Here is a 144,179-nt window from a genome sequence, read left to right as displayed (position 1 = left end):
GTCGGGGTATAAAGATGTGTCTCAGAGGGAGTATCTTTGTCTGGCCTAGGGAGGAAGGGAAAGTCCCGCCCTTCACTGAGCTATTCCATTCTTACGGGCATACATGTATTAGTAGTCCAGTACAATCTGCAGAATACTATTACCATGCTTCGTCGACAATAAACCTGGCTGGGTGACTTCGTCCCTTAACGGATCTTGTGGTCATTGGTGGTTCGTGCAAAGTCTACCGTGGCAGCTGTCTGAGCAGGGCTGGGGTGGCACACAGAGGGAACACACACACACACAGGCAAACATATCTGAACATCTAACCGCAACCCCTATTCTGCTATCAGTGTATCAGGAATGTAATTTATTGCACTCAGTATTAGGGGGGTGTGAATCAATCCATGCAGATGAAAAAAATTAAAAAGTTGACCCACACCTTTGACCATCTCTTAAAGTGAATCAAATGTGGACTTTCTAACAACCCACTGAGTAATTTTGCAAAAAAATTCGAAATGAAGCAATTCCAGATGAAGCAATATAGTGCTGGTTTGCTTTCGGCATAACATGGACTTGCTCAGATACACAGAAGATGACAATATATTACATAAAGCTGAAGCGGCTCTATAGCTAAGCCCCCATTCAATTGGTTAGTCTCTAAGGTGCCACAAGTACTCCTTTACTTTTTGTGAATACAGACTAACGCGGCTGCTACTCTGAAACCATGCATAATATAAAGCACACGTGTAGTCTGGGACTACGCAAATGCTTAAGCATCTTCCTGACTTCGGTACTAAGACAGTTCCCATTACAAGCTTGATCTTCACTTGCTCCACTCCCTGCTACCTTCCAAACACTGTCCAGCAGAATGTTTGTGATGTGAGCACATTTTATTATTTCTTCCACCAGCTCTACAGGCAGTTGAATAACATTTGGTAATTAATTCACAGCACATTTTTATTTTTGGCAATTTCCCAGTAAATTATCCCAGAATAAACATCTTTCATATTCAGCCAATCAAAAATAGTTTTGCAATCCCTGCCCCCAAAACCAGCCCTGTGTGATCAGAGTGGAGGGAGTCAGTTTCATGAAGTAGAGTGATCCAGCGTTGTTTTGCAGGCCCGCCTAACTATGCCAAGGCCAGCTGTGAGTGACAGAAGGGGATTGAAGGTGCTTTCATTTTAAGCTCTGTCATACTCTGCTCAGCTGGAGGAAGTAGAGCGGCAGTCTAATTTCACCTCTCTCTCTTTGAAGCGCCTCACCTGCTGATCTGCTTCAGGAAGCAGAAGAGCAGCAGCCTGAGCTGCGGTTGCTTTTATTCTTCCACTCTCATCAAAGCAGCAGAACAGAGCTCTCTCCAGTTGCCATTAGCAGGCGGAAAATGATGCTGAGCAGAGGTCTAAGACCTCTGTCCCCCAGGAGTTGGGGGAAGCACTGTGTCAGTGTTCCCCACATATCCTTTTCGTCCATCAGCTAGTGGAAGCTCCAAAACTTGAGCAATTTATGACTGTGAGCCGGTGCATCGGCGCCCCCTCTGGTGAGGCTTGGTGTGACACCTGCGCTCACTCAGTCTGACGTTGTCACTCAATTCCTGATGCCCAGGTGTCCGAAAACCCCCTCTGTTCTTAAGCCCCTCAGGAGGCTGGTATGGGAACTCAGGCCCACTCACTCCACTGGCTTCAGGGCACAGGACCCTCGAACTAGACAAGCTGAATCAGGGTTTGATGACTCCTGCTGTACCCTGGGCTCCAACTTATTACCCCTGGATTTCTGTAGGTTCTTCAGCCTGCTGGTCTGATCATCCCCTTTTAGGGTGCCATCCCTGAGTGTCTTTTCAGCAGCTTGCTGGCAGGGGTTCCCTTCTCCAGCCTGTTTGCTCACTCCTCCGGTAGCTCTCTTGCCAGTCTTCAATAACCTGACACCTCCATTAACCCTGAAATAAACGAGTATTGGTGCTTTGGGGCCAGACTTATATGTCTCCCACGGCTACAAACACCACTGAATATACAGGCGCTGCTGGTTTATAAGCATGTGATCTCTGTGACCCCAGGCCCACCAAGAGATAAGCTCTACTAGCTCCCCAATAATGTTTGCAACAGCCATGAGCCCTATACGTGAGTGCTCCCCACAGAGCTTGTCACCACTGGGAAAGGTGTGCTGCAGTGCACTGTAGGACACCTGGGAACAAGGTGGTCATGCAAGTAACAATTCCTTCAGCATACATGCCACACTATTTTGCAATGAGACTCAGAAAACGTAGGCTCCCATTCTTCTGATACTCTCTAATGGATGCAGTCTCTCGGAGCTATTATTGACAGACTGTCATTGCTAATACAGCTCTTACTCAGAGACAGAATCAGCTGTCACAATATGGGCATATTTACCAACAGCCAATAACCCACGGCAGGTGGCGGTAGCTACTGATGTGCTTTGCTACACAAATATGTTGCTGCTTGCTGTCTTTGCTGCGTGTACTGTCAACCTGTAATAATGGCCACTTGCCATGTTTTGAAGTTGTTTTGCCATGTTTTGGAGGGGTTTTTTGTTTTTGTTTTTTAAACAACTGGAGTTCTTTTTTGAGGGGGACGAGACATTTGACTGCCAGGTGACGTTCTCAAACAGCACAGCTGATGGGATGTACACAGAGGATAGAGATGGGATGTACACAGTGGATAGTGTTGGCTGGCAGAAATGGCTGGGTCACTTTTCTCTTTCATGCCGCATACACAGCTTTGCCTGTGGTGGTCACCATCTGTGGAGGGGCAAAATTTTCAAAAGCACCTAAATGATTTAAAAGCCTAAGTCCCAAGTTCCAAAGTGGAATCTGTTTTTCATAGACATGGGCCAAGGGAAAGGTGTAACACCAAAATGACAGGTAGCTCAAAGTGCTAGACATTGATGTCTAAAGATTCATTCTGTGCCAGAGCTTGGAGAAAAGCAATCAGAAGAAATGCAGAAGCAGAGAATAATTTCACCTCTCAAGTTTAGTGAGTGGTCTGCAATGATTGTGTATGTTCTCAAAACTAATGGGAGTACAGGGCTTGTGTATGCCTTGGCCTTCTTATCCCCATAGTAAGAGGTGGTGCAGAGCTCTGGTCCAGCTAATCCAGTATCCTGTCTCTGAAAGTGACCAGTACCAGATACCTTAGAAGAAGGTGCAAGGAACCCCAGAGTGGACATTACAGAATATCTTGCACAGAGAAGTTTCTTCCTAACCATCAGCCAAAGGCCTTCCAAAACATGCTTGAATGCTACTGACAGTAGCTGTTGACATTCTCATTCTCCACATAAATGTCCAATCCTACTACACTCTTGGCCTCAGTGGTAGCTTGCGTCAATGAGTTATTTCCTTTTATTAGTTTTATATTTGTTCATAGACTCATAGAACTCAAAGGGACCTTGAGAGGTCATCTAGTTCAGTCCCCTGCACTTGTGGCAGGACTAATTATCTAGACCATTCCTGACAGATGTCTATCCAACTTCCTCTTAAAAGTCTCCAATGATGGAGATTCACAACCTCCCTAGGCAATTTATTCCAGTGCTTAACACCCTGACAGGAAGTTTTTCCTAATGTCCAACCTAAACCTCCCTTGCTGCAATTTAAGCCCATTGCTTCTTGTCCTACCCTCAGAGGTTAAGAAAAACAATTTTTCTTCCTCCTCCTTGTAACAGCCTTTTACATACTTGAAAACTGTTATCATGTCCCTTCTCAGTCTTCTCTATTCCAGACTAAACAAACATATTTTTTTTCAATTTTCCCTCATAGGTCATGTTTTCTAGACCTTTAATCATTTTTGTCTCTCTTCTCTGGACTCTCTCCATTTTATCTACATCCTTCCGGAAATGGGGTGCCCAGTACTGGACATACTACTCCGGTTGAGGCCTAATCACAGCAGAGTAGAGCGGAAGAATTACTTCTCGTTTCTTGCTTACAAAACTCCTGCTAATACATCCCAGAATTATGTTCGCTTTTTTTATAACAGCATTAGATTGTTGACTCATATTTAGTTTGTGGTCCACTATGACCCTCAGATCCCTTTCCGCAGTACTCCTTCCTAGGCAGTCATTTCCTATTTTGTATGTGTGCAATTGATTGTTCCTTCCTAATTGGAGTACTTTGTATTTGTCCATATTGAATTTCATCCTATTTACTTCAGACCATTTCTCCAGTTTGTTCAGATCATTTTGAATTTTAATCCAATCCTCCAAGGACTTGCAACCCCTCCCAGCTTGGTATCATTCACAAAATTTATAAGTGTACTCTGTATGGCATTATCTAAATCATTGATGAAGATATTGAACAGAATTGGACCCAGAACGTCCTTTAATTTCATTGTATATCCAATTAATCTAATCTTGTGAGCCAGGCTAAATAGGAGAGGCTGATCTCTCTGCTGAGTATTCGTTGTTCTGTATTCCTCTGTCATGTCTTCACTTATTCATTTCCTCCCTAAATTAAAAGTCCCATTTTTTTCAATTTTTCCTCAGAAAACTTTTCCTACTGTTGATTGTTTGGACACTCTCTACTTCTGCCTTGTCCTTTTTGAGGTAATGTACTCAGTTCTGGTCACCCTATCCAAGAGGAGAGTGTACTACTGAATTCTATAATGGCATTATAATAATTGTAGTGTTTCTTTCTATTCCTTTGCTTACATTGTTTGCTTTTTATGTTCGTTACTGGACACTGAAATGAGGTTTGGGGCTGTCCACAGTAATGGCCATGTCTTGCTCCTCAGTGGTCAGAGTTGATGTAGTACCCAATATGGTGTGAGAGTAGTACACATAGCACCTTGGAAGGATCAATCTACTACTATCCTGACACCCATTCACCCGCTTTGTTAGGTCCTCTGAAGTCCCCCTCAATCTTCTCTGGTCTTGACTACCCTAAATAATGGTGTCATCTGCAAATCTTGCCACTTCACAGCTCACCTTATTTTCAAGATCAGTAATAAATGTATTAAATATTGGTCTTAATACAAAACCTTGTGGCACCCCACTCTTATCCTTCTGTCATATTGACAACTGACGATTTATTCCTATGCTTTGTTTTCTGGCCTCAACAATTTCTAATCTGTGACCTTTCACCCCATGACTATTTATTTTCCTTAATAGCCTCTGGAAAGAAGCTTTGTCAAAGGCTTTTTGAAAGTTAAATAAAATATGTCGGCCAGTTCTCCTCTGTGCAGGATTGTGCTGGTATGCTCAAAGATGGCTTGAGCTGAAGCCCAATGAAGCCAGTGGGAGTCTTTCCTTTGACTTGCATGGTTTTTGAATCAGTCCCAGCATGCCAACAGATTAGAGATGCATATCAGTGGTCAGGGGGACTCGTGGTAAGTTACTTTGGCATTTTGGAAAATCCTCAGCCAGAGAGGATAGTGTTGTGTTGTCAAATAAAACCTGCACCTTTTTAAAAGCATGGGGAGTGACATATACTTATCACCGTGTTGCACTGAAATAATTAATTGCAGCAAATGCTCTCTGTTGGTGCTAAAGGCCACAGTCCTGAAGGGTCAGTCTGATATTTCCCTTGGCGCGTGTGTTCAGCGACCCATCAATCAGATCTTTTATTTCGATTATGCCATTTTATAATCGCTCTTTTCCTGAGAGCCCCAAATCCCAGCAGCCCAGTATCTCAACAAACTCTGTAAAATCCTCTGTGCTTTGCACTGCTGGCAGCATTTTAACTGGATTTTATAGGCAGACCTTTGCATTTGAGGTACATGAGCAGAGCACAAGCCCTTAATGAGACCCACCAGGGCCCTTTGTGTCAGTACCTTGCCTATGATCCCCATCGATCTGCTGCTACCTCTGCTCTTTAATCAGACACCTTGTAAGGGCGGAAAGGTACATTTACTGCCACACTCTTTCTCCTCCTAGACAATCGATGGTTATTAAGTGTATCTTGCAGGCTGGTAGGCAGAGAGCGAGATTCTCATTGCTCATCAACTCAAAGAGACTTCATTTTCCATTAAGTCTGATAAACAAGCTAAAAAAACCCAACACAACCCACTTCTTCCTGACAGGCATAACCAAAGAGTTTCATCTGCATATGATGTGCAACAGTGCAGTGGCAGCTCCAGAAATGGTCATATGGACATGATTTATGACACATGGGAGCTTTACTAAGTTGCAGCAGCCCAGACCCACTACAGTGTATTCTGGCCCACCAGTTAGGAACAGTACAGTATTCACGCTAACACTGAAGCCACAGAGGTTTGTGGCTCCCTGAGAAGTGGTGGCATGAGAGTATCAACAATAATAATAACATTTTTAAAGTGCCCTTAATTGGCCCTTTGTGATCAAACAATATGAAAAATGGACAGTTTTGTGGTTAAGGCTTTGGCAAGGGACACAGGAGTTCTGGGTTCAGTTCTACCATAGACTTCCTGCGTGACTTTGGCCAAGTCATTTAATCTCTCTTAATTCCCCAGCTAAAAAAACCAGGGACAATGATAATGCTTCCTTTGTCTGTCTGGTCTACGTAGGCCCTGATTCAGCCAAGCATCTGTAGTCAGGAGAATGCATAAGCAATAACTTAACTTTAAGCTTAATCTTATGTTCAGTGTAGGTCAATGGGACTTAAGCATATGTTTACAGTTATGCTTGTGCTTAAGTGCTTTCATGAAGTGGAGCCTTAGACTGTGAACTCTTTGGGGTAAGAACAGTTTCTTACTATGTATATGTGCAGTGCTTAGCACAATGGGGCGCTGACATCAGTTGGAGCCTCTAGATGCTCCTGTAATACTAATTAACAACCACCACCACCAACACCACCAAGCCATCATAAAAATAAGGGGTGCTGACAGGATCTATCTGAAGGGCCAACCCTGGATAATAAAAACACCTCAGTAAACCAATTTAAGGTACATTTTAAATATGAGAAGGGATTAACTGAGATAGATCAAAGAAAGAGTGAGTTCCACACCATGGAAGTCACCACAGCAAAAACCTGTCCATCTGCTGACCTCAAATGGAGTCCCAAATTCTGAGAGCCACACACTACTGGGAGCCCAGCTGGAAGGTGATTTCAGTAGTCAACCCTGTCATCACAAGAGCAGATGCTGCTGATGTGAGGCTACCATGGGATAAAAAAAGGTACAGCCTTGGCAAGTTGTACAAGTCAGAAAGCACCCTGACACCTGACTTTCCGTGGAATCATCATGGTTCATAGTAACGCCCAAGTGTTTTACTTACTGTCTCCATGTATGAAGATGTGATACAAATCAGAACTTCTTCTGCATGTTGACCTCTACACACTAATAAAACTTACTGTCTTCCCAGAGACGGGAAAGACATAGCTGTCATGCATCTCACTAGTGATATCATCCAACCAATCCTCTAGTAGTGCCAAAACTAAATTTATAAGGTAAACAGGGCAAGAGGTGTACAAGACGGTATCATCAGCAAACTCGTGATACAAGAGGGTTGATCTCAACAAGAAGCTTGAATAACATGGGAGCTAGGATTCTTGAGGGCTTTCTAATCCCTCCATTATAACACACAATTATTTGGAACTGCTTATTGACTCTCAGCTTCCAAGTGAGTCTCCAACCCTGAAAGAGCAATTCCAGAAATACCAACAATACCCCTTAATCGCTGAAGTAACAAGTCATGGCTGGTCAATTGGAGAGCTTCTGAGATGTCCAGCATGACCAAAATAGCCAAATAGCCTCTAATACCAACAGATCATTAACGTATGTAAATTATGCAGGGAAACAAGGAAACGCTCTCATTACATTTTGTTTCAGTATCAATAAATGATTCCCTCATGGCTGGTAGTGGCACAGAAGGCTCTCTGCCACTAGTACCCGCTGCTGACAGCTGCTCCGGCCCTGCATTGGTCTGCCTCTTCCCACGACTCGGCCCTCCAGCCAGGTCATATTCAGACCTACCCCTTCTGGGGTGTTTCATCCTGAGGTCCTCATACCCTTCTCTCAGGTCTCTCAGTAGTCCTTATTCCCTTCTTAGGGTCCACATGGTCTGTAGAGAAACCCAGGCCCTTTGACTAAACTAGAATCCAGTCCAGGGACCATATAACCAGCAGCCAAGGTCTGCTCCATAAGACACCTGGCTGCTGCCTCCCAGACGTCGTCCGACTTTAGCCTGTCAGCAGGCCTCTCCCAGAGCCTCTCTAAGCCCACCCTTCTTCCAGGGCCAGGACCCATAAGGCTCACGCCTGGAATTCCCACAACAAATTTCCGCACTAAAATATGACAGGTTTCAGAGTAGCAGCCGTGTTAGTCTGTATCCACAAAAAGAAAAGGAGTATTTGTGGCACCTTAGAGACAAACAAATTTATCTGAGCATAAGCTTTCGTGAGCTACAGCTCACTTCATCGGATGCATGCAGCGGAAAATACAGTAGGGGATTTTATGTACAGAGAGAACATGAAACAATGGGTGGTACCATACATACTGTAACAAGAGTGATCAGGTAAGGTGAGCTATTACCAGCAGGAGAGAAAAAAAAACCTTTTGTAGTGATAATCAAGGTGGGCCATTTCCAGCAGTTGACAAGAACGTGTGAGGAACAGTGGGGGCGGGGGTGGGGAGAATAAACATGGGGAAATAGTTTTACTTTGTGTAATGACACCTCCACTCCCAGTCTTTATTCAAGCCTAAGTTAATGGTGTCCAGTTTGCAAATTAATTCCAATTCAGCAGTCCCTCGCTGGAGTCTGTTTTTGAAGTTTTTTTGTTGTAATATTGCCACTTTTAGGTCTGTAATCGAGTGACCAGAGAGATTGAAGTGTTCTCCGACTGGTTTTTGAATGTTACAATTCTAAACATCTGATTTGTGTCCATTTATTCTTTTATGTAGAGACTGTCCAGTTGGCCAATGTACATGGCAGAGGGGCATTGCTGGCACATGATGGCATATATCACATTGGTAGATGTGCAGGTGAATGAGCCTCTGATAGTGTGGCTGATGTGATTAGGCCCTATGATGGTATCTCCTGAATAGATATGTGGACACAGTTGGCAACGGGCTTTGTTGCAAGGATAGGATATGCAATTTATCCCAACTTCTGTCCTCCTTTGGCTTGACCTGTCATCCCTCTTGGATTTCCCCTGTTCTGTTTCTCCACTGAACACCTCCCTGGAAGGCCAAATCCTTCCCCTTTATCAGAGCTCACCACCAGAGCTTCCTGCACACCCAATGGCAGCTCTGTGTCTCTCCTGGCCTCCTGCCAGACATCTCTAATCAGGAGAGGATCCCAGGGCCAGCTCTCCCCCTGGGTTTCATCCTTGACCCTCCTGGTCTCTCTAGTCCCAGAAAGTGATTGCAGAGTTCCTCCCTCCAGCCTGCTTCCACTCCAGAATTCCTTCTCCAGCCAGTCTTCCTCCTTAATGAGACTTGGCCCATCCTCCAGGTGCAGCCAGAGGGGTTACTTGGCCTTTCGGGCCCACATTAACCCTTTCAAAAACAGGAGGGGGTATAAACCCCCATCACACAGTAGTACACAAAAAGTTATAAGAGGTTTGATGTAATCAGCAATAAGCCTTCAAACTTTTTGTGGAGAAAGCCATGGTGCATGAAATTCTGTCAATCAAAACTGGAAGAAATATTTAGTCAATGGTAAGAGGTGTACTTCAGCTGGAGTTTTGCTTCATGAGGAATTCAGGACTGGATCCTTGTCTCGAGCTTACAATTTTGCTACATCAAGACATGATAAGATAAAAGATCTTCAACTTTATGAATATAAAGCAGGGCAAAATAATAGATATTATATGTAGCAGCTATGGGCACAGGATTAAGTCATTCCACGTAGAACAAATAGAGAACCTGGTGAGTTAGCTACCAAAGGAAAGCAAATCCTTTTCAATACCTCTACCCACACAATACATACAGGTTAATTCCCAGGCATCTTCATTTTAAATATTACAATCCAGTTATCAGTACAGAAAAAGAGACAATAAACGCTGTTTGAAAATTTATCATTTATATTAGTTCCAGTTAACTCTAATGAAGATGCAAGACCTTTCAGTTCAAGTCAATCAAATCCATTCAGAAGCCACCTTATGATCCATCAGTTCAATCCCCCCAAAATTGATTGCAGTTGTGTTTTGATTCAAATCAATTGTTTTCACCTCTGTTCCATTGATTGCAGTGGACTTGCATTAGTCAACAGAGCCTCCAGTTAAACATGCGGGCTGGAACCAAGAGAGTGCATCATTGCGCAGCCTTGAAACAGGCACTGTCTGAGTGCTGAACTGTAGTTTTGTGCTAAGTCCAAAGCACAAGAGGGGAGAGTTACTCAGGTTATTAAACAAAAGGAAACCCTGATATTAGCAGGCATCTGTGTAAGTAAGGACCAAACAGACTTCTAGCTTTCATTCAAAGAAACCACAATCTCTGCAGGCGTTTCTGTTATAATTGAAATCAGGGCCGTCTTGTGCTAGGCACTGTATATAGACCTAGTGAGAGGCAGCCCCTGCCTTAAAGAGTCTGCAATCCAAATGGACAAGACAGTCAAAGATGGGAGGAGAGACAGACACACAGAGGTGAAGTTATTTGTTCAAGGTCACACAAGAGGTCAATGAAAGAGCTGAGAATAAAGCACAAAAGTCTTCCAAGTCCCAGGTCAGTGGTCTATCCACTGCACTGCACCATCTCCCCTGAGACAGACGATATTTCCAACAAACAGCTGTGGTTCCAGGTATTTAGAAGATTCACAGACACACCTGGTACAGTTTTTAAGCTCTATACACCCCGCCCCCACATAATAGGAAAATGTATCTGGGCATACCTGAAAATTTCCTTTCTTGGAGTAATAAGGTCCATAGATCCCCCACAATGACTGCTTGCAGCTTTGGGGCAGAAACAGACCTGTCAGTCACTGGCAGCAGGGCATGCCCTTCTCCCTAGTCCTCTAAGTTCCCGCAACTTGTGACAACTTTCACGCCCAGGATAATTCAACTCTACTTCACCACATTGTTTAAATATACTTTGAGGAAAAAGCACAACAGTTTATCCTTATTGCGAAGCATGGGAATTCCCTCTAATGAAACAAACCCAAATGTTTAGATGGCATTTTCCTTCTCCCTTTAAAATGATCTTTCTCCTCCATCCTCCCCAGGACACTAAGTCATAGAGAAAACTTCTGATAAAAATGGCATTTGCTAAAGACCAGATGACCAGTATGTATGATTTGGTGAACTTCTCTATTGATGGACCTGTGGTCACCTAAAAGACCTCAATACAGGGGGTAAGGACTTCTCAGCCCTGAGGTTGTCAGTGCTCCTAAGGACTGGACTTTGATGCTTAACAGAAAGAAGCACAGTTCTCGAATTTACTGTGAGAATGAATTCTAGGACTGTTGTGAGGACTACCTGCATGAATTAACATACAATATTGGATGCTATCAGAGAAAGCCCCCAATTTCAAAAACTCATCAGATTGGAGATAACAGCCATTGGGAGGTCTGGTTTAATGAATGGAAAGTGGAGTGATACCTCCTGCAGGGGTTTGGTCTTGGTAGTGCTGTATGAAGCAGAAAAAGTTTCCAAGGTCACAGTCTATGGCTGGACTAAGTTTTCTCTCTAAGGACACATTTAATGTTAGGATTTGTAGAAAACATCTTTTTCTTCAACATGCTGAGAATATTATACTACAGAGTTTGATCTCCTTGCTTGGACAGTCTATACACCTGCAATAAAGCCCTCCTGGATGAACTCAAGGCTATTTTCACTGGTTTAACATGGTAGTTATACTATGGACTTGCCACCAGTTAGTAGAGTAAATTCTATTTGTTGACTTCTTTTTAGAGAGTCCATGACAGTAACAATCACTCCATCCAAGTATTAATTTTAAGTCTGTCTGGTCCCAGCTGGAGGATTGGGTTTGCAATAGCAGACCTCTTCTGAGAGACAGATATCCAGAGATTCAATTCTAGGTTAACTGGGCCTGAGAGCCATAACCTCCTCAGCCAGAAGGGCATACACAGAATCACTGCCTCTCTCTCCTTCCGGTCTTTGGTACTGTCCTGGGGAAAAAGTTGGGAAAACAAACAGCAGGGACCTTGCCCAGATTTGCAAGATGTTATTTACCACATCACATCCTGACACAGAGAGGCTCCAAAGCAAAAGGAATCCTTGTGTTCCAGCTGGTGGGGGCTGTTTCCTCTCCTTCTGATACTCATTCCCTAAAGTGAACCAGGAAGATCCCTTAAAAATTAAAATCTGATTCTCTGCATTCAGCAGTTGTGGGAGCATAGAATATACAACTGGAGCTAGGTCTTTGCCAACAGATGAGATAGAATGAGATAGGGAGGGGATACTAGGAGCTACTGGACAAGTATCATCTAAACTGTGTAGGAGATCGGTAGTTCGAATAGACTCCATAAGAACTGGATTTTTGTTTAGAACACCACTTGTTTTCCATTATAGCCAGCTTCATCTTCTGGTAACACTCTTCTAAAATGGGACCTTGCACCTGACAGTATTCATCCTCAGCCTAGGCCTGTTATTGCTTTTCCTGGTACCTTGTGTCTGTGTTTGTCCTAAGTCCAAGACACTCCAGGAGCAGTATCACATAAACCATTAAACAGCATTTCCCTATCAGCCCATAGCCTGATGGGAGCTGTAGTTTGGGCTCCCATTCTCTTCTACAGGCTGAGCACCCTGGAGAACTGTAGCTCCCATAATGCAACACTGATTTCTCACTGACCAGGCTCTACATGGTGCATCATGGGCAGGACCAGGTCTAGGGGTGGGTGATTAGTGTGGTTTCCCTGGGTGACTACTTCCGGGGGATGCCATACTGCTGTGCCCCTCTGTTTGTTTGGTTGTTTTTTGTCTCAGCTGCTCGGGAGGGTGTGGGGTGGCTGCACCAAAAACATCTTCCACCCTGGCACGCAAAACACATAGGGCCATTCATGATCATGTTATGGGTCAGTTCAACAGACTGGAACATTTCACTTCTGGGAAAGTCAGCATTTTGTTTCAATTGAAAAATGTTGAAACAAAACATTTTGGCATCGCTGAATGCAATTTTTCAGATTGTCCATTCTGTGAAAAAATTTCAGTTTCCACTTTTTGTCCCAATTTGGGATGAAAACAAATGTGGAGACATCAGAATTTCCTGAGGGATGGGAGTTTTGAATTTTGCACAGCAATAATCCATATCCGTTAGCTGAGGGTGGGGGTGAGGATGGATAGTGGGCAGAGAGGCATGGCCACCTGCACTAGAAGCTGGAGTAATAACCTGGACATTAGCGCATGGTGATCCACACCAGCAGATGGGGACAACTGCCCAATAGTTAGGGCATGGTGACCCGCAGCAGCAGCTGGAGATTACCACCTGATACTTCTCCAGCCTTGAAATTCCTATCCTCCTGTAACCCTTCTGCCAGGTGGAACCAGCAGCAACCAGGGCCAGGTTCAATATCTAGGGGTTCCTGCCTTGGAGAGGGAAGCAGAAGTCTCCCTTCCCCCACATAAGACCTTTCTGGGTCTCTCGAGGAAAGGTAGGTCCTCGAGATAGGCTCCCCAGAATCTTTGCCCCTCTCCATTGCATGGGATCCACGTAGGCCAGATAGAGCCGTGTTTCCCCTGGAGGTCTCAGCCTGGGACGTGAGGAGGTATGCCTTACATTGTGGAGGTGACAGCAGGGGGCCGAAGACCCCCTTACTGTTCTATCTGTCACTGGCTGTGTCCAGTGCCCTCCATCCATGACCTGCAGGGTAGTCATGGGGGAGGCAGAGGAGGTGGCTGAGCTCTGCAGTCAGAGAGGCGGCTGTTGGTGCAAGTGCCAGGGGCCGCAGGCACAACGTTCCATCTGGTGCGCTGTCCTTCTGGATTCATTCCCCTCATGGACACTTCTGAGGGGGATGTCTGCTCTGGAGCTAGTTCTTTCCCAAGCCTGTTGGGGTCCTTTCCTGCTGGGGGCAGAGGGATGAGATGACCCCATCCAGACAGGGCTACATCTTGCCATGCAAAGCTGGCCTCCCTAATCCTGGCTGGCTTCTTTCCTGTCCAGAGAAAGAGGGGGCAAAGCAACTCTTGCTCAGACTAGGCCGTAAGGGAAACTGCATTGTGTATGCAGAGCTGGCTGAGCTCCACAGCTAGACTCTCAATAAAGGGGCAAAGCAGAAGACACAGACCCTTCGCATTGCCTCTGGCTTTCTCGGCCCAGCTTGCTCCCTGAAGCCTGCCCAGGCACCAGCCGCTGCAAACACCTCAGCAGAGGTAAAGACACAATTTCCCGAGAGGGCAATTGCAGCCTTGGGCCATGGCTGGGTATTAGACAGCCAGACCCACTACTTAGCTGAACTGTTCCTTATGCATTGGAAAGGAAACTGGGAATTTCCCTCCACAAAGCTGGGCAACAGGGAGGGCCAGAGAAGCTGCCAGCAGCTGGGGAGCAGGAAAAACTGGGGGAACTTCAGGTGCAGGTCTTTCCCCTGCTACTAATGACTGACAGATCTGCACCTGCCCCCCAGTTGCAAGCAGGCTGAGTTACCCAGTAAAACGAGTCTGTAGACCTTAGCTAGCATGAAGAACAGGCAGTCACTCTCACTGAAAGGCACAGAATGCAAGAATACAGGAGGGGAAAAGGAGGGGTCTTTGACATAGGGCAGCTGAGCCTGCTCTTGAGCTCTCTGTCAGGTGGGCACGCAGACCGGACCCCTGAGAGCATCAGGGAAGAAGGGAAAAGAAAAGGAACACTTGATTCTCTTTTGTCACAAAAACAATGCAACAAGAAACAGCAAAAGCAGCTCATCTTAATTCAGTGGCAGCGTTGTCATCTGTATTTGTTCTGGATCACCTAGCTCTGCATTCCTATCTGGAAGAAAATCTAAAAGCACACTGGGTGATGCTGCTGTCTCAACAATTGCTGAAGTCTCAAGGTAAAAGAAACCAGCCGTGCCAATTGTAGTCAGCTGTCTGATGAAACAACTGGTGATGAAATTTGCTATAGGTGAAAGTCACTCCATGCAGAGCATCCTCACCAGGCAAAGCTCTAGAGTTGGTCATAAAAATCCAGGGTCCCCCCCAAAAAATAAAATTCAAATGAAATATTTTCATTCAAAAACTTTCAAATGGAAATTTTGAAATGAAGACAATGAAGTTTTGTTTTGTTTTGAAATGCATCCTTCCCCCCCATTTTTCAAAAACAAACAAAAAAAGACGTTTGGTTCCCCAATAAGGTTGGGTGGAGTCATTTCCCCTTTCTTCTTTTGTCTGCTTCCCCCTCCCACTAGAAAAAGGTGGGAAATAGTTTTTAAAAGGATGGGGTAAAGTAAGCAAAAAAGGTTTTTTTATTTGGTTTTGTTTAGAAATGTTCTATCAAAAACTGTGCAAAATTACATTCTCCCCTGAACAATTTCATTTCTGATGAAACCCCATTTGTCCAACCGGAGATTTCTTGAGTCCATTTTTTTAAACCAGCTCTGCTAAGCACCACTTAAGCCCACAGGTCTTGCAACATACTTGCTACACCTTCATTCAGCAAAGATGTTCATGCTGAGCATCCATCTAGATGGAATGAGTCTCCCCCTCATTCTAGTGGAGCATGTTGTCCTGGAAGGCACTTGTTTTCCAGCCATTCCTGAAACCCTGCAGGCACTACAGAATATGATCTCCCCTACTCAAAGGTGTTTGGGCTTGTGACAGACAGTGCCATGGGTATGAGCAAGAGCTGGTCAGGGGGAGACTGAATGAGGGTGTTCCTTAATGAAGTGAAAGTAACTTGTGTAGCATGTCTCCTTGCTTGTTGGGAGATATTTGGATTGAGTTTAGCAGTGTGAATAACCTTGGTGTAGCTTTGGGGGAAGAGAATGACTCAGGCAAGGAAAATTAGCATTTCTTAGAGGCTCCAAGCAAATCCTCCGCTCTCTCCCCCTGACTAGTAATCACAAGGTGAAGCACTAAGGTTGTTTGTAACTTCACTTACACAGGTGTAACTCCCATTGACATCCATGTGAGGGAGGAATGGAGCTCTGGGTTACTTGCTATTTATTAACCATCCAGAACACGCAGGCAACAACATCTGCTTTCATAAAATCATAGAATATCTGGGTTAGAAAGGACCTCAGGAGGTCTTCTAGTCCAACCCCGTGCTCAAAACAGGACCAGCCCCAAATAATCATCCCAACCAGGGCTTTGTCAAGCCTGACCTTAAAAACCTCTAAGGAAGGAGATTCCACCACCTCCCTAGGTAACCCATTCCAGTGCTTCACCACCCTCCTAGTGAAAAAGATTTTCCTAATATCCAACCTAAACCTCCCCCACTGCAACTTGAGACCATTACTCCTTGTTCTGTCATCAGCTACCACTGAGAACAGTCTAGATCCATCCACTTTGGAACCCCCTTTCAGGTAGTTGAAAGCAGCTATCAAATCCCCCCTCATTCTTCCCTTCTGAAGACTAAATAATCCCAGTTCTCTCAGCCTCTCCTCATAAGTCATGTGCTCCAGCCCCTGAATCATTTTTGTTGCCCTCTGCTGGACTCTTTCCAATTTTTCCACATCCTTCTTGTAGTGTGGGGCCCAACACTAGACACAGTACACCAGATGAGGCCTCACCAATGTCGAATAGAGGGGAATGATCACGTCCCTTGATCTGCTGGCAATGCTCCTACTTATACAGCCCAAAATGCTGTTAGCCTTCTTGGCAACAAGGGCACACTGTTGACTCATATCCAGCTTCTCGTCCACTGTAACCCCTAGGTCCTTTTCTGCAGAACTGCTGCCTAGCCACTCAGTCCCTAGTCTGTAGCAGTGCATGGGATTCTTCCTTCCTAAGTGTAGGACTCTGCACTTGTCCTTTTTGAACCTCATCAGATTTCTTTTGGCCTAATCCTCTAATTTGTCTAGGTCCCTCTGTATCCTATCCCTACACTCCAGCATATCTACCACTCCTCCCAGTTTAGTGTCATCTGCAAACTTGCTGAGGGTGCAATCCACGCCATCCTCTAGATCATTAATAAAGATACTGAACAAAACTGGCCCCAGGACCGACCCTTGGGGCACTCTGCTTGATACCGACTGCCAACTAAACATCGAGCCACTGATCACTTCCCATTGAGCCTGACGATCTAGCCAGCTTTCTATCCACCTTATAGTCCATTCATCCAGACCATACTTCTTTAACTTGCTGGCAAGAATACTGTGGGAGATGGTATCAAAAGCTTTGCTAAAGTCAAGGAACAACATGTCCACTGCTTTCCCCTCATCCACAGAGCCAGTTATTTCATCCTAGAAGGCAATTAGGTTAGTCAGGCATGACTTGCCCTTGGTGAATCCATGCTGACTGTTCCTGATCACTTTCCTCTCTTCTAAGTGCTTCAAAATTGATTCCTTGATTACCTGCTCCATGATTTTTCCAGGGACTGAGGTGAGGCTGACTGGCCAGTACTTCCCCGGATCGTCCTTCTTCCCTTTTTTAAAGTTGGTCACTACATTCGCCTTTTTCCAGTCATCTGGGACCTCACCAGATTACCATGAGTTTTCTGCATGAAGAGTGCGTACGTGTCAGAATGTTGGAAACTTGTCCTTGACCTCCTGCGTAGCACAGGCCAGAGAACTGACCCAAAATAATTCCTAGAGCAGAGCTCTTGGAAAAACATCCAATCTTGATTTAAAAATTGTCAGTGATGGAGAATCCACCATGACCCTTGGTAAATTGTTCCAGTTTATGACTCTACACATGAGCAAAGTTAAGCAGGTGAGTATGTGTTTGCCAGCCTAGGACAGGGGTGGGCAAACTTTTTGGCCCAAGGGCCAAATTGGGGTTGCAAAACTGTATGGAGGGCCTAGTAGGGAAGGCTGTGCCTTCCCAAACAGCCTGGACCCTGTCCCCTATCTGACCCCTCCCACTTCCCACCCCCCTCAGAACCCCCCACCCATCCAACCCCCCCCGCTCCCTGTCCCCTGACTGCCCTGACCCCTATCCACACCTCTGCCCCCTGACAGGCCCCCCAGGACTCCAATGCCTATCCAACCCATCCCCCCCCGGCTCCCCGTCCCCTGACCGCTCCTCCCCCGGAACCTCCACCCCATCCAACCGCCCCCTGACAGGCCCCCCGGAACTCCCACACTGTCATAAAAATAAATGGAAGGGTAAACCCCTTTAAATCCCTCCTGACCAGAGGAGAAACCCTTTCACCTGTAAAGGGTTAAGAAGCTAAGACAACCTCGCTGGCACCTGACCAAAATGACCAATGAGGAGACAAGATATTTTCAAAGCTGGAGGGGGGGGGGTGTGAACAAAGGGTCCTCTCTGTCTGTGTGTTGCTTTTGCCGGGACCAGAGCAGGAATGCAGGTCAGAACTGCAGTAAAAAGTCAGTAAGCAATATAGTTAGATATGCGTTAGATTCTGTTTTATTTAAATGGCTGATAAAATAAGTTGTGTTGAATGGAATGTATATTCCTGTTTTTGTGTCTTTTTGTAACTTAAGGTTTTGCCTAGAGGGATTCTCTATGTTTTGAATCTGATTACCTTGTAAGGTATTTACCATCCTGATTTTACAGAGATGATTCTTTTACTTTTTCTTTAATTAAAATTCTTCTTTTAAGAACCTGATTGCTTTTTCCTTGTTCTTAAGATCCAAGGGTTTGCGTCTGTGGTCACCTATGCAAATTGGTGAGGATTTTTATCAAGACTTCCCCAGGAAAGGGGGTGTAGGGTCTGGGGGGATTTTCGGGGGGAAAGACGTTTCCAAGTGGGATGTTTCCCGGTAATATTTGTTAGACGCTTGGTGGTGGCAGCAATAAAGTCCAGGGACAAAAGGTAAAATAGTTTGTACCTTGGGGAAGTTTTAACCTAAGCTGGTAAAAATAAGCTTAGGGGGTTTTTCATGCAGGTCCCCACATCTGTACCCTAGAATTCAGAGTGGGGAAGGAACCTTGACACACGGCTATCCAACCGCTCCCTGTCCCCTGACTGCTCCCCGGGATCCCTCTCCCCAGCCCTGGCCCCCTTACCATGCCGCTCAGAGCAGCATGTCTGGCAGCCACGCCGCCCGGCCGGAGCCCGACGTGCTGCCCTGCAGGAGCGCGCAGCCCTGCCGCCCAGAGCGCTGCCTGCGCAGCAGTGTGGCTGCAGGGGAGGGGGGACAGTGGGGGAGGGACCGGGGGCTAGCGTCCCCGGTGGGGAGCTCAAGGGCTGGGCAGGACGGTCTCGTGGGCTGGATGTGGCCCACGGGCCGTAGTTTGCCCACCTCTGGCCTAGGGGGCTACATAATTTTATTTAGCATTAGTTTTGCTTTGCAACTGAATCAGGAGAAATAGCTTTGGGCCCAATACTGGAAACATGCAGCTACGTAACATTATGCACCGACATAGTTCTGTTGAACTCAATGAATCTACACACATGCATAATAATGCTCATACACAAGTGTTTATAGAGTCAGTATAGGAACTAAACATTATAATTATTTCATTAAAATACAAAGTAATTCATTTATTTAATATCTAATTATTATTATTGTTTATAGTACAGAAATGCTTGAGGTACCAACTTAGATCGGGGCCCCATTGTGCTAGGCACTCCACAGAGAGACAGTAAGAGAATAGGAATTACGAATCATTTTTACTAATTTCTTTTATAATGAAGTCACTATAAAAAAAACCTGATAAAACCTACAGACTATGATAAAATGACAAATGAATGAGTCAAGCTAACAAAACCAAGCACAATGCAACAAATAATGATAAACTGCATAACACTACCTAGCTGTTATGCAGCTGATTTTGTCCATGAATCCCGGAGTGCTTATAAAAGAGGTCACTGTTATTATCCCTATATTAGAGATGGGGGAAACTGAGGCACAGAAAAGGGATGTGACTTTCCCAACATCGCGTAGCAAAACAGTGGCAGAGCCAAGATTTCCTGAATCCCAGTCCAGTGCAGTCCACTAGGCAACACTGCCACACAAGTTTCTTTTTTTAATATACCAATATATTAGAGGCAGAATGGTAGTGATCCATATATTGAGGTTGCCCTACACTTTCCATTATACAGATTCTTCCAACTGCTTCATTGAAAAGCTCTATCTCCTCCCTGGTTTGCAGCAGGACTTTAGAATTTGGTAGGGAGTCAGGAAGGTGCCTTGTTAGGCTCCATGAAAAGCCACCCATATTGGGCTGTCAGAAATCTACATTTCTTATCTCTGTTTTCCTTAGTAGTGCTTGCTAGGAGCTCGCTGCTATAGTGTATGAACATTCCATTAGCACAGTACATGCCGTACATAACTTACCCTCTAGTGGGGACACAGACAAGCTAGATCCTCCTCAAAGTATCTTTTGGGTTCAGGATTGTGCCTTGTGCTGGGAATCAGGAGACCATGAGTTCTAAACGCACTATTCTCAACTCACTGATGTTATAATTTTCCCCCCTTTACAGCCCTTATTATTGAGCAAGGCATCATACCTCATTGAGAGGTTACACAATCTAGGAATGGAACCCAGCTGTCTAAGATGGCAGACTCAACTCCAGGTACCTTAGTCACGCTGACCTTTAGAAAGAGTCTTCCAAATCTATGTTCATGCTATGCTGCCTGTAAAATGGGCCTACTCATGTATATAACCCTCTATTTGAGTGTCCTATGCATCTTCTAGTGGTTGGTCCAAGAGCTACAGTGGGAAGTGGCAGAGGTCTATAGTGCTTTGATAAAGGTGCAGGGTTCAGAGACTCTGCATCATTGCATGCCGCCAGGTCACTGGAAGAGCATTCGTACTCAAGCAGTGGCACAGCAGGAGATGCTTCCTATTTTGAGGTTCCCCGTGGAGTTACAGACACTGGCGCCAATGATGTAGCCCCACGTGATCATCACGTCCCTCAACTGTTGCCAGGTATCCAGTTTTCGATCAGAACACCTGGTTGAAAAGGAACCCTGGTGGCTCTGGTCAGCACCACTGCCAGGCCGTTAAAAGTCATATTGGCAGCACAGTGGGGCAGTCAGGCTCCCTACCTACCTGACTCCGTGTGGCTCCAGGGAAATGGTGACATGTCCAGCTATCAGGTGCAGGGGTGGCCGCTGGAGCTCTGCTCTCTGCCACCACCCTGAGTGCCAGCTCCGCAACTCCCATTGACCAGGAACCACAGCCAGTGGGAGCTATGGGGGTGGTGCCTGCTGGTGGGGGCAGCACACAGAATCCCCTGGCTGTGCCTCCACCTAGGAGCCGAACATGTTGCCACTTCCTGGGAGATACCTGAGGTATGCACCACCCAGAGCCTGCACTCTGAACCCCCTCCTGCACCCCAACCCCCTGCTCCAGGCCTGAACCCCCACCTGCACCCGAACTCCCTCCTTGAGCCCACATCTACTCCCACACCCCAACTCCCTGACTCAGCCCAGAGACTCCTCCTGCACCCTGAACCCCTCATTTCTGGCCCCTTCCCAGAGCCTGCACCCCCAGACCAAAGCCCGTTCCCCCTCCCAAACCCCAACACCCTGCTTCAGGCTGCAGCCCCCTCCCACACTCCAAACCCCTCGGCTCCACCCTCCAGCCCAGAGCCCCCTCCTGGATCCTAAACCCCACCCCAGAGCCCTCTCTCCCAGCTGGAGCCCTCACCCTCTCCCGCACCCCAACCCCTGCCCCAGCCCAGTGAAAATGAACGAGAGCGCGAGGGTGGTGGAGAGCAAGCAAGGGAGGGGGATGGAGTGAGCAGAGGCAGGGCCTTGGAGAAGAGGCAGGGCAGTGGGGGCATTGGGGAAGGGGTGGGGAAGGGCGTGAGGCATGGGGGTTCAGGTTTCTGCTATTAGAAAGTTGGCAGCCTTACAGATGGCCAACTCCAGTGAGGAGTCGAACAAGGCAACATCATAAAGTCCAGGGCTGATCTGCACCAGGTGGTAGGTGCTCAGCTACTGGGAGCTGGAGATGAATTCATTAATATTTGTAGAGGGTTTTCCATCTGAGGATCTCAGAACACCTTAGCCCTGACTCTGTTACCCTTGCTTTCACCGATTGGTACCAAACTCTGTGAACAGGCCCATTTAAATCAGAGGGACTCCATGCTGAGTAAGGATCAGAGGGGTAGCTGTGTTAGTCTGTATCCACAAAAACAACAAGGAGTCCAGTGGCACCTTAAAGACTAACACATTTATTTAGGCATAAGCTTTCATGGGTAAAAACCCACTTCTTCAGATGCATCCGGACTAAGGTTTTCTTGTGCACAAGGAAGGGTATACGAATCTTACCCATTATTATGCCAAGAACAGTGTTGCAACCTAGTGGTGGGAACACCTCTAGTTATCTACCTTTGGGGTAATACAAGGGATGGACATATTCCCTGGGGAGGACACTGCCTCGCTCCATTGCCTATGCACTACTGAGGCAGTGTAAAGATAGTAGACACTCCACAGACCTTAGCTGGGGTTCCTTCTGATTCCTCTGGTTCCTCTGTAAAGCTCACGGAGCCCCTTGAAACACCTGGATCAAGGGGCACACAGTGGACAGGGGAGGGAGAAAGCATGGCCGGAGAGCAGTGTGGTCAGCTGGTGCAGATTAGCACAGCCCTGACCTACGCAGGCTGTGACCAGCTTCCTGACAAGCCGCCCTTCATCTGCTGCACTCAGCAGAAGACGGTGAAAGCAGAGAATCTGGCCCATGATTTGTACTCTCCTAATGCATTAACAAGGGAGTGTGAAGGAGGTACATGACTACAGGCACCTACACCATTATTACCAGCATGTGTGCATACAACACAAAACCCAACTCCTGTGTCCCAGGAGTAGAAGATACGTTTAAATGTAAATCAGTGGCAAGGCCCGGGGCACAACAGGTCAATAAAATTAGAAGACAGGCAGGAAATGCAGCATTTTTTTCTTCTCCTTCCCTCCCCCTCTTGCGTTAATGGTGGAAATTTTTCAATATGTTGCTAGGTCCCAGGGGAAAGAAGGGCACCCAGCTCCACATTAGCATAAAATCCTGTTTTCAGGCACATGAGGATCCTGTCTTCATCCTTTACCAAGAAGCACTAACACTACCACTGCTATACTGTACCTGCATGCAGCTTAAATGGGATTGATTTATGCTCCATATATAGTATTCCCCAATGCATGCACACGTATTGTACGCATTTATATACATACTGCTTAACAAGTGTTCCATCAGACCACTTAGACCCTGGTTATTTTAAAATGGCGTTTCAATGACATATAATATGCCTTCTTTTGCTTTTGTACAACACGCAGCTGATAACAGATTTGTCAGAGCAATTGCCTTGCTAACAAATAATAAATCCCAACTCGGAAGGTGACATTTAGGTGAAATTCAATTCACTTCTTTGTGTTTTTTCTTTTTTGTTTTGTTTTATGTATGATATCTTTTCCCCTTTGATTCTCATTTTAAGGTCAGCAGAGCTGAGGAAGTAGAGCTGTTATTAAAAGGAAAAGCTTTATTTGATCTGGAGTTGACTCCAGGCTGTTAAGCAGGATTTCTGACAGTACAACATAGGATCATTCCTTTTTATTGTGTGCTCAAAACTTCTCTCTCGTAAAGGGGCACCGTCAAGTTCTTAAACCCAAGATTTTCCCTGCCTTAAAAATTGTGTCAGATTTTGGAGTACGTTCTCTAGATTCTGAGTAACATTTTTTGTTATGACTCACTGCTTCCTGGCCTACATTATCATGCACAAGAGACCAGACATGAGCTCACCCTGCCGGCTCAATTTAATAAATAAATGATGATGATGAATAATGAGGGAAATAAACAAAGGAGCACTATTGTTTCAATGGAACATTTCTGTTTCAGACCAATTCTGCTAACTTCACCCATGTTGGTTAGATCCTTCCTTAATATATGAGTAGTTCCACGGGAATGAATGTAACTATTTGAGGAATAATGACTAACTCAAAGTTAACTGAGGCTGGCAGAATCTGGCCTGTAATTGTTACGCTAAGTTAAGAGAAAGAAGGTGGCTCTGATTAGGGGTCCTCCAGACTTCTGATTAGATCGGAAATTGCCATGGTAATGAATCAGAAATTTATCGAACCAAAGGAAAATATTTGTATTTAAAGGCACTGACAGCCAAGTTCAATTGGACACACTAATCTGATCCTAATGGTTCACCATTGTCCTTTTGGACATCACGCTGGGGGAAATGCTGATAGACTGAGACACCTATTCTTTCGAAACCTTTGCCTATTGTGTCTGGAGTCCATTTTCCATATTATATACCCATGCTACAGATGGACCAATGAGGGTAAAGAGGTGCCAGGACAGGAAACAGAGAGAACACTGGATCATAGCAACCAAGGCTAATGTGTCTAAATAGCCTCTAGGGTGTAGGATTTATGATTCCTTCAACATTCTCCTAGTGGGTTTCACCCCATTCTATTGCTTCTCCTCTTTTCTATCTCTTTTGTTGTGTTCTGGCTAATCAGTTCTAAGCTTGCCCAGTTTTGGAATCATTCAGCGTCCTTCTATCACTGCTGTATCTGCATGTGTGCGAGGGATAGCTCAGTGGTTTGAGTATTGGCCTGCTAAACCCACGGTTTTGAGCTCAATCCTTGAGGGGGCCATTTGGGATCTGGGGCAAAAATTGGGGATTGGTCCTGCTTTGAGCAGGGGGTTGGACTAGATAACCTTCTGAGGTCCCTTACAACCCTGGTATTCTATGACAGGATAAAGCAGTGAGCGGCTGCTCTGGTGTGAAAAAGATAGTACAGAGAATAGCAGATGCTGTCCCTAGACGAAGAAGTGAGATGAAGGCCAGCAACCCAGTGGACTGTCTCATAAATTGCTTTGTAACACACTAGTGAATCAGAGACAGAAGATTTCTATTCATTTCCATCCTTTCTCTTTTCCTCCTCTGAGTCTTTGGGTATGTCTATACTGCAGTCACAGGGAACTGCCATATCCAAACTAGCTTTAATCTAGCTAGTTCAGATACTGAAGCCGCCATGGCTTTACTGTTTATGTTTCAGTGTGGAGTGTTCAGACCCACCCAGACCCATGGGTAATTACTAGGGCTGCCAAGCGATTAAGAAAATTAATCACGATTAATCACATGATTAATCGTGCAATTAACTGCACTGTTAAACAATAATAGAATACCATTTAAATAAATGTATTTGGATGTTTTCTACATTTTCAAATATATTGATTTCAGTTACAACACAGAATACAAAGTGTACAGTGCTCACTTTATATTTATTTTAAATTACAAATATTTGCACTGTAAAAAACAAAACAAATAGTATTTTCCAATTCACCTAATACAAGTACTGTAATGTAATCTCTTTATCATGAATGTTAAACTTACAAATGTATAATTATGTACAAAAAAACTGCATTAAAAATAAAACAATGTAAAACTTCAGAGCCTACAAGTCCACTCAGTCCTACTTCTTGTTCAGCCAATTGCTCAGACAAACAAGTTTGTTTACATGTGCAGGAGATAATGTTGCCCACTTCTTGTTTACAATGTCACCTGAAAGTGAAAACAGACTTTTGCATGGTACTGTTGTAGCTGGCGTCGCAATATATTTAGGTGCCAGATGTGCTAAAGATTTATATGTCCCTTCATGCTTCAATCACCATTCTAGAGGACATGCGTTTATGCCAATCAGAGGTTCTGCTTGATAATGATCCAAAGCACTACAGAACGACGCATGTTCATTTTCATCATCTGAGTCAGATGCTACCAGCAGAAGCCTGATTTTCTTGTTTGGTGGTTCGGGTTCTGTAGTTTCCACATCAAAGTGCTGCTGTTTTAAAACTTCTGAAAGCATGCTCCACACCTCATCCTTCTTAGATTTTGGAAGGCACATCAGATTTTTAAACCTTGGGTCGAGTATTGGAGCTGTATTTAGAAATGTCACTTTGGTATCTTCTTTGCATTTTGTCAAATCTGCAATGAAAGTGTTCTTAAACATCCGGGTCATCATTCAAGACTGCTATAATATAAAATATATGGCACAATGTGGGTAAAACAGAGCAGGAGACATACTAGTCTCCCCCAAGGAGTTGAGCCACAAAATTAATTAATACATTATTTTTTAACAAGCATCATCAGCATGGAAACGTCCTCTGGAATGGTGGCTAAAGCATGAAGGGGCATACCAATATTTAGTGTATCTGGCACGTGAATACCTTGCAATGCCAGATACGAAAGTGCCATGCGAATGTCTGTTCTCACTTTCAGGTGACATTGTAAATAAGAAGCAGGCAGCAGTATCTCCCATCAATGTAAACAAACTTGTTTGTCTTAGTGATTGGCTGAACAAGAAGTAGGACTGAGTGGACTTGTAGGCACTAAAGTTTTACACTGTTTTGTTTTTGAGTGCAATCATGTAAAATAATCTACATTTGTAAGTTGCAATTCGATGATAAAGAAATTGCACTACAGTACTTGTATTAGGTGAATTGAAAAATACTATTTCTTTTGTTTATCATTTTTACAGTGCAAATATTTGTAATCACAAATAATAATAAAAAATGAGCACTGTACACTTTGTATTCTGTGTTGTAATTGAAATCAGTATATTTGAAAATGTAGAAAAACATTCAAAATATTTAATACATTTCAATTGGTATTCTATTGTTTAGCATTGCAATTAAAACTGTGATCAATTGTGATTAATTTTTTTAGTTAATCATGTGAGTTAACTGCAATTAATCGACAGCCCTAGTAATTACTTGTGGGGCAGCACTGTACTGCAGTGGCTTCACTGTTCCAGGACTTCAGCTAGCTGTATTAAAGCTAGCTTGGGTATGCCAATTCCTCCTAACAGCAGGATCGATCTGAAGAAAAGAGACATATGAACCAAACTTTGACACTTTCTATCCCCTACAACAGACATATTAGCAGGGAGCTTTCCCTTAAAGCCCTGATTGAGAATTTTTATGCAAATACAAAAGAAACCAAAATTCATTCCCACTTAACTTCTCTTATATGTATGATTTTGAAATTATACATAAAACGTTATTAATGAAAAAAGACGACTCTACTGTATTGTATGCATTCATGGAGCAGAGTTAAGATTGTATGTTCAAACATAATTTTGACATTCCCTTAATGATGCAGTGCTATAGGTTTATGAAAGGCCAAGGTGACAGAGGAAAATCCACCAGTGGAGGAGGCTGCAGCAGATTAAAGTGGCCATAAGATCCTTATTTTTAAGGTTGTGGGGTTTTTTTTAAACCATGGCCACTGTAATCAGTTATTTAATATTATATAATGTAAATTTGTGGAAATGAGTATTCATGTTTATCAGCCTATGTCAAGAATCAATTTCTGCTTTATTGCTATTTTTCATGGAAATGACTTTGGACTGGATGGACAAGTTAGCTCAGCCCTGAGTATGAGGGACCACATGGCTATGCCAGCCCAGGAGCCCTATAAGAACGGCCATACTGGTTCAGAACAATGGTCCATTGAGCCTGGTAACCTGTATTCCAGTGGCTGGCGACAGATGCTTCAGAGGTAATGAACACAACAGGACAATTTATTGAGTGATCCATCCCTGCCATCCAGTTCCAGCTTCTAGCAGTCAGAGGTTTAGGGACACCCAGAATATGAACTTCATGAACTTCTCTCATTCTTTTTTTAATCCAACTCTGGCAAAGAATTGTGACTTAGAGGCATGATTCTTCCCTTGCTCCCCTCTTGCTTCAGGACGAAGTAAATTGTGATGCTCAGTTTTGGGGTAAAGCTTACTCCCTCTACTGTATGCCAGTCTAGGTCTCCTGGCTGACCTGAAGGGCATGGAGTATGGCTTCACCTTCTGCCTGTCCACTCCCTGTCCACCTGATTGCTAGGGAGAGTATTGCATGCACAGCTCCTCTTTGCCCCATGGCTGACTGCAACCAGAGAACATCCTTCCTAGCTGGTGATGGGTGCTATAGAAAACCACACAGTACAAAATGTCCCATGACTTTGCAAAAGAATAACATACAAGCACGTTTAACACACAACAGATTCCCAAGGGAAGCTAAAGGATAAGTGATCCACTACATTAGGGAAAATATATCTCATATTCTGTGGAGTGAAGGTTTGAACTTTAAGTTCGAAGACAGGTCAGATGGGTAATAGAAATGATTATGCAAACATTACATTAAAAAGGCATAGCAAAAGAAGCAATCTTAGCCGATTTACACAGATAATACAATCCTCTGAGTGCATTTCTTTGAGAAATAGATTGTGAACTAATGCAATAAGAGGTTACTGTTCATTGATGGGCTGCATCTGTGTCCAAAGGGAGGGAGAAAACTGTTTATATGTATAGGGATATCTGATGACAAAACCATTAAAATGTATTTACTTTTAGTGTGGCAAGACACCTCTTTCACCTCACCAGCCTCAACGCTTCCCCCTCTGGTGGTGGGGGCCTGGAGTTAATTGGTCTTAATCTGGAGGTTTTTAAATCTTTGCTTTGATTTATTTTTTCAATATTTACAAGGTGGGCCTCGCCATATTTGGGGTCGGGAAGGAATTTCCCCCCTGGTCAGATTGGCAGAGACCCTGGCAATTTTTGCCTTTCCTCTGCAGCATGAGGCATGGGTCACTTGCTCATTTGAACTAGTGTAAATGGTGGATTCTCTGTCACTTGAAGTCTTTAAATCCTGATTTGAGGACTTCAGTAACTCAGCCAGAGGTTAGGGGTCTATTACAGGAGTGGGTGGGTGAGATTCTGTGGCCTGTGATGTGCATGATGAGCATGAGGCATGCCTGCCCACTCACTTCTCTACAGAAAAAAATAACTCCCTGAAATACTCGGAACCTACCAGGATCTCTGGACCATTGTTTTGAGAATTTCAGGACCTGATAAAAGATTAGCACAATCCTCTCATGTACACCATGCTGGGAGATGCTGGCCTCATTGAAGTCAGGGACAAAACTCACCCTTGGAATGAATAAGGCAGGATTTAACCCCCTGATTTATACTTATAGCCTTAATAGTGCTTTGTACTGGACAGATATTCTCTGGCGAGGGCTCATGTCATTTCTATGGAGAAATCAAACAGCAACAGCTAAAATTGTACTGATTAGGTAACTGAGGCATGAAGAGGTTAAGCTCCTTACCCAGTGTCACAGAGGAAATCTGTGGCAGAGTGAAGCTCCGTGGCAGAGTGTTGGCCTTGAGGCCCATGAGATCAGAGTGCCCTCAGGCTCTCTGTTGTTAGTTATCCCATCCGTACAGTGGAGCTAACGCTGCTTAGCCTTTGTGCAGCAATTTGCATTCTACAGCTGAAAACATGCTGTGTAAAAAGAAGCACAGCACAGATGGGCCAACTGAGACACAGAGCCTGGCGATGTGGTGGAACAGCTAGACATCTAACAAACAAGTCAACTTAATTCTATTCTGCATCTGACGCTTGTTGCTATGCGAGCTTGGACAAGTCACTGAAGCCCAGATCATAGAATCATAGAATCATAGAATATCAGGGTTGGAAGGGACCTCAGGAGGTCATCGAGTCCAACTTCCTGCTCAAAGTAGGACCAGTCCCCAACTAAATCATCCCAGCCAAGGCTTTGTCAAGCCTGACCTTAACAACTTCTATGGAAGGAGATTCCACCACCTCCCTAGGTAACGCAGGTATGCGGGCATCTAACTCTCATTGAAATCAGTGGAAGTTAGGCCCTTCAATACCTTTGAAAATCTGAGCTGAAGGCCAACATTTTCAAACTTTCAGTTAATTTGGGGTTACTGGCTTGGCGTGTGCAAGTCTGGAACCCCATAAACTGAAGCACTCATGTGAGTGGAAACTTTGAAAATTCTGGCCTCAATCTCTGTTTCCACATCTGTAAAATGAAGACTAATAGTCACCTTCCCCATGTGGCGCTCAACTGGTGGGGCATGAGGATAAGTTATTATGGCTGGTTGAAAGTTTTCTGGCAACATTTTTAGTGTCTTCTTTCACAGAAAAGTTTTGCTTTTTCATCAGAAAAATCAAAAACTCAAATACCAAATGTTTTCAGCCCAAAATATAATCTTTTTTTGGTTTTCAGCAGGTTTTGGCTGAAAGATTTCAGTTTTGGGACAAAAAACTTCTTATTATTCGATTGCCAAATACTGAAAAAATAATGGTTTTCATGTTTTTTTGCTGTTGAAAAAAACAAAAACATCAAAATTTCCCCATTGAAGTTTTTCCAGTAGGCTCTACATTATTATCATGACCACTGGGTAAATTTAACTAGTGGCAATTAGTTTAATGGTGATTCACCAGGGGTTAAAATAGGTAGGAAATTCTAAGGTCTGTGTTTTTAATACATAGTATGTTAAAGATTAAGGGCCAAGATTTTCAAAAAACATGACTGGTGTTTCTGGGAGACTCGAGTTTGAGCCACCTTAAAGGACTGGTTTTCCAAAGAGCAGGTGCTCAGCATTTTTGAAAAACAATCAGGTCTCTTTAACATGTCTCAGATTGGACACCCAAATTTATTAGTCACTACATAGATACATGCACACACTCTTCTGGGTACTTAGGAGATGTCATTCAGAGGCAACAGGATTCTTGTGGCTTCATATGTGAACTGACTAGTAAATACTTCCATTGACATATAGAGCAAGAATAACCACCATGGTCTAATGGATTTTGGATCATTAAAGCCTTTCTACCATGTCCAGAGATCCATAGGCAGTGGAGAGATCCAATCACACATATCCTTAAAAGAAAAGAGGAAGAGTTACCTTTAGTTTCCAGCCCGATTCAGACTAGAACCCAACATGAATTACTTAGAGAATCCAAGCAAATGTATTCAGGTACCTAAAGATTTAGAGAGATGCCTAGTGGAATTTCCTAAGATGGTCAGGTGTTTAGCTCCTACTGATTACAAAGTCCTACTAGGCATCTTTAGGAGCCTACACACCAGTCTCTCTTTGCCTCAGTTCCCAAACTGTAGAGTGGGCATAACAATGCTCCTCTACATTAAAGATTTGAGGCACTCAGGTTCTATAGTAATGGGGCTATAGAACCATCATAGACAGAAGTCTTTCCATTTACATGATTTGGGATTTGGATTAGGTCCATGCTGACCATAAGCTATTGTTACCAAGAGGAACAATGGAATCTGAATGAAGTAGATAATGTTTGACAGGAGCAAGCCTTCACATTCTCTCCTGCTGAAGCAAAAGGTACCGGAACACACACATTGCTACTGGAGGTTGTGCTGTCTGCTGTGCTGAAGTTGTAACTCACTGCCAATAGCCTTAATTAAAAATATTAATGCTGGACAACTGCTGCTGGAAAGGCCAACATTACATTCCTCTTTCTTTACAATTGCTCTGTAATTGCAATAATTCCTAGGTCTTGGCGAGGATCATTCCCCAAGGCCCCCCTTGCTGGGCCTCAGAGTGTAAAATCCTCTATTATTTTACAGGAACACTCTGCCACCAAGGTGTTAGCACTTAATTAGAAAAAAGGAGAATATATATTAGAAGGATCAATGACAAATCAAAAAGGAAGCCAAACACCTGGGATGCTGCCAACTCTCAGAGCACATAAGCCTACTGCTTGCGAAGAAGGGGAGACACAGGCTCATCTCCTACTGGTGGAAGATTTAAGAGCTGGGAGAGGAGTAGAGATGGACTTAGTGGTGGCCAGGTGAGGTTCTCCCAGCAGCAGCCAGAGTAATGAAGAATTTGTGATGGGTTCACTCAAAGAGACTCCCCTCGAGAGTGTCACTCGATGAGCTGGGATACCACTGAGAACAACCCTCCTGCCAGAACAGGTGCCCCTCCACTCCTGTCTTGCTGAGTTAGACACTCCAGTCAGCTCCAGCAAAGACCCAGAAGTTGGGCCACGCCTCTCTGCAGTTCACTGAAACTGAGATTCACTCAGCCCAGTGGCTTCTCAGTTAACAGGGACTTTCTCAGTGCCCAGAATTCAACCTTTCTGGGAGCCTGAACCCCACATAAATCCATTTTACTCTGTATAAAGCTTATACAGGGTGTATTCATACATTGTTTGCCCTCTATAACACTGATAGAGAGATATGCACAGCTGTTTGCTCTCCCAGGGATTAATCACATAACCTGGGTTTATTAATAAACAAAAGTGATTTTATTAAGTATAAAAAGTAGTATTTATGTGGTTTCAAGAAATAACAGAAAGAACAAAGTAAGTCACCAAGGAAAATAAAGCAAAAACATGGAAGTCTAGCCTAACACATTAAGAAACTGATTACAGGTAATATCTCACCCTTAGAGATGTTCCAATAAGCTTTTTTCACAGGCTAGACTTCTTCCCAGTCTGAGCCCAATCCTTTCCCCGGGATAGTTCTTGTTAGTTCCAGCAGACATCTCAGGTGGTAAGCAGGGATTCTCTCATGACTGGCAGCCCCTTTTGACCTGCTCCACCCGCTTTTATAGCTTTGGCACAAAGTGGGAAACTTTTGTTTCTCTGGGTCCCCACCCCTCCTTCTAAATGGAAAAGTACCAGATTTAAGATGGATTTCATTATCAGGTGACATGATCATATGTCACTGTAAGACCCCTAGTCTCTACTCCCCATGGGCTGGCCCACATGTACACAAGAAGGCTTTCAAGTAACTAAGTCCATTTGCAACTGATTGTTTCTGGAGCACCCTTAATGGCCCCCACGTAATGTGTTTACATCAGTGATACAAGTTTACATTTTATTCTCCTAACTCCAGATATAGAAATAATACATGCAAACAAATAGGATGAACACACTCAGTAGATTATAAGCTTTCTAATGACACCATACAAGGGGTGTTTAGCGTAAAGCATATTCCAGTTATGTCATATTCATAAGCATATTTCCATAAAGCATATGGAGTGCAACATCACAGAGCTCCACCCTTTAAAATAGCTGGGATGGGAGGAGACATGGAAAGAAGCATGGTGCCACCCATTCTCCCAAAATCTAGGAGACGGGGTGGGTCCTGGGGATGAACCCACCCCCTCGTCCCCAAAAGATGGCAGACCTCGGGGAGGGGGCAGTGCAAGGGAGCTCACAACTAATTCGTTGAGCTCATTTCTCCTCCTGCTGCAGTGAGAAGAGCCACAAGAGACCTGTCCGTTACCATTCCTTCCTGGCAGCCTTTGGATCTGCTGTGGAGGGAGGGCATTTCGTGACCCATGCTGCCCCATGCCTGGGGGAGCAGGAGAGTTGTACATTTCAAACTGAAATGGGGAGAGAGACCTGGAGGTGTATGGAGCTCGTCCTCACTGTATGTAAAACAAGGATCAATTGTCGGAAAACTGGTTTTTGTGGGGAGGGATGGGAAAAGGGGGAGGAATTGATTTTTCACCAGAACTTTCTAAACGAAAGAACTTTGTTTTCACTCGAGATTTCACATTTAGTTTTGACTTGACACTTAGTTTCAGCTTTTGTAAATGTGGTTCCTCCCCCACTTGGGGACAGCTTGGGAAAACAGTAAGGAAATATGAGAAAGTGTGTGCCTGGTGGGGAGGATACAGTGAAAGTGGGGAAAATTCCCAGTGGCAAAAGAGCAAAGAACTTCCCAAAACCAAAAAAAGAGGCATTTTAAATCAAAAACAAAAAAACAAAATGTTTAATTTCAAAATGTCAATCCAAAACAAATAAATTTTCACTGAAAAATACAATAAAAAAGTTGAAAACTACGTATTCCTAAGGAAAAAACCCTGGCTGATTAAACCACTTTTTCCAGTTGAAAATTTGTTAGCCAAATTTCTTTCAACCAGTCCTAGAATTGAAGGGAACACTGTCTCATCCAATATGCACCATACCAGATTGTATGGACTAAGATAATAAGATGGAATGAGATATTTAACATAGACCATTACAGAGAACATAGGCCACGCAGGGAATGAAGCACAACTCGTTCCATACATATTTCAATATCTCATGCACTATGAATGAGAAATTCCACTCTGCTTACATATGCATGTATCTGCTTGGAGAGCAGCAGTGTGAAACCTGTTATCATATGCTCATGCTGCTTTTAAAAACTCCTACAGTTTAACCAAATTGAAATGGATTGTCACAGGATCACAAGAAGGTGCATCTGTTATCTACAGACTGTCTCCCTTGCCAAATCTGAAGTTTCTCCAATGCCCACTTAGAGGTTAAAGCCCCTCAGAAATAGGTGAATTAAGTTTTCCAGGCATTTGGGTCTTGGGATAAGAATAAATGTAGAAGCTTTCAGCCCAAAAGGTACAAGGTTGAGAAATAAGCAAATGAAAAAGGCTCTTTAGAATGCAGCTTTAACTACTGATGTGAACACTTGTTCTACATACAGGATGCATAAAAAACTATGAGTGGTTATTTATCCTACCTGACCCTCACTTCTGAAATAATATGAGTTAGGGAGTCCGTCAGGATTCTAAGTAGCATTGGCCCAATACCACTCTCACATAAACCAGTTTTACATGGATGTAACTCCAGCATCTCCAGGGGAGTTACACCAGTGCCACTCAGGAGAAGAATCAGTCTGGTATAATAAATGCTATACTCCTGGACTGGCATTGTAATATTGCAATAGGTTTATTTTTTGAGCTTGGAAATACAGGGGCATTTGTTACCTAGTTATTGACATGTAGGGTCAGATCCTCAGTTGGTGTAAATCGGTAAGTTCCACTGATTTCAGTTGTCTCATTGAAAGTCAGTGGGACTTAGGCACTTTTGAAAATTTCCCTCCTTTATAGTGTTGTCCAATTAAGATCTGTTAGAGACACAAACATCCCCTTCCCTGCTGCAGTGACTGCCTGGATCCCTCCCCACAAAGGAGAAAGTGCACACAACCAGTTACAACCTGAAAGAGGTTCATTTTTGCATGTCTTCTCGGTAGTTGCTGATCCCATGCCAGTTCCATGGTACACGTCCTCAGGCACTATACCCTGTGGCAGCTGCTCTGCTATTGCATGTTGCCCTGCCGTTTCTTTCGGGGCAACTTACCAAGCAGGAGTTGGCTTTGCACTGTACTGTGGCCTCCTTTTGCAAGTCCTGGCCCTTCCCTTGGGCTTTAAGTGATTCTGGAGCATTTGGCCAGACTCAGCCTTACGCTGGCTCCACATCCACCATTCTGCCTTCTTTTCCATGTGCTTTGCACAACGCGGTTAGGGACCCATTGTAGAGCCCTTCCTCGCATTGATGTGCATTTACTTATGTGACTAGCTCCATTAAAACCAACAGGACAACCACTCTTAGTGTGGAAGGGCTCCACGATTGGACACTCAGGGTGCAATCAATAATGCACATAAGGACAGTTATGCCCTTAGCGCACAAGTGGTACTCAGCCATTATGCAGAAAGAACAAAACACAAAACACTGAGATAAAAGGTAATTTAATGAAAAAATTCTACATTACTCCAATATTGTGGTTGAGAGGTTTTACATGCAGAAAGATTAGGAAACTGTAAGGTACACGCAGACGGGAGGGGACAGTAGATTAATCAGTAGTTGATTTTCTTCTGCTGCTGTGGAAACAATAGAGAAGCTGTATGAGAATGGATTTGTCTATACAGTATTTCCTACTATACACAATCCTGGTATCCAACCTCTGTTACCACCCAAACCTTTTCACAGATCATGTGCCTCTACTAAGTAAGGTTTTAACTTTGCTGTTTAAAACTGGTTTTTACCACTTTTCTGCCTCTGCCACCTGCCTCAAAATTTCCTCAGCAAACCTGGCAGTTGGTTTGCATTGGTCACAGACAAGCAAAGTGATGAGAGGGAAGATGCACAACATGTAACAGACAATCTGTAGAGCAGTGGCTCTCAACCTTTCTGAACTACTATACCCCTTTCAGGACTCTGATTTGTCTTGCCTACCCACAAGTTTCACCTCATTTAAAAACTACTTGCTTACAAAATCAGACGCAAAAATACAGAAGTGTCACAACACACTGTTACTGAACAATTGCTTACTTTCTCATTTTTACCATATAATTATAAAATAAATGAATTGGACTATAGCTATTATACTTAAGTTTCAGCTTATACTATATAAATCAGTATAAACAAGTCATTGTGTGAAATTTTAGTTTGTATTGGCTTTTGTTAGTGCTTTTTATGTTGTAAACCTAGGCAAATATCTAGATGAGTTGATGTACCCCCTGGAAGACCTCTGCGTACCCCCTGTTCAGAATCATTGCCATAGAATAACAGAGGTAAGATGATCCTGTGGTTCAAGTAAAAGTTGAAAGTCAGCAAATTTAAGGTCCAGTCTTGACGTTGGCCATAAGGTAACAGAAGAGAACACAGGTCTATAGGCAAACAACTTATCATCTACAGTTCCATTTCCCCATCCCTAAAACTATATAATACTACTACCTAATTTAGGAATCTGGTAAGGATTCATTCTTTATAAAAGGCTTTGAGATCCCATGATGGAAAGTGCTGTAACACTGAGAAGTACTATTTAATATTGTGCTGTATGTTGCCATGAAACAGTCACATCTTTGTTTTCTGTGTACTGCACCTTTAAATTTCTAAGAGCACTGCTTATGCCGCAGAGAGAACAGCTGGCTACTCACACGCTGTGCTTCCTCACAGAGACTTTACTGTTGTTCTTTCTTGTTACTGTTGTCCTTCCTCTAAAATCAAGTCCATTTAGACTGAAGTATGTGGCTACTCTGTGTATGGAAAAGTATAGCAGGTATTTCCCATCACACATAGCCTCAGGCACGAGACTGAAAGGTGTTATTTTATCCCCAACACAACTGACAAAGATGTTGTAATCAAACAAACCTTTGCTCTTTACTTCTTTTAAATCACCACTATCTAGATGCATCTTTGGGTTGGTCAACTGTTGCCAAAGTTTTCTTGGGATATTAGGGAGCTGTGTTTTATCAATGAACTTATAATTCAGTGTGGTAATTTCACCCCCTTCAGGAGGGCTTGTACTTCATAAATTATCTCATTAGATACAGCCACAGCAACAATGCTGCAGTACAGGACTTAACAGAATCTGAAGTAGCCTGTGTGACTGACATGCATACCATTTTAGATGAGTTCCCTGTGAGCTATGCTGGGAGGCAGTGTTGCCTAGTGGCTAGCATACAAGACTGGGAATCAGAAGACTTGGGTTCTAATACTGGCTTTTCCACTGATCTGCTGCAGGTCTTTGGGCAAGTCACTTTGTCTTTCTGTTTCCCCTCTCATGCCTTGTCTGATTAGAATGTAAGTTCTTTGGAGCAGGGTCAATCTCCCAGTGTGCGTGCATGCACAGTGCCAAACACAATGGGATCTGGTCATAGCTGGGGCCTGCAAGCATTACTGTAATAGAGATAAAAATAATAAAATGAAGTGTCCCTTTTTCCACAAGATCCATCCAACACCACTTCTTGATGTTTGACTACCCCCTGTTTTGCCATCACACATGTAGGGGCAGCCAAGCAGTTAGCAAAAGGAACAGGCCTGCAGAGTTCAGTTTCTCATTGACATGGGTTATCACTTTGAGCAGAGGTCTCTGATTTGCAATAAACAAATAACTGATATCAGAAATTAATCTCAGCTATTGAATGCCATGTGAGAGCCAGGAGTGAGTGTTCACTGGTGATGCAAGTTAATTACCACACTGTCACCAGATGTTATGTGATTTCTGTCAAGATCTTATGAGAGGCCCCCATATCCCAAGTCCTCATTTCTGGTGGAAGTAAATGTCACTGAATTTCTGTGTGGTATTACTGTCATGTCATTCTAGGATGAGCCTGTAATGAACGCCCCATGAGTGGTGCTGATAAAGTTATTTTATTCAAAGTAACTTTTGTCTGTGTTTGTCTGTGTTATTACATTACATATTCCAATGAGATATGCCAGGAAATCTGAACTGAATAGTCACCATATGCAAGCATATATATTCTTGAACACAAACTGATTGCAGTGTGTACACCTCATGTGTACAGTTACACCGCAGCCTTTGGTAAGACCTGCTCTATTAAAAAAAAATAATAAACTCCATGGAATGGTAGCATTAGGTATGAGAAATCTGCCTATTGCCTACTTATATTTAGAACTAGTCAGAAAATGACTCCCCACACACACACTTTTTATTTTGGATAAAGAAAAGGGAATTTTTTCATTTTTCTTGAAATTTTTCATCCATTTTTTGGACTGTTTGATGAAGAACCAAAACCCTCTCAAAAACAAAAAATGTTTTTGTTTTCTTCAGTAACCACCTTGGAGGTTTTTCCATTTTAAAACAAACATTTGATACTTTTCAATGAAAATGGATTTTTCCATAAGAATTTTCATTTCACTGAAAAGCCATTTGCCATGGAACAAAATTTGGACAGAAATTTCCTGACCGGCTCTACCTCTCCTCACTGTAGTGCGAGCACCTTCCCCAAAGTAAAGAGATAACTATGTTCTCTCTTGTTTCCCTGCCATCGAGTGTCAAGCGGAGAGGTTTGGGTGGATTTTTTAAATGAATCTGTTACAGCAAGAAACTTGTCCAAAGAGGCGGGTTTTACATGAAGCTCTGTAAGCAGCAGTGAAGTCTGTGATCTCTCATCTTTTGTGCAAGCTAGTTCTATAATTTTGGTCCAGTCCCAGTGACAGTTCTGTCCTCCAAGGTCACAAAACTCCCCCTACAGGATAATAGTTCTGTTCTTCTGGTGGAACACAGCAATCACAGCACACGGGTTATAGACCTCTCAAATATCCAGGACGAATTCCAAGCAAGGCTATGAAAAAAAACAGGACAGCAACCTTGTGTCCAATGTGTCCAGAAGCAGAGTTACGTATAGCTATAGAGAGTTTTTAACCTTTTCCATCCTGTGTCCTCATGTTACAACAGAAAAACAAAAGTCAGGATCCCTCTCTCATCTAGCCATAAAGAAAGGGAGGCTGGTCATGACCCCCTTGGAGCTGTTTGCAACATGTCCACAGCTTGTGACCCCACCCCCCACAGGAAAACAATCCGTGGTGTAGTTACATATGACATGGTGGGTCTATAGCATATATTTTAGCCCCTGCTCAGTGTACTATATATGACAAACAAAAGTCACAACATTCTACGACCTGGATACTTTCTAATGTGCTTTTATATTTCTTATTTCTGTGGAGGATAGTACTACTGTCTAGGATGCTAGAAAATTATTATTTTTCCTTACTGATTTGCCATTTCCATTAAACCATCTTTCCAACTGATTGTGTTTCCAATGGAAGGAAAAACCATTACAGCTCCATTTTATTTACATTTTAACCTGCACCAGCATCTTTTTGACTAGATCATCAGGAATACTTGGAATCGCTTCTGCGCTAGATCAGTAGAGAGAGTTTACAAGGCACACTAAAATGGCAGCAATTTCCCTCCAGACCCCTCTGTATCACACTTTTGCCCCCAACATGTATTCGTTCAGTACAATAACTGTGATGCTGAACACAGGCCAGAGATGAGGGAAAATACTGCATGTGTCTGCAGTTAGTGTTCAGGAGAAAGAGGGACCATCCATATTAACAACAAGGACATGCTACGGCTCTTCTTAAGGAAAGAGACTCTTTAAATATCACTGTCATAACTTTGAAGGCTCTACTGACCCAATGATCAATTATTGGGCAAACATTCTGTGACAGGTTGGGTCACAGAAACTGCCTTGGGACTGCCACCTGGTGTGCTGAGACTATCTCTGAGCCCGTTTTCCCTGCCAGCTTGGGACTCCAGAACCCTGCCTTGTTGAGCCAGACACACTAGCCTGCTGCAAACACAGACCCAGGTCTGAACCACACCCCCAAAGCTGCAGACTTAACTGAAAATGGCTTAGAAAGTGCTCCTGTCTCCAGCACCCAGATACCCAACTCCCAGTGGGATCCAAACCCCAAATAAATCTGTTTTACTCTGTATAAAGCTTATACAGGGTAAACTCATAAATCGTCCACCCTCTATAACAGTGCTTCCGAAGCTATCTGATGTGGGGGACCAGCAATTTTTTTTCCCAATGTGTGCACAGTTCGGCAGCCCATGGCTTGCAGACCAGCACCGGTCCACGGACCACCACTTTGAGTAGCACTGCTCTATAACACTGATCGAGAGATATGCACAGCTGTCTTCTCCCCCAGGTGTTAGTGACTAACTCTGGGTTCAATAATAAGCAAAAAGTGATTGTATTAACTATAAAAAGTAGGATTTAAGTGGTTCAAAGTAATAACAGACAGAACAAAGTAAGTTACCAAGCAAAATAAAACAAAACCACACAAATCTAAGCCTAGTACAGTAGGAAACTGAATGCAGGTACATCTCACCCTCAGAGATGTTCCAATAAGCTTCTTTCACAGACTAGACTCCTTCCTAGTCTGGGTCCAGAAATCACTTACACCCCTGTAGTTACTGTCCTGTGTTCCAGTTTCTTTCAGGCATCTCTTTGGGGTAGAGAGACCATATCTTAGGCCAGCTGAAAACAAAATGGAGGGGTTTTCCATGGCCTTTTATATCCTTTCTCTTGTGTGCAGAAACCCCTTTGTTCTTCTGTGCAAAGTCACAGCAACAAGATGGAGTTTGTAGCCACTAGGCAAGTCACATGTCTATGAATGATTCAGCTTTTTGCAGGCCGACGCCATTATTTAGATGTTAGTTTGAACATTCCGAGGAAAGCTCAGATGTGCATTGGCATCTCCCAAAGTCCACTGTCAGTTAAGTGTGTCTTGATTGGGCACTTACTGAGAAGAGTCCTTTCTCAAGAAGCTGACCAAATGCTTCACTGAGGCTACTTAGAATCAAACACACTGAGGTACAAGTACATAGTGAATATTCATAACTTAAAATACAAAAATAATACACACATACAGACAGCATAATCATAACCAGCAAACTACAACCTTTCCATAGACACCCCACTTGCCCTCCTCTGCACAAGACCTGATGCAACCATAGGACCCTGGTTGCAACAATGATCTATACAGTCACAGTTCATGTCAATAACATCACACATTCCCTGAGAGAGTGTCTCCCAGCAGTTCCGAAGGCCACACAATAACAACCCACAAGATGAATGTGCAAAGCACTGGTCATTGACAAGTTGAATAAGCTAATTAGTTCTTTAAATTATTCAATGCCTTTAAAAACATAATACATGTAATCAGAAAGAGATATTTTGCCTGTGGACCAACTGGCCTACAGACAGCAGTTTGTTTCCTTCAATAAATGCAATATTTCCTGGAATGTCTTGCCAATCTGGCTTAATAAAGGTGTTGGGCAAGAAAGTTAGTTGCCTTCCTTTGGAAGAATCTTAACCTCTACCAAGTGAGAATGGTAGCAATAGTTGCTATCTCTCTCCTCCTTAAATTGTCTCTGTGGCCTAAGCAATGGGATATTAAAACAGGGAGTAGGCGAGGCTGGGAACTTTTCATACATCCCAACCAGAGCTGTAATGAAGAAAAAGCCATCTTGATTCATAATGGGGATCATGTTGTTATCCCTCAGAGAGCTCTCAAAAACAAAGCAGCTTGTAATCCATACCCCATGGCACTAAACTGCAAAAACACCTAACTACCATTCTACCTCCTCCTTGGTAGAATTGTTCCCTGATATACTACATTGTCTTAACCATGTCTCATCTGTCTCCACCAACACAACTGATCCTACAGAGAAACTACTCCAACCCAGATAAGCAGGGTCTGGATGGAGGATAGAACTCCAGAGACAAGCCAAAGTTTGTTCTCAGCTACGGAGAAATGGAGAGAAGCCTGGCTTTAAAAAAGGATGGGCAGGTGGAGAAATAATTAAATCTGAGGCTGATGGGAATGAATTTCCTGATTACAGGGAGAAGTCCTTGTGAGCTGTGCCAAAACTAGAGTCAGAAAGCTATCCTATAATTGCCTTCTCACTATATATAATGGGAAAGGGGCTGAACCAGCCACAACATTCAAAGCAAATCTGGTCATGCAGCATTCCAGGAGTCATCTGTATCTTGTATAGATTAATGGAAGTGTCAGTCAAGAGGTGAGCCATGCTCTGACAGCTCCGGAGAATTATCCTTTGAGTAAATGTTGCCATGCAAACGTGGATTGGTAAACATACTGCCTCGCCTGAAGTCCTATATAAAGACATATTTAAGTGTGGTAGAGGAGTCTAGAATGTGGAATAGTTAAAAAAAATGTACACGCAGGTGTATATATGGGCAGCCCGTCCCATTGTTTGCCAAGTAAGCACTCTTACCAGCGATCTAGCAGACTGTAATAAAAAATCAGGGCAGACAGCACTAAAACCCACACCTGTTAGTCCTGCATATACATATACTTGTGTGGAGGGAAACAAGGCTGACCATGGTGAGGAGGAGAAGGGATTAGAAAATTACACTGGGGCTCTGCTAATGTACCACATAATTTACTAGAGCACCATACAGTATATAGGAAACAGTAATACTAGTAAGGACTGGAGCAAGAAAGGATAAAGAAATGTCCTTCTGGATTTAAAGACTTCCAGTGATGAAGAATCCATCCCATCCCTTCGTAAGTTGTCCCAAAGGTTAATATCTGTCCCTGTTAAAATTTGCACCTGATCTCTGGTCTGAATTTATCTAGCTTCAGCTTCCAGCCACAGGGTCTTTCTACACCTTTGTCTGGTAGACTAGTGAAGATTTCTGATAGTAGAAATCTCTCTAGAGATAGTAGATGACTTGATCACAGAAGTACCAAACACCAGTTAGACTAAAAAAAGATTAAAAGGGACACACCAGGGGTGAAATCCTTGTTCCACTGAATTAAATGGCAAAACTCTCATTGACCTCAATGGAGCCAGGATTCCACCACGTGTCTCTGTGAGGCATTCCAAGCTTGTCTCCATTTTTTCAATCAGATTATACTATGTGACAAATTTGTGTGTTAGGCTAAAGGGCTAAAGAGCAAAGCAAAGGTGCTCCAGATTGAACAATGGATGAGAAACCCACTCATACCAATACAGGTGCCATGGAGGGGCTGGAGACAAGAATTTGAAAATCACCAATATATGAATATTCTCATAGTTCATTTAACTCTCAGTGCTTCCACTTTCCTGTTGAGTCACAAGACAACAGCATCATGCTATTGCATGAGAACTTCCCCACAATTCCAGCTTTTAAGGTTAAGAAGAGTCACCCAGTTCAGCCTTCACTGATTGGCTGAACATCCCCTGGGCTTAGTAATGGTTACTGTGCAACTAATTCCATGTCAAAAAGAGGGCAGCGATTACTGAGCAGACTCTGATAGAAATATAAAAAAATACCAGGTCTGTGCTTCTAAGTCACGGTGCAATAAACGTCTCCTTTTTACAGGATGTCCGTGTTTATACTTCTACCCCTCATTACCCTTTCTCAGCCAGATGACACACATCTTATTCTAGCTCAGTCCTTCTCGGAGCTATGTATTCACACACTGATGGAGCTGAAAACCAGAAGGGACCATTAGATCATCTAGTCTGACTTCCTCCTGTGTAACACAAGCCAAAGAATTTCAGCCTGTTGCCCCTGCATTGAGTAACTTGTGTTTGGCTAAAGCATATCTTCCAGAAAGGCAAGTGCTCTTCCATAAAGATCAGGGGATGGGGTTATAGGCACAATCCTAGGAGAACGAAGTTGAGGTTGGGGGCCTAAGGGAAGAAATTGTTGTAATGAAAAAAATAAATGAAAATGGGAAGGAGGTAAGAGGATTCTGGAGATTTTAGAAATTTCTGAAATACTAGATACAATGTCATTCAGCAAGATTAAAACATTTCAGAGTGAGTATTTTATGGTGAAAGGTAGGCCTGTTTAATCAGGAATTCACCCCTCTGGAGAAGGCAAGACAAGGCCTATTCACTAAATGACAGAGCTCATGTTGGAGAGATGCTCTAGTGCAGTGGTTTTCAACCAGAGGTCCATGGACCCATGGGAGTCCACAGACTGTGTCTACAATTTCCAAAGGGGGGCACACCTCCATTTGAAATTTTTAGGGGTCCACAAATGAAAAAAAAAGGTTGAAACCCACTTCTCTAGTGGACAGAACACTCCACTAAGACTCAAGATACCCAATTTCTCTTTCCAGTGCAACCACAGGCTCTCTAACCTTGGGCAAGTCACTTAATCTCTCTATACATGAGATCCCCATGTATAAAAAGGGGTGATAGTACTTTCCTACCTGACAGGGGTTTTCCAAGGAGAAAATCCATTAATGATTGAAGGGTACTCAAATACAAAGAGATTTGTTTGTCTAGGATGAATTTTTAAACTTTTCTTTTTATTCTTTACAGAATAGGTAATTTAAAACTAATCTATAGATTTAAGAGCCCCTGGGACTAATTCCCTTTTAGAGCTAGCTCTAGTGATATCTTTGGTGTCCCAGAATGGTGAGTTCTGGAACACCTTTAGTGAACAGGCAGTGTGTCCTTGAGGGACTTATCAAAGATGTTTTTATTAAAGCTGAGTTTAAATTTGTTTATTTACCAAATGCTTTAATTGCCTGGTGAGAGCATATAGCACACAGGGTCTGATCCAACGCCCAAGAAAGTCAATAGCCACCAGGCTCAATGACTTTGGATCAGGATCATATTTCTGTGGTTATGTCAAGATTTTAGCTTTCATTTGCAGACTGCACCAGTATTTCCCTCTCCATGGTCCCTCAAGAGCATCCACTCTAGGTCCCAGGTCCTCAGCTGTCACCTCTTTGGGTAGAGATCCTCATCTTTCCCCTCCTATCTAGGGATTTTTCAGACTGCACAGCTCCCTGCCTTCATTATGATACCCCCAGCAAGCCAGACTGCCTGAAAGCCCAGCGTCTGTGCTTTGCTTTCTCCCCAGAGGTTATGAACAATGTAGTTGCCTGCAGTTACAAGTTACCACACAGGACTTTCTAAGCAAGTACATTTATTGTTAAGGTAAAAGCATTACAGAGAAAACATTAAAGAACCTATTCACATGTTAACAAGCTTACCAGAGGTCACCCAAATTCCAGCTCTGGTAGCTGTGAGTTTTGAAGAACCGACAACTGGGTTTTCCTGTGGTTAGAAGTTCAGAACTGTCTCAGAATCAGAACATTGGATTGGCAATTCAGTTATTTCTTTATACAGTTCGGCTGTGATCTCATTTCCGGGAATACATAAACTTTGTATTTAATACAGTGGATTCAAAAGATAGTTAAACTTAGTTCAATGAGGTCTCCCAAGGATATTTCAGGGAAATGCGAAATCAGTCACTGTCCCCTTTAAAGCTATCTTCCCTTTGTGTTTTCTCCTTCCTTCCCTCCCTTGTCAGTCCAGCTCCTTTTTCAGACTCTGTCCACCCTCCCTCCCCTCCCCCCCCCCACACAGACACACACACCCTCCCATCTCTCAGCTCCCTTGCACTTTCAGTGTCACGACCAAATTCTGCTCCCCGAAGGGTGCCCTCCATTGACTTTAATAGTACCTGCACAGTCACATCCAGTGAATGAATTTGCCTATAAGGGTTATATGTCACAACCAGACAAATTGAGGCCTCCTTCAGTCCAGAACAAATGAGACAAACTTCATTAGGATTTCTGAGCCCAGCAGGGCTGGAGTTTGACAGGAGAGAAAAATAAAAAATGAACCAGCTCTCTGTGACCGGCTGGAAAGGCGTGGGTCTCCCTTGACACCCTGCACCATGCTCAGCATTGAATCGCCACTGAATAATACATCTGTGCAAGGAGCCTTGACCATAACTTCTTTGCTTTAGGCAAAAAATGGACTTTTAAAAACTAAAATGAAAACCCTCTTCAAGTAAACTCTGGTGGAGTGAAATTCTGATTATAACCTCATCACCCTGCTGCCTGCAGTCTCCTTCTCTGTTCAATTCAATAGTCTGTCACGCTTGTTACTGAGAAATGAATTCCCTTCACACTGACATTTCATATACTTACTGATATGGCATATAATGAACACTCTGCCAAATCTGTCAGCTTCTTGCAAAACTAACTTTTTATTACTTTTTTTCATTATTTTATTTAAATTTTTCTTCTTTTCTTTAAGAGAGCAATTTAGGATTACAGATATTGGTGTCAGGTCCACCCCTATGGCAGATGTTCACTGTGGTATAAATGCAGAGATTATAGCAGATTAGCAGCTATTGTCATTGTTCAGCCCACAGGAATCTCCCCAGAGCCACCTCAGCATTGCCTCCTGTGGTCAAACAGTAGAAAACCCAACATAGGCTGTTGCACACTTGGCAGCAATATTGCTAATGAGTCAGAGATGCTTAATTATATGGCCCTGATTCAACAATGTAATTAAGCACGTGTGACTTTATGTGCATAGTAGTCCCATGGAATGTGAGTGCCTTAATAGAGGGACAAAATAGGAATGATATTACCCTAATATTCACATCATCTCAGAGGTTCATTCCATAATTGCTGTCATTGTCTGTTTTCTTGTTCAGCACTGGACACAATGGGGTTCTGGTCCATGAGTGGGGCTCCTAGGTTACCGCAAAATAAAACAATAATTAGTAGGAGTTTGACTGTAGCACCTAGGCAGCCCAGTTATAGATCAGGACCCCATAGTGCTAGACGCTGTACAAACAAAGGATCGTGAACCCGTGCGATCACATCTAATGCACCAAGATTTATATTTATGAGTTTGATTTCTCAGCTTGCCCCCTGTGAGGTATTGAATCCACTCAACTGTCATGGACTGTGGTTTAGTCTGAGGGCAGTCAGTACCTCTGATGCTAGAGCACTATATTTAGTGCTGGGTGGGAACTGGTTTTAGGAGATGGCAAATCTTTTATTGATAGTGACACTGTTTAAGAATGACAGACCTTTGCCAGTAACGAACTGAACTTGTCATTCCACCGGGGACTATAGGCCATTCAATAGGACATCACTTGCTCATACTCTATCTGTTCTTTTTTGTCTAGAGCTTCAATCAAACTGAACAAACTTTTCTAAAATGCCAAGAAATTGACAAAAGACACTTCAAATAACTGCAGGTTGACATGGAAAGAAGTAAGAAATGATAAGTTCTCCCAGGAGCATTTTCCTCACTTCTCCTGTTTGACACTCCGCCATTCCACCTTTGTAATGTGGTCTGATGCATTTACTCTCTGCATAATCATTCTTAACATAAGGGGCAGCGAACCCCCCTTGGTAAGCCATTAAAGCATCATAAACTCGAGTGATTTTGAATGAATGCTTACTATTTGATGAAGATGATCTTGAACATGGGACAATAGCCTGTAACCAGCTTGATTGCTAGGGTAACTGCAAGAAGTTGCTGTATTAAAGGGAAGCCACCAACTTGAAAGAAAGCAAAACAAACAAAAATCACATTTTGGTATAAACTCTTCTATCCCTTCCCTGCCATCTGCAATAGTTACAAAGAGCCCCAGCATGCACCAAGTGCTTCCTGGAACCTGGAGGAGGAGTTTCATGGAGTTCACTTCACTCCAGAAGAAGTGAAATTGTCACATTTCAGGGCATCTACACCTGTATTCTCCATCCATGGTCCAGCAAGGCCACCCACGCTTGGGTTTCTGGCTCCCCAGCCATCACCTCTCTTGGGCAGAGGCATGAGTCTCTCTCCCTCCTGACCGGGGTATTTCCAGGCTGCACAGCTCCCTGCCTGCACTCTGAATTCCTTAGTAAAGTCCACTAAGCAGGTCTGCTTTGCTTTCTCTTGAGATGCTGTAACAATGCTGGTTCTGGTGGGACCCAACTGACAGTGCCAATTCAGGACAAATTGCTTAAAGCAGGGCAGTTACAGCCCAAGGCTGGGGTTTTTCCACCTCTAAGGCAAACCAAACCAGCCAGACAGAGAGGACTTCGGTTTCACCCCACTGGCTAACCACAAGTCACACAAGCAATTCCCTTAGACACTCCAGTTTCCCAGTATCACCACCAGTGCCACTCATTATGGGGACAAATGGTTACGAAAACCAATACCCCAGTAAAAGAAAAGAGGTTTTCTCTATCCCAAAGGACTAAGCCCCAGACCTAGGTCAATATACAAATCAGATCTTACCCACAAATCACGCTGTTGCCAATCTTTTAGAATCTAAAATCTAAAGGTTTATTCATAAAAGGAAAAAGATATAGATGAGAGTGAGAATTGGTTAAATGGAATAAATTACATATAGTAATGGCAAAGTTCTTTGTTCAGGCTTGTAGCAATGGTGGAATAAACTGCAGGTTCAAATCAAGTCTCTGGAGTACATCCACAGCTGGGATGGGTCATCAGTCCTTTGTGTAGAACTTCCATTTGTAGCAAAGTCCCTCCAGAGGTAAGAAACAGGATTGAAGACAAGATGGAGGAGCTGCCACAGCTTTTTATATTCTCTTGCCATGTGGTCTCTGCTTTCTTTGTCCCAAAGACAAGTTGTCCATCACATGGAATGGAAAAACCTCAGAGTTCTGTACACAGGCATGTGCCTGCATACCTTGCTGAGTCACAAGGTGTATCTGCTTTCTCTCAATGGGTTAATTGTATGGCCGATGGTCCTTAATGGGCCATCAAGCAGGCTAGGCAGAGCTGACACCAAATTGTCTGGGGTGTCACCCAGAAGCATAGCACAAGTTTCAACTACAGACAGTATAGAGCCAATATTCATAACTTCAACTACAAAAATGATACACATATACAGATAGCATAATCATAACCAGCAAATCATAGCCTTCTCTTAGACACCTCACACAACAATCTTTGTACAATATTTGTTGCAAATATATACCAGTGGTTGCAACAGCGATCTATAAGGTTACAGATTTTGTCAGTAATGTCACAGATGCTATAAACAACATAAGCAGCTCACTCCAAGCAAGCACATTTATTCTTAAGGTAAAAGCATTACAGAGAAAACCATATTAAAAACAATAAAAGAACCTGCTCACATACTAATAAGCTTATTTAAGGTCATCCTCTGCTTCCCCATCTCCACAAGGATTGGGGACCCCCTTGGACAGAGGTCCTGTCCATCGCTGGATCAGAAAGCAGGCCCTGAATCAGTTTAAACTCAGGCTGTTTATCCTAAAGTTCTTTCTTTGTCTACTGATCTCTAAAAAAAATCCAGTTTGAACCAGTATATGCAAGACTGAGTGAATTTGCCAAAGCACCTCCTACTGGGGCTGTACTCCCTTTCCTTTCCTGAATTACATAAAGTCCCTGGCCCACAGTGTTATATACACTCCTTATAGTAAGATTTTACTTAAAGCAGTAAGGTGCGTTCAGGATATTGTCATATCTGTCACAGGGGTATTTAGCAGATCCTCTCTTCCACAGGGCTACTTGTTAATATAGCATCAAGCATGTTAGAGTGATGGCTACCATCTTGGCTGACACACTGGGGATTGAAATGGGGAACTTCATGCTAAAAATGTGAGTCTTTATAGCCTGAGTTGGGCCAGGCTTCCTAGCTAGGGTGGTAACAGACTCCTATTCTCAAAGGATCAGGCACAGAGAACCTGTAACACACATTCACCAGTGACAACTTGGGGGTGGGTGCAAAAGGCTGAGAGGAGACATGGGCCAGAGCACAAAGCAACCTTGTCTGGAACTTGTATTTCTGATATATGTCACTTTGGAAAAGTTAAATTAGTTGCCATTCTAAGCCCTACAGGAAGCAAAGAGAGCTCAAAACCAAAGCCAGGACAAGTAGAGCACAACATGGCACATAGAGGGAGACTAGCCTCCTACACAATGATACCCTCATCTTCTGTGCAGCAGTCACCATTCAAATCCATAGGATTTTACGCTACCTGTTACCACCCTGCAGCATGTAGCCCTGTGCTTATCTCCTGCTCCTGAAGAGAGGGGGAATGGCAGCTCTTCCAGACAGCCCTGTTGGCAAACATTGTCATATTAATGGTGACGACTGTACTTTCTCTTTAAACACAGTCTAAGCAACTGGTAGTATAGTAGCCTAGGGGAATTCTGTCTCAATAACTGTCATGGCAGACAATTCCCCTGGCTGCTATAGTAAAGTCCAGCATTTTTGCAGCTCTGGGAGCAGCTCATTATGTTCTGGGCTCAGTGGAGCATGTTTCCATGGAAACAGACAGGCATTACGTGTCTGTTGACAGCTTTGGATAGTTTTGCTCTAAAATGCTTGCACATATAACAGGTGTATCCAACCTAGGTACCAAGTGACAGCACAAATTTAGAATGGCTAGATAATGAGACTAGTGTTTAATATGGGGGAAGGACATTTTACTTGGGAGGAAGAGGAATACAGTGGCATGATCTTCATTAATACTAATGGGAGACATCTTGCAAACTGCCTGCCACTCCCACCATCTGCAGGAGAAGAGGACCCATCCATTTAGCCACGCAGTATGTCTTGTGAGCAGCAGAACTGCTTCCTCAGCTTACTGCCCACCATGGAAATATATTCCCTGCATGCCTCAGCAGAGATATATCAATGAAGTCCTTTATACAAAGGATATCGACAACTCCACCACTAAGGCAGGACTCTTCTGCTAAGCCCTCCTAGGGATCTCTCCAGCTCAGCTGAAAGCAGTGATCTATTTGTTATGCAGCGGGAAATAATCTGATCTAATTTCTGTTCCTATGGGGAAGTGGAATTTGGGTGGGGAGCAGTTTGAAATTAAGTAGGGGATAAGAGAATCGGGAAATAGTGGACTCTTCCCCTATTTTAGCTTCTAATTAAGCCTGTGATTATTCTCCCCCCGCCCCCGCCAATGAAACAAAAATCTCTCCTATTTAGGTTCTTATACAGTGGTATCTCCTGTATGTGAGCACCAGCCATGGCTCCGTGCCACTCCCGAATAAAGAGAAATATTGAATAACTCTGAATGAGGCCAGGGTCCCATGGAAAAAACAGTATTTGATCATATAATTAAAGACTACATCAACACATATGCACAAGGAAGCTAAATTAAAGTTGCATGGGCAATCTTAATTCTGGCATTTTCTAACTTTTAAGTGCTTGACAACTGTAACGTTGTTTTATCATACTTGTGTAATTTCCTAATTAACAAACAGGCAAAATGCTATCATCTTGACCAACTTGGTTCATCAGCAGGGTTCAGACCTTTAAATCCACAGCACACTCGTCTACGAGTTGAGCTAATGGAGTAACAGGAAGCACTATTAGACTATTCCCCACCCAATAGCTGGAGATGAGACACATCCTTTGCTAATAAGTTTCATGCCCATTTGGTAACAGGAGAGAAATGAAGAGACTTGGGACTCGTGGTTTCATTTCCAGGTTCTGGAAGAGAGTGCTTTCTAGTGGCTGTAAACCCTTCTGCCCCTATATTCCCAATATCCACCCTGCCCCATCCTAGCTCCTATTCCCCTCTCCTCCAATCCATTCCCAGAGCAGCTGGTTCTTGCCCTCTTCCCCCTATGCTTCTATCCTGCCCCACCCCATGCCTATGTAAGCATTCAGTCCTGTCCCTCCCACATGGTTCCTGCACCATTCTGCTCCATCCTACCTCCTGGCCACTGCAGTCCCCCCACCTCTCCCCTCCTGTTTCTCAGCCCTCTTCATTCAAATCAGGCTGTTTTCTCCCCGCTGCCGGAGCACCAGCTGCAGAAGCACTGAGAACACAGGAGAGAGGTGCACCCTGCTCTCAGTTCTAATGCCCGTTGCCAAAGCATCCAGAAGGAGCGAGTGCAGGGAAAATTCTGCTCAGCCCCTGCCGCCCTGGGAGCTCAGCTGCTCTGTGCGAATGGCACATGCACAGTCTGGTCACACACAGGAGCTCTGAGGGGTTGGAGTCTGTAGAAGAAACAAGTTCTCACCAGGGCCAATAGCTTAGAATAAATTTGCTGTTCCCTTGAGCAAGATATCTTGGAATCACTATGAAGCAAATGAATAAGGGTTGAGATTTCCAAATCCAGGTAGGTAATTTAGCTACACAACACCCTGTGACATCAATGGGAGCAGTGTACCTAAATACCCTATAGCTCTGAAAATCTCAACCAAAATCTCAAAAAGTGGGAACATTTACTTTTACTTCTGATGGAGTCTGCAGAGACTGTAGCTGTCCAACTCTCACCAAGTGTGATTCTCGGAGGTTTATAACTTGGTGGCAGATTTTCCCAAGGGGAAAGCAGGGAGTGGGGGCTTTTGCTTCCCAACTACTAGGTGAACCCCCTACTGAATGCCAAGCCTTTCCCGCAAAACATAGAACTGCTAGAGCTTCTTCATGAAAAATCCCCTAATCTCATTCTTGCAAACTGTAGTGCAACTTTAGCTGAAACTTTCAAACAAACAAAACTGCTTGAGGCAGATTCCAAGCATGGAAAACTTCAACCTGACCAGTTAAAGTCTGACACAGTAACAAGCAACTGAAATAAGGGTCTTATAAAGTGAAAAGCAATAGGCAAACTTAACCATGGGCTACTGGCTCCACCTATAGTATGCACATGAATTTGAAAGGCACCCGTGAAAACATTACATAACATCTCCCCAATATATTTTGCTTAGGACTGATCTGAGCGGAGTTAGTGCAGTACCCAGAGCTCACAAGCTTGCTTTACCTGTGGTCCCACTGAACATTTTAGTGCTGGCTGCAGGGTGGGGAAAATGCTTTCAGTGTAGATCTAAGGCTTATCAGACTGAGGACGGTAGGGACTTAAACATAGCAAGTGCAGAAGAAGTAGGTGTATTGATCGCTAATGTCCAGATTCTTCGCACAATAGACATTTCCATCCTAGTCAGATAGGCATACTTCCCCCATCACAGTACAATGAGAACTGGGAAAGAACGATCCATGGGCTAGGACATTAAGCTTGCAACTTGGGAGACCTGTGGTCCATCCCTGGGCCTGCGACAGACTTCCTGTGCAAGTCCCTTAATTTGGTCCATAGATAGAGCACTGGTCTGGCAAGGCCTGTGTGCCCTGTTTGTGCTGATATTCAGCAACTTGCAATAGCCAAGAAAGAACCCAATGCCTGGGAGGTGGCAGCTGGGGTGGGGAAGCTGGTTTGGAATTGAAATTCTGATTTTAAGGTGGGTAGACAGTGCCATAGATGTTTCATTGGATTTTTATGTGTGCATTTGCAGTTCTTACCAGGAATATAATACTTGCTTTGTGTTTGAGTTTATACCTAATAGACATAACAGAGAAAGATGCAGGGAGATTAAAAAAATAAATGAAAACGTTAACAAAAGGTGAAAATTAAGAAAAAAAAAACACCAAAAACACAGACAGGGAAAAAGATAATAAAAAAAGATTCATTAAGATGTTGCTAGGAAGAGGGGAAAAAAAGAAGGGAAAATGCCCGGAGATATAATAAGCTATTAGCCTTTCTTTTATGATGTTTGCTTTATTCAGATCTTGGAATGTATGATTTAATGGTGGGTTTGGTTATTTCTGGTTAAAGGAACATTTCCCCAATTTTTGTCCAGGGAGTCAGGGGTTTTGCTTCCAAAACCTGAGCTTCTTTGGCTGCTGTAGATCACCCAACCACAGTGTATTCTGAAAAACACGCATCTCCCCTCTGCACCATCTCTCCTGTGCTGGGCATTCCTCGGCGTCCTGCTCCCTTTTGTGTCCTCAATGCAGGGGTCTACCAATCAGCCTTTCCCCCAATGTCCTCTTCTCCATGGGGCCATTATCAGTCTATCCCTGCTTTCCCCATGCAGATCTTCAGTCCTTTTCTACAACATCCTCTGAGGGTCTAGGCCTCAACTTGGGCACATATAATGAATCCCGGCCCACAGCATTAACCTCCATTCTAGTCTTAAACGTCTGCAGAGTTCTGCTAGTCCAGCTCACATTAGACATTCAGCTGCCTCTTCTGTTCCAGTTCTGGGACTCTTAAAAAGACATTTATAATCATTGTTCTGGTTTGTACTGCTGGAGCCTAAGGGATTAAAGCATCTTTGAAAATCCCACACTAGGCTATGACTATCCGTCTACTCCAGCTGATTCCAAGCCATCCAATTTAGAACCAAGAGATATGAACTATAGAGCAGCAACAGGCCCACTGCATCCTCCCACTTGAGACTCCAGATGTTGGATTGTGCCGTCACAATTCTCCTGTCGGGGCCCAAAGTGGATAACAAGCAGCGCCTTCTCCCCAGGACTCAGACAAAGCTATTGAACCCTTTCCAAAGAAGATTAAAAATATTCATAGTTTATTAGGTGGATTCCTTTTTGCTCATTTTATTATTCAGCTCAGCTCCAGTTAAACCAATTTAAGCTCCACAACATCAGAGTTATTAAAAAAGAACTATGCCTGTCAACTTTTCATTACATTACTGCTTGACTTTCACCTTGGAGAAAAAAAAAAGACTTTAAAACTGTGTTCAGGTGTAAACCAGGCATGGAAGAGAAGAGAATTATAACACTATCACTACAATGCAGCCTGTGTGGGCCCCCCACCCTGCCTCACCTGCTTGAGCCCCAGGGCGTCAAGGAGTGATTCAAATGAACAACGCCACTGCGCTCTGTTTTCTTATTGGTGTTTCACTTTGACACCGATATGGTTGTTGAAGCCATTGTTTTCCTCCTGGAGGGGTCAGTTTCTCATTGTAGGAGATTCAGCTGGACTAAGCACCTGTTTGATGAAAACAAGTACACTCCAGTAGCACAACTTGCGGCTGTTCACTTGCAGGGGAAACAAATCAGACCAATACATTTTCAGCTTCCTCTTCAGCATGTTTTTTTCTTTCCATCACAGGCTGCAGAGGAGTAAAGCGCCAACATTCTGTGCCCCAGAGGGTTTTCTTTAGAAACAAGCTCCTGCCACATCTAAAGTGCAGCACTTTATGTTGCAAACAATGTTTACTGTCTCATGGAGCACCGCAGTAAAACTATCCTTTACATCCTATTTTCAAGGCATTTCATTTCCTGTTTTACTGGTGGAGTTGCCCAGCCAGCAGGATGAAGGAATGAAAAAGAACCTTTATTGTTACTGATCTGAGGTAGCACCCGTTGGATGATAGGCATTTGCCAGAGATTAAAGAAGGGATGGTCTCTGTACACAGAAGCTCAAACTATGGAACTGGGGTCCATTTAGGTACTTATCTGGCCTGCATCACCATAGTATGTGAGCATTTCACAGTCTTTAATGGGAGGTAGGACAGAGCTATTGCCCCATTTTTTACAGTTGGGGAACTGGAGGTACAGAGAGACTAAGTGACTTTCCCCGAGGTCACACAGGATGCTTATGGGACAGCCGGGAATTGAAACCATGTTTTAGGTGAGGTCCCTATCCACTGGATCGTCCTTCTCTATCTCAAGGCAACAACTGTTGTCTTCAACAATGGCTAACCCTAATGACCTGTCACTTCCCAATGCAGATATACAACAGCAGATGGAATGACAGAGGTCCTGGCAAATATACCTCCCGGGTCACCCACCATTTCCGCATGAAAGCCACCAGACCCTGGCCAAGTGTGAGTAACACAACCCCAGGCCAGCACTGTGGCAGATATGAGACCTTGGAAACATGGTAACTTCAAAACAGCTATTGGGCTGAGACATTGCAGATGATATGGGCACTGAGATTATTCATTAACTTGTGTATCTATAAAGGTTATATGTATCTTTGTGAGCTAGGGATTGTATTCTACTTCATGGGGGAGGGTTACCAAGCTTCTCCCAGGAACTTAAAAAAAATCAGTCGGGGGTTGTAATGAGGCCGAGTGGCCTCCCTCCAAGTAGGAGAGCGAGGGTCCACGACAGCGGTAATTACTGTAGATCCCAGGACAGGTAAATAACTCCAGAGAAGTATTACATCCTGGTGGAATGGCATATACTAGTTCAAACCTGGTTCAAGAGGTCCAGCCGACAAAGAAAAGACCTTTAGTATAAAGAGTCACCCTGAACTAGCTGAGCGGCCCTCATTTTGATCCAGGCACTGACATGAAACTGTAACCAAGAGGGCAAAACCCTGCTGGAAAGGTTTGAAAGACTTCAGGACTCTACCAGGGTCTCCATGTGGAATATCGGTGATACCTGGTAAGCTCAGAGAGACAAAGTAGATGAGGGAATATCTTTTATTGGACCAACTCCAATAAATTAACTCCCCCGCCTTGTCTTTCTAATATCTTGGAACTGACACAGCTACCACTACTCTGTATACCTGGTAATCTTCACATAGAAGCATAGAAATGTAAGACTGGAAAGGACCTTGAGAGATCATTGAGTCAAGCCCCCTTGAACTGAGGCAGGATCAAAAAATCCTAGACCATCCCTGACAAGTGTTCGTGCAACCTTTTCTTAAACACCGTCAGGGATGGAGTTCCACAACTTTGGAAGCCTGTTCAAGAGCTTAACTATCCTGAGAGTTAGAAAGTTTTTCCTAATATCTGACCTAAATCTCCCTTGCTGCAGATTAAGCCCATTACTTCTTGTCTTACCTTAAGTGGACATGGGAAACAACTGATCCCCATCCTTTTTAAGTCAACTCTTGATGTATCTGAAGACTTATCAGGTCCCCCCTCAGTCTTCTTTTCTCAGCCTCTCATACCCTTCCCCTCCACCACCTTTCCACCAATCCCAACGAGTCATGCCAGGTTTCAAGGGCTGGGTGTGGATTATTCGCCTGGATTTGGTAGTGAATGGTATCAAGCCCCACATCTAGCTTTGTTCTCAATACCCCATGCCCTTGTTAGCCAGTTGGCATGTGTGAGGTGTGCAGACAGCCCTCTGTCACCAAAGAAGCAAAATAAAGGCAGTGAGAGATGAATATTTCTGTTATTACTTGTTTCACTTGAATGAAACGACACAATTGGGTGGTAGCAGGGGGCACTCACTCTGAGCAAACGTATATTTGTGAGCATGTCAAAAATATAAGCCACTTGTGGGGAATTACCCAGCCTGCAGGGAAAGAAAATAGTCAGATGCTCCCAATTATGAGAAAGGAGACAGAGCAGGAAAATAAAGATTGCGAACTGAGAGACTTTAATCAAATCAGATCTCCTGACTGAGCTGAACAATTCAAACCCAACTCCAGCCACAGACTGTTCCATGCTATTGTTTCACTGAAAAAACAAGAACTGCAGCTTCTTAAAACTATAAAAGGTTTTCACATGCCAGATCATGAAATCTTTCCTGGTGGAGTCTTTTCTTTCTCCTGGACACTCTGACTGGTAGTTTGTAACTGTTAGATTGCTCAGGAGTGCCGTGTTACAGGAACTTGTATTTTTAAGGGAGGAAAGAGAAAAATAAAACATTTGTTTTGAAAAACAATTACACACTTGAGACTTGATTCTACAACCCTTCCACACACACACTTAGCCTTGACACTCATGGATTGTCACTGCAGCCATAAGAGCTAGAGTCTGTGTGCTCCCAGCCACTTCCAAACTTGAGATTCTGGAGTACAACATGGCAACTTCCAGAAAAAAAGCACTTGTTTACCAAAAAGAACAGGAGTACTAGTGGCACCTTAGAGATTAAGCAATTTATTTGAGCATAAGCATCCAATGAAGTGAGCTGTAGCTCACAAAAGCTTATGCTCAAATAAATTGGTTAGTCTCTAAGGTGCCACTAGTACTCCTGTTCTTTTTGCGAATACAGACTAACACGGCTGCTACTCTGAAACTCGTTTACCAAAAACAACCTGATTTGACCCCTAAATGCTGTCAGATGTAACATTTAACTGATGTTCTTCACAAAACTTTCAGTATTTCCAAATGTGCTTAACTCTAGACCTACAAATCTAGCACAGTTTTTGCCTGCTAGAGCATCAGATGCATTGTGGGCTAACCAAAGGGAATGAGGTTTCTTAGCACAATCCAGTCAACCGATATATTTTGTATGAAAATTGTTAAATTGCAGTTACCTTCAGAGATTGTGTTTTATCCTCAGTCTGGCTGTGGCAGCTGCATTCACGTGGAGGGGGTTGTGCAAAGCCTGAGAATAGAACACAGCTTGTGCAATAGCATCAGTTAACAGTGTTGCCAGCCCTTGTGATTTCAAAAGTCGTGCAATATCTGTTTTTTCTTAAAGCCCCAGCTCCTGGAGTCACCCAAATATGAGAAACATCTCATCATTCATGTTTTAAAAAGCAAGTCTAGTCCTTCCGGTAGTGGAGAAAAACTTGAAAACATGAACCCTCAAGACCCCAAAGGAGCTCAGCATTTGTTTCATGATTTTTAGGCATCTGATTCATGATTTTATATGTTTGAAACCAGCAATACTGCAAGCATAGCAGAGCCGTGTTCTAAAGTGCTTCTGATAAACCACAGGAGATCCTTTATAGGAAAATCTTCTTTGGGGAAAGACGCTTGCCTGTTCATTTTTAGGAGGGCCAGAACAGTGTCATGGTACATGGACTCACACTCAGTCTTAAGCAAGAAGCATCTAAGAAAGAAAAGGAGGTACAAACTACAGACACAAACAGCCTTCCATGCAACTTGAGTCCCAGCTTTGTCTCTGTTGTTTACCAGGGAGCACACCTTGTCTGGAACTCTGCACACCACACAGAGACATCTAGTGGCTACAGATAAATGTTGTTACAGTCTATCCAAATGAACATCACCTCTTTGAGCTATTCTCTTAAAACAAATACCCCACAAGATACATGCAACTTTGACTGCTCCTCCAGCAAGGGAAGACTTGCTCCCTCCAGAGTAACAGCTCTTTCTGGAAAACCAGCTGTTTTATATATGCAGTACTGCCAACCCCAACAATTCAAAAGCCCTCCAAAAGCACTAGATAAAGCACCGGATTGGCCCCAATAATCAAAAGGTGTTTTTTAAAATGGTTTGTCTTCTGATGTCTGAACTCCCCATCCCCTCCAATGTGTGTCACCAACTTTCCCAAATTTATAGCAAGTAACCCAGTTTTGGCTCTTGCCTCAGGAGGTCTCACTAGAGGACCCATATGAGATCAGGGCCCCTTTGTGCTGGGCACTGTGCAACTAGTGACAATTCTTGCCCTGAAGAGCTTACAGAGCAGCACAAAGCATGTGACAAGGGACTAAAACTCATCTCAGATAGGCACCACCAAACAGCCTTTGGTAGGGAAGACCTTCCAAGCCCTGCAGAGCTGGGCAGGATCAAGACTGATGACCTGCAGGTGACAGGCTGTAACAGAGCTGGGCAAAGTCTTTTGGATAAAAAGTTGGACAAACATAATTCAGCTTTGGCTGACCCAAAACTTCATGAATTTGACATGACAGCTTCAGCCATTCGCAAAACAGCTGGAAGAGGACGAGATGGTGCTACCATTGCCACCTAACAGCTTGTATCCCAGAGGTTAGGGCACTGACCCTGGTTGGAGACCCCAGGTTCAAATCCCCACTCAGGTCTGACTAGAAGGTTACCAGAAGTTACCCAGGAAGATTTTGAAGCATACAGTAGGTGACAGCCACTGCTGCATCAGTTTATAGTTTGTTCTTAACATTCCGTGAAACATCTGCTCTGATGACATTAGCAGGTCCATGGGACTTAAGCAATAGAAAATGTAAGTTCTCTCCAGCTGTAGGGGTGACACCGCACCTGCTGTTTTTCAACCGAGTCAACTTTTAGAAGTAATTTTATTATTTCAAGTACAGAGGGTTTGTAATGTGTATTAGAGCCATCCAGAAAATGGAAATCCACCCCGCCCACCCCCCTCCGAAATGTATGTTTTTGAAAACCAGTGTTCTTCCCAAGCCAGAAGGAAATATCAAAAATGTGATTTCCCACCCCACTCCCCTTGGGAAGAGTGTCGAGAAATATCTCCCAAAACTGAATTTTTCAACTTCCCAGCTGCCAGCCTGGGAGCAACTATTAACAGGAAATATACAGAAAGCCTGAACTCAGAGCTTAGCAAGTCAATGAAAGAGGAATTGATTTCCCAATGTTTTGTTTCAAGGCAAAAGTGTGTTTTTAAGTGTCACAATTTGCTCTGGAATCTTAACATTTAAAGCAAACGTAACAATCTAACGACCACTTTTAGAGGTTTTTAAAGATCATCTGTATGTGTGAGCTCAAATTTCAAGAAAATCAGAGTTTTTCTGATGAGAGGTTCTTTCTGTAACTGGTAAAACCACTTCATTTCACACCCTCGACACAGGAACCTAGCTGAGATGTTATTTTTTGGGCTATATTTCCTGGTTCTTGTAATTCAAAGCAAATGGAGCTCACTCCAGAGGCACTAGCCATATTTTATCCCAAATGACTAATAATAGCTAAGGTCAAAATTAAACAGCTGACCCAGATCCAACATCTCTTGTATCTCTCTGCCTCATTGACTCTCCATCTCTTTCCAAGTCTCATCTGAAAATATATCTTTTCTCCCTTGGCCACAGCTGTTAATTTCTCTCTATCTTATTTATTATTTAGCTTTGTAATACATCTCAGGATGCTGTGTGCATTGAAAGACACTCTACAAAAGGAAGTTGTGTTTGACTATTTTAGAAAGCTCAGTATTCTGTGTTCAATATTGCACCCCAAGTTTTCAAACATCACAAGTGAGTCTCAAAAATGTCATGCAATTGTTTTTAAAAATAAGAAATTCAGAGGTCCTTTTATTCTAGATTTTTGAAACCTGAGGATTTTCATTTTCATAATTTTCTCTTTACTCATAAGGGCTAAAAACTCTCCTTTTTTAAGAACAAAAAGAGAAAGCTGAGATTCTCACATGATCAGGAACTGGGGCTTTAGGGAAATACCCCATAAAATATTGGGAAACTTGTGATAACATTGCAAGAACTAATAACTCTGTGGCTTCTTGGCCCAGATATCTCTAACAAGATGCCCTCCTGTCTCCATCTTTTTCCCTATCAAGATCACACTTCCCTTTAATTGTTTCCTTTCAAATGCCTCATTTAAAATTACGGAGATCCCCTGTGTTCAGACCCAGATTTGGGCCCTGATCCTGTAAACTGACCTTTGGGCCTGTATGGAGCCAAAGGGATGTCACCCCTGTACATTCACGAGAGCTGTGGGTTTCTCTAGAGATCGAATGTCAAGATTTTGGTGGGTTTATTTACTTGTATTATTTTTATTTTAATTGTAAAACAAGAAGCTACTTCAGGCTCCATGTACCCTGGTCCTTATTTGAAATAGCAATCTATACAAAAGAACAGCCCGCCAGCAAGGAAGCAAATCCCATGCACAAGCAAAGGCTCAGCCAGCCAGGAATTCCAAATAACAGTCTACAAATATCCTAGCTCCCTGAAGACCTCTGTGTCAGCCCTCCCCTGGGCCAGAGCAAACAGAGAACATTCCCAGCATGCCCTGAAGTTCAGCAGAGCTAGGCTAGCTCAGACCAGGCTGGGAAGGGAGTTCTACAGTTCAGGTCCCTTGTGGAGAATGCCCAGCCAGAAAGTCCTACTGGCTGTTATGTTCATGGCACACTAATGGAGAAGACATCAAATGCTCTTGCTGGAAGGCTGTAACTGACTACTTTATTTCTTACCCTTCAGAGCATTCACATGCACAGATACCACCTTAATGTGGAAGGGATGTCCAGGGGAAAAGCAGATTACCTCTTGAGAACCCTCAAAGACCCTCCCATTGACACTGTGGCCCTCCAAGAAACACAAGTTAAAGTAGATAAAGCTGCCAAACATAAAATCTATGGCTATACTAAAATCACTGCTGTCAACCATCCAAAACATGGGCTAGCAGTGTACATGCAAAATGGATTAGAGGATGTGGAAGTTTGGAAGAATCATAGACGAGTGGAAGAGAGATCAACATGGTTAGAATTAGGGACATCATTATAGTAAACATATACAAGCCACCTAACATTATGTGGCCTCATCCCATTTTCCCTTCCCTTCCTCGTCTGGCCATCTACATAGGTGACTTTAAAAGCCACCATGAAGACTGAGAATACTGCTCTAATGGCACAGCCGGGGAGCAGATCACAGAATGGGACTCCCTTGAAGACTTCCACCTGCTCTATGATCCAAAGCAATAGGGATCTTTTTGGTCTGCGAGGCGGACAACGGATCACAACCCTGACCTGTGTTTTGTGACCCGTAATAGTGCAGGTGTCCCACTGGCCACAACAAGAACCATCCTGAATCACTTCCCGCATAGCCAACATCACCCAATTATCCTCCAGATTGGCCTGGAAGTGCCTCTTCTGCAGTCTGTGCCAAAGCTGTGTTGGAACTTCCGCAAGGCTGACTGGCTCACCTACACTTCAGAAACAGAACCTCGGATCCCACGGCTCAAAGCAATACCTAGAAACTTTGGTCATTTTACAAACATCCTGCAATCGACCTCTAAGAAGTATATCCTGCGTGGTCACCACAAGGCTTTCACCCCCTGCTGGACAAAAGAATCCGAGTCTCTCCTGAGGGAATATGAAAAGAGCGGCAACCCAGATAAAGCCACTGTGTGGCTTGAGTCCTTGAATTTAGAGATCTTGGAAAAGTGGAAAGAGGCCATTGAAAGCCTGGATTTCACCCATTTGAGCCATAAGGCATGGGCTCTTTTGAGGCAACTTGGAGGATCCCAGCCAGTAACGCAACACTCAGCAAAGGTGACAGAAAATGTTGTTGCCTCTCATCTTCTTTCTAACAGCAAGATGCCAACAGACAAGATTACACACCAGGAGGTCCAGCAGGAACTCCGCAGAAACCTTCAATAATGCCCAGAGAAATCCCCATTCTCTTCCCCATATTCTGTCAAGGAGATCAATGTTGCGCTGTTGGAAACCAAAAGTCGGAAAGCTGCAGAGGTTGATGGCATTCCTCCAGAATTTCTCAAGAGTCTGGGGAGATGGGGACGGGAATGCCTGGCAGTGCTTTTTACTGCCATGCATAGAACCGGAGAAGTGCCAACAAGCTGTTGACAGGCAACGGTGGCTGCCCTACAGAAGCCTGGGAAACCCCCAGAGGATGCAGAGAGCTACCACCCAATTTCTCTCCTTTCAACCACCAGCAAGCTCATGGAATGGGTGCTGCTCCATCATCTGTCTGATATTATTGAAGACATCCTCCCAGAGGGGCAGGCAGGATTTTGCCCGAGGAGGAACATCTGTGATCAAGTAGCTTCACTTACCAGCCACACTGAGGTAGGATTCCAATGTAAGTTGAAAACAGGGATCATGCTTGTTGATCTGTCCTCGGCATATGACACTGTTTGGAGACAGGGCCTCTTCCTCAAGGTCTCTCGCATCATTCACTGCCGGTGAATGATCCACCTCTTGGCAGCAATGACTGGGGACCTCCACTTTAAGGTACACCTTAATGGCCAGATCAGTAGACTAAGAACTCTTACCTTGGGCATCCCTCAGTGCTGGCCCCAATACTTTTTAATTTATACACTGTGGATATACCAGCAATGGAGTCAAGGAAATTCATGTATGTGGATGATATTGCCCTAGCTATTCAGCATACAAGCCTCCATACCATCAGCTGCACCCTAACCCAAGATCTTAGCACAATAGTTGATTATTTCCACTGCTGGAAACTTAGACCTAATTCCCCCTCACCCCAAAAAATGGTCACTGCTTTCCACCTGAACAATAAAATAGCTAATACCAAACTTGATGTGCAGTTCTGCGGTGAGAGTATCAGCCACTAAGCTAACCCAAAGTATCTTGGAGTTACCCAGGACCGAAGCTTGACCTTTTGACAACAACTCAATAACACCCGCAATAAGGTCAGGTCTCATGTCACACATATCATATAATTGGCTGGAACATCATGGGGCTCCAGTCCACGGACCTTACGGACCACAGCAATTGCCTTGGTATATTCTGCAGCTGAATATTGTACACCAGTGTGGTCTCATAGCAGTCACACTAAACTTCTTGAAACTCAACTCAATAATGCTATGCGCATAGTGTTGGGGATGCTCAAATCTACTACAGCTGACTGGCTCCAAGTTCTATCGCACATCCAGCCTCCACAGATTAGAGAGCTGCTCAGATATCTTGCTTTCTTAATCACGTCAATGCAAATACAAGGATCCCAATTCACCATGACCTGCAGAACCTGCCAAAGATGAGATTAAAATCCTGCAACCCTCTATGGAATTGTATCAAGATCCTTACACTCAATTTTGATGCTGAGGCTCAGTGGAGAGCCACATGGAGCACTTTGACCACTCAAAACAAACAGCTCGTCGTTGACCCTGTTGACAAACTACCGGGTTTTGACTTATGTTGAAAAGACTGGTGCAGACTGAATTGCATCAGGACATCTCATGGGAGATGTGGACAAACCCTCCTTAAATGGAAAATGAGGCTAATACCTGTATGCAGCTGTGGTCACAAGCACAAACGATATAGCATGTCAGATCTGAATGTCCCCTTCATTCTTTTGCCAGGAACCTGAAGCACATTCACCAGCTCACTGCTGTGGCAATATGCTGGCTATCAAACTTAGATATAAATGTGTAGTTGTTGCTATGACAGGTTCGGTCACAGAGACCCCCTTGGGACTGTCATTTGATGTGCTGAAACTACCTCTGAGCCCATTTTCCCTGCCAGCTTGGAACTCCAGAACCCTGCCTTGTTGAGCCAGACATGCTAGCCTGCTGCAACACAGACCCAGGGCCTGGGCCATGCCCCCAAAGCTACAGACTTTAACCAAAAACAGCTCAGCAGGTTACCTCTCCAGCACCCAAACACCCAGCTCCTAATGGGATCCAAACCTCAAATAAATCTGTTTTACTCTGTATAAAGCTTATACAGGGTAAACTCATAAATTGTCTGCCCTCTATAACACTGATAGAGAGAAATGCACGGCTGTTTGCTTCCCCAGGTATTAATCACTTACTCCGGGTTCATTAATAAACAAAAGTGATTTTACTAAGTATAAAAAGTACAATTGAAGTGGTTTCAGGTAATAACAGACAGAACAAAGTAAGTCACCAAGCAAAATAAAGCAAAAACACGGAAGTCTAAGCCTAATACATTAAGAAACTGATTACAGGTAATATCTCACCTTCAGAGATGTTCCAATAACCTTCTTTCACAGACTAGACTCCTTTCTATTCTGGGCCCAATCCTTTCCCCTGGTACAGTCCTTGTTGGTTCCAGCAGACATCTCAGGTGGTAACTAGGTGCTGTCTCATGACTGGCAGCCCCTTTTGTCCTGCTGCACCCCCTTTTATAGCTTTGGCACAAGGCAGGGATCTTTTGTCTGGCTTGTCCCCACCCCCACCTCATTAATGGAAAAGTACAAGGATTAAGATGGATTCCAGTATCATGTGACATGGTCACTTGTCCCGTGAGACCCCAGTCTCCATTCTTCCTGCGCTGGCCCACACATACACAGGAAGGTTTACAAGTAAACAGAGCATTTACAGTTCATTGATTCTGAAGCACCCTTAATGGCTTCCACTTAATATGTTTACATCAGTAATACCAGTTTACATCTTATTCTCCTAACTCCAGACATAGAAATGATACATGCAAACAAATAGGATGAACACACTCAGTAGGTTATAAGCGTTGTAATGATACCTTACAAGAGACCTTTTGCATAAAGCATATTCCAGTTACATCCTATTCACATTCATAAGCATATTTTCATAAAGCATATGGAGTGCAACATCACAGTTGCTACCTACCCAAGCCATACGAAAGAAGAAGAAGAAGATGCCCAGATCAGATGCTTCCCTACAGAGACGCCAGCCTGCAAGTAGGATCCAGGAAATCTCAGAGAATTTAAAGCGGTAGAACACAATTTCAGTATAGCTCACTTCTATAATGAGTTGGAGGTCAGTATAATTTTTCCATTTTACAGCTGGGCAACCAAGGTGGGGGGGAAATGCCTTGCCTAAAGTCAGGCAGCAGCAGAGCCAGGAATAGAATGGCAGTCTCCTGGTCCAATGTTCTATCCACTAGCCCACGCTGCCTCTCCCTGACTTCAGCATGATAGAGTAATATCTGGAAATTATATCTTTTTATCTGTCTCTTTAATGCAAATAAGCAGCTGAAACTGAAGAGGAGGAGGAACCAGCACTATACATGAGCAAACAGCTCTCTGCAGACAACCACCGAGTGCTCTGCTGACCACAGTTTGAGTACTCTTAAGGACAACAGGTATTTTTGCTGTAGAAGATGAGTGGGATGCCCTACTTAATTAACAGACTTCTTGGGCTCTTGCTGACCTAAAATTTACTCTGAACCAAACAACAAATAGCTAAGAAGATATATTTGCCCTAATAAGTAGATAAGGCTGTTCACGAGATATTTTGCACAAAGGGGATTGCAGTTTAATACTTTCCATATGTTTACAAAAGAAAAAGGAATGTGTTCTTCAAAGACTTTTCCCTAATAAAAAAATAATAGAAAAATGGTTTTTAACAAACCTCAAAATGCATCAGATTATGCCAAAAATATTATTATTGGTAAAAGTCAGAAGGAAGCAGTTCACAAGTCCCGATAGAACAACATCATATCACCACCTCTCTCCAAACACTATGCTAGCCAAAAAAGTAGAGAAGTTAGATGCAGTGAACACACATTTTTCAAGGAAGAAAAAAGTAATTTCACTCACAAATGGGTGGAAAAGCCACATAAATGGCTGCAGTACATATCTGCCTATTACATTTGAGAAGCCAAATAGTGCTAGAGCCTAAGTGGTAATTGTGCTGGCTCGGTAGATAATGTAAGGAATAATGCCTCCTCAGCTGTATATAATGAAGGTGCAATTCCACAGAGGAATTCTAGGGACACCACAGACCAGGAGTCACTATATCCCAGAACTATGGACTTACTTTATGTGCATTGCGGGGCAGGAGGTGACACACATTGGTCTGAGAAGGGAGGATACAAGACAAATTGGGAAAATAGTTTTTTAATCTAAACATTCTGTAATTTCGCTCTTTCTCCATGGGTTTCTAGTCTGTTGTTTTCCTGCTCCTTCCTGTAAGCTTGACATTCTTTTTTTTTTTATTATTAATATTTTAAAAAAGGGGTTGTCAGCTGTTTTAGGCATTAGCGGGAGGGGGAATGAAAAATGGATACTTTAATCTTAGGGGGGTTTATATTTCTGCCCTTCACCGTAGTATCTGAGCAGAAGACAGCGTTGTTGTCAGACTATTTCAAAATCCCTTAAAATACATTTTAAAATATATTTCAGCATCCCTGCAGGGTTAGAAACCTCCACATAAGCATTGCGCATGCAAAACCAGGAAGTGAAACTGATCAATAGTGTTCCGTTGTCTAAATGCAAAAAATAAATTTGCAGCCCAAGTACTGAACAGTAAATTAGATTTTATGCATCCGTTCTGCATTAATACCCTAAGGGCTTATTACTAGCATAGATAAGGAAATAAAAACACTCCGCCATAAGCCTTATATACCAGCTGAGGTTTACTAGAATTTCAAAGTCTGGTGGCTGGTGTTTAAATATTTAACACATTGAACCATCTAAAGAATATGTCAAAAATACTGTAGGCTTTCTATCATAATAGTAAGCAAAGCTTGGGACATGCTCTAAGACCAAATTAAGCAAAGGCTAAGTCTGTGGCCATGCTTTATAACAAGAAGAGAAGAGAAGGTTTCAGGGGTAATTTCTGGTATATATGTTTCTGGTATATCTGAAAGCACTATGAGTACTTTTTTCTGTCCTTCATTGGACTGTCTTTTGGTTCTTGGTTTGCACTGTGCCGAGCACAGCGGGGTCCTAGTCCACACCATGGTGGGGGTCTCCAGGCACTAGCAGCAGAAATAATATTCCTTGTACATCCTGATGTTTTGTTTGCGTTTCTGTTTGTTCCCATTCAGTTAGCCGATGTTTTCAGTGAGCTGTTCACAATAGCCCCTAGGTCTTCTTCCCGAGCGGTTACAGTTAATTTAAAACCCAGCAATGTGTAAGAGTTGGTCGCATTATTCCTTCCAATACACGCTGACTTGCATTTGTCAACATTTAATTATAGCTGCCATTGGGTTGCCTACTCACCGAGCGTAGTTAAAGCTATCCAACATCTCTGTGCAAACTGAAACAACTGCGTCATTGGCACATTTTTCCAACTCACTGTTCCCTCTCCTTTTCCTATATCATTATCGAACAGATCAAACACCAGTCCTATCATGGGTCCTTGAATCATGCCACTGTTAACCTTTTGCTAGGTTGAAAGTTGATCCTTCATTCTTACTCTTTGTTGTTCAACTCTGGTAAATTAATGGCATGGGTTAGCAAATGGCTTAGGTTGGTCCAGCACCTCCTCTTTTGACTCTTGACAGATAATAAAGATGAGGTACTGATATATGATCCTTTAAAGGTAATCATACTTCTATTGATTGCCAATTGATCTGATTAATGAGCTGATAGTAGTATGCTTCTTGTCCCAGAATCACAGGGTTAGAAGGGACCACAAGGGTCATCTAGTCTAACCCCCTGCCAAGATGCAGGATTTGTTGCATCAAAGACAGGTGACTATCCAGCCTCCTTTGGAAAACCTCCAGTGAAGGAGCTTCTAAAACCTCCCAAGGCATCTGTTCCATTGCCCTACTATTCTTACAGTTAGGAAGTTTTTCCTGAGATTTTATCTAAAGCTGCTGTGCTGTAGTTTGACCCCATTGCCTCTTGTCCTGTCCTCTGTGACAAGAGAGAACAACTTTTCTCCATCTTTTCTATGGCAGCCTTTCACGTATCTGAAGACCATTATACGTCCCCCCTTCATCTCCTCTTTTCCAAACTAAACATACCTCGTTCCTTCAGCCTTTGCTCATATGGCTTCCATCCCATCTCTTTGATCATCTTTGCAAAAAGAAAAGGAGTACTAGTGGCACCTTAGAGACTAACCAATTTATTTGAGCATAAGCTTTCGTGAGCTACAGCTCACTTCATCGGATATAACTCACGAAAGCTTATGCTCAAATAAATTGGTTAGTCTCTAAGGTGCCACTAGTACTCCTTTTCTTTTTGTGAATACAGACTAACACAGCTGCTACTCTGAAACTTGATCATCTTTGTCACTTGCCTCTGATCCTTTCCAGTTTCTCTACATCCTTTCTATACATTGGTGACCAAAACCGGACACAGTACCCCAGCTGAGGCCTAACCAGCGCCAAGTAGTTTGCATTTGCTTTTTTTGCAACAGCTTCACATTGGTGACTCATGATGAGATTGTGATCCACCATAACTCCCAGATCCTACTCAGCAGTGCTGCTGCCAAGCCAGTTCTCCCCCCTCCCATTCGGTATTTGTGCATTTGGTTTTTCTTCCTAAGTATAGCACCTTACATGTGTCTTTGTTGAATTTCATTTTATTGTCTCTAGCTCAGTTCTCCAATTTATCAAGATCCCTCTCAATTTTAGCTCTCTCCTGCAAAGTATTGGCAATCTCCCTAGCTTTGTGTGATCTGCAAATTTGATCAGTATGCTCTCTATACCTACATCCAGGTCATTAGTAAAGATGTTAAACAACACCGGACCCAGTACAGATCCTTGTGGGACCTCACTTGAGACCTCCCTCCAATCTGACATCATTCCACTAATAGTTACTCTTTGTTTGGGGTTGTTTGATCAATTAGGTATCCACTTAATGGTAATTCTGTTGAGCCCACATTTCTACAGCTTACTTATCAGAAATGTCATGTAGGTCTGTGTCAGAAGCCTTGCTCAACTCCAGTTTTATTGTGTCCACCAAATTCCCCTATCCACCAAATCAGTTATCCTGTCAGAGAAGGAAATCAAGCTGGTTTGGCATGATTTGTTCTTGGTAAATACATGCTGTCTGCTAGTGATCACCCCATCATCCTGCAGATATTCACAAACAGAATGTTTTATATATTGCTCCAGTAGCTTTCCAAGAATCAGGCTTCATAGAACTAAAACCAACTAGTTCAATACCTTGCAGTTTGAGAATACACTTCAATTTGAGTGTACTTGCCAAAGAAAAGCCTTCGACTTTTATTAAAATCAGGGGGAAATCCAGAAAACCTCCCAACCACATAACCAGATAGGAATAATGCAGTATTGGGGATATCTGTGGTATCATTCTTTGCATATGCTCTTAGATGTGCACACTTATATCCTTCCTTGAGGACCTGGCAGCATGCCAAAGGAATCCAATGGCCCAGGTTCCTCATTGTCCAAGACTGATGGTAGATATTCATGCTAATGCTCAACCTTCCATGTCCAAATCTAACTTCCTCACCCTCAAAATATTGGGGTGTACTTATCATATCCATCACCTCTTGCTCAAGTTGATTTGTGGTTATTACTTTTATATTCCTGGGGTTACTGTTTACTGTTAGGCTTCAACTCCTGCTCTGAAGCAAGCTATTCCTACTTCCACAAAAGCCATGGGTAACTGTCAGGCCATTTATCTATTCAAGGGTCACAGCCGTATTTTATTTGACCATACTAATGCTAACTTGCTTCAGATAATGTCTTATAAGATACAGGTCTGTAGGTTCCTTGCATTACAGCTGAATATAATGAAGGCTAAGCTAGCCTTATGGGCTCCAGTATGGTCATCCCAAGTGCAAGGCTGGTATCTCCCCAGAATCCTTTTTGGAGAAGGCTGATGCAAAGAAATCATATGCAATGCCCTTTACCGACTTCATTGCTCACTTTGTTCCTAGGTAGCCTACTGATTCACTCGTAGGTTTCCTGATTCTGATAAAAACTAACAAGAAATTGTTCAAGTTTAAAAGGCTTTTGGCTTTTTGTTCCTCACGTCCCCTCTTAACCCTCCATATTTTTATTATACGCTTTATGTTCCTTTCTGTTGGCCCCACTTGGGGGGCATTTCCATTTTCGGAAGGATACCTATTTGGCTCAAATAACCTCTCGACTCTTGCCAGTTGACACTAGTGGGATTTTTCTTGCCACCCTGACTCCTTTTTTCATGTAGGGGTATCATATTTTCCATGACTTAGTGTGTGCATAGGTAGCCTCCATGCCGAGGGCAAGGATTCTAATGTTCTCCCCTCCGGCAGAAGGGTCTTTAGCTCAGACCTTCAAAGGTAATTAGGCACCCAACTCCTACTCAAGTCACTCTTTTGAGGATCTGGGTCTTTTTTACTAGCTTCAACATTTCTTTTTTGACCACTCCCCACCCCCAAAAAGTTTAAGTCCCCCATTTTAGCATTTCAAACATCTCCACCCTTGGATACATTGAACGTAATTGTATTTAGGTTTGGAAGGATTCAATTTTTACCGGTAAACGTCAATTTCACTGTACACATGCAAACCACTGAAAAATATGCCCATCAATAATAATTGAAGTTTACAGATAGGCAAAGTAAGAAAAATGCTGCTTGAGCACTTATTAGTGGGTGTTATTCAATCATGGTTATCTGACCCACCTCCCCTGTAATTTCCTACAACTGTGAAAGCTTAAAATCGATAAATATAAACAAAATGCTTAAAAAGAAACATTGATATTATCCATCAAAATTATCAATATAAAAATCTCTCAAGCCTGACTATATTGTGTAGTGACTTCACCATGGTCACTCCTTGAACAACTTGTGTATTACTTCGGCCTATGTCGAGAATAGCCTTTCTCAAGTGCTGTAGAATGAGATGGCCCAAGAAGTGGTCATTTCAGATATGGAGAAACAGGCTGATGCCTCTGTGCTGGCTGTCTCCCAGGTCCCCTGCATCATATACTGCTACTGTACAAGCAGAACATAGCCACAACTGGCAACATAAGGTCACAACATAAGTAGTGCTGGACACTGAACAACCGCACACGTCTGATCCTCAGTGAGGCACCAAAGGAGTCTGTGCTATTCCTTTAAAACACTGCAGCACAGCTGCTGTTTCTCCACTCTGAAGGGCTGCAGGTTCTCCATCATCTGCTGTTCTGAGGAGCTGTGAATCTACTGGTGGCCAGCTGGTGTTCTCAGCAATGATCTGGTGCTTTGAATGGAGAGAATAATACCACCTCCTCTCTCTTACACAGCACTTTTCATCAGTGGCTCTTATAGCACTTTACACAGGCAGCCTGTATCATCACCCCCATTTTACACATGGGGAAACTGAGGCACAGGGAGGCAGCACGATTTACCCAAAGTCACCCAGCAGCCAATAGTAGAACCAAGGATGGATCTCAAGTCTCCTGAATAGAGCTGGTTGAAAAAAATTTGGCAAAGCAGTTTTCCTGTGGAAAACATCGTTTTAAGTAAACTGATTTTTTTTTAGATTGTATTGATTTCTACAAAATTTGCTTTAGAAAAGAAAACTGGAAATCAGTTTTGGAACAAAAAGGTTTGGTTTCAAAATGACTGTTCTGACATTTGTTTTCCCTTTTTTTAAATAAAGACATTGAAACCAAAGTGAAACATTTTGATTGACCTGAAATGAAATTTTGTTTTTCCAATTTTGTTTTTAAAATTTTGGCTTCCCCCCCACCCCCAATTTGCTGCATTTCCCCCCCAAAAAAATCTCAAAAAAGTTTGTGGGATGGAAAAATCTGTTTTCCTACCAGCTCCATTCCTGAATCCCAGTGCAGTGCACTACCCACTATTCACAACTCACTGCCTCTCTCAAATAAGTGAATGGAGTTAGGGAACACACTTGAGAATGGGATTATTTCAAGGAAAATGAGGCATCCATCTTTTTATCCCTTAAGAAAATGCACCACCCCACCTGCATGGAAATTACAGACCCAGTACCATTCTCTGTACTATTGAATGTATCTGTCTAATGAGAACTGGTGATCTGTTGTATGCTGTGCTTCTCTGATCTTGCCTTTTCTAATTAAAAAACACAGATAAAAATTACAGTTTGAATTTAATATTTCTTTCACAATCTACCATCCGAGGAGAAGGAAGAAAGAACAAACTAGAGAAATTTGAAGACGCAATGGGTTCAAACTACAGCATCGCAGGTTTAGACCAAATCTCAGGAAAAACTTCCTAACTCCCTAAGAACAGTAGGGCAATGGAACAAACTGCCTAGGGAGGCTGGGGAAGCTCCTTCGCTGAAGGTTTTCTAAAGGAGGCTGGATAGCCATCTCTCTTGGATGGTTTAGACCCAACAAATCCTGCATCTTGGCAGGGGGTTAGACTAGATGACCCTTGCAGTCTCTTCTAGGCCTATGGTTCTGTGACCTCCCTGTGACAGATGTTAGCCAGATCTCTTAATATACTTGTGGAGGGTTTGATACCAGAGTGATGGGTGCAGTAGCAGAATGTGAGAAAACTAAAGTAGAACATGTCCCAGTGGCCATCCTTCATATTCCACTACTCCTTCTTTCTACAAAAAAATTCAAAAAACATGGAGTGCTTGAGGATTCACTGTACATCTATGCCTAGATTACATCCCCCTGCTTAATGTAAGGAGAAAAACCCAAATCCAATACTTCATATAATCCACCAGGGGAACAAAACCCAACAACTAATAGCAATATTTAATTTCTCACTGTAAGATTTCTTCTGACTAATGTGGCCTTCCTTTGCAAACTCGAGGTTTTGAGGTGCTCAAACTCTCTAGGAGGAATGCCACATTTTAAAGAGAATATTTTTGAAGCATTATCAGTGGGCAAGATTAGTGCCCATGAAAGCCAAGGGCTCATAGCAGTGAACTGAACTTGGACTGTCCCCTTGCAGCTCTGCCAATTCACATTCAACCTGTCCTGCCTCACCCCTACAATCCCCACTACAAGCTCTCACATTTCTGCGGCTGCACCTCACTTCTGACCAGCCATGAGTCCCTACTAATGAAGTCCGAGCCTCAGATTGCCAGGTGTGCTGCGGTTTTGTTATTCATCAGAGAGTCACTCAACTGTGTTGACCAGTACATGCTGGGCTAATTTATCTATCAATCACACCACATCTATTAATAGGCATAAAGAACACAATATCAATATAACATTGTATCGTGTGTGTATATATATATATATTTCTAGCAGTAATGTAGCCTGAACTGGCCTGTCTTTATATCATCCTGTTCTACTTCTGCCCAGTATCCCATAATGCTTTGGGAAGCTGACATCAGCTTTGGCATTAGCAAATAGAAAACTTGTCAAAGGCAAAATACACTTAGTGTTCTTCCCTGGCACAAGCAGGGGAAGCACTGTCATGGACCAGAACCTGGGATGCTGGTGTCCAAAACAAAGCTAGGGAGGATACAGACCAACATATTGAGGAACTAGTGCAAACTGATGGGCTGGATTTTAGTGACATGTACAGAGTTTTGTAATTTGTGAAATCATCCTATGAAGACCCCTCGCTGAAATGCATCACTCTGGAAACAGCTTCTGTGTAAAGTGAGTTTAACAAAGCTGCACTAGACGGCATCCCAGAAAGTTCCCCACACTACACTATTATTAGCTTAGCAATAAACTTGACTGATATTGATTATTTGGTCTCTTGAGTGGATTTCATAATGAACCAAAGTGTGGTCAAGCAATTGACTATACAGTTCACCAATAACTACTAAACACATTACACTTGTGGCTTCGGTCACTATTTAAATGCAGGTTAGTAGCTAATGGTTAGGGCATGAGCCTTGGAAGAGCTGGTTTGAGTCCCTGCTTCACCTCAGATGTCCTGTTTGACCTTGGTAAGTCATTTAGCCTGTGCCTCTGTTTCTCCTCTATTCAGTGAAGAATAATAGCCTTGCCCTGTCCCTGAGGGGTGTTATGAGGATAAATACAATAGAGATTGTAGCATCTGGGCACCTTACAGTGACAGGGGCTGTGTAAGTAAGTATCACAGATAAGTCATAAGTCAACAAGAACTACAGCCCTGAAGAAGAGCTCTCTAGAGCTCAAAAGCTTGTCTCTTTCACCAAGAGAAGTAAGTCGAATGAGACATATTACCTCACCCACCTTGTCTCCCACAAGAGATACTGTTAGCTTTAAAAAAAACCTAACCCAGATTCCATATTGACAGCACAGTGTACACTTAAATGAACAGTCACAGGGTCTCCGTCCTGGCTGGGGGCAGCATTACAGACACTCCATCTGCAGTTTCCCCTTCTCAGGGCTCCTCAGGAATATTTCCTCCGGTACTCTCTTAGGATAACTCATTAACAGACACCTCAGCTCACAAAATCAAGCCCAATACCACAACTCAGGAGGTTCTGGCTCTGCCACCGTCTGTGATTCCAGGTTGGTCATCAGTGTCAATCTTCCTTCAGGCTGAGGGTGCTCAGATTCACCCACTCAGTACACTCCTAGAGTTCAAAGGACCCAAACAACATCCATGCACCCTGGCCTTGTTCGAAGTACCACAGCCCCAGTTCCCTGCCCTTTCTTCAGAACAGCAGCACTCCCCTGCAATCTTTTCACCGCTCCAGGGACTACTACAGAGACTGGCCCTTCCCATAGCTTCTGTCCACCAATGATCCCCGCCCTCCAGGCACAGCCAGGTGGGTTAACTGGCCGCTTTCGCCACCCGAGTGGGGTAAACACCCCACCACAAACCTTAAACGGTAACGCATTGATGGAGCCCAGTTGTACCCACAGTGGGGAATATGGACCTCAGTGGGGCTACACCTACCGCAAATACTCCCCAGCATGACTGTAGAGGAAACACTCTTGCCTGATCCAGCAAAGCCCTTGCTTCACTGGAAAGCGGTGAGAAGTCCCATTGACTTCAGTGCTGAAAGATCAGCAGGTTTCCTGTCAGGGGTCCCAGGAGAAGACTAACTTGCTTACTGGTCGTCTCATGGACGCATTCAGGGGATTAATTCAGAGATAAATTTGTAACTGCCAAGATTTGTGACTAGGCAAGCCTGGCTTTTCCTGCTGCCTCTGAACATTGATCGCTCTAAGGTTCACCATTAAGAAGAAAGCTGAACCCTGCTTCAAATTCCTGCTACCCCACAGGCCCCTGGGACAGAACTGGCTGTCACCTTCATTTGGGTGGGGTGGGGGGGCAGCTGTTATCAGCACTGAGGGAAACTGACCTGACAAAATCACTATTGTATTTCTAGGGTGGAAGACACACATGTGTTTCAATAGTAACCAGATTATTAGCAAGCTAATGGCTCTCTCTGATGGGATGGTTGGATTAACTGATAGTGATTTAATTGGTGTTGCAAATTGCTAATTAAGCCTGTGAAGAGGACCAAAGAAAAAAAATCCATTTAGTTAAAGAGATGGGGTGATAGATGGAGCGTATTCAAGTCATTCACATACAGGGATTTTTTTTTTATTCTTGATTGTTTATTTTAACCACAGATAACAAAGATAAAAAGAAGAGTATCTAAGCTGGAGTAAAGAGCTAATATCAGATTTTACAACACGGTAAGACAGACCAAACTTCTTCATTATTAAAGGGAACATAACAAAGACAAATGTGGACATTTTTAGAAGCCTGTTGCACCGCTTGTATTCTAATGGTTTTATGGTGGCACATGAGGTCTTAGGTATACGTATACGGAAGCCCTCACCACATAAAAACTGCAACCCTTTCTACTGAACACTAAATCCATGGTTTTATTCCTGTGATTGCTTTGACCAAAACATGGAGTCCATACTCCATGTGCACCACATTGGTAAAACTCCTGTTAGGCCAAATCCTGACTCCTTACAGCTCTCACACGCACCAGTGGGAGTTTCTGGTGCTCCACAACTGTTCAGCATGAGGGCCTAGAGTACATCAAACAAGAGGGAGAGCTCATCAGTCCTGACGGCTGTTTTCTTGTGTCTCAGTGGGTATTTCTGTACTTCAATAAAAAACCCAGTGGCACCAAGTCTCTGAGCCCGAGTCAGCTGGCTCAGGCTGTAAGGCTAAAAATTGAAGTGTGGACATTCGGGCCCAGGCTGGAACCCAGGTCTGGGGACCCTCTGCCCTTGCAGGGTCTCAGACCCCACGATCCAGCCCAAGCATCTGCACTGCAGTTTTATAGCCCCACGAGCCTGAGTTGGCTGATCTGGGCCAGGTGTGGGTCTTTTATCACAGTGTAGACATACCCAGCATTCCTGGGTGATGCAATGCCATCTTGTGGTGAGGGGGTGCAGAGGACAAGGACAAAAGATGTGTCACCAACAGAGTTCTTGTCTCCGAATCAGCCCACAAAGAGCCAAGCAAAGGTAGGTGAGTGGAGCTGTGCAGAGCACATCCATGGAGCTGCCAGCTCCATTCCTATAAATGCCAACATGTAGGCCTGACCTGAATGGGCACTTGGTATAGAGGTAAAACAAAGAACTGTAGAATCTGGGGATTCTTACTCAGAACACTCCCATAGCTTTGAAGGCCAGAATGGACCATTGTGTTAGTCTACTCTGACCTCCTGCATAACACAGGTTGGAGAAATTCACTAGTGATCCTGCACCAAGCCCATAGCTTCTAGTTGAGCTGAAGCTTATCTTTTAGCAAGACACCCAAACTTCATTTAAAGTCTCCAAACAATGGAGAACCCACCACATTCCTTAGCCAGTTGCTCCAGTGGTTGACTGCCCTGTTATCCCTGAAATACCCAATGCAATTGCAGGCATTTTAGAAACTGTGAAGACATTTCCAAGAAAGAGGTTTAAGATGGCAAGCTGCAGGGGATTGGTTAACAAAACTTAGCTGCATTGCCTGCTCCTGCAGTGAGCTAGTGACTGGCCCCTGGAGACTGGGATTTGTTTTCTCCCTTCTCTCTCACTTTGTTTTGATGTGAAATTGATACAAATGCAAATAGAGCCAAACCAGTCACACGCTCCAGGGGGAGGAAGGGCGCTCATGCTTTGTTAGGGTTTTTTGCCTTCAAGTGAAACTGCATGGTGAGCGCGCTGTGAAGCCTTTCCAACAATTCCAGCATTCACAGTTAATGAGCTGTGGGGCTAGTTCAAAAGAAGAACTTTTTGTTTTGAAGGACCCAAGAGAAAGAGGTGCGTGGGTATGCCTGCCTGGATCCAGTGGCAGGATTGGGGCTCTGGTGAGCACGTACATTGCCAGACACTGGCTAGTTGTTTGTACTGTAGCACCTCAGAGCCTGAGGATGGACAAGGAACCTATTGAGCTAAGCAGCGTACAAATACAGAACATGAAGATGGTCCCTGCCCTAAAGAGCCTATAATCTAAGATTCTGCCCTATTCGGTTCACTGGGGAAGGGGGAAGAGTGTAGGAGCTTCTTCTATGCCCAGGCAATTGTTGCAGTTACAAAGGATGTGGACCTAGACCTCGCTGAGGCATGGCAATTCATGGCCTCAAGGAGACATGGTTGGTCATCTTGTGGGTTAGGCCCAACATCTCAGTCCTGAATGGCCATCAGGCTGCTTTTACATTTTGGGAAAGCAGAAAGCAACACAACTGAGGATGCTATGCCCAGCTCCATCCGCACATACAGGATGGCACTGGCACCCTCCTCTCGGCCAATACTATGCTTGAGCAAACCTCCCTAGTTGCCAGTAAAAGATAATTAATTTGTACTGGACATTTCTAAATTGAAGAGGAGAATGAACACTATTACAGTAAATATAATTGTACCTCAGAGGTCCCCAAGTGTGAGACACACACCCTTGGGGGGAGTGGAGGAATGTCCAGGGGAGCGCAGCAGGGCTTAGGCTCCAAGGGAACGGGGAGGGAGTTCCACCCATCCCCTCCCCACCCCCAATTCTGCTCTGGTCCCGCTCCCAGCCACATCCCCGGCTCCACACGTGGCCCCAGCCCCAACCTGATCGTGGCTCCACTTCTGGCCCAAGATCCAGCTCCATCTGCAGCCCGAGGCTTGGCCCCCTTATCCCAGTCTGCGCTCCCTCCTCCCTGGAGACGCAGCCCTGCTGCTGGCCCTGGCTGGATGCAGACAGGGGTAAGGAAGGGCATGACCCTCAAGCGTTTGGGGACCACTGTCATAACTCATGCTGACAGCATATAGCTCTTTGTCTGCCCCCCCCCCCAATGGCTAATCCATGCACAGGCATTCATGAGTCGGTTATTGCAGTTCAGCTAATCATTGTGGCCTTTTTATTCAAACAGAGGCAGCTCTTGGTTTCCTATCCAGAGGTGCAGTGGGTTGGCTCTCAGAAATGACTCAGATGGGTGGTGTTTGTTAAATTATTTTGAATACTGGAAGGACTTACAAACCTGAAAGTGGTCACTCTCTCGCCATACAACCATTCAAGAACCAGTCTGAATTAATGTTAAAAAATTCCCCTCTCCCCAGAGCTTGAAGTCAAAGATGAGGAGCTCTGTCATCAGCTTAGCCTTCAACCTACACAACTATTGTCACATTCACTACCATTGAATTTGTTGTAAGGTGCCTTGGGATAAAAAGCCCAGTAGGTGACTCTGTCAAGGGTAAGAACCAGTGGACAATCGCTCTCCCGAGAGCTGTGTGTGTGGGAAGTGATCTTCCCTTTCTCATGCAGTCGGGGAGAAGGGTGGTTGGAGATGTTCCATGAATCAATTGCTCCCCTTGGATTTGTGTGCAGAGGGGCATGCACCTGTAGATCTCGTACCCCACCCCACAGCTGTGCTTGGAATCTCCCAAGATATTAATGCTGCCAGGGAACATTAAGAAATGCGGCCCTTGCAAATTACAGCATCTTAATTGAATCACTGCAAATTGCAACAGTGCAGTTCCCTAAGGTAGAAAAGGCCTCTGTGTCTCCACGCTCCTTCAAAACACTTCCCAGGCAGCACCAGCATCCCACTAGCAGTTTCCAATGGAAGACCAGCCCGAAGGACTGCAGAGCAAAGGTGCACGCAGTTGATTCAGCTCTGAAGGAGTCAAGGGTCCAGCTCTTGCCTGTGTCAATCTCTAATTGCAGCCAGGTCTCCGGGAGGCCAGGGGATTGCCTGGGTAAGAGCTGATTGCAGCACACTGTATGGATTAGCTTTCCTTTTGAACTTTTAACAACTTTGTGAGGTCTTTTACAGAGAGAGGTAAGCAAAAGACACAAAATAAAAGGGAATTTTAGAAAACGTCAATTATTTTTTATTGTGAAACAATGAAAGGAAATTAGTAATCCTCTCTAACACCGACAGATAAACCCCTGGCCACACTTGAAAGGGGGAGTCAATAACTCAGGGAGGTTGGAAGCTCCACAAACCCTATAGGACGTGCTCCAATTTGCCTTAGATATGTGCCTTTGTAGAAGGAGCCTGGCCAGATGCTCCCTGTAGAAGGGGTTTAGTTTGGGTAGGTGGTGGGGAGCAGGGGTGTGGTTTCGAAGGGGTGTATTAATATTTCAATGGTGTTAAGAGGGAGAAACCAACACGAATGATTAGAGCAAACAATGCAGGCAAGTGGCGCGTTAAGTTCACCCTCACAGGCTTTGCCTGCACAAGGAATTGTGGTCGGGTCTAGTTCAGGCTGAGCTAGGTTAGAACTCAACCAGTTAGACTGAGCTGTGAAGTGTTACCATGCATCTGTGCGAGGAGAAAGCTAAGCCCAACCCTTTCCCCTAGTCACAGCATCTTCAGAGCGGGGTAGATTTGGCTGAGGCTAATGGCTCAGAGGTCTATATCGCTGCAGGAAAAGCTCAGGGAAGGAGTAGGGATGCAGAGGGGCACAGTTCCTTCCCTACCTCCTTTCATTTTGATTTGGGACCAAGTTATTTCAGCCCTTTATCCAGCCAGCCAGCCAGCCACTCTGCTGTTGAATAGGGGCAGAACTGCTTTCTGCCCCGCTACACCCACTTGCCCATGGGTATCTGGAGAGCTGCTCCTGCCCCCATGGCTGGCACCATTATCTGAGCAAAGAAGAGTGGGGAGGAGGGCTTTCTCCCCTGCACAGCTGGGTAGGGGCTGGGACAAGCTACCAAAGAGTCATCCAGGTTGGTCCCTACCTGTCACACCCGTGCTGTTCCACTGCTAGGTCTCTCCTGGGTAGAACTTCTCCTCACCCCACACTAGGGACATGCGCAGAACAGACAGTGGATTCAATTCAGCTATCAACTTACTAGGCAGCATTCACCTGCCCATGGGAGCGCAGGACTCAGCTTCAGGCAGAAAGCACCCTGCTATCTTCCCTTTTGACTTATGGTCTGATGTGTCGTTGGGTTAACAGGCCAACCACACTGTGACTTCCCATGTGAGATGTATTAATGGATCCATTTTCCTTTGGGAAGCATGTTGTGTGCCATGCTCAGAGGCAGCCAGAACAGATGGGGACACTCCCTCTGCCACAAGGATTGTTTTCAGGGGACTGTTTCCCCTAGAAGAGGGACATGTGTGTCATCTATCTGAGCATCTTTCACAAAATGAGTCATGTTCTGCTCCGTCAAAAATATGCTTTAGTCCCACCCCATGTCTACATCCATCAGGAACTGGGAGGAGATCACAGAACTCATTGCACCTGGGAGCTAAGCTCCATGAAAACATGAGCTGGCAGGCTAAGAGATCACCTTGGTACATCACCTAGCAAATCAGGAAATATTTGGTATCATATAGGATCATGCTCCCCTTACAATAAATTAACACAGATTGAACTGGGAATGACCTGATCCCATCCAGTTCTGTGCAAAAGCTGGCTATTCCCCTGTCAATGTCGTTTGGATTGAGCCATATCTGGTGGGAGGTTCTGATATCAGATCTTCAAGTTGGACCATGTAAATTGGATAATGCTCTAGTCATGTCTTTGAAAACTCGTGGCGAACGGGGGAAGTCCCGGATGACTGGAAAAAGGCTAATGTAGTGCCCATCTTTAAAAAAGGGAAGAAGGAGGATCCTGGGAACTACAGGCCAGTCAGCCTCACCTCAGTCCCTGGAAAAATCATGGAGCAGGTCCTCAAAGAATCAATCCTGAAGCACTTAGAGGAGAGGAAAGTGATCAGGAACAGTCAGCATGGATTCACCAAGGGAAGGTCATGCCTGACTAATCTAATCGCCTTTTATGATGAGATTACTGGTTCTGTGGATGAAGGGAAAGCAGTGGATGTATTGTTTCTTGACTTTAGCAAAGCTTTTGACACGGTCTCCCACAGCATTCTTGTCAGCAAGTTAAGGAAGTATGGGCTGGATGAATGCACTATAAGGTGGGTAGAAAGCTGGCTAGATTGTCGGGCTCAACGGGTAGTGATCAATGGCTCCATGTCTAGTTGGCAGCCGGTGTCAAGTGGCGTGCCCCAGGGGTCGGTCCTGGGGCCCGTTTTGTTCAATATCTTCATAAATGATCTGGAGGATGGTGTGGATTGCACTCTCAGCAAATTTGCGGATGATACTAAACTGGGAGGAGTGGTAGATACGCTGGAGGGGAGGGATAGGATACAGAAGGACCTAGACAAATTGGAGGATTGGGCCAAAAGAAATCTGATGAGGTTCAATAAGGATAAGTGCAGGGTCCTGCACTTAGGATGGAAGAATCCAATGCACCGCTACAGACTAGGGACCGAATGGCTAGGCAGCAGTTCTGCGGAAAAGGACCTAGGGGTGACAGTAGACGAGAAGCTGGATATGAGTCAGCAGTGTGCCCTTGTTGCCAAGAAGGCCAATGGCATTTTGGGATGTATAAGTAGGGGCATAGCCAGCAGATCGAGGGACGTGATCGTTCCCCTCTATTCGACACTGGTGAGGCCTCATCTGGAGTACTGTGTCCAGTTTTGGGCCCCACACTACAAGAAGGATGTGGATAAATTGGAAAGAGTCCAGCGAAGGGCAACAAAAATGATTAGGGGTCTAGAGCACATGACTTATGAGGAGAGGCTGAGGGAGCTGGGATTGTTTAGTCTGCAGAAGAGAAGAATGAGGGGGGATTTGATAGCTGCTTTCAACTACCTGAAAGGGGGTTCCAAAGAGGATGGCTCTAGACTGTTCTCAATGGTAGCAGATGACAGAACGAGGAGTAATGGTCTCAAGTTGCAATGGGGGAGGTTTAGATTGGATATTAGGAAAAACTTTTTCACTAAGAGGGTGGTGAAACACTGGAATGCGTTACCTAGGGAGGTGGTAGAATCTCCTTCCTTAGAGGTTTTTAAGGTCAGGCTTGACAAAGCCCTGGCTGGGATGATTTAACTGGGACTTGGTCCTGCTTTGAGCAGGGGGTTGGACTAGATGACCTTCTGGGGTCCCTTCCAACCCTGATATTCTATGATTCTATGATTCTATGTATGAGTGAAAAATAAGGTTGCACATATCTCTTCTGCTGAGCTATGTACAATCCTATTTACTTACTAAATTGCCTTTATATTTTCATTTCAGGTAAAAGAATTAACCTTGCTGTTTTGCTTAAAAAAGCAGTGATCATGAAGAAATCTGTATAATTTGTCACCTTCCAAGCCTCTTCCTTACCCACAGACAGTTATGGAATTGTTGGACAAAAAAGCACCTGAACCGAGGGCCTCATTAATACACCCACACCTCAAACCTTTTCTTTTGTACACAAGAATTGAACTCAAGTTTTAAAGTCTGTAGGGAAAATATTGCCTCAAAGCTGATAAACAATGGAATAATTAGAAAATACAAGGTTGCATTGCAACATTAGCAGCATAACACACTTGTGATTTCTTTCACTAAGAAAACAGAGCCACATGTTCTTGGGGCTCAGTAGGCATTGTCTGGAGTTAATGGTTAGGGTTACAGAGCAGTGCCGCAGATACGGAATTATTAGTCAATGAAACATCTGCTGAGAGAGTTAAGAAAAGAATACAGTGCTTTAGGCATTTGGATTAGAGGTGAGGGTGAGCAGTTGAGTTGTATGTGAAAGTGAGGAACAAATATACTCAATTGTTTTCTAATCTTCATATGAAAAGAACTCCCTCCCCGCGCCCATCCTTGTCCTTGTCAAATAGCCCTCCATCTGAACACGAATGGGACATAGCTGCTGTCCTCCAATTAAAGCCTGGAAGGGCTGGAGTCAATTGATTTTTCTAGGAGTGCTCCTGAAAAGCAGCCTGGAGATATACGGAGCATGTCCTTCACAGAACAACAGCTTTATTGTGCCGTTCCTTTACAGCTCTCAGCGGGGGGAGGAGAGAGCAGAGTGCTGTCGTGAAAGGCACATGGCTGCTCCTGGGGAAGAAAGCTACTCTCCCCATCCCTGCTTCCTTAAAGAACAGTCAGAGGCAGGGGTGTGGGCCCAAGAAGGGAGAAAGGCTTCATCTTCCCAGCTTTTTAGCTTTGTCTCTAATGAAGCTGGCAGGACGTTGCCCAGAGCAGAAGTTGTTGTATGGGTGACTGGAGGAAGTGACAGAGTGGAAGAAGGTGGTGGTTCCTTCAAGACACTAAATATTAGGCTGGGGTATGGCTCAGCTGGTCCTTCTGAACAGCTTTGGAAAGCCAGGCCTTCCCATTTTCCATCCCTACCCCTTGGCAGAGTCCAGCTGGCAGGATAAAAAGCCTTCCAGAAATTCAAAGCTTCTTTACATGGTTCCAGGCCAATGCCGTATCCTTCAGATCCAAAATCCTCAGTCATGAAAGGTGGTTAGCTGCAGCCTTAGCTGTAACATGAGCAGATTCCCAGGCAAGCAATAGCTACTCAGCACTCTCCCCACCCCATCATTGTGCCATGCAGCAATACAGGACACAAAGTAGGGATAGACAGACACTGAGAATACACCTTGTGCCACAAGGGGTGTACACAGGGAAACAGCAGTACAAAAACCAGCAGCAGGGTCGGACTCACCTACCCTATGCTTGGCACTGGCTATTGGATACAGAAACCCCACTGCTGCTGATGCCATATTCACTTACAATGCCGGTGAAGTGAACATGGTGTATCAAGGGTGCCCTAGAGCCTGGCTCTGGCTGCACCACTCTGACCTGTGGGCCAGCGGGACATGGACTGAGAGCCCATTGCAGGTATTGGGTTCATACAGGGACCAGCTGAAACAGAGGAATTCTTGTGAGTCCTAAGCAGGGAAGGAGAGTTGCTCCAAGTAACTCTGCAATTCCGACTCCCAGTGGGAAGCCAGGGGGTTTTATAGAGGGCCTTTGTGAGGAAGGGAAGTCCTGCCTCTGTCTCTTTGGGTGACTGAGGCCTGGTCTACACTACAAGGTTAGGTCAAATTTTGCCGCGTTAGGTCGATTTTACAATGAATGCATCTACACAACCAACCCCATTCCACCGACCTAAAGGGCTCTTATAATTGACTGCTGTACTCCTTCCCATTGAGGGGAGTAGCACTAAAATCGACCTTCTTGGGTCAAATTTGGGATCGTGTAGATGCAGCGGTGTGCAATTTGACAGAATTGGCCTCCGGGAGTTATCCCAGAGTGCTCCAATGCGATTGCTCTGGACCAGTGATGAGCTTCCAAAATATTAACAACTGGTTCCGTCCTCACCCCACGAAGGGGTTGTGGCCCCCCCCGCCCCTGAGACGCCTGCCCCACCCCCGGGACTCCTGCCCCATCCAACCCCCCACTTTCCTTGATGCCCCCCCTCCTGGGACCCCTTCCCCATCCACCCCCCTCCCCTGTCCCCTGACTGCCCCCAGAACTGGGCAGGAGGGTCTTGTGGGCCACCGTAGTGGGTGCCCACTCTGCCCTGCCCCTAAGAGCCAGAGGGACCTGCCAGGAGGGGAGGTGGGGAGACCCAGTGGTGCTTACCTGGGGCGGCTCCCAGGAAACATCCAGCAGGTCCCTCTGGCTCCTAGGAGTGGGGTAGCATAGCTAGGGAGGGAGCAGGGGGAGCGGCCACTCCCCCACTGATCACATCAAAAGTGGCTCCTTAGGCACCGACTCCGTGGGTGCTCTGGGGCTGGAGCACCCACGGGGAGAATTTGGTGGGAGCAGAGCCCCCACCAGCAGCTCTCCACCCGGCCCCAGCTCACCTCCGCTCTGCCTCCTCCCCTGAATACGCCACCCGGCTCTGCTTCTTTGCCCCCTCTCCCGGCTTCCCGCGAATCAGCTGTTCACGCAGGAAGCCTGGGAGGGCTAAGAAGCAGGCGGAAGCTTTGTGCTCAGGCCCAGGGAGGTGGAGGTGGAGGCGAGCTGGGAAAGGGAGCGGTTCCCCTGAGTGCCCCCCAGGTTACCTGCTGCGGCGCGGGCAGCCCTTCTTGCACCCCCCTGCCCCAGCTTGCCTCCACTCCGCCTCCTTGGGCCTGAGTGCGAAACCGCCACTTGCTTCTCAGCCCTTTGCCTCAAACTCCCACTCCGCCATAAACATCTCCCCCTTACTCTCACAGATATTATGGAGCACACAGCAAGCAGCAATAGCAATGGGATATTGCTTTTGCTGAGGTCTAACCTACTCAGCAAACTGCACCAGCGCCCCTTTAAACATCCAAAGGCACATTCTACCACCATTCTGCACTTGCTCAGCCTATAGCTGAACTGCTCCTTACTGCTGTCCAGGTTGCCTGCGTATAGCTTCATGAGCCATGGGGGCAAGGGGTAGACTGGGTCCCCAAGGATAACTATAGGCATTTCAACATCCCCAATGGTAATTTTCTGGTCTGGGAAGAAAGTCCCTTCTTGCAGCTTTCCGAACAGCCCAGAGTTCCTAAAGATGCGAATGTCATGCACCTTTTCTGACCATCTCATGCTGATGGCGGTGAAATGACCCTTGTGATCCACCAGTGCTTGCAACACCATTGAGAAGTACCCCTTGCAGTTTATGTACTGTTTGGCAAGGTGGGCTGGTGCCAAGATAGGGATATGCGTTCCGTCTATTGCCCCACCACAGTTGGGGAACCCCATTGCAGCAAAGCCATCCACTATCACCTGCAAATTTCCCAGAGTCACTACCCTTCTTAGCAGAAGGGTATTGATTGCCCCGGCTACTTAGATCACAGCAGCCCCCATGGTAGTTTCGCCCACTCTTAATTGATTCCTGACTGACCGGTAGCAGTCAGGTGTTGCAAATTTCCACAGGGCTATCAACACTCACTTCTCAACTGTGAGGCAGCTCTCATCTTGGTAATCCTGTGCTTCAGGGTGGGGGAAAGCAACTCACAAAGTTCAAGGAAAGTGGCCTTATGCATGCGAAAGTTTCTCAGCCACTGGGAATCATCCCATACCTGCAACACTATGCGGTCCCACCAGTCTGTGCTTGTTTGCCATGCCCAGAATCAGCATTCCACCGTACCAACATGCCCCAATGCTGCCATGATATCCAATTGCCACATCCTGTGCTTTCAGAAACGTGTGTGTCCGTGTCCTCCTCACAATCTTCCTCATGCTGGCGGCTCCTAGCCAGGCTCTGCACATACTGCAGGATAAAGCGCTAGGTGTTTACAATGCTCACAAAAGCAGTGCGCAGCTGAGTGGGCTCCATGCTTGCCGTGCTATGGCATCTGCATGGATAACCCAGGAAAAAAGGTGCGAAACAATTGTCTGCCGTTGTTTTCAAGGAGAGAGGGATGAGGGAGGGGAGACTGATGACATGTACCCAAAACCACCTGCAACAATGTTTTTGCCCCATCAGGCATTGGGAGCTTAACCCAGAATTTCAATGGGACTGCGGGATAGCTACCCACAGTGCACCACTCCGTGAGTCAATGTTAGCCAAGGTTTCGAGGACACACTCCGCTGACCTAATGCGCTTAGTGGGGACATGCATGATAGACTGTATAAAATCGCTTACTAAAGATTGACTTCTATAAAATTGACCTAATTTCGTAGTGTAGACATGCCCTGACAGGCCATCCAGCTCTCTTTCCCTCACTCCTGGCTCTACAAGAGCTTTGCCCCATCCCACTATTACTACTAAATATTCATATTACTGTAATACAAGGAGCATCAACTGACGTGCTGTACATACACATCATGAAAGAGAATCCCTGACCCAAAGAACTTACAGTCTAAATAGGCAAGACAGACAAACAGTGGGAAGGGAAAAAAAGATATGAAGTGAATTGCCTAACATTCCACAGCCAGTCAGTAGCAGAGCCAGGAAGAGAACCCAGGATTCTTGTTTCCTAGTCTAGTACCCAAATCACTAAACCATGCTGCCTCTCAGCTTAGTATTTTTTTCATATAATTTCAAAGGAAAACTGTCCCTGTGCATTTGTTTCAGATCAGCATTCTGAAGACTCAGCGGATATGACCCACTATTTAGTATGAACAGACTCCCAACATTTACATGCAAAATCATTTGTAGTGTGTTGCAACGTGACTGGCAGATTCTAACTTTTCAGTATAAAACCTGTTTTTGAAGGCAGTTTTCTCTCTGTGTGAATTAAAGAAAAGAGAGTTTAAAAACCCTGGAAAAACAAGTTGTATGACATTTGCCCAATCAGCAGGGTGGACCTTCAGATCCCCATCACCATTTGTGCAGTCACTACTAGAGTCATTTTTAGCCTAGGTTGCACATTAGGAAAAAAATTCTGTCAGGGTAGTTAAGCCCTGGAAAAAAATACCTAGGCAGGGTGGCTGAATGGCGGGTCTGCCCACAGTTCTTCCAGCTCTGCCTGAGCTGACCTTATGTCACCTCTCTGTTAAGGAATTTGTAAGAAGAAGGTGGATAGCATGCAATCTTAGGTTACCTTATAGGGAAGAGAGAGAGGACTTGGTCAGTAATAACAGCTATGAAGTGCATGGAAATGCAAACAGCAGGGGTGAGATTTGAACCCACATATGTACAACTCTCAGCTCAACTTTCCCCAAAATTCAGGGTATTTACTGAAACCCTCCCTCTGACTCAGCTCAGTGGTGCATCAGAACAGGTAGCCTGATTCACCAACATGGGATGCTTTGCATAATCTGGCTCACTTGTGAGATCTGGTCTACTGCTCTTTCCACACCCCTAGTTGGATTTGCAGAGGTCACCAACATCCACTATGCTCTCCGGGCATATATGCACACACGCGTCAACATGCACAGATATGGACGTGTGCATGCATGCACACACACTTCGGTTCAGCAGTAACGGTCCTTCAAAAAAACAGCGCACAGTCTAGTCCTGTGCAGTCAAAAACAGTCCCTTGAACAATCCCCGGTTTATTCACCTGTGCCTGTACACTCATACATAATGTAGTTACAGTCACTCATGAAAATACCGTATCAGAGACATAGAATCATAGAATATCAGGGTTGGAAGGGACCTCAGGAGGTCATCTAGTCCAACCCCCTGATCAAAGCAGGACCAATCCCCAACTAAATCATCCCAGCCAGGGCTTTGTCAAGCCTGACCTTAAAAATATCTAAGAAAGGAGATTCCACCACCTCCCTAGGTAACGCATTCCAGTGTTTCACCACCCTCCTAGTGAAAAAGTTTTTCCTAATATCCAACCTAAACCTCCCCCACTGCAACTTGAGACCATTACTCCTTGTTCTGTCATCAGCTACCACTGAGAACAGTCTAGATCCATCCTCTTTGGAACCCCTTTTCAGGTAGTTGAAAGCAGCTATCAAATCCCCCCTCATTCTTCTCTTCCGCAGACTAAACAATCCCAGTTCTCTCAGCCTCTCCTCATAAGTCATGTGTTCCAGCCCCCTAATCTTTTTTGTTGCCCTCTGCTGGACTCTTTCCGATTTTTTCACATCCTTCTTGTAGTGTGGAGCCCAAAACTAGGCACAGTACTCCATATGAGGCCTCACCAATGTCGAATAGAGGGGAACAATCACGTCCCTCGATCTGCTGGCAATGCCCCTACATATACATCCCAAAATGCCATTGGCCTTCTTGGCAACAAGGGCACACTGTTGACTCATATCCAGCTTCTCGTCCATTGTAACCCCTCGGTCCTTTTCTGGAGAACTGCTGCCTAGCCACTTGGTCCCTAGTCTGTAGCGGTGCATGGGATTCTTCCGTCCTAAGTGCAGGACTCTGCACTTGTCCTTGTTGAACCTCATCAGATTTCTTTTGGCCCGATCCTCTAATTTGTCTAGGGCCCTCTGTATCCTATCCCTACCCTCCAGCATATCTACCTCTCCTCCCAGTTTAGTGTCATCTGCAAACTTGCTGAGGGTGCAATCCACACCATCCTCCAGATCATTTATGAAGATATTGAACAAAACCGGCCCCAGGACCGACCCTTGGGGCACTCCACTTGATACCATCTGCCAACTAGACATGGAGCCATTGATCACTACCCGTTGAGCCCGACAATCTAGCCAACTTTCTATCCATCTTATAGTCCATTCATCCAGCCCATACTTCTTTAACTTGCTGGCAAGAATACTGTGGGAGACAGTGTCAAAAGCTTTGCTAAAGTCAAGGAACAACAAGTCCACTGCTTTCGCCTCATCCACAGAGCCAGTTATCTCATCATAGAAGGCAATTAGATTAGTCAGGCATGACTTGCCCTTGGTGAATCCATGCTGACTATTCCTGATCACTTTCCTCTCCTCTAAGTGCTTCAGAATTGATTCCTTGAGGACCTGCTCCATGATTTTTCCAGGGACTGAGGTGAGGCTGAATGGCCTGTAGTTCCCAGGATCCTCCTTCTTCCCTTTTAAAAAGATGGGCACTACATTAGCCTTTTTCCAGTCGTCCGGGACTTCCCCTGATCGCCATGAGTTTTCAAATATAATGGCCAATGGCTCTGCAATCACATCCGCCAACTCCTTTAGCACTCTCGGATGCAGCGCATCTGGCCCCATGGACTTGTGCTCGTCCAGCTTTTCTAAATAGTCCCGAACCACTTCTTTCTCCACAGAGGGCTGGTCACCTCCTCTCCATGCTATGCTGCCCAGTGCAGCAGTCTGAGAGCTGACCTTGTTCGTGAAGACAGAGGCAAAAAAACCCAAACCATTAGAGTGGAACTCAGGTTACAAGGGCTCTTGGATGGAGTTTCTTTATTATTCCATTGTTACAGATTGGTTGGTTTTCTATCCTTCAAGGTTAAATCGTTTCTGTTTGAAACGCTCATCTGCATTCTACACTGCAGTGTGTGCTGTCAATGCTAATGGGCCCCGTTGATCTTGGAAATGCTGTCCATCCATCTGGAGGAGTTTTGGAGCCTACATCCTCCCTGCTTGCCTGTGCACTCTGCTCCATCCTGCCAGTTATGGCCAGCCTTCTCTATACTTTGATTTTAATTCCCTGCCGAAAGCACAGACCTAATGCACCTCAGTTGCTGGGGGGTAAAAGGGGCAAGAGAATACGTCAGCAGCACAGACTGATTTCTCTTTCTTTCTAATATTAGTTCCTGTGGCCCACGAAAAGATGTTCCCATCAGCGTGGAGGAGGGGACCTTGCTTTCTTTGCTCTTTCCACACACTGTTCTAGCAACCCATCAGGGGAGAGGCAATCACTTTCTATTACTGGGATGTTGTTAGGAGCAAGCGTTGAGCTGCTGATGGAGAGAGATGCTGTTCTCTCATTTAGGTGTGGGAGATAAATCCAAGCCCTAATGCGGAGATTAGCTGTTCAGTGCACGATTCCCCTGAGTTATCTATGGAGTCTGCAAAGCTTTCCTTGCAGGGAATCTGCACCTCTCCCACACTGCCTTGGAGCTGGAAGAAAGTATTTTATCTTTTCATTAAAGACTTGAGTGACACCCCTCCCACGTCGAACACCTTCAGTTATCCCAAGCATGACTAGCAGAGTGACACATGATATACATCCATATCTGTTTTGGTATATGCACGTTCTCCCACTCCCGGTCCAGATTAAGGAAGTCTGGCACCCCAGACACTGACGTACATTTCACACCCAATGTGTGATGAAATTCTGGACTGTAACAGTGAGGGTGCATCAAACAGTTTCCTGACTACCGAGGCATTCGCTATGCCCATGCATGCAGAAGTCTTTAAGCCCAGGGCAGACTACGCCAGATTCAGCAACACACACACACAAGCAGCAATGTTGTGCAACTATGTTGGACCTAGCTCAATTCCCCCGGCAGTTTCACTTCAGTGGTAATTGAAATGATTTGGGTGCAGGCAAAGAGTGAAACCCTGCTCTTATCTAATGAGCTCCCTAGTCGACTGCAGGTCTGTCTATACAGCAACTAGGCAGCCATGGCTGGCCCAGGCCAGATGACTTGGGCTCACGGGGCTCAGGCTGTGGGGCTGTTTCATTGCTATGTAGACTTCTGGGCTTGGGCTGAACCCCAGACTCTAGGACTCGGCAGAGTGAGAGGGTTTCACAGCTCAGGCTCCAGCCCAAGCTGGGAAGTCTAAACGGCAATGAAACAGCCCGGCAGCCTGAGTCAGCTCGCATAGCCCAGCTGTGAGTTTTTCTTGGCGGAGTAGATATACCCTAACAGGCCACCTCTGTTAGCTTGGAGGCAGTAACAGATTCGTAACCCTTACCCATGTTTTAGCCACTAAAGGGAGCTCAAGACTCCATGCTGCGGGGCGGAACTATGTGTGCGTTTTGGTACAATAGCCATCGCAACAGTGGAGAGCAATATGGGGGTGTGTAGTGGGGCAACTGCCCCACTCCTGCAGAACAGGGGATAAAGGCAGCCCTGGAGAGGGCTGCAGCAAGGAACAGGAGTGAGAACAGCTGGGGGAAACTGAGTGAGTAGCTGACCACAGGTGTAGCCAGCTCAGTTAGGGCCCAGCTGGCCCTAATAAAAGAGCTGCAGGGCCAAAAGGCAGAGGAGTCTCACTCTAGTCCTGGAGTGGGAAGGGCTAGCTGCCTGGGAGCAAGGTACCTGAAGTGGAGCAGTGCTGGGGAAGGGCAATGGGAACTGGGGAGCTCCAGCCTGGTAAACCCCCAGGCTGCAGGCCTTGTTGAAGGCCTATCAAAGGTACTGGGGCTGCAGACATACAGCTGAGGATAGGCAAAGGCAGCAGGTCCCAAACCCTTACCAACGATGAGTGGCCATGACAGACTGCAGTTTGCCCCAGTGAGCGGGGGCTAGATGATGACTGGCAGTAGCCACTGAGGCAAGATGGGCTTAGAGCAGTGGTTCCCAAACTTTAACAACCTGTGAACCCCTTTCAATAAAATGTCAAGTCTCGCAAACCCTCTCCTAAAAATGAATATCTCCAGGGATTTTCTCCTTTACCGGAGTATAAATTATAAAAGCAGTGATCTTGGAAATATAAAATTTGTTTTTATGACATGCTTATTACACACTATTATTCATTATTATTTATCATTAAAGTATTTTTATTACATTATGAACACAGTAACACTCTTCCAAGATCTCACTTTTGTAGCTTGTATCACTTTGAATAAGCCTGTTATAAGACAAGGCGCGTATGTTTCATCAAGGCGTATCAGATGTGAAACAGCATGAAGATATTAAGAAGTCAACTCAAAGAGTTCCTCCTACACAAGCATTCAGGTCTTGAGTGGTGCAGGCAAACAATGCATGTTACAACAAAGCTTAAACTTGTTCTTCATAATAATTTTAAAAACAATACTAGCTGCCTATTTAATTTTAAAAACAGCAAAAATATCCCCCTCCCTTTCCATTTCTTATAAAGAGTCTTGAAGTTTAAATCTCGTCAGTGTAATAGATATGCTTGCTTTGATCTGCTTAGCTCTTGGAAGTCCAGGGGTTTCGGGCTGCTGGCCCCATGCTGCTCGGGGTCCCTAGGGACAGCTCTGTCTGCTATTGGAGAATTTTCCCCCGAGAACCCCTGTAACATTTTGTGAACCCCCAGGGTTCACAAACCCCAGTTTGGGAACCACTGGCTTAGAGAGTTGGGGGTTCCCCTGGGAGGGGAGACCCAGATTGTGGGTTACTGCTGGGGGCAGAACCCTGAGGTAAAGGTGCTCCGGGGTCCGGGAGGGACATGGGGCCAGAGGCAGGCGAACCACAGGCCAGCAGAGGGCATGCCGCATGCTGAAAAGAGCTAATTCCAGAGACGACCAGCAGGAGACTCTGCGCTGGTGAGTCTTCGCTTTGCTACAGGGTGGCCTAGTGGTGAGAGTGCTAGCCTGGTACTCAGGAGGCCAGGGTGCAATTCACTGCTCTGCTACAGATTTCCTGTGTGGCCCTGAGTGAGTCAGTCTCCCTGTGCCTCAGTTCCCCATCTGTACAGTGGGGTTAATAGCACTGTCCTACCCCACGGGGGGGTTGTGAGGATAAATGCATTAATGACTGTGCAGTGCTAAAATGATGGGGGCCTTGCTGGGAGTAATTTCCTGCTGCTTTGGATTGGAGCAGCATTTGGCCCAGCTACTCATGGTAGCTTGCCCAGTGGCCAGATGGAGGGCTGGCCTTCATAGAGCAATTCATGATCCTTTGTGTAGAATTGGCCAGTATGTCAGCACTTCTGAGATCACCACTACTGTAATGGCTTGGTGTCATTCAGTGAGACATGTAGGGAGCAGCATAATCTAAGAGCAATTCCAGGCAAGAACATTTCCAGGCAGGGTGTCTCCACTACTTCTTCCTATGAAGAACTGTACCTCAGCTAACAATAAGCATTTCCCCAAGATTTATCAGTCTTCTTCTAAACAAATATGTAGTTAAAGGCTGAAAGTGAGTTTCAGTGGAGTCCCATTAACACCATCTACCCTTCCAAACAATTTATGCTTTTTCTATTAAAAATATTTACAACCAATAAAAATCTAAATCTATAAACAATCTTGTGCAGAGTTCTGAAGAGGGGAAATAATCAGTCAAGAGACACATCCACTTCTCCACTGCCATATAATCCCTTATAGCATCTTACTAGTTTTAGAATACAACCCAAGATTGGCCTAGAGTCCACCTTCACTATCTAATACATTTTAAAATACAACTTACCAACACCAGAATGAGCATTTTCACAAAATGGAATTCTTGTTTCTGGCCCTATTAGTTAATATGTTATCAAAAATATTAAAATACACAAACAAAGCCACCTTTTGTCCTTATCTAGACATATCTAAAGAGACTACTCTCCAGCTGCTCTCCTTGAAGCCGAAGGAGAAGATGTTGCCCATTTTTATAGGCCAGCCAGCCTGGCTGGGAAGATGCTGCACTCCTGTGGCTGCCGTGAGGCAAAGGCAATCAGCTTTACAGGCTGGTTGAGGGAAAGGGCTGCAGTTCAGAGTGGAGTGCATCCTTCACAATGTGGTGCCCAGCCTACAGCCACATACATCTGTACTGGGGAGCTTGCTCTGCAGATTCCTCAGCTGCACTTGTTCTATGGACAGATCCCTGTTCCACCTGGCATCTTTCATCCTCCCAGCATGTATTGGCAAAACACACCAACCGAAGTACATGTCTGCATGAGCAAAGTAACTCCGTCCATTGGGAGCTGGTACTAGCCCATTTCAGCTGGGGGGCTTCCCATCTTATCTGATCAGGGCAAGTGAAAGTGAACCAAACCAGGTCCTCCCCACAGTGCCAGGTGATGGTGTATGTGGGGGGGAGTCCATAAACATGTGTTTACTGATGCTACCATTAACCCATCAGTCGCCGTCCTCCTCATCACGTAATCCTGATCTCACACATTCAAAACAGTCCCTATCTCCTTCTGATTTCCATAAAAACCTGGGAATCAAAATCTTGTCTCTTTCACCCACAGACGCTGGTTCAATAAAATATATTCTTTCACCCACTTTGTCTCTGGGAATCAAAAGTCTAATTAACCCCTAGATTAGAAGGCCAGAAGGGATGAGTCTGACCATCTAGTCTGATCAGGTTTACTACCAGAACAAAAGAACCAAAATCTTCCCAAAGGGTAAAACAGAGACAGGAAACCAATGCTCTGCCAAGAAAGCAACTTGTGTAATAAAACCAGAAATAACTCTAGCTGGCACCCCTCACTGAATCTGGCTAGCCAAGCTGTGGCAGGGATAGATGACATTAAACTTCCTACAATAAACTAATAAAAGAGATTTCTATGAGTAATCATTGATTTGACAGGATGTCAGCCAAACCCATCCATCATCATGGACATGTGTCGACAACCTTCCAAAAAAAACGGGGGCTATAGAGGGAAATTGATAAAATGGCCCATAGTGTCTCAAATGCCACATAAAGACGACCACAGTCAGACTCCTCAGCCGTTACTTTCTGTCATTCACTTGGGGCTGTGTCTTTAACCATTCCTTTAAGATCACTACAACCTGGCATCAGCACCAAAGGAGTATCCTTTCCATCACACATGCTGCTTCTGCACATCTCACAGTCACCACATATTTTCCATCTCTAACAGAGCTGGACAAAAAACTAACCAGGAGTAACCGATTTGATCAATTGCACCTCTTTTTCTGTTCACAAATAGATCATTCGTGATTTTCTGAAGTGCCTTTTTTTATCGACCATTAATTGCAGCAAATAATTTCCGGTCTCTAGTTTGTTCATTGCTAATATTTGACATTTGAGCTGTTCTGACTGACTCCTGAAATCACATGGGTGTGACCTTATGCCCAGTCACGGACCAGCACCCCATTGCGCTAGGTGCTGTACAAACACAGAACAAAAAGACAGCCCCTGCCACCCCAAAGAACATGTTGCAGAGGGTGTCTCTGAAATTTCAATCCTGCACGTGCTTAGCTTTACTCAGGTGATTAACCCTGTAGACCAAGCTCATGTGCATCAAGTTACACTGAAGTCTATGGTTCTACTCACAAGAGTAAAGTTAAGTCTCTCTAGGTCCACCCTCCTCCAGGGCTGGGACACACAGGGCTCACCCAGGGAATCTCCCAAAAAATCCCCAACCAAAAGTATGAACTTAAACCAACTTCTGCCCTCCCCGGTCCTGACCTGGCATCCTTTGTAAGTCTCCCCTGTTCTGTCCCTCCACTGAACGCCTCCCAGGGCTCTCTCATGAAAGTCCAGATCCTGCCCTTTTATTAGGGTTCACCACCAGAGCTTGCTGCACCCCAAAGGTTGCTCTGTGTCTCTCCTGGCCTCCTGCCAGGCTTTTCTACTCAGTCAAGGATCCGAGGGCCAACTCTCCCCTGGGCTTCCCCTATGACCTGTTGGTCTCTCACCTGTCTAACATCAAGAGAGTAACTGCAGAGTTCCTGCCCTGTCTCACTCCAGACCCCTTCTACTCCAGACTTCCTTTCTTCCTAGCATCACTCAGCCCCTCCCCAGCTGGGCTTCATCTTTAAGGAGGCCTGGCCAACTCTCCAGCTGCAACCAGGTGGGTTACTTGGCCTCCCAGGCTCATGTTAACCCTTTCACTGCCTGTGTGGGGTAGACACCCCATCACATCAGTGCATTGAGTTATCGCGGTCCATCCATCGTGGATACTGAATGACACAAGGGTTTTGTGTAAAAAATACTAGGTGATCATGTTGTTAAAGACTGTATCATAATGCCAAATTAAGGATGCACAAGTATCCTTAATTGTGGCATTTCCTAATATATGATTGTCTTGGCATCCTAACTTACCCAAATATGTAGTTAAATGTAGTGTCATATGTATTCAAAATGGGCCAGCAATACCTGTATGCACCCCACAGGCGCTTCAAGTCATGGACTCTGATCTTTGGCTCAGTGCAAGACTGAGGTGGTGAGGAAAGGTGGCTTTAACCACTTTGTGCTCCCCGAATCCCTGGGGTTGCTGGGCCTAGTTTAGCCCCTGTCATATATTACTGCAGCCTCAAAGGTGCTTGGATAAATGGCTGCCTGGGAAAGCTCCTCAGAGGCTGCTGGAGCAGCTGGGAATTGCCCCAGAGGCTCAGGAAGTAGGGATGCGGTGGGTGCTGCAGCACCCCCAGATTTTGCATGTGGTTCTGGCCTCCGGCTCCTGCACCAGGGTCCTGGCTGCCTCTGGGCTCCCACCAGGTGCTTTGCCACTGGACCCGCGCCTGGGGCTTTGCTCCTGCCCCCAACTGTGGTCCCAACTTCAGCCCCCTTACCCCTGTCTGTGTCTCACCCCCACTCCCGGAGCCACGGCCCAGTCTTGGCCCCAGCTCTGGGAAGAGGGGGCATAGATAGGGGCAAGGGGGGTGCCAGGTAAAAAGTTTGGGGACCACTGCCTCTCAGCACCCCTACTGTAAAAATTATTCCAGCGCCACTGAATTGCCCCCTAATTTCCTCTCCCCCCACAAGCCCTAGGCATTTCTGCAACCCCAGGGGCTGTGAAAGGGGCTGGGCTGTGCCACTCAGAAATTCTCTTCGGCTTGGAGTATCCTCAGATGGCCACTTAGGCCAGCTTTAAGGCTGAAGCTGGAAGGACAGCGGTTGGGGGAGGCCAGAGCGGCACTCAGATCTTACAGAGATAGGGGGCGACATAAAGTAATAGGAAAGTCAAACTCCTTCCAGCAGAAATTGATACACAATATGGATCCAGCTTCAGCCTCTCTGTCAGCGGGGCGTGTTGGCCTGGGCTTCCCATTAGGGTCCCGCCCCAGACTTGGCTGGAGAAATGTCCCTTGCATATTAGCATCTAGTTAGTAGGAATCTTCTCAATGTTTCTAGCCCTTCCATAGCACCATCACAGGACAGGTGTGAAGAGTGTGGTTAGCCCTCATACAGTCATAGATGTGAAGACCAGACAGGGACCGTTATGATCATCAAGTCTGACCACCTGTATAACACAGAGCAGAGAACTTCACCCAGAAACTCTTGTGTCAAGTCCAGAACCTCTGTTTGAGCTCTAGTATAGTTACTTAAATGATGCTGTTTCTGCAAACACTACTGCCAGTATGCGCGCTTGGTAGGATATTCCCAGAAAGCGATCACAAAAGAGGGGCGGAAACAGTGTGACTTCAGACATGCAGATGAATATTCACAGACGAGTCTGTGCAGCATGCTCTGAGCTCTAACCTGTTCAAACAGAAACACAACCAGAGGCTTTCGGCACCACCAGGTCAAACACTCCATGCAGTGCTAGCTCCTCTAGTCCGGTTCTAGGAGCTACTCTACTCCCAACTGACGCTATGCACACACATCCGTGGGACTTTTACACTGACTTCAAGCATCCTGTACCAGTCTGAAGGCTAAATGCTGCTTCTAATTATTCCCATGCTGCTCTGTTGAAGCACATAGGCCAGCTACACAGACATTAACAAAAGCAGGGTTTATTTATTTGTATTTTATTATTTTATTTCCAATTTAAAAAGTGGTGCTTGTCCTTGAGTCCTAGGAGCGTAGCAAGATATTTAAAATACATTCAATACAATCAAAGTCTACCACATGCCTTTAGCAAAAAATGTCCTACCACCAGACCTCCCCTCCTCTAAACTAGAACTGGTCGGAAAGCTTTTTGGCGACGTTTCCGCCCATAGTAACAAATAGATTTTCAACTGAGTGGAGATATTCACCAAAACAATTTCATTTTCCATCAGAAATGTTTGGGTTTTGATCAAAAAATTGAAAACCAACCTGTTTTCAGCAACTGACAACCCCAAAGTTAAAGTTTTAAGCAAAAAATGTTTCGTTTCCAGTTACCAAAAAAACCAAACATTTTTTGTTTTTTTAATAAAAACCCAAATAATTACAGACACATTTTTTGTGAGGAAAAAAACCCCTGTTCTGGCCAATTAGACTAGGAAGCTGTTCACAGGAGTGCTTCTCTTGAGCTTGATTACAGGGAGAGGGGAAGAATGGTATTAAAGGCTGCAGCTTCCATGTCCCCTACTTCACAATACCCGATCTGGTTGTCACCGAAGAGCCATTTAAACTGCCCCTGGGTTTCCTTTAGAGAATTTGTTTAGGAATGGAATTAGTGGGTATGCAAATTTACATCTCTTGTAGTTTTAAGAAGGAAGCAGGGTGAAGTGTTGAGCCCAGATGGAAAACGTGCTTATATTTGCCATTTGGAGCATGCAATAGAAGGGATTTACAGTATAAAGTCTTTCTATTTCCCCTGCAGCCCCATTTCATTTCCCCTTCTCCCTGGCCTTTACCTCAGCCCATGGAAGAGAATTCCTTTATGTGAGCCACTAATGACATTCTCATAAGCAAACTAGGGACATGTGGTCTCAATGAAATTACTCCAACTGGTTGAAAGATGGTACTTGTGAGCTGTAGCTCATGAAAGCTTATGCACAAATAAAATTGTTAGTCTCTAAGGTGCCACAAGTCCTCCTTTTCTTTTTACTCAAAGCGTAGTTATCAGTGGTTTGCTGTCAGACTGGGAGGGCATATCTAGTGGGGTCCCATAGAGTCAGTCCTGGATCTGGTACTGTTCAATATTTGCATTAATAACTTGGATAATGGAGTGGAGAATAGGCTTATAAAATTTGTGGATGACACAAGCTGAGAGGGTTTGCCAGCACTTTGGAGGACAGGATTAGAATTCACAATGACCTTGCCAAATTAAATAATTGATCTGAAATCAACAAGAGGGAATTCAATCAAGTTGAGTGCAAAGTACTACACATAGGGAGGAAAAATCAAATATACAACTTCAAAATGGGGAATAACTGGCTAGGTAGTGGTTCTGCTGAAAAAGTTCTGGTGGTTACAGTGGATCATAAATTAAATATGAGTCAACAACGGGATGCAGTTGCAAAAAAGGTTAATATAATTCTGGAGTGTATTACCAGCAGAGTCATATGTAAGACACAGAAGGTAATCATCCTTCTCTACTTGGCATTGGTGAGGCCTCAGCTGGAATACTGTGTTCAGTTCTGGGTACTAAACATCAAGAAAGATGGGGACAAATTAGAGAGTCTGGAGGAGAGCAACAAAAAATGATAAAAGTTTTAGAAAATCTGACCGATGCGGAAAGATTTTAAAAAATGGGCATGTTTAGTCTTGAGAAGAGAAGACTGAGAGGGGACCTGATAACAGGCTTCAAATATGTTAAGGGCTGCTATAAAGAGGATGGTGATCAACTGTTCTCCATCTCCCCTGAAGATAGGACAAGAAGTAATTATATTAATCTGCAGTAAGGGAGATGTAGGTTAGATATTAGGAAAAGCTTTCTAACTCTCAGGGTAGTTAAGCTCTGGAACAGGCTTCCAAGGGGAGTTGTGGAATCCCCATCACTGCTGGTTTTGAAGAAGAGGTTGGACAAACACCTGCCAGAGAAGGTCTAGGTTTACTTGGTCCTTCCACTGCACAGGGGGTTGGACTTGGTGACCTCTTGAGATCCCTTTCAGCCCTACATTGCTATGATTTTGTGATACATACAGTTGTGATACATACAGTTACTGGAAACTCTAGTCCAATATACCTAAACTAAAAAGGTCCTTGAATAGGCCATTATCAAAGAATGCTACAAATGCAACGTCCCAAGCACTAAGGAAGACAATGAAAACAGGTTAGTATGAACTTCTGTCTTAGTATATTATCCAGATAAGGTAGATGAGGTAATATATTTTATTGGAACAACTTCTGTTGGTGAAAGAGAAAGCTTTTGAGCTTCACGGAGCTCTTCTTCAGGTCTATGGCATAAAAATACTTGGGGTACTGATAAAGTAGTAACACCTGCTGCCGATTCTTCTTCTTATGCATGAGAGCAGTTGTTTCTCATCCTGACTAGTTTAGATAGCACCCTATTGTTTGCATGTTAATTTCCTTAATAGCAGCTGATATAATTATGCACAGGTAACGGTGAAGCTTAGATCATCACTAATCTAATGTCAAACACTATGAAAAAAAATCTGGATGAAAATGTACAGCAATCATAAGCCTCCTGCATTGATTTGGTGAGCAGAAAAAGGAATTCCATTTTTAGCTGAATCACTTCAACTGATGGGTTAGACTATCAGCATAGTATCAATCATCATGCCTCAGCAGAATAGCCTAATGAGGATGGACACTCCAAGTTTCTGCTAGAGGGATGTGCCGTATATTCCAAAGAGACATTATCTTGGATATTAGAGGCCACTACACTGAACAATGTCCAAATAAACCAATTACCCATCACTGTCAAGAAGATCTCCCAGACTACACATGCTGATAAATTGTTATAATAAAGTTCAGTGTTAAATACATGGCCAACTAATATGGAGTTACTCAGAAAATAAGGCCTTATTTTTCTAGTAAGGATGAATATCTCTGCTGGGATGTAAGCAGCACATTTCCACACAGGTATTGTCATCAAGTTCCATAGGTTACAAGAACCATTCATGCATGGTTTGTATGAAAGCCTTAGCTAAAGAGCAAGTACCCTAGCCAGATATGGACAAAGATAGTGAAGAATCAGTTCATAACTGTAACCTGTGAGAGTTTGGACAATCAAAGGCTTTTTTGCACCAACAGAACTATGGAAAATGCCATCACTCCCATGGCAGCAAGTTCACTTTGATTGTTCTGAGATGAAAATGTTCTGGGATGAGTAGATGCACAATCAACATGGCCAGAAATGAGTGAATCTGTGCCGCATGTCCTCAGTGAAAGCAAACTGCATCATTGAGGCTTTACACTTTATTTTAGTGACTGTTAGCAATCACCTGTGGTCTTCAGTGCCCTCTTGTGGCAAAACCAGGTGACACAGCAAGCCGGCCTCAGTTTCCTGTTTTCTTGATAGATTCCTCATCATCTAGCCTGCTCATTGGTCCTTTACTCCGACTTCATCTCTCTGGGTGGGTTGTTACCAGTCCCTCTCCCTTTCAATGTGCTAAAGAACCCAATGCTTCAGGAAGCAGGTCAGCTTGTGTGAGGGGTGTACAGTCTCTGGCCTCTTTGAGTGTGGCCTGCTTGCTCAAATCTTTAGTAACTGCTCCTTGGTTTGGTAGGGAACCCAAGCCTGCCCTCCTGCTGGAGCTGGGGTTATGGTTCAGGCCAGCTGCAGAGCTTAGCCAGCTTCACCTTCAATTGTGCCCTTTTTCCCAATGAGTCCTCAGGCTCAGAGGGTTCAGCAGGCAGCCTTCTCCTGCCAGCCCAGGGTATGCCCTGCTATGAGGGAAGAGGCAGCATTTATGCTCATCCCCTTCTTAAAGCTCATCCCAATTGGCTGGGGGAGAAAGCAACCTTGCCCTGCCCACTTTACAAGACTGCAGACCTTTAAAGAAACAGTAACAGGATTCCTCCCAAACACTCCTGCGACTATTTCCTCCCTGACAATATGTCCTTGGTCTTTGTATATCAGACTTCCCAAAATCTAAAGGAGCCACGCCACTTGACTAAGGGGGTTGGTTGACCCCTAAATGCCACTATCCTGAAGGGGGCAGATCACCCCATCACAGTGAGCCATGGGTTACCAAGAGAATTTATGATGGGCTTCAGTTTACATCCTGAGAACACCACAACATTTTTAGGTTAATAATACTGACACGTTTTATCAGTTCCTTGTCATCAGAGCTCTAATGGGAAAAGCCTAACGTATTGTTAAGTCTTTTAAAACTGCCCTGACAACTGTTAAGGGAGATAAGCTATCTTTAAATCAGAAAATAGCTTCCTTCCTGCTATCTTATTGAACAGCACATAATTCTACAAGAGGTGTACTTGCCTAACAACTAATAGAAAGATATATATGTACCAGACTGGAAGGTATGAGAACTCAGAAGATTTTTGTAGGCCTCTCAGACAAAGTGAGTCTTCAGGATCTGAAGGAGGCGAGGGTGGTGTATTTGTGAAAGGAAGGTGGAGCTATTCCAGAGAGGATGGGGCTTTGGAAACAAGCTATTGAACCTATAAGCCACCCGACTTTGCTACTGTAGGTGAATTCAGCATGGCTGAGAATGCAAGGAACTGCCACCTTAATTCAGGATGCCATCTTCAAATGCAGCTGCAGTGGTTGGAGAAGGAATGATCTCAAACCATGTATGGATAGAGGTGTGCTGGAACTAATGCCTAATCTGTGGATATTTTTATCATGCTCATTCATATGTTTGGTGACTACAGTGGTTGCTAGTATAAACTCATGATATGGGTGTTGTTAGCAGAAAGGCTGTGCAAATGGATTTGTTTGGTCCACTGGCAATTGGCAGCATGGCTCTCACTGGAAGCCATGCTGTCCAGGCCAGTGAAGTAGCACATGAACGATGATTCTGTAGAGGAGAGTGGGGAAGATAAGTTTTGCCTTGGGGTGAGAAGAGGGTAGTAGGGCAGTGAATAGGAGGTCAGAAACTCCAGTCACTGGGCTGGTAAGTACTTAGGACCTGATTCAAAGCCCATCAAAGTCTTTGGGAGTCACTGGGGGACTGCAGTGGGTTTTCATCAGGCCCTTGGTGCATTTGGCTGGTTTGAGTGATAGGGTATTCCCGCTTGCTGCTAGTTATTCTGAAGTTTCCAGTGAATTTGTTCATCACATCTGGAAACACCAAGACCAGCTTTTCAACTTCCATTCTGTGTATTTCCTTTCTGAGAGCCAGACACTCACATAACCTTTTGTCCTCCAGCTCCATCTGCATCCTCCGAACCTCAGTATAAAGTTCCAAGTCTAAATGTCATGGCCTCTTCTTCCCCCATTGGCTGTGGAGGGGCTCCAAAGCTGCTCTATGTTCTCTCTCAACAAAACATTGCTGAGCGATGGTGGATGCATCATTACTTCCATGGGTCCCTCAGTTCACAATCCTATTGCATTTGCAGAGGGCCAAGGTGGGGGGAAAGGAAACCAAAACCATAATTTTGTTACATAGTTCCCTCTGTCTGTGCAGCTGTGACATGATGAGCCGTGAGACATGAGCTTCCTTGTGTAACTTGCAGACCTGGGCAGAAAAACGTTTTTTGCCCACAGAAACTGTTGAGGAAAATAATTTTAAAAAATCATTTCCATTGAAACTTTCCATGGAAAATTTCAAGTTTTCATTAAAAACTCTGAAATATTTCCACCAAAAACCAAATTGCTGCCATAGGGCCTCATGGGAGTTCTAGTTTGGATATCATGATCCCATTCTCCAATTTATGTCAGACTTCTTGAATGGACTACATCTCCCATAATGCATTGTGGTCTCTCCTCTTGATGAATTTCATGGCCAGGGTGCATCATGGGAAACACATCTGGCTGGGGAATCCAGCCCACACAGAAGAATGGATAAATAGGAAACCAAACTACATCTCCCATGAGGCACTGCAACCAGATACCTACATAAAAATGTTTCAGTTTTCAGGTGTTTGGTTTTTTGATGAAAAAAATCAACATTTTCTGCAAAAAGCAGACATTTCACAAACACATTTGTTTAGTCAAAAAAAAAAAAATTTCTGTCAAAAACCATTTGTTGAAGAACTCTGGAAATATTTTTCACTATTAAAAGAGCGACTTCCATTTATTCTTGGCTGTTGTTCTCATTGTACAGGAACTTGCATGGCAAATGTCATGTTAGTTCCCAGTCTATATTTGTGCCAGTTTATACTCTGGAACACACGATATTCTATGAATCTATATTTATTGCTGGCTCTTGGAATCATCCCACTACATGTATGGACGCTCCCACTCATGCTCAAGATGAGATTTATGCTTGAGTCTAAGGCCACCCAAATCAATTTGATCTTGAACTGTTTCAAGGGACTATCACAGCTGAGAACTTTGTCCTGTGGCAAGTGGTGGTGACTTTGCGGGTGATGCATAGAAAAAAAAGGCGTTTTGTTGCATTTTGGGGCTGTAGTAAGGGGCAGTGAAGCTCTGGGCATCACTCTACCTCAAGTTGTTGAATGTCTGCTACAGCTTCCCAGCACAGGGTAAAACCCCCATCCCTGCGGTATAGCCATGCTCAGTCTTACTCTGTGGATTGGTACCAAGAAGGGGTGAAGACTTGATCCTGCCTCCTTCCTGCCATGCAAACAGGGCTGCAGAACCGAAGTGTTTCTTGCATCTTCCAAAGCTCCTTAACAAAGGAACTTGAGCAGAGGGTAGCTGTCTTAGAAATGGAGATTTACAAATGGAGACAGAAAATGACTGGAAAGAGATCAACTCCTATCTGCTTTAACTCTGCTCTGATTGCACTTGTCGGGGGGAGAGCTGCAACATGGTGGCTTGTTAAATTAGTGACCAGGCAACTGGTAGAATTTAGCAGCAGATTGAAGCACAGAGGTTTTTAATCCAAGTTTAGTCTCCTGAGTGAAAATTGCTTGAGTTGGCCGGGGTCTCCCACCCACACAGTATTAACAGTCTATCTAGGTACTTTACATGGCCCCTGTTACCATAGTATTGGAAAACTTCACCATCCTTAATGGATTTATCTTCATGACACCTCTGTGAGGTAGGTGTTACCATCCTCATTTTACAGGTGGGAAGCAGAGGCTCTGAGAGACTTGCTCAAAGTCCCAGAGGAAGTTTGTGATCAAGACAGGAACTGAACCAGGGTCATAGGCTAGTGCCCTAACCGCTGGATTATCCTTCCTCTCTGCAGCAGTGAATTTCCAGATCCATTACCATCCTCTAGGAAAGCAGCGAGAGCCAGGGCTCGCACATCGCAAACAGCAGAGAGGAATCCAGCCTCCATTATTGCCTCAGGCCATCCCCTGAGGAAACAGGGAGGGGGAGGCTGCTAATTACCCTGTAGCAGCCAGAGCCAGGGAACCTCACTACCTCCCAGTGCACCTTGAGGTCGGCCTGTGCCAAACCTGCTGTTCCAGGAGCCTGGCCAGTTTATTTAATTATTATTAGGGACAAACGCTGATTACATTCAAGGCTGAGACTCCTAAATTCAGCAGGACTAGCACCCAAAGACTCAAAGGCAAGCGTATCCCCCCACTGCACCAGCAAGTCCTCACATTAAAACGACAGTTGATTTTTCACAAGTTCCTCTTTTCCATCCCCTTGTGGTCATTCAGGTGGCAAGCGGTGACCCAGGAGACAGGCTCACTGGGATGCATTTGAGGTCCACAGTGAGGGGCATTCGAATGTAGATGATTCCCCCCCCCACAGGGTATTAGTTCCAAATCCCAAGTTCTGGTGTGTTTTTGGCCTCTTCTTTCCAGCAAACTGCTCATCAGTCAACCTTCCGCAGGAATCTGATCTCCATGGGGAGGCAACATTCATGAGTAAATAACAGTCACAATCAAAGAGGCAATGCTGGAGGTTGGCCGTTCCAAGCAGAGCTGGTGCTAGTTGCTGTGAGTCAATATTAAGCGGAGAGCTGTAACAGACTTTGTGTTCATGAACTGGCTGGCGTAGGAGCGGAGAGTGGGGGGAGAGCACTGTTTTAAAACTGATTTTTCTGGAGGACCTTAGCATTTGGCAATTCCTAATTTCCATGCAGTGTGGGAGGAACTCAGAACTTCACCTCCCGTCCTCCTCCCCTACATGCCTATTAGGACACATTCCGCTAGCCTTACTCATGTGGAGTAATAATTCCCCATTGATTTCAATCGGCTGGATTCGAACACCCTACATCACGTTGAATAGCACTTTATTTCACAAGCAATTTCACTGAGTCCAGTGGATCCAAGTACCACCCAGCATGAGGAAGGGTGACAAAATCTGCCCCAGTGGGACAAACTGCAGGATAAGATTTGATTCAATGTGAGGGTGGTAGAATCTGTCCTTTGAAATGAATTAACAACTGATTTGAGGGAGTTTTCAAACCCACTAACATTAATGCAAACAGCTGTTGGTAAATCCCAGATTGAGTTTTTAGCCTTTTTTGAATAGCCTTTCTCTACATCCTTGGCAATAGACAGCTTATGTGGAACTCGGGCCAGGCAGCAGAACGTAGCGCTCCCCACTTTACCTCCACACAGCCAACTGTGCGTGTGCTTCCCACCCACCATGGTATCCCATAGATTTATTTTAGACTAGATAAAAAATATGCCACTTCCACCCCCATCCGCCTGATATCCAGCCACGGAAATTCATATCGTGAAAGGGAGCTGAAAATCAGCAAGCTACCGTTACACCTACAGGTTCCATTTCTAAATAGGAAGTTAACCCAGTCAAGAACTGACCCTTGTCTCTCTTTCCATTTAAGACAATCCCTAAAATATTTGCAATTATTTCCCCCCAGTCTGCAGTCACCTGCTGCTGCCCCACTTTCCATCGCTGTAATCAGCTTGAATCAGATGTATTGAGCTAGGAATCACAAAGCTCTGGATAATCTTCAGCAGCCATTAAATGAAAAGTGGTCATTTTAGAAGCATTTGAGATTTGCCACCCTGTTCTGTTTTTGTTGCTGGCAATTCAGCCAGAGCACAAAGCATTCCAGCTTTCCCCCAGCTATGAAGAGGGTTCACAGCAGGGGGCAGAATCTGGACCTGCCTTTAGGGCTGGGTAGTCAAACATTTTATGTGTCATTCAAAGTGTGTTTATAATACATGTCTGTGAAGCTGTGTGCCACAGGACGGAAACTTTATGGCAGGAGTAACCAGAGAGTGGAGTCTTTATGAGAGTTAGAGTTGGTCCCACATATATTGTAGGACACCTTCTGGAGTCACTTACTCCTCCCATTCCTGCTGAGGTCACAAGGCTTGCTGGAGAAGGGGGAGTGCATCAGGAGGCAAGGTCCTGAGGCTGAGCTAGTCAAGTGTATTTAAATCAATGGGGTTGGATTGATGGGAGAAGGATTGTCCCCAGGCTCTCCAGATGCTACTGTTGGGTTTATAGAATCACAGAAATGTCAGGCTGAAAGGACCTTGAGAGGCCACCAAGTCCAGCCCCCTGCACTGAGAACAGACCAAGTAACCCTAGACTGTTGTTGGCAGGTGTTTGTCCAACCTGTTCTTAAAAACCTCTAGTGACGGGGATTCTACAACCTCCCTTGGAAGCCTATTCTAGTGTTAACTATCCTGAGTGTTAGAAAGCTGTTCCTAACCCAGGGGTAGTCAACTGGCAGTCCAGGGGCCAAATCCAGACCACCAGACACTTTTGAACAGACCACAAAAACTTTTTATTTACTTATCATCATAATTGTAATTGTGGTTTGAAAATGTTTCTCTAGAGTCTGGAACTTGACTATACCTTGACCAAGAAATGTGGATCTTGACAAAAAATAATTGACTACCCCTGTCCTAATCTCTAACCTTGCTGCAGATTAAACCCATTATTTCTTGTCCTACCTTCAGTGGACACAGAGAACAATTGACCACCGTCCTCTTTATAACAGCCCTTCACATATTGGAAGACTGTTATAAGTTCCCACATCAGTCTTCTTTTCTCAAGACTATATACACCCATTTTTTTTTTAACTTTTCCTCATAGGTCAGGTTTTCTAAAACGTATCATTTTTGTTGCTCTCCTCCAGACTCGCTCCAGTTTGCCCACATCTTTCCTAAAGTGTGACATCCAGAAATGGGCACAGTGCTCCAACTGAGGCCTCACTAGTGCCAAGTAGAGCGGGACAAATACTTCCCGTGTTTTACATATGACACTCCTGATAATACACCCTAGAATATTAGCTTTTTTCACAACTGCATTACATTACTGACACACATTCAATTTGTGATCCAGTATAACCCCCAATTCTTTTCAGCAGTACTGCCACCTTATTCCCACCAGTTATTCCCCATTTTGTAGTTCTGGGGTTTGATTTTTCCTTCATAAGTGTAGTTCTTTGCAGTTATCTTTACTGAATATCATCTCCTTGAATTCATACCAATTCTCGTTTTTGCCCTCCAACATGCTGGCAACCCCTTCCAGCTTAATGTCTGTGACGCTGATAAACCAAGTTCCAACTCTGGCCAAGGCCACAGGCGTTAGCTAAGAACTGACAAACTCATAGCTGGAAACCAAACCAGCTCAGTTGTATGTTAGTTTTGTTCAAAACAGGTATTAGTTTTATAAGAATGTATTTAGTGTTTAGAATCTATGAAATGCTTGTTTCTGCATGCATTAATCGCACTTGTAATGTCCATATTCCGTGCTACAAGGTAAATATAAATTTGTTTTATAATTGTAAAAAAGCCTGCTCTGAACTAGTTATCTCAAACGGGATGAGCAGCTTCTCCCATACATCCAGGAGGACTATCAAAAAATTAAGTTGGCCATTGTAGGACAAAAGCTTTGTTAATTGCCCCATCTACCCATGGAGAAGTATTTGCAGAAGAGCTTGCTCCATCAGTTTGAATGTTCAAGAGGGAAATAAAAATAGCTGACATGAAGATTTTTCATCTCCTTGCTCTTTGGACTCTCACAAGGGCTGAAGCTAAGAAACAAAAAGCAGAGATCCCCAGTGTCGACCTGGTTAAGCCCTATTAAGACAATCAGTGCTAACAGATTACTACATCTCTGTCACCTTTTGAATCACAGACTAAAATTTATTTGCATATATATGCCTGCTTTCTTTAACTTGTACATAACTCTCCTATTTTTTCCCAGTTAATAAACCTTTAATTAGTTTGTTACAGGATTGGCTGCAGGCATTGTCTTTGGTATGAGATCTAAGGTACCAGTTGATCTGGGATCAGTGACAGTCTCTTGCGACTGGTGTAACCTGAATATTTTGTGAGCTTTGGTGCAAGTGATCATTTATTGCTAAGTCCAGCTAGCCTGGGTGACGAGATACACCGGAGAGCCCAAAGGGACTGTCTGTGACTCCATGGTGAGACTGTTACAGTGATCTAGGAGTTCACATTTGTTACGGGCTTGGTGAAATCTAATTATAGAACACAGCACCAGCTTGGGGTGTCTGCCCTGCTTTTGACAGTCTGTCCTGAGGTTAGAACTCTTGGTCGTAAGCCACTCCAGATACTAGGACAGTGTCATATGCAAATTTTATAAGCATACTCCCCACTCCGTTATCCAAGTCATTAATGAAAATATTGAATAGTACCAAACCCAGGACTGACCCCTGCAGAACCCAAGTAGATGTGGTTTCTTAGCTTGACCGTGAACCAGCTACTTGACCGTGGATAGCTACTCTTTGAGTATATTCTTTCAAACAGTTGTACACCCACCTTACAGTAATTTAATCTAGAACATATTTCCCCAGTCTGCGTATGAGAATGCCATGTGGGACTGTGTCACAAGCCTTCGAGAGATACCACATCTACTGCTTCTCCCCCACCCTCCCATCCACCAGGCCAGTAACCTAGGGTGTTATTGGTGTGCCACTTCCTTCCTGTTTCCCTCTCCCCATTTCTCCAGGGGCGAGGTAATTGACTGCTGGTCCATTCCTTACTCCAGAGAGAAAGGATGGTCTGGTGAACAGGGCACTGGACTTGCATTCAGGACGGCTGGTTCTTTTCCCGGCTCAACAATAGGTTTCCTCAGTGATCTTAGGCAAGTCACTTAATCCACCTGGTGCTGTAGTGCTCTAGCTGCAATTTGGGGCTAGCTGTTCACTACCACAAAGGGGTTCAGTCGAAACCTTCTCGTGCTTCTGAGGTGCTCAGATACTATGGTGAAAGTACTTAAATGGCTAGAGTCCATGCAAAGTGAAAGATAAGGAAGTATGCATGAGGCTCAAAGGGTTAAATACTTGACTGGTTTGATACCAGATAAAGCTGATATCAACCCCCAAACAGCCAGAAACAATAACTTGACTCAGTGATATAAGAATCAGCGTTCTAGAGAATTCAGTTACTGCTGGCTTTGATTAATAATAAGAGCAACTAAGACACTGAGAAGAAGACAAGACTCCAACAGAGGAGATTGGCTCAGGTTTAAGGAACAAACCTGTAGATGCAGAACTGTAATATCCAGTGGGGTGAGAAAAACTGCTTAATCTAGATGTTGCCCAGTCTAATAGGATTCAGAGTTTAGACTGAGTGCTTATTTTATTTTGTTAACCACTCTGACTTTTTGCCTATCACTTAATATCACTTAAAATCTATCTTTTATAGTCAATAACTTTGTTTAATTGTTTATCTTTGTCAGTGAGTTTGTATGAAGCGTGGGCCAAATCTGCTCAGGTTGGCAAAGGCTGGTGTATGTCCACTTGTTGAAGTGGTGAACCAATTAATAAATTTGCACTGCCCATCTTGAGCAGTGCAAGATGGTGTATTCCTGGGGAACAGTGCTGGGAACTGGGGGGATTTGGCTGGTGCCTTTCTCTGTGTGATTCATGAGTGGCTCTCGGAGCATTCATGCAATCTAGCTGGGTGTGGGGCTCCACATGCACTTGTGCTAAGTGATCACAACTCCTGGAGTGGTTGCTGCTGGTCATTAGCAAGGCATTGAGAGAGAGTTCAGGGGGCACAGTCCCAGGCTGCATCCCGGACCCAGGCTGAACCCTGGGGGGATCCCATCACAATGCCAGTCCTCCATACCATCATAAACCAGCCCAAACAGAGCCCTGATTTTTCTATCCCATTCTTTATGAATTTTAACATTTGCTTTCTGTTTCTGTTCATCACTGCATGTTGGGCAGACATTTGCACAGAGCTGTGTGCAGCAATGCCCATGGTTTATGTGCAATTAATTTAGAGCTCATTTATATGTCTGAGTAGTTCAATTGACTCCTTCCAGTGCACATTCCCTTGCATCTGCAACAATGAATGTCATTAGACATTGTGTTTTCCATTCATCTACTTTTGCTAGGTCCTTCTGAACTTCTTCACTGTATTCTCCCATTGTGACTGACTGAAATTATTTTGTGTCATCTGCACATTTTGCCACCTTAATTACATATTTAGAAATGTCTTAACTGGAAATAATGAATAGGGAGAGACTGGAACAATAATTGCTCATTATTTTCCCATTATTTCCTTCTTTGGTGATATGTAAATTACCAAGGATATTTGCAGTTCTCTATTTTGACAATTTGATGGCATTAGCTATTTCAGCATTTGTTTTTTTTCAAGTCTAATTTGCAGTGTTTATTTCCAAGAAGAGGCGACACTAGCAATTTGGATATTTGCGTGTGCACACTTGGCTTTCATCCTACAATTGACTGCTGTGCCATGATTTGCAGAATCAAGGCTTTCCCATGCTCTACATTAACCACATTCCAGAGAAAATGTTCAAATTTTAAGCTAAAATGGTCCAAGAAAGAAAGAAGCCTGATTCTTAACTGAATTGTCACTCACTGATATCATTGGCTAACTGTGTCATCTCTTTGGCTAATCTCAGGAAACCCAAAAGGCGCATTCGTCTTACTTTTTTAACTCCAGGTCTGGTTCAGCACTGCATTACTCCAGAGTATTTGATATTGATGGGGTGACACTGGCATAAAACTGCAGCGAAGAATCAAGCTCATTACATGCAGTTAAAAAAAAACCTATAGATGCTAACTGCAGACATGGCATAACTCTACATGATCCCTGTAACAACCATCACAAAAAGAGGGAGAAGAAATTGACCATCTTTAGGGAAAACACTGCAAAACCTTCTGCTTCAAAAGGCTTTTCCACCATAAAAATGACACAATACTGACACAAAAGTGACACACACACTCCTAGCCAATAAACCCCAGCACTGAGCCCTTCTCTACACAATAAACCCATCAACTAAAAATAATAAAAGGAAATTAACAAAATCTAAAACAATCAGATACCAAAAACCTACCCCAAGCAGGATGTTGACCCCCCAAAAGAAGAACCAGATACTCCATGAAGCAACCTGGGCACTTCACTATTGCTATTGATTTTTTGTGGAAGGCTTTCAGAGTACATTGACACAACAATAAAAGATCCATGGCATGGCCGTGGGCTAGTCCTGGTCGGCTTACTTGCAGGAGTAAGGCTGAAAGGCTAAAAATTGCAGGGTAGATGCTCAGACCGGAGCCTGGGTTCTGAAACCCCACACAGGGGGTGGGTCTCAGAGCCTGGACACAAGATCAAACCCTGAACATCTATGCTGAAATGTCTAGCCCCACAGGCTGAGCCAGTCGACCTGGGTTCTGAGACTCGGTGCGGCAGGTTTTTTATTGCAGTGTAGATGCACCCGCTGATACTATGGTGAGAGTGGCAGGATAAAACCCTGGGATAGACAGAAATTACTGTGGATTGCTACCAGATCTGTCAGATACAACTCAACATTACATAGAGGGATACATCATAAAATACTCTCTACCTGGAGCTGGGATGTATTAATCATGCACTTTTGATCATTTCACCTGCACTCTGCTCACTAATCCATCTCTGCTAAGATTCCAAACCGCTGGGCAGTTTCAAACAGCTGTGAAGATGGACGAATAGCTGCCAGAAAAATGTTGTCCTAAAAAGTGCATGACAGCAGCATTCAGACCTGGGCCAGCAACAAATCCGAGATCCAATGTCTTGTAGCTCTTCCCACCTGCCACTAGAAATGGGGTCTTTAGAGCAGGAGTTTTCACAAACCTGACCAGCCTGCCCTTCTCACATTGCTAAGTGGAAGAGGAGCCCCAGGGTGGTCTGGATATGGAGAAGAGAATCCCAGTATGGAATCGGTTGAAAGCCGCTGCTTCAGACCCCTGGAAAAGGACACTTGCAGCTGTGCTGTGTAGAGCTGTGCAACCCGATAGGACCTGACTACAAGTGTTGAGTTTGGTTCAGGTCTGGTCGGAAAACAATGCAACCCTCCCAGGCTCAGGTCACCTCTGATGACCTTCTCCTGCCCGTGGGGTTGACATGGTGACAGCTGCGTGCCCCACTCCTGCCAGCTGCCACCACCTTGTCATGCTGCATGTGCTGTAGAGTGACAGTGCAGAGGATTCGCAGCGCCTCTCACTCCATAGCAGGGGGGCAGTGGCTAGCAGGTGCTGTGCCCACCCCACAGGCACAACGATTCAGACTCAGGGGGGAAGGGTCAGGCCAGGAAATGACTCTCGGAGCTGTGCACATTTGGGTTCACAGTAACTGAGGCAGGGGGCACTGTAGGCAGTGGAGGGATACGAACAATAGTGCCAGTGCTGTGCACATGCTAAAACACTCTGAATCCTGGCTGAAATGGGGGGTGGGGGGACAGCTGTTTCTGTAAAACAGGGGAAGAATTCAGAATACATAGTGTGGTGTAAGGGCATGAAGGTTTTGTTGCCCAAACCTTTAAATGAACCCTTTGTACTTCACTGGCCCTCCATGTAATCTGTCTAACCCTGGGCAGGTCACAGACTCTCTGTGCTTCACTCCCCTTGTGACAGGTAGAGAATTAATAGTCCTGCCCTATGTCAGAGTGCTGTGAGGCTCAATCCATTAAAGATGGTGCAGCCCTTTGAGATCTGCTGATGAAAAGCACTATGCAACTGCTAGGTGTTCTGCCTTAGGTCTATGAATCAGGTCTTCCTCCGTGGACTTTTCTGCCCAGGCAAACTCCCTCAGGCAGAAAGGAGATCAAGTATGATACTATTATTATTCATACAATATATTTAACTAACATACAGAGCATTAGTTCTCAAGACATGCCCTGTACATTAACCGAGCTTCTGAGTATCCATGGAACTTACGTGGCCTCATTACTGTAGCATCTGAGCACCTCCAAAGGTGAAGAAGAGTAGTGTGTAAGCTCGAAAGCTTGTGTCTCTCACCAGCAGAAGTTGGTCCAATAACAGATATTACCTCACCCCCCTTGTCTCTCTGATATCCTGAGACCAACACGGCTACAACAACACTGCGTGTAACTTTCAGATAGGCAAGCTCTGAATCTCATCCCACTAACTGCATTAGGAACTAAACTTTCCTTGTAAGAGCCAAATAAACTCCACAAACTCCAACGACATTGGCCGAAGACAAACTAATCCAAGGTATTCAACCTAGATTTAGGGTTCACAAAAGGAACAGCAGCCTGATGGCATCAATATCTGACTGGACTTTCTCAGCATGCCTAAACCCAAAGGCAACACTGATAGTCCAGAAAGAAGTATTGGGTGTTTTCTAGAAGATGGTGACAGTGAAGAAAGAGAGGTCATTTTCCTCTTTACTAATTGTAGGTCTAATGTTAATGCAGAACTTGAGATGAAGGGACAGGCTGTATAACAGAGTTGTAACAGACTCATGTCTCCTGGAGATTGGGCACCGAAGAGGAACCTATAACTAGAACTGGTCAAATAGCAGAATTTTTGATTCACTGATCTCTCTCTCTCTCTCTACATATATAAATTTTATATTGTAATTTTGATTTGAGTAGAACCAAATCGGACAATTCTGAAAGTTTCCAGCAAATCAAAAAGGTACATTTTGTGTTGAACAAAACATGTCATTTAACATGGTGACACAGCTTTTAGCCCAGTGGTTATGGCCCTCCCCTAGAAGGTGGGATACAGGTTCTAATTCCTGCTCTGGAGCAAAATTTGGAACTGGCACTCCCCCTTCTTGTAGAGTGCCATAACCACCAGGCTGCAGGTTGGCAAGTGGGATTCTGTCTCCTGTTGAAGCTGTCTCACTTTATATAAATAAATAGGCTTGCCTTTCCTACCTCCAAACCTGGGCTAAAGTTAATATGTTGGGCTCCTCCTCCAGCCGTTTTGTGAATCTAGCTGTGATCGTCTGTTCACCCCGCACAAGCCTGGAAAGGTTAAATGAGGTTGCAAAGGGAACAACTAATCAGATAGGCCATACCTGAGCGGAATTAGGTGGCCTAAATCAGTGGTTCTCAAAGCCGGTCTGCCACCTGTTCAGAAAAAGCCTGTGGTGGGCTGGACCGGTTTGTTTACCTGCTGCGTCCGCAGGTTCGGCCGATTGCAGCTCCCACTGGCCGCGGTTCACCGCTCCAAGCCAATGGGGGCTGCGTGAAGTGGCGCAGGCCGAGAGATGTGCTGGCCACCCTTCCCGCAGCCCCCATTGGCCTGGAGCAGCAAACCGTGGCCACTGGGAGCTGTGATCGGCCGAACCTGCGGATGCGGCAGGTAAACAAACCGGTCCGGCCCACCACAGGCTTTCCCTGAACAAGCGGCGGACCGGCTTTGAGAACCACTGGCCTAAATAACCCCCAGAAGGAGAAAACACATAAAGTCTGTCTACACTGCAATTTGAAACCCACGGCTGGCTTGTGCCAGCCGACTCAGGCTCGTGAGGCTCAGACTAAGGGGCTGCTTAACTGTGGTGTAGACCCGAGGCTGTAGGACCTGCAAGGAGTGGGGTTTGAGAGCTCAGGCTGGAGCCCAAGCCGAAACATATACACCACAATTAAACAGCCCGTAGCCCGAACCCCGCAGTCCTGAATCAGCTGGCATAGGCCAGCTGCAGGTGTCTAACTGCAGTATAGACATATCTATAGTGACTTAGCCAGAGGGCCAAGCCACAAAGAGGGAGCAGCTAAGCCAGGAGGAGGGAGCATCCTGAGTCACAGAGACAGGCTGCAGGGCTTGCAACCAAGCAATGGAAGGGGGCTTTGGGCATGGAAGGAGCGAATCCCCAGAGAAGCCAGGACGAGGTGCCCTAGCGATGAGTGAACCCCTGACAATATCCCCAATTTTTTTTCCGGACAAAAACTAGTCAGTGAATTCGTGTCAAAGTTGCAGATAGTTCTGGGTAGGGCAGAACTGTATTTTCGGAGAATACAATATTTGTGCCAAAAATTTAGCCCAGCTCCACCCTCAACACACACACTCACCAGTGTATGTATATGCATGGAGGAATCCAGAGTGCCGTGACTAAAGTGAATTCCATAGCTAGCGGATTGCTCCAGAAGTCTGCTGGATTTCTTGGTCATCAAGCCAAGGCTGCTGGTCTCTGCTGAGGAGAAGCTCAGTGCTGGATCAGGAAAGGGGGCTGTGGGTCATGACTGAGGTGGTTGGCAGAGCAGTGTGAAAGCCCTGGCATGGAATAGCAGAGGTGTTGCAGCTCAGGGCTTATAAAACTAAGCCCAAGGAAAGTTTGCTGAGCCTGTTGCAAAATTAAGCTGGTTTCTTTTCTCAGTGCCCGACTTTCCTGAGTGTGAAACAATCCAGGCACTTTAGTAAGCAACAAACCAATATTAAACAAAATCCATCAAAGCATTCGATGCAAATTTTGGCATGAATCACACTGTTAGCAAACAGGTGCAAAGAGCTACTGTCAAGAGTTTCCGGGAGTGACACCACCTCACAGCTTTCAGTTTGAAGTTCCCACGGCCCAAACACTCAGTCCAAAAAGTTTGGGGGTTCAGTGGGGCTGCTCAGTGTACCAATGCAGAAAAGTCAGATGCCACTTTTCTTTAGCACTGTTGCCAATGCAAATAATGGCTTTGTGCTACCACAATGAAGCATAGTATGATGGCCAAAAACAGCAGAGAAGAGGACTTGGACAAGCCCTGTTGGACTCACCCATCATTGTTCATAACTGTGATTTTGTGGCTGGTATGGTACACTGCAGCAAGGGATTTTTCACAAAGATCTGCAGGCTAAGAGAGGGGAGGGGGGAATTGAGAGCGTCCCCACATCTCAGTTGTTATAAGAATAACCTTTCCACTCTCTGCTTACAGTGTTCAGTTTTACCACTGAGCTGGTTTTGTAAGGAGCTACATTATGCACAGGGATCAATGTAGGATGCTGCTGGGCTTGCAAGTTTCAGGAGGAAAGTCCGTTGCTGCCACCTACGGTTTAATCTGGCAAGGAGAGAGAGTGCAAATATTTGAAAAGGGCTGGGAGAAGCTGGTGGAATTTGCAAAGACTAGGTAAATCTCATCCCTGCAAAATGAAGATTTACTAGCCAAGATCCTGCCTGTTTCATAGTGGGTTCCCTCATCTGATGATAAACAACATAGAATGCTTTGGCCAATGTTATGCACACACTTTAAACCAGATGGAAATTCAATGCAAAGCTATTGCAAATGAGTAACAAAGACAGAAAGAAAAAGACAAGAAAATACAATAAGACTGGGAAGCTAGAAATGATGTGGGATTCCTTTAGATTCTATAAAGTTTTTTTTTAAAGTAATGTAACCATTCCACAAAGTCTGTATTTATCATCATTTTTCAATAACAAAACAGGAAGGCCACATCTGGTTTGCGTGGAAAGGAGTCGTCGGAGTCTGAAACAAGAGGTGTGTTTTGTAATCAAGTACAGACTGACCGTATGGGAAGCAGATAACCCTACTGAAGCCATAGGGAAATTCAAACATATATAACTACATGTCTATAAAAGAGCACTGCGTATCAATGGATCTTAAACATTCACGGTCTATGCTGGCGAAAGGCCAGGACACGAAAAGGAACTCTATCTTCCTGACACACTGCCTAATCTTATTTTACTGCTAAGGCAACCATCCCCTCTCAATTGAGCCCAGGCAAAAATAAATACAAAACCAGTTCAGTCTTTTAAAGAAATACCTATTAAAAGGCTGCAGACCTACAGATACACAGCCATAAACTCAGACCTCAAAAAACTAAACAAAGTGCAAGGAAACTCAGATGAAAAAGAAACCATTTCAGAGCGCCAGCAGCCTAGCAGCTTGTCCTACTCTGGCCACGACAGAGGCTGCAAAAGACCTTTCTGTCCCACATCTGAGGGGCACAGAGGCAAAAAGAAATGAGCTCCGTATTGAAGCCCAATCACTCATTAAAATGACTTAAAATAAGTTTAAATATTTGTAAACCCCCCTTCCACTAGCTTACACTTAAAATCAATCTCAAACTAAAGAAGAAATGGGAAACCTAAACCAAATTACTGTAACTGGGACCCCTGGTTGCCAACTGCACCTGCACAGGGTTTTACAGGGATCCACTGAGGCAGATATCTCCATAATCATTCACCAAAGGGTGGCATGTGAGGTCTCTTCCAAGAGTCAGTAGCCCACACTGGTGGTCATAATCATTGTGGAATGTATGTTCGGATAATATTTAAGGAGTTATGTATCTATACTGAAAATTATGTTCTTAAGATCTTGGAGTTTAGGCAGGTCACCAGGAGGTGACAGACCTCAGAAATATTCCATTCAGGCAGGAGGGAAAGAGACACCTATCTCCCTATTTGGCCATTTGTGTATTGCCTGCCTCACACTGAGGACCTGTTTGCATCCTGAGCTACTGGCAAAAGAAGAGATTGCAAAATCTACAGGAAAGAAAATTTACAGGAATAAACAAATAGCCAGGGCATGTCTGTTTACATATAAAGACAAATGAACTGGTATATCTTGGAGTGCCAAACGACACACTAGGTCCTTCAACTAGGAAGGAAGCTGACAGCAGGATTGTCTCAGGATCTCAGGATTGGGGGGAGGGATAGCTCAGTGGTTTGAGCATTGGCCTGCTAAACCCAGGGTTGTGAGTTCAATCCTTGAGAGGGCCATTTAGGGATCTGGGGCAAAAATTGGGGATTGGTCCTGCTTTGAGCAGGGGGTTGGACTAGATGACCTCCTGAGGTCCCTTCCAACCCTGATATTCTGTGATGCACAGCCAACCTGGCTGTAAAGCACTGCAATAATCTTGGGTGAACATAATTCTACAAGACATGAAAGTATCTAGTTAATTAAGTTTGAGCTCTAGAATGTATGTTATGATTTCATTTCATATGTAGCCATTTGTTTCCAATATTTCTATTACTTGGATGTCTGGGTTTTTTAAAATAAATGAATACTTAATTGCACTATAAATGTATCTAAGTGCTGTGAGATAAGGGGAGTGGTGATCTGAGGTGGAACTGGGAAGCTGGGATGTCCCCCTTCTCTGGAAGCAGTGGACTGGTGAACACTGTGTGTGGCTAGTGGACCAGAGTCTAGACACTCCCCAGAGTTGCTCGGAAGGCTCAAGCATTGGAGTGTGCCTTTTGCTAATCTGTACAGAGACAATGCGGCCTCAAAGAGCTAGAGGGGGACGCTTGTGTAGCCTGTGGCTGGTGGAGTTGGAGAACTGACTCCCTGCAGGTACAGACAAGGTTCCCTTATGCTAAGGGCAGATGGTAGCAAGGTGCCTCCCAACCTTGGGGACCCCCAGGAAGCATCACAATTACCCAAAACATAAACCCCAACATATTTAGTAATCCATAATATTTTGGTTACTGGTTATTTGTATTGTAATAGCACCTAGGAGCCCCAGTCACAGACCAGGACCCCATTGTGCGAGGAGCTGTATAAACACAGAACAAAGACAGTCCATACCCCAAAGAGTTTATGAGGTAAGTATAAAATATACTGCAAGGCAACATTTACATATATAGGTAAAGCCAGATGTTCCATAGAAGGAAATATAATATTCTCATAATCCTCCATTCTTTATTTGGCCTATAATTTCATGTGTGGGTTCATCCACTGTGGATTGTGATACAGCCTAAATAATTGCATTATTGGCTGCATTTCATCCCTGCGAGAGTATATTCTGCCAGTTATCAACATGGACATGAAATAAAATATTTGCTCAATATTTTATTTGAAACATTTAGAAAAATGTCAAATTTATAATTTAATATACTTGTGAATGATTAGGCCTAGCTCTAAGTGAAAACAAAATCTCATTGAATAATTTATTGAAAAAATGTTGCAAAATTTGTCTAATAAATTGTTTCATGACTATCATTTGATATACATGAGCATAATAATCTGCATACATTTCTTTGTTCTCCAACTAGGGTAATTTTTAGCCAAATGAGATGTTTTAAAGTAGACATATAAAATCTTGTAGGCTTGAAATAAATGCACTAAGACTAGATCAGCCTGTGAATGTTAACATTTTGTAGTATTATTTATAATATTTGTCATGCGGTGAACTAGAAAATAGCAACCATTTATAATAAAGTATCAGGGGTAGCCATGTTAGTCTGTATCCATAAAAACAACAGGGAGTCAGGTGGCACCTTAAAGACTAACAGATTTATTTGAGCATAAGCTTTCACGGGTAAAAACCCCACTTCTTCAGATGCATGAAAGCTTATGCTCAAATAAATCTGTTAGTCTTTAAGGTGCCACTTAACCATTTATAGTGCAGTTCCAGTGAACATTACTGCCTTTTCCCAACATACATACACACCCACAAAGTTAATCAGCCAGGCGAATAGTATATGAAGATCTTTCAGAGCTTCCTCATAGTAGCACCTTTGCCTGTAACAATCTTTACATGCTGCATTTTAGGAGAAGAGGTGATTGTATTCTACCAGCATAACTCTTAATCCCAGTTATTTGAGACCTGATCCAATCTCTACTAAAATCAAGGGACAAACACCCCACTCACTTCAATATGGATTTGCATTGGACTACTGGGAGAATAAGTTGTTCAAGGAAATAATCAGAGCAATATGTGGCCTCGATCTTCTGATGCAATGGGTAGCTTAACTGGCCATAGCAGGATTCATAGGTGGTGTAGCAATGCTGCGGTGATTCTTTTAGTGCCCGTTCACAGGGTGTGGTCAAGAAAAAAGAAGCCTGGACATGGCTGCCCTGTACTCTAAACAGTTGTCATGGGTACTTGGGGCTGTGGCAGCCAGTGCAAGTTAGAGCCATTTTCAGGCTGCTATAATTTTTACCTGGGGAACAGTTTAGAGCAAGGCAAATATGAGGAGAACAGAAAGATGGATTAAAGCTTTCTTGTGCTACAAAGTACCAGCTTTCATCTAAAAATCAAGTTATGGTTGGAAGATTATACTTTAAAATGTGAAGCAAACATAAACAATGCAGTTCTGTCTGCCTGAGTTTGCTGAGAGCCTAAAACAAGGGCTCTGGGAGGTGTGAACTGCCTCATTCATCTCAATGTAGTGCTAACTCCAATGCCCACTAGTGCTCATTTAAATGAAAACACTGCTGTTCAAAACAAGTTAGAAAGGAGAGGCAGAATTATATCATGAGTTTATGGTGAGGGATGTCTCACTTTGGTACAATGCCTGGATGGGGCTGGGGGGAGGCACTGACACTTTTCCAGTGTATGATGCATGGAGCTAACAAACCAGAGTGGAGAAGCAGAAATCAGCAAGGCTGAATGCCAAAGACAAGAGACCCAAGACAAGAAGCCCAGCAGAGTCCATGAGAAAATTCATCATCCTGTTCTGAACATCTTCAAAATCTTCCGTGAGTGACCTCTCATTTTAGAGTATCAAATGGGTGGGGCTTAGTTTGTGGGTGGAGTTTGGTTTGTGGGGTGGGCTCTGGAAGAGTAGAGCTTCTTTCCCCTCACTCATTTGACCCTCGATAATTTGTGTGCATAAAAATTCAGGCTGTCTCCCAATTCAGACTCAGAAAATAAGACACGTACCTGCTGTGAATCAGAATTGATATTAAGAAAGACTCTTCCTAAAGGCAGGGTGTATACTCAGATAACCACCAGGGTTTGTTTTTTTAAAGCAGTACCACAGGTATTAATCCTCAACAGCCAGAGGACTCTTTAAATGCCCAAATATTCAGTGATGCAGATGTAGAGGAAAAGAACCGGATGATATTCCCTGCTGAGGGAAAGTGAATTTAAACAAACATGTACAACTGTATGTCTCATCTATGAATTGGTGCAAGAGATAAACAAATCCAGCCCCATCTAGTATGTTAGTGAGGGCTTTCCATGTACCCAAAGCCCCCAAAATGATAAACAGCAAGCACATGAGACACAGAAGGAAGCAGAGTGAACCTGGAAGAAGGATGCCAGAGTTGATGGAACCAGCATGCTGCCAGCCATACAAGGCAAACCTTGCTGAGATGTAAGACTTTTGATGCTGCTTAATCAATAGATTGCCACTACAAGCTTGAACCTGATGAGTTGGGCTGTGTCTCAGTCTCCAAACTGGATATGTTTTATTCTAGTGAACTCTCATTTCCTTTTGATTTGCCCTTTCTTTACTATGTGAGAGAAACCTGTCATTATTTAAGCTAATTGGAATGATTAATTTAGTGAGGACAATCACTGATGGGCTTTCTTGAGACAAAGGAATCGAAACTCTAACATCAAAGGGGATTGATCAGGGATAGAAGTTCTATCCTGAGACCTTAATTAAAAAAAGGGTGGCACAGGAGCCCAAACCCCAAAAAACCAGAATAGACTGGCTGTGAATCAGGTGGGCATAAGAAAAGTCTAATAAGTTTATGAGGTAGGCTTTGGTTACAGAATCAATGGGAGTTTTGCCTCAACCATAATCTACTCCTGGGGAAATTCTGCACCACTGCGCAATGCAGAATTTTGCAGAAATTAATGTGCGCACAGAATTTCCTTTCCCCCACAGAAATGGACTGCAGTGCGGCTACTTGCCACTAGGGGCCACTGGACCCAGCAGAGCCCAGCTCGCATATAGAAGACACTGCTGGGGGGAGGGGGAGGGATGCAGTTCCCAGCATGCCCTGTGGGAAGGATAGGGCAGTGCTAAGGAAACTCCATGCAAGCCTGGGACTGAGCATCAAGCTGGGGAGGGGGTGCGGTATCTGGGCAAGGGCGGTGGGGGGGCACGGCTGGACTTTGGGGAGGAGGGGGTTCGGGTGTATTGGCTGGGGTTGGGAACACGTGGAATCTGTCGGGGAGGGGTTGTGGGTGTCTGGCCCCCAGGTTAGGCTCTGGGGGAGGGGGAAAAGGGGCAGAGAAACAGGAACTGGGTTGTCATAGGGGTTTCTTTAACTCTCTACTCCTGGGGGAATTTTTGTGTGTGTCTGTATTGTTACAGACATACTTGCTGACAGGTATTTTGAAATAAATTACCAAAATAATTGAAACTGGTGTGCTTATGTAGTGTTATTTTGACCAATAATATTTGCAGAATTGTGCAAAATTTTAAAATATTGTGTGCAGAATTTTTAATTTTTTGGTGCATAACTATTATTTTTTTGGTGCAGAATGCCCCCAGGAGTAATAATTGTAGGATTTGGTCAGCCTATAAAATATTTAATTAGTTAAACTTTCAGGACCCGCTGCTGTAAAATGGTATACACTGATTTACACCAACTAAGAATCTGGCCCTTTAGTTTTAGCTGGAAGCAAGGTCTACTAATAAAGACATGAATGAGATGACTCAACTGCTGTTTGCAGTGTTGCTGTACCTTGGTGGCCTTAGGATACGAGAGAGATACGATGGGCAAGGTAGTATTTTTTACTGGACCAACCTCTGTTGGTGAAAGAGACAAACTTTCGAGCTACACAGAGCTCTACTTCAGAAGAGTGTCAGCTTGAAAGCTTACAGAAGTTAGTGCAATAAAATATATTACTTCATCCATCCTGTCTGTCTAATGATCCAACTGCACATTCAGATCACATGTTGTGCACTCTGGAGCTCTGCACCTGGCAATGCAGAATGCATTTCAGAAAGAGGAACCTTTTAAGTAGAAAGAGAAGGGCACCTATTTCCGAAAGGCCACCTGAGTCACTGTGATCTCTCGAACGGGATGTGACATGAAGGGAGGGAATTACTGAGTGATTCCAAATGGTGGGGTGGACACTGTTTTGAGAGAGACAGATGCCATGGCGAAGAGTGCAAGAGTAGTATTATTTATTTAATTATGGTTGCACCTTGGAGCCCCACCCCATTGTGCTGGGCACCATACAAACTCAGAACAAAAGACTGTCTCTGCCCCAAAGAGCTTACAGTCTAACGCAAGAGACAACAGATGGACACAGACAGACAGATAAGGGAGTACAAGGAAACAATGAGATGGTATTGGTCAGCATGGTAGGCTGTGGTCTCTGCACACCAGCAGCCCCTATCTGCTGCTAAGGTTTTTGAAGGCACCATAGCAAAGGAGAGGATTTTGAAGGAGGATTACAAGGTAACTTTTACAGCTGTTTGTGTGGAATTACTCCCAAATTGTGAGAGGCAGCAGGGGAGAAAGCACAAAGGAGCTAGTTTGAAAATTTACCAAGTGGGCAATGGATGCTGGGGCCATGGGCCAATCGGAGGTGGGAGTCAACATCTCAGTGTGGAATGAGAGATGGTGGGTAGGTGGTGGTAGGCTGTGAAAGGCCATGGAAGTGAATACAAGTAGCTTATGTTTGATGTGATACAGGAGAGGCAGCCAGTGGAGGGAGGCAAAGAGAGGGGTGACATGGTCAAAGGGACAGGCTGGGGAAATGATCTTGCTTATGATGTAATAACTAGAATAGAATGTGAGGGGAGGAGTCATTGCTCACCGGGACAGAATAAGAACTGCTGAGAGAATAAAGGAGAGGGTATTGTCTGGTATTGTGGGCTGGTGTAATGGGCATTGCCCTGCATTGTGGAATGAAGACATGGGCATTATCCACACTGGGATGTCTGGCTTTCCTCTTTCTACCAACAAAAATAGCAACAAAAAGAATGACCAGGTAATTTCTGTCCATACGGGGCACTTTAGTGTTGGATTGTTTGTGTCAATGACTGGGACATGGCTGGTCATGCCTAGTGGTTAGAGCAGGTCTCTGCCCATATGCCACAGCCAAAGGTCACAGCCAGGGTCAGGAATCAGCACCAAGGGTTACCTGGAGTGAGGCAAGGCAGGAGCAGGGTGGGGTCCTTGACAGGAGATGCCACAGCCATGGGCAAGTGCTTTGAGCAGCCACTGAACTGCTGCTGCAGAGCATAAAAGCTGGTCTGCTGACTCTTGCAACCTATCAGGTAGGGTAGCCAGTCAGGTAGCCTACTGCTGGCCAGCTGCACCCATTAGGTTGCCCGGAGGCTGTCTCTGCTGCAGGTTCTGATACCTGACTGTTTGGCTTGCCAGTTGTCACAAAGACATGGAGCAAGTTCCTGTTCTCCTTTAACTGGATGGATTATTATATTTGAGCCATTGTACCTGCTAAGCACTCTGACGAGTTAGCTATGACTTGTCTGCTAACCACAGCTTTTCTAGACTTAATAAGGGTGCAATGATTCTTTCCAGGGCTGCTGGTTTTCTGGTTAGATGGTTTCTCCAGTACCCTCTTCGAACTGTCACCTGACCAATGGATGCATTGGAGGAAGGATGGCCAAAGTCAGTCCTGTGACAAAGATGGTACTTGACATGTTTTCCATCATACACTGGTCTCCTTCAAAGGTGGCTGTACTGATTCACTGCAAGAGACTAGATACATGGCCCCCAAGGTGGATGGGAAGACACCATAACTGTGTAGTGGTTGATTTCTCCACATAGGGAAATATAGAGGGCCAAATTCTCAACCGATGCAAACTGGCACTGTTCCAATTATTACCCAGGGTTTTCAGAACCCAATGCAGGGATAACTTTACTGTTTCTCCCCAGGCGGTGTCAGGAATAAATCAATGGAGGTACAGCTCATCCGTCTGATAAATAATTGATACAAACCAGAGTGCTGTCACCTAAAACTACTTTTCTGTTAGATCTCAAGCACGGTTACATGCACATGTGCCATTGCAATAGGTGTAGAGCGTTCCAAACATTGATAGGTACCCAGAAAGTCTGAAGTGGTTCCGAGGGACCAGCGGCCAGGCTTGTGGGGGGTGGGGCGCCTTCCCTCTAACTGCTGGGGAATTTAGCTGTCAGGCCCTCGCCCAGAGGAAAGCTTCCTTGGACAGCTCCAAAGCAAGTTCTTTCCCCTAATCTTTTATAGCTGACTTCAAACAAAGCACACGACCTATAGTGACTCCTAGTGAGCGGCCGCGGTAATATTTAATGGGTCATCAAGTCTCCTACTCCCAGCAAAACTGCTCATGATCTCTTATCATCAAAACATTTTGAGTCATAACAATTATAAAATTTACATATCAAAGGCATCAGAGGCACTCAAGACCAAGGCCGGCCATCCACACATTCCTTCTGTTCTCACAATACATTCCCTTCTTATCCAGTCCTCCCATTCTGACAGCAATAACTGCAAACAGTTGTTTCTCCTTTCTTTTCAGGGCCTGAGATTTTCCTACATATGTCATGTTTGTTTTTCAGCTGGCAGGGGCTGAACACACAAAACTGCTGACTGGGGTACTGTCAAATTCCGGGATAAGATAATGGTTTCACTGGAGCAGTGTGATTTATACCAGCTATGAGCTGTTCCATAGTTTTCAGTATTTGTTATGCACTAGGTTTTATAAAAAGCATATTGCCCATAGAATATATGATATATTTTGTATGTTAGGTCTATAATCTCTAAATTTGGATAAAATATAACAAGGTGGTTGGATGGTTCAGGAAACTGATAATGGAACCTGGAGCTTCTCTTTGTTGTTGGATCAAATCCACATCTGGTCAATAGCTATAGAAACTTCTACCATCTAATCTTAGTTCTGCCAGCAACAAGCTGAGTACCTTGGGCAAGCCATATAACCTCACCACAGCTTGGTTTTCCCATTAATTAATTGTGGATAGTGATACTTACCACTCTTGGTAAAGTGCGTTTGAGATCTGTAGATGACACTGAGATACTTTTGGGAAGGAAGTCACTTTATTATGATGATTGAACAAGTCACTGTGGGCTTTGGATCTAATACAAGAAGAATGATAAGCTAGCAAAAGTCCCGAGTTCTAATCCACATCATTTACTGTCTCACTCACTGTGTGACTTTTGTCATGGTTCATTAATAATGGGGAAATTGGGGCAAAAAGCAAGAATCCATCCAAAAAGGGTGGGTCTGTACTCAGCCTGAACTCCCCTGGCTGAGGGAGGGAGGCAAAGAGGGAATTACAAAGAAAGGAAGAGAGAACGTTTTTCTTTCCTCTCATCTTACAATTGGTGGATTTGCTAGAAGCAGATAAAATATGAAAGGCCTGACACTGGGGCCTACAGTCATAGACTGGGAGGTACAGGATCCAGAACAAACAGTTTGTGAGGAAAGAGGGAGTGGGAGCTAGTGACTGTGGTCCTGCTTTTAAGGATCATATTGATGCTTTTCCAGGTCTCCCATGAGGCTGCATTACCACTGTAGAAGCCCAGCCATGCTGTATAGCCCACACTTTAGCTGGGGTTTATTCACTCCAGACTTCCACATCAGAAGCATGAGTACTGGGCTCTGCCCATCAGTCCAACACAGTCTGGGGTCAGATCCCCTGTCCTGGGGCCAAGGCCCCCTTCCTGCTCTCCCCCTCCCACCAGACCTGCCCAACACGATTGTTAAGGTAGAGTTACGGTGGCCCAGTGGTGCCTTGTATCCTTCCAGAATGTTAAGTACCCCTGTACTCAAACCTTTTAAAAGCAGGAAATAGAGAAGAAGATACACACCAGCCCCAAGAGAAAAGCATAAGGCATGATTACATTACTCGGATGTTACTGCTCATTAGAGGTTTTCATCTTCCCACTATTAATTGATGCTGTGTTCCTTGACAATTGTGGCAGGGTTGGGCCAGATGGCTATAAGAGAGTAATAGAAGGCAGATATATTAGCCCCAGGCTAAGTAGGTCCCTTTTCCCTGGGTAAGGTGACAGAGAAGGTTTTTTTTTTTTTTTTTTATATAGTAAACTAAGAATTTATTAACTAGGAAAAAAGAAATGAGATGATTATTATAAGGTGTGACAGGGTCGGGCCGGGTGGCTACAGGAGAGTAATAGAAGGCAGGTATATTAGCCCCAGGCTAAGTAGGTCCCTTTTCCCTGGGTAAGGTGACAGAGAAGGTTCCAGAACAATCAGGAACCTTCTGGAGACAATTAAGACAGGCTGATTAGAACACCTGCAGCCAATCAAGAAGCTGCTAGAATCAATTAAGGCAGGCTAATCAGGGCACCTGGGTTTTAAAAAGGAGCTCACTTCAATTTGTGGTGTGTGTGTAAGGAGTGGGGAGCAAGAGGCACTAGGAGCTGAGAGTGAGAACGCATACTCTTGGAGGACTGAGGAGTACAAGCATTATCAGACACCAGGAGGAAGGTCCTATGGTGAGGATAAAGAAGGTGTTGGGAGGAGGCCATGGGGAAGTAGCCCAGGGAGTTGTAGCTGTCGCACAGCTGTTCCAGGAGGCACTCTAGACAGCTGCATTCCACAAGGCCCTGGGCTGGAACCTGGAGTAGAGGGCGAGCCTGGGTTCCCCCCAAATCCTTCCAACTCCTGGTCAGACACAAGAGGAGTCAACCTGGACTGTGGGTTGAGAAAAACGGCCAAGTTGAGGGCTGCTGTGAAGCTCCAAGGCGAGCAAATCCGCCAATAAGCGCAAGACCCACCAAGGTAGAGGAGGAACTTTGTCACACAATACTTCTAGAGTGAAATGAGAGTCTGCGTCTGGAGTTTTGAGCACTTCCAACTATTGGTTCTTGAAACAGAAATGTCACTCGCACAGCAAAAATCCCCAAAGGAGCCCCGGCAGAAAGCTCCTAAAGGGCAAAACACCCATCCTCTGCAAGCTTTGAAGGGAAGGACTCAAACTCCAAGTATCAAGGTGCTGTTCAAATTCAGTGGCCACAACACGCCCCTTGGAGCTACTCATCATCCTGACAGCAGACTACCTGCAACAGAGCACCCGTCCTCCTGTGCATGCACAAATGGCTTATTCTGGCTCGCCATCTTGGCTCCAACTTTTACCCTGAATACGCTTTTCAGTGTTGCTTCCCCAATGGGGGCCTCAGTAGCTGTGATCTGCCCAGAGTGACTGAGATTGGTCTAGGCAGGATCAGAGCCATAGTCTGAGTGTCAGGTCTGTGCAAGGAAAGTTATAAAACCTGAAAAATGTTGAGGTCATGTGATAGTTAGTGGGACTGTATCTAGGGAACTCCTTGTGACCTCAGAATTGAACCACCTACCCAGATCCGCATGGAGGCACAGCAATTTTCAAGACCATCCCAGTAAGCATGTGGATTTTACAGCACCTAGAAAACTCACCTGTTAGACATTAAGCTAGTCTTAGCGTTAATTATATCAGGGCTACTGGCCCACTCTAATGCAGCCTCCAGTGCTGTCCCTTCAGCCATCCCCACCCCAGATGAAAACTGCTACTGCAGGGGGCTTTGAGTGGAGGAATCTGGGGGAGGACTATTCCCAGATGTCACCTTTCCCAGCTGAGACTGTGCAGCCCACAGTAACACACATTGCCAATATTTAACCCATAAATATCTAATTTACGATAAAATTCTGAAGGTTTGTGTGGGGGGCTATTATGATTGTAATTGATTAATCAAATCTCTGATACTTACTGTGCAGATTTGGTTCATCCAGAGTGGTATTGCTGTGCTGAAGACTCTGGGTCTTATGTAGGGACAAAGTGGCAGAGGTTTGTTGGGATCTGTAGACATGAAAAATTGTTAGTTGGAGTCGGAAAGATTGGTGCAGTCGGTGTCAGTAACCTAAAATAACTGATTAGGGATTTTCAGTGGTTCTGGTTGTTTTTTTCAATCAGTCAAGATGTTGCTTGGATGAGAGGAAGTGGCCACAGGCAATAGACCCAGATATGGGTTTTGATTGGTTCATTTCAATGGGACAAGGTTGCCATACCTTTTCAGATACTTCTTATCTGGGGAGCAAGGAGACCAAGGAGGGACCCATTGTGTGTCAATGAGATGTCCCCATCAATTTACTATCACAATGCTGGGCTTCTGTTTTCCAGGCTGAGCAGAAGGTACATGATCGCATCACCAGCTTCATCGTGTCGTCTGATTCCTGATCAACACCTGGCATGTGAACCTAAAGATCCTTATATCACTCCCTGCCCAGGGTTATCTTTTTCTTTCCTATTTTATTTCTTTTTCCTCTTTCTTCTTTGCTTTCTCTCTAGTGAGAGTCCAGCTTGTCCCACCAGGCCAAATCTACCCTTGCAACAGTGCTGGGGCCACAAAGGCAAACTCTTAGAATGCCTTAAGACTCTGGCAAAAGTTTGCAAGGCTTGGGAGTGGCTGATAAACGCATACCCACCTTGTATTGTGCCTGAGATGTTTTTCCAGCAGTTAGATTGCAAAGATCAGAGAGAGAAGCTGCATTTTCTTATCTTTGCTCTTTTCTTTCTCACTGAGTATTTGTCCCGATTTAAGAAGAAATAAAACTGGATTTTAACACCGGCATAAGATGTACTACATATAATTGCTTCCCCGCACACAAGGAAGAAATCTAAAGAAGTGTCAGAAAAGGGTTTTTTAGTTTTTTTTTCTTTAAAAGACTTGAGCCAAAACAAGGGAAATAGTTAAAGCAGCTGAAAGAGAGAAAATGTGGGGGAGGTAATATCTTGTATTGGACCAACTTCTGTTGGGGAGAGGGACAAGCTTTTGACCTACGCAGAGCTCTTCTTCAGGTCTGGGACAGGAACTCCCAGCATCACAACCAAATGCAAAGTGGAACAGATTGTTTTAGTGTAAGTAAACAGGGCTACAACTATATTGCATAATGCATTTGAAATTAATTAGTGCTCACTGCTGCCCGCCCCAGCCAACCAGAAGTTGAGAAGGGCCAAGATGTGGGATAGGTGAATGGTGTCTGTCTGTTGTGGCAGATATAGAAGGAGGTGTGGTATTCACTTAGAATAAAGGGGCTCAAGGAATTAAAGGCATTAACGTGACCCTGAAACCATCCAATATTAAACAGTGCTAAGCCAGGTTCAGGGTTTGGTAGACAACGACTGCTTAGTATCATGGCAACCACACCATCTTTTCACCTTTTATTAAAGATAAGGAGAAAGGAGGAAATACAGTCGAAGCATTTGAAATGTAAAGTACTAAGAAAGGTTTTCATTTTAATAACATCCCTTGTTTCCTTGCCTTTTAGCTAGAGATGGTTTTTAGAAGGGAACCCCCCTATTTGCCAATCTCTTAGATGATATTAAGGATGGTGAGAACTGTCCTTTCAGGGAAAAGAGAAGGAGTGAGTTGATAGGGCTGGAGCTGTGGTGATTTCTGTGTTCTTAAAGTCTAATCGTGTTCCCTAAAAGACAAGATGAGCACAAACGAAAGGGGAAAGAAAAGAACAGCAAAGATAGAAACAGCGTCTGTCTCTGGTGCTGATGCTCACTCACAACCTTATTGGTGGAAAAAAACACGCATGGCACATGGTCTTGTCAGCTGCTTCAAGACCCGGCAAACTTTTACCAGTATCTGACTGTTTCAGACATTGCATTTAGTTGCCTCTTTCTGGTCACAGGCTTACAACAATGTTGCAAAGTATGCAGTCTTGACCAGTTAAGCTAGACTCCTATGAGACAGAAGGAAAAAGCAGAGGGATAGGAAAGAGAAGAAATAAGTAGGGAGGGAAAAGGACAGTTTGTGGGGGAGAGGAGTAAGGGGAGGAGAGGAGGAAGTCTCACATCCCAGGTGCTGTTTGGAATTTAGCTGGAGATGGTGGTGTCAGCTGGGTCCCTCTATCTGGCCCAGTCTGGTCAGGACATCTCTCAGGATGGGGATGAAGATGGTTTTGGGATCTGGGAGACAGTGGGGATGGAAGCCATGATAACGAAACTTATTCTTTCCCCTTCTGTTCTCTTTCAGTCAGCCAGGGTCCACGTCCATATTTTTCTCCCCCTGCAAAGTCTCTTTTTTTAAGACCCCCAGAAGGGAGTGATGGGTGAGATAGAATTATAGAAGATTAGGGTTGGAAGAGACTTCAGGAGGTCATTTAGTCCAATCCCCTGCTCAAAGCAGGACCAACCCCAACTAAATCATCCCAGCCAGGGCTTTGTCAAGCTGGGCCTTAAAAACCTCTAAGGATGGAGATTCCACCACCTCCCTAGGTAACCCATTCCAGTGCTTCACCACCTTCCTAGTGAAATAATTTTTCCTAATATCCAATCTAGACCTCCCCCACTGTAACTTGAGACCACTGCTCCTTGTTCTGTCATCTGCCACCACTGAGAATAGCCTAGCTCCATCCTCTTTGGAACCCCCTTTCAGGTAGTTGAAGGCTGCTATCAAATCCTCCCTCACTCTTCTCTTCTGCAGACTAAATAAGCCCAGTTTCCTCAGCCTCTCCTCATAAGTTATGTGCCCCAGCCCACTAATAATATTTGTTGCCCTCCGCTGGACTCTCTCCAATTTGTCCACATCCTTTCTGTAGTGGGGGGCCCAAAACTGGATGCAATACTCCAGATGTGGCAATACTCCAGTGCCGAATAGAGGGGAATAATCACTTCCCTCGATCTGCTGGCAATGCTCCTAATAATGCAGCCCAATATGCTGTTAGCCTTCTTGGCCACAAGTGCAGACTGTTGATTCATATCCAGCTTCTCATCCACTGTAATCCCCAGGTCCTTTTCTGCTGAACTGCTGCTTAGCCAGTCGGTCTCCAGCCTGTATCAGTGCATGGGATTCTTCCATCCTAAGTGCAGGGCTCTGCACTTGTCCTTGTTGAACCTCATCAGATTTGTCTAGGTCACTCTGGACCCTATCCTTGCCCTCCAGTATTTCTGCTTCTCCCCACAGCTTAGTGTCATCTGCAAACTTGCTGCTGGTGCAATCCATCCCATCATTCAGATCATTAATGAAAATGCTGAACAAAACCTACCACAGGACCTACCCCTGGGGCACTCTGCTCGGTACTGGCTGCCAACTGCACATCGAGCCAAGTATCACTATCCGTTGAGCCCAACGATCTAGCCAGCTTTCTATCCACCTTATAGTCCCTTAATCCAATCCATACTTCTTTAACTTGCTGGCAAGAATATTGTGGAAGATTGTATCAAAAGCTTTGCTAGAGTCAAGATATATCAAGTCCACCACTTTTCCCATATCCATAGAGCCAGTTATCTCATCATAGAAGGCAATCAGGTTCATCAGGCATGACTTACCCTTGCTGAATCCATGTTGACTGTTCCTGACCACCTTCTTCTCCTCCAAGGGCTTCACAATGGATTCCTTGAGGACCTGCTCCATGATTTTTCCAGGAACTGAGGTGAGGCTGACCAGTCTGTAGTTCCCCGGATTCTCCTTCTTCCCTTTTTCAAAGATGGGCACTATATTTGCCTTTTTCCAATCATCCAGGACCTCTCCCGGTCGCCACGAATTTTCAAAGATAATGGCCAATGGCTCTGCAATCACATCTGTCAACTCCCTCATAGCCCAGCCCATCATTATTTTGTCCATCAGTTCTGCCTAATTTCCAAGGCACTGGTTTTTGGTTCATTCTTTTCTGGTCCCACAGTCTTCTGGCTTACCAGGCATGATCTTAATCAAGTCCTTGCATTATATTAATAGGGCTTTTTGCTTAGACTAATCCAGCAGTTCTCAAACTGTGAGTCGGGACCCCAAAGTGGTAGACTTGCTGCGGACCGGGGCTGAAGCCAAAGCCCAAGCCCCACCACTTGGGAGATGAAGCCAAAGCCCGAGGGCTTCAGCTCTGGGCAGCAGGCCTCAGGCTTTGGCTTCAGCTCTGGGTGGCGGAGCTCAGGTTACAGGCCCCCCAGCCGGGGATGAAGTCCTTGGGCTTCAGCTTTGCCTTGCCCCCCACCTGGGGCAGTGGGGCTCAGGCAGGCTCAGGCTTTGGTCCCCCCTCCTTGGGGGGCAGTATTTTTTGTTGTCGGAAGGAGGTCATGATGCAATGAATTTTGAGAACCCTGATACAATCTTTTTGTCTTCCTTTTGCACCTTTTCTCATCACCATTTGTTACCACAGGCTATCAAGACGCTTTTTCACAGTTAGGCTCACAAGGGTGGGTAAACTGGTAGACCCAATTATTACAGCAGAGACATTGTAACAGGCTCCACTCCTGTCCTGCGATCCCACACAAACAGCCTTGTGCACCTCTCCATGATTCATTAACAGTACCACCACTGTCACAATCCCGTGCAGGAGCTCTACCTACAACATTCTTCAAACACCAGAGATCTCACTCTCCTGAGAGGCCTTTTCCCTCTCCCTGCTGCACTTCTTTCCAGTGACCCCTCCCAGCTAATGGTACAATTAGCTCCTTTGCCAGAAGGTGGGAATGGGTGACAGGGGGTGGATCACTTGATGATTACCTGTTCTGTTCATTCCCGCTGGGGCACCTGACATTGTCCACTATCAGAAGACAGGATACTGGACTAGATGGACCTTTGGTCTGACCTAGTATGGCCACTCTTATATTCTTATGTTCTTAGTGCCCTCAGTCAGCCGTCTGACTAGGTAATTAAGTAGTGCATTCCTCAATCAAGTCTTCTCTGGGGGGAACTAATCAAAGCTGCAGTGACCAGAGTGCTGGGACAGCTGTTAGTTCTCAGCTCTCTATCCCATACCTCCTTCTTTGTCTAATGGTGAGGCTTCCCTTTCCCTTCACCCTCTTCTCTCTCAATGCATGCTCTCCCTTCTTTTTAGCTGGCATTGCCCTCTTTTTGTCTCAAATGCCACCCCCTCTGGGTGGTCATCAAGAATCCTCTTACAGGACTTGTCCCTCATCCACCCTCTAAAGTCACACTTCATGGGCAGGGGTCTTCACCACAACTCAGTTTCAGTCCACAGGTCTTCACACCTGGGGCAACTTGGGGACTGTACCAATGCGATGTCCTCCTTTTTATCTTTTGAGTCCATTTTTCCTACCCTTAAAAACTTATCCTGGGGTTTCCCAGCATCATGGTCTGGTCACAAATATTTCTGGGAGAGTCCATCTCCTGCTGGTATACCCCAGCTGGTTTTTCCTTCCAAGATCTGCTCCAACATTTCTCTCTCCTCCATTTTCTCCCCTTCGGAATCTCCATTTTTCTCCTCCCTGCCCCCCACCCCCTTCAGTTTGTGTTCTGCTTACTAGGGTTCTCTGGCTCCTCTTCTTTGTGTCCACTTGTTATCTTCCATGATATCTCTGTTCCTCTCTGCCATGGACTCCGGATGCCTGGTCTCTTCCCAAATGGGAAGGGGCTCCAGTCGATCTTTAGCATTACAATCTATCTGCTACCTCAGCCCAATTCCACGTGAACTTCTCCTGGATCTCCAGGGGCATGTCGGCCATTGGGCAGAATTTTCTCTCTCCATGGATGCACTCTAACCTCAGCTTCTCCCCAACAGAATCCAGTCTGGTTTTATCACATTTTTACTGGCCAGTGAACATCCTGAGGCAACATCCATAGGCCTCACTCCTATCTCCTCCCGACCTTCACAGAGATGGTTGGCATTTTTCTTTTTTGCCACTACCCCATCCCCCAGCCCAGCCCAACCACCAAATTTGACCAGCCTGCAGTCAATATAGGGGCAATGTCTTTTTATGTGTCCCTGTCTCCCACCTTGATAGCATACAATTTTCTGATGCCTTGAGAAAGTTCCTTTTGTCTTCTCCTTTTTTCATCTCTGTGGGCTTTATCACTGGGCTTATCCCAGATTTTTCTCCCAGTTCCAGTTCCTTAAATGGACACACTCCCTTTTAGGGGGAAGTTTGCTTTCACAAACTCGTCTGTTAGTTTGCCCACTGCTTCCAGTGTTACTGAGCGCTGCCTCCTGACCCACACTAGGGAGTCCTCAGGGAGGCTTTGAATGAATTGCTCCAAAATTACAGCATCCATAATTTCACCTGTGCTTTGCATACCCAGCTTTAACCAGCAGGTCATTCAGTCTTTTAATTTTGTGGCAAATGCCCTGGGCCGTACCCTTCCAGTCCATCTAGAGGCCCCAAACATCTGCCTATATTTTTCGGTGAACAGGCCCATTTGTTCCAGTATGGTTGCCTTCACAATATCTTAGTCCCTGCCCTGTTCATCGCTCAGGGCCATGTAGGCTGCTTGAGATTCCTCTGACAAGTCAGGTGGTAGCTGGAGGGCCCATATTCCTCTGCCCCAACTGGCTCCCAAAGCCACCCTTTTCAAAACTCAGCCATTTCTCCAGGGAGGAGAGCTTTCACCCTAACCTGAGGTCCCTTTCCCCTCAGCTTTGCTAGCCATTCTCCCTCTCCCCACTGCACTTCCTTCCTGTGCTTTTTAACTACCCCTCCACGCTGATGGGACAACTAGCTTCTTAGTACCACCAGGCCACAGTCTGATTAGGGAATTACATACTCCAGTGCTCTGTCAAGTTTTCTCTTGGGGGAACTAATCAGAGCGTTAGCTCTCAGCACCCTGTCTCAGGCCTACTTCCAGGCAGTCAAGTTGGAAAATCATAGAATCATAGAATGGTAGGCCTGGAAGGGACCTCGAGAGGTCATCTAGTCCTGTCCCCTGCACTTATGGCAGGACTAAGTATTATCTAGACCAAAATGATGGCTTTTGGGGCTACTCTAGCTGTCCTGCCCCATGAGCAGCCAAGTGACTTCAGGATGTTGATGTAAGACAGAGCTGCAGGGTCTTCCTATCTCTGGCCCGTATCACTGGTGGCTGTTTATCCTACAGCAGGTTCACCAGAGGGGTTGTGCCTTAAGGAGTGTGGGGGGTTCGGTTGCTGCTGAGACAGCTTCACAGAAAGCTTGAGCTGTTTGGAGAGGTCTGGAAGAAGGGAGCCTTGGGGATGACACCATATGAGTCCTGCAGAACTAATCTTGCCCTTGCAGCACCCCACCATGCAGCAGACCTCCTACAGTCTGCCAACAGGGAATCCTGCCCTGCCACACCAGAAGTTCCACAATGTCATTCCCATAGTGGAAATTCAGGCCCACACTAGCACGTTTACCCAGAGACATCACCACCTGAAGCCTTGGTGATGCTGAAACTTCATACCTGAGAACACAAGTGGGAAAAGTATCCAACCATGCATGCAGATTTCAGTTAAACTTAACCCCACCCTGACAGATGCTATGGCACTCTGTGCAATTCACCCTTCACATATTGTATGTATGGTGTCAAAAACTGGGAGTAATTTGAAAACAAAAAATAAGGGCTGTCACCTTAGGCCCAGATACAAGAGACTGGAGTCACCTCTGATTTTTCCACAATGAAGATTGCATGCATGGTTGGTGCAGGCTGGAAGGCAGTGTTTCCATTAGCCACTGTTCAGTTCTGGAACGTCTCTGTCTTCACAGGCTTGTGAGCCAAACTGCAGTATTCACCAAGGGAGTTAAGTGGGTGTGACCACCTCCTGTATACACACTGCACTGCTGCAAGTATTGAACACTAATGCAGGAATCTATCTCCACCACCTGTGAAAATGACACCTCAGATCATAGAGAGACAAGGTGGGTGAGGTAATGCCTTTTATTGGACCAACTTTTGCTGGGGAGAGAGACAAGCTTTAAAGCTACACAGAGCTCTTCTTCAGGTCTTGGGTAGCTTGAAAGCTTGTCTTTCTCACCAACAGAAGTTGGTCCAATAGAAGATATCACCTCTCCCACCTTGTATTTCTAATATCCGGGGACCAACATGGCTACAACAATACTGCATACATCAGATACAGCAGAGCTCTTTCATGCTAAACACTTCTTCTGTCCTCTGTAGACAGCCTGATACTAACATTACAAGAGAGGTGCGACATTAATGGATACAGACCAACACAAAATCAACAGGGAATTGTGGCTCCCTTGAAATTTGTATCATCGACCCTGGCCTTTGGAGACACAATTCTGAGTGAAGAAAGTCAAATGGCTGCATCATTGATGGCTTGTGTGACAGAGGAGCCATAGGTGAGCCAGAGAAACTTGGGGCACAATTCAGCCCACTTGGATAAGGGAGTTTATGGAACCTAATTGGGGTGGATGAAGAAGATGGCTCTGTTCACCTAAGAATCATCTGTGCCCTGCTGGTAAATAGAACAGCCTCACTTCAGGTGCTCACAAAAAAGATATTCCTAAGTGGTGTGGTGGGGGAGGGGTCCTTTCCTTGGAACCAGCTAGAAAGAGGGGGAGAGAGGTCTGTGAGCTGTGGCAATTGAGATGGGCTAGCTAAATCTCCCAGGGACGTGGCAGACTGAGCCTTTAATTGAGAATCTGGATTCAATGTGCCTGAAATAAAGGGCTGTATCTGTGGTGCAGTATTCTTGGGCTTGCCAAGGTATGCTCTGTTCTTACCTTATAAGTGATTTGTGGGGAAGGACAAGTGCAGGGGCTGCCCAACTTGTACCTGCTATCATGGCCCCCATGGTTTAGGGGTCTCAGCAAAGCTGTACACATTTGTGTGGGGGGGAGCGGGGATGGATCCCAGGGATGGGATAACAGGTGGCTGCGGGTCAGGAGTGAGGATTAGCAGCACAGTTATGTGCATGGGGATCCCAGTGCTGGAATAGCACATTGGAATCAAGAGGCTGTGCTGGGGACGGGGGGGGGGGGCAACCCAGGCTGGAAGAGCAAAAGGGACGGCGTGTTGGGAGGAAGGGGCATTGTCAGAGCTGTCTGTGTGGTGGGGGGACCCTGCAGCTGAAATAGCAGGGGGCTGTGAGTGGGGGTTGAGGGGCATAAACAGAACTGTGGAATAGGGGGAGCCCAGTGCTGGAACAGCAGGAGAACTGTGGGTCAGGACTGAGGGGTCTGGGCAGAGCTGTGGAAGACTGGAGCCCAGGGCTGGGAGAGCGGGCGAGGCTGTGGGTCAGGATGGAGGAGCACTGGTAGAGCTGTGTGAGAGCATGTGTAGTGCACTGTGGTTTTATGCAAATCATTTAAAGAGCTAGTTGATAACCAATCTGCACACACCCCTATATTTCCTCTTTAAAAGGCTGATGAGGATTTAGTGCAGGGGAAAGGCATCAGCCTATCTGACCACTGTGAGTCATGGCAGGCCTCCAAAACCTTTCTCCTAACAGTCTCTTTGAAGTCACAGCTGTACTTCCTTTTCCATTAGCTCCTTAGTCCAAGGCCTTAATCAGGGGCCTGCTGGAATGAAGACTATCATGCAAGCTTCGGTCTCTGCCCCTAGCAGAGCGACTAAGCTCCACATAATCCCATATGATGATTTCTGCCATGTGGGAGCCCCACCCAGTCCCAGAATAGCCATTAGGCCAGTGGTTTGGGCATTCACCTGGGACCCAGCTGAATCTGTCTGATTCAGAGCAGGGATTTGAGTGTGGGTCTCCCACAGCCTAGGTGACTGCCCTATCTATTGGCTTTTCTAGAGTGGGTTTCTGTCTCAACTCTTCCCTTCCCAGCCCCTCAGATACCTCCCAGACCCAAGTTTAAATGAAGCCAAGGGATTTCTGTGAAAACTTTTGGCTTCAACAAATTGGCATTTTCTGACTAAAAAACAGTTAATCAAATAATTCCTGCCCAGGTCCAGTCCTCTGCAGTGTTTAAACTCACAACCTGCCAATCCATAGCAAACATTTCTTCCACTGGAGCTGTAGTTGAAACTGGATGGAAGCTTGCAATTATCTCCCATGTGAGCCAGCCCATGAGGAAGGACATGACAGCATCTGTCTGCAGATTACATGTTTAACTCCAAGAATGGGATATTAGGAGACAGCAACAGATTGATGGCAACAGGACTAAGTTTATGCTCATTGTTAAGCATCCCAAAGCTGGGTAGAGAACCCAAGAGTCCTGGCTCTCAGCCCCCCTACTCTAATCTACCAGAGCCCACTCCCCTGCCCGAGCCAGGGATAGAACACAGAAGTCCTGCTCTCCAGGCTGCTGTCTGATGCTCTCTCTCTATGATTCTATGTGCTTAATTGGTTTGCTGGGTCAGGGCCTTATGTGAATTAATCTGTTTGTCTCAGTCGAGTCCCTAGAGCTGTTATCTTTCCATGCCACAAAAACACTGCACAGTTCAGCACCGCTAAGAGTTCCTCTCAGAAGCTGGAATTGGAGGGTGTCACCTGAAAGGCTTAAAGTGCAAGGGCAGAACTGGGGTCAGGGCTGGGATAGCAGGGGGGCTGCAAGTCAGGATTGAGGGGTGTCAGCAGAGCTGGGAGGGTCTCCATAACTAGCTTTGCAGAGTACATTTGAGGTCAGAGAGGGGCTGACTGAGCTATATGCAGGAAGCATGCCAAGCATCTGCATCCATGGCTGGACTCTCCAGAATTCACTCTCCTAAACAGTAAATTCACTCACATTTAAAACATATCTGTTTGGTTGCACAAGATTGACTGCACATTTAATCAGTCCCTGTTTGGGTATATGGTATCACTGAAATGGAGAAATAATAAAGAAATCATTCTTTTAAGAGAGTAACTGCATTGCAGATCAATTTCTTCAAAACCTTCATGTGCACAGAAATCCTGTGGGATGAATATTTCATAAGGGGAATAACACTGTTAAATTAATAAAACCCTGCACGCCTAGTTATGAAGTACAATGATTGCTAAACTTGTTAAAATCCTGTTCATATTTTGTGCATCAATTTATGCCAGATCCAGAGCTGGACCCTGAAGGCAAGTAAGGAGAAAAAGGGAAACTTTTGAAGTGAGACATTCTCAGAGAGTTTCGTGGATACAATGGTACAATGAGAGGAGGCTGCAACACTGGGAAGCTGAAATTGGTTCTTGGATGGGGAAAATGAAGTGGTTGAGATTAATTATGCTGGGCAAGTCCTTCCATGTGGCCCAGATCATTAGTGAGCCATGGTGACTTGAGTGGATAAAGTTAGGGGAAACAACTAAATCTCTGAGAGCATGGTTTGTCAGCAGTGTATTAGTCTCCATCAGCACCCTCGGGTTCCATTAACTTCTGAGGCCAGGTCATCAAACAGTCTCTCTGTCCAGCAGGAGGGCTGGAGCCCTCCCTCAAACCTGAGGAGACAGAGGAACAGGTACAACATCCACCCTGCCAATCCCCAATTCTAAGCCATGCTCCAAAGCCAAATGGTGACCAGTGTTATTAGCTGGGCCTTCCCCACCTGGACAAGCCCGTGGTCATCATGGAGGCCATGAAATCCTTAACTGACTCCGAATTGTCCTCTACATGGATGTTAAAATCCCTGAGCATTCCGGCCAGGATTCTCAAAGTGGCCTAAAGTGCCAGGTATCCACCTTTCAATGACTTTCCGTGGGATTTAGGTGCCTAACTCCCTGAGGCTCCTTTGAAAATCCGTCCCCAGGAGCCTTGGTGACTCCACACCCTCTGCATTGAGCAACCTGGGCCTCTCCCACCAGTTCTGCAGTTTAGCAGGACAAGCTGTTCACTAGCACAGGACTCACACACCAAGTGAACACACGGTCAGGTCCAGCGGGCAGGACGTGTGTGATGTATGTGAACACGGCCATGCCATCTCCCCAGCTCTGACAGCATGAATACCCAGCTGCACCAAGGCCTGTCCTGCCAAATCCTCCCACCAGGCCTCAATCATGCCAGGCCAGTGCCCCCCTTTCCAAATTCATGACTAGCTGATGTTTTAATAACTCTTTGTGCGTTGAACAGCCCAAATTGCAGCCTGGGATTTGTAACCAGGCCCTTCCTCCTGAGACCTAAAAAGACACGACCGCAGGTGATCACCTCACATGAGATTTGTTTTCCCCTACCCAGAAGCATAGGAAACAAAGGCCTGATCCTTCACAACTCCCCCGCCCCTTCCTGCAAGCCTCCATCTCCCCGGCTCAGGACAGCATCGTTCTACCCTCTCAGGCATCAGAAGGTGGCTATAGCAGGGCCTTTGTTTCTGTAGCCCAAGGCAGGTTGCAAAGCCCAGCCCCAGCAGTAACCAGCCCTCATGCCCTAAGAACTCACATAAAAATCCCTAATTCCCATGATCCAGCCAAAATACCACCCCCTTTCCTCCCATCCTTCCATCAACCCCAACCATCTCCTGGGCCTCCCATGACCACTGGGGTTCTACAGCAAGTATATGCCCTCCCCACTCAAAGTAAACTCCTTCCCATAGTTGCTGTACCCTCCAAGTGTGCCAGCCCTTGTCCCCCTTTCCTCCCAACCCCAGCCACTAAGTTTGGGGGTCTGGGATTCTGCAAAGCTATTCAACCAACTCCAACCACCACTCTGTCACCTGCCTCAACCAGTCACAACCAATGACCAGCCAACAGTGCACCGCTGCCCCCCACTGAATCCCCCACCCTCAGTCCATCCACCAAAATTCAACATCCTGCTAACAGGGCCAAGAACTGGAACAAGCTCGCCCAGGAAGGCCAAACCCGTGTCTGACCCAGGGAGAGAAAAGTGGCCTAACAAACCATTACAAAGGGGCATCATTTACTCAGAACCTTCACCCTCCCAGAGGAGTCACACCCCACCTTTGCAACTTCAGAAGGACATACCCCACACCCATAAGTGTAGTTTGATTTCTATATTCTAGGGGGCAGTTCCAGTCAGGACAATGGGGCCATGCCTGGGGGGGGCCTGCCTGCGGCTTACAGTCTGGGGGCAATGTCCCTCTTGTCCCCCCAAACTACACCCATGCCCACACCTCTCATTTCCATAGCAATCACTCTCCCCAGGGACTCAAGTGAAACCACAGCAACCCCTCCCAAATTCTGCTACTCCAATGCAAGCCCATTGGCCTTGTGCATTGACTCATCAATTTATATGTACACCTAGCACAGTCAAACTAGTGGCAATCCCCCTCTGCTTTGGCCAGTTCTGCCCTCTGACAGATTACCTTCTAAGTACAGCTGCATAAATGAGTATGACAATGAACAGAGACATAACACCTCCCTGACCCCCAATATTATCCATATCAACACAAGCTTCCCCTCTGAAAGGCAAACTGTTCTTCTGACTGTCAGTTTTTCCTCTGGCCCTTTCCCTCCTGACTTGCTTGTCCAGCGACAACGTTTGCCTGTGCATTGCGCCTACCAGCAGCTAAGAAACATAACAGGCACAGATCCATTTTTACAAAAAAAGGTAGAGAAGGCTCAGAAACACTATATTGACCTTTTTGTTTGAAATCGTCTAAACAGCACCAAATAAAAACATAGTAACACTATGTCTCAACATTTTCTACTGGTAGCCGATTTGTGTGGTTGGCATTATATTCTTTCCCCAGCAGGGCGGAGGGTGCAGAATGGAAAGGGGGACATGGGCATGGAATGAGTAGAGTAAGAATGTAAAATTGGGTGTTTTGATTTTTTTTAATGTTAACTAGATAATGTATTCAAAACCTTCTCTGCTTATGACAAAAAATGAGGACTCGCCTTTTGAAGCCTTCATCTGGCAGACAGAGATAGCAGATTTCTAAGAGCATATTTTATGCTCCTTTGATGACTGGAAAAGAAAAAAAATACAGAGAGCCGAAATGACATTTTTCTATAAATTTCACACTTCTCTGCAGGCATGTACGCATGGCGGCATTCATTAAGATTAGTTAGAATTACTTAAGGACTGTGAATTTTCTCCATCAAGTTGGTAACTGGAACGCTACGGATTAGTTATTGATCAGCTGCCATCAATACTCGGGGCTCTTTCCATGGCTGTTGTTGGGGTTTTTTTTCTTTTCCTCTCATGTGAGGGTTGGATCTGTGAAATTCACAAATTAAACAGACTTTCCTCAGTCTTGCCTTTGTTTTTGGAACAAAAAAACAGAATAAAAAAATCACTCCTTTGTTTTCTCAGATAGTTAGCTTCACAGCTCTTCGCCCAACATGCAACGCGATGGGCTGCTCAGTGTCCCCCACTGCAGCCATTGCACACAAAGTTGTGAGGGGAGGAACCCTTTGGTGTCTTTGAAAATCTCCCCCTTTATCTTTTGTTTCATCATCTTTAGCAGCCAGGCCCTGTGGAGTCCATATTTTTAGCCCACGACCGCCACCGATGAAAGCCAGCTACTCACCACCACTGTCTGTGGTCCCAGGCCCAACCCAGCCTGTACATCTGGTCGCTCAGACACCAATCCACCACTGAAGCACATGTTTAACTTCAAGCATGTGAGTTGTCCCATCCCATCAAAGTCAATGTGGATTTACTCATGCACTTAAGTTCATGGGTGCCCCTAAGTGCTTTACTGGATTGGAGACCTAAAGTGAGATTCCCAGGCCTGTATTATGCAGGAGGTCGGATTAGATGATCACAATGGTCCTGTCTGGCCCAAATCCATCAA

At 44.8% G+C, this 144,179-nt stretch overlaps 1 long non-coding RNA gene across 1 annotated transcript; it reads right to left on the bottom strand.

The window, feature by feature from the left end:
- Window positions 1-35,206: 35,206 nt before the first annotated feature.
- Window positions 35,207-137,297, bottom strand: LOC122461853. The gene is made up of 3 exons (XR_006284069.1): window positions 137,193-137,297; window positions 129,603-129,691; window positions 35,207-35,301 (listed from the first exon to the last, which is right to left on the bottom strand). It is a non-coding gene; the product is annotated as an uncharacterized LOC122461853 (long non-coding RNA).
- Between the last annotated feature and the right edge of the window lie 6,882 nt (window positions 137,298-144,179).

Source organism: Chelonia mydas, chromosome 9 (assembly GCF_015237465.2).
Source record: "Chelonia mydas isolate rCheMyd1 chromosome 9, rCheMyd1.pri.v2, whole genome shotgun sequence".
In the NCBI taxonomy this organism is placed as follows: Eukaryota; Metazoa; Chordata; order Testudines; family Cheloniidae; genus Chelonia; species Chelonia mydas.
The sequence above is the reverse complement of the archived record's forward strand: the minus strand, read 5'-3'. Positions and strand labels throughout refer to the sequence as shown.